This window comes from Pomacea canaliculata, linkage group LG5 (genome assembly GCF_003073045.1).
Source record: "Pomacea canaliculata isolate SZHN2017 linkage group LG5, ASM307304v1, whole genome shotgun sequence".
NCBI lineage: Eukaryota > Metazoa > Mollusca > Gastropoda > Architaenioglossa > Ampullariidae > Pomacea > Pomacea canaliculata.
Genome location: NC_037594.1, coordinates 22840261 through 22983228, shown reverse-complemented (window position 1 = coordinate 22983228; position 142968 = coordinate 22840261). Strand labels below are relative to the sequence as shown.

General features: G+C 39.7%; 9 protein-coding genes across 25 annotated transcripts; 2 read left to right on the top strand and 7 right to left on the bottom strand.

Annotated features, from left to right (window-relative positions):
* Window positions 1–6737: 6737 nt before the first annotated feature.
* LOC112563790 (17-beta-hydroxysteroid dehydrogenase type 6-like) lies at window positions 6738–28022 on the bottom strand. 3 transcript variants are annotated; one of them, XM_025238122.1, is made up of 6 exons: window positions 15294–15518; window positions 13217–13379; window positions 11339–11503; window positions 9940–10198; window positions 9521–9684; window positions 6738–7051 (listed from the first exon to the last, which is right to left on the bottom strand). In XM_025238122.1, the coding sequence occupies exons 1-6, from the start codon at window positions 15294–15296 to the stop codon at window positions 6837–6839; spliced, it is 969 nt and encodes a 322-aa protein (XP_025093907.1). In that variant the 5' UTR covers window positions 15297–15518; the 3' UTR covers window positions 6738–6836. The 3 variants fall into 3 exon arrangements, with proteins under 3 accessions (XP_025093907.1, XP_025093905.1, XP_025093906.1); XM_025238120.1 differs by lacking the exons at window positions 9940–10198; window positions 11339–11503; window positions 13217–13379; window positions 15294–15518 and adding exons at window positions 22008–22266; window positions 23453–23617; window positions 26058–26220; window positions 27873–28022 and having other exon boundaries at window positions 6739–7051; XM_025238121.1 differs by lacking the exons at window positions 13217–13379; window positions 15294–15518 and adding exons at window positions 26058–26220; window positions 27873–28022 and having other exon boundaries at window positions 6739–7051.
* Window positions 28023–29616: 1594 nt separating this feature from the next.
* Window positions 29617–38668, bottom strand: LOC112563793 (retinol dehydrogenase 2-like). Its single transcript, XM_025238125.1, has 6 exons — window positions 38652–38668; window positions 36617–36779; window positions 34405–34569; window positions 33117–33375; window positions 32685–32848; window positions 29617–30686 (listed from the first exon to the last, which is right to left on the bottom strand). Exons 1-6 carry the CDS (start codon window positions 38652–38654, stop codon window positions 30475–30477), a joined length of 966 nt encoding a protein of 321 aa, XP_025093910.1. The 5' UTR covers window positions 38655–38668; the 3' UTR covers window positions 29617–30474.
* A 5675-nt stretch (window positions 38669–44343) lies between these two features.
* LOC112564103 (short-chain dehydrogenase/reductase family 9C member 7-like) lies at window positions 44344–65215 on the bottom strand. Its single transcript, XM_025238706.1, has 10 exons — window positions 65156–65215; window positions 64631–64793; window positions 64072–64236; window positions 62956–63012; window positions 60348–60469; window positions 57219–57423; window positions 55480–55644; window positions 54206–54464; window positions 53766–53929; window positions 44344–44806 (listed from the first exon to the last, which is right to left on the bottom strand). The coding sequence occupies exons 1-10, from the start codon at window positions 65198–65200 to the stop codon at window positions 44595–44597; spliced, it is 1557 nt and encodes a 518-aa protein (XP_025094491.1). The 5' UTR covers window positions 65201–65215; the 3' UTR covers window positions 44344–44594.
* Window positions 65216–67557: 2342 nt separating this feature from the next.
* On the bottom strand, window positions 67558–74016 carry LOC112563788 (retinol dehydrogenase 7-like). The gene is made up of 6 exons (XM_025238118.1): window positions 73720–74016; window positions 71746–71908; window positions 70465–70629; window positions 69834–70092; window positions 69396–69559; window positions 67558–68393 (listed from the first exon to the last, which is right to left on the bottom strand). The coding sequence occupies exons 1-6, from the start codon at window positions 73738–73740 to the stop codon at window positions 68182–68184; spliced, it is 984 nt and encodes a 327-aa protein (XP_025093903.1). The 5' UTR covers window positions 73741–74016; the 3' UTR covers window positions 67558–68181.
* Window positions 74017–78038: 4022 nt separating this feature from the next.
* Window positions 78039–88423, top strand: LOC112563796 (cyclic AMP-responsive element-binding protein 1-like). 6 transcript variants are annotated; one of them, XM_025238129.1, is made up of 8 exons: window positions 78043–78193; window positions 80474–80607; window positions 80816–80994; window positions 82993–83078; window positions 83754–83884; window positions 86169–86336; window positions 86739–86886; window positions 87543–88423. In XM_025238129.1, the coding sequence occupies exons 2-8, from the start codon at window positions 80586–80588 to the stop codon at window positions 87685–87687; spliced, it is 879 nt and encodes a 292-aa protein (XP_025093914.1). In that variant the 5' UTR covers window positions 78043–78193; window positions 80474–80585; the 3' UTR covers window positions 87688–88423. The 6 variants fall into 6 exon arrangements, with proteins under 6 accessions (XP_025093917.1, XP_025093914.1, XP_025093919.1 ...); XM_025238131.1 differs by having other exon boundaries at window positions 78083–78182; XM_025238130.1 differs by lacking the exon at window positions 78043–78193 and adding an exon at window positions 78200–78490.
* Window positions 88424–90991: 2568 nt separating this feature from the next.
* LOC112564974 (ankyrin-3-like) lies at window positions 90992–97402 on the bottom strand. 5 transcript variants are annotated; one of them, XM_025240167.1, is made up of 7 exons: window positions 97356–97402; window positions 95790–96637; window positions 95082–95241; window positions 94339–94506; window positions 92866–92997; window positions 92535–92585; window positions 90992–91717 (listed from the first exon to the last, which is right to left on the bottom strand). In XM_025240167.1, exons 1-7 carry the CDS (start codon window positions 97398–97400, stop codon window positions 91712–91714), a joined length of 1410 nt encoding a protein of 469 aa, XP_025095952.1. In that variant the 5' UTR covers window positions 97401–97402; the 3' UTR covers window positions 90992–91711. The 5 variants fall into 5 exon arrangements, with proteins under 5 accessions (XP_025095952.1, XP_025095947.1, XP_025095951.1 ...); XM_025240162.1 differs by having other exon boundaries at window positions 90992–92585; XM_025240166.1 differs by lacking the exon at window positions 97356–97402 and adding an exon at window positions 97003–97346 and having other exon boundaries at window positions 90992–92585.
* Window positions 97403–97483: 81 nt separating this feature from the next.
* LOC112563599 (polypeptide N-acetylgalactosaminyltransferase 13-like) lies at window positions 97484–119417 on the top strand. Of its 6 annotated transcripts, none has more exons than XM_025237712.1 (15): window positions 97484–97623; window positions 101198–101384; window positions 101721–101975; window positions 102391–102559; window positions 102852–103024; window positions 104186–104290; window positions 104484–104586; window positions 104990–105160; window positions 106366–106483; window positions 107062–107242; window positions 107425–107564; window positions 107927–108025; window positions 112506–112631; window positions 114123–114201; window positions 114415–119417. In XM_025237712.1, the coding sequence occupies exons 3-15, from the start codon at window positions 101765–101767 to the stop codon at window positions 114468–114470; spliced, it is 1731 nt and encodes a 576-aa protein (XP_025093497.1). In that variant the 5' UTR covers window positions 97484–97623; window positions 101198–101384; window positions 101721–101764; the 3' UTR covers window positions 114471–119417. The 6 variants fall into 6 exon arrangements, with proteins under 6 accessions (XP_025093497.1, XP_025093493.1, XP_025093499.1 ...); XM_025237708.1 differs by lacking the exon at window positions 112506–112631 and adding an exon at window positions 109065–109199; XM_025237709.1 differs by lacking the exon at window positions 112506–112631 and adding an exon at window positions 109065–109199 and having other exon boundaries at window positions 97611–97684.
* Window positions 119418–121243: 1826 nt separating this feature from the next.
* On the bottom strand, window positions 121244–126310 carry LOC112563601 (aldo-keto reductase family 1 member C23-like protein). The gene is made up of 10 exons (XM_025237716.1): window positions 125842–126310; window positions 124226–124393; window positions 123932–124048; window positions 123729–123812; window positions 123379–123495; window positions 123119–123231; window positions 122652–122733; window positions 122260–122343; window positions 121961–122046; window positions 121244–121745 (listed from the first exon to the last, which is right to left on the bottom strand). Exons 1-10 carry the CDS (start codon window positions 125908–125910, stop codon window positions 121703–121705), a joined length of 963 nt encoding a protein of 320 aa, XP_025093501.1. The 5' UTR covers window positions 125911–126310; the 3' UTR covers window positions 121244–121702.
* Window positions 126311–130569: 4259 nt separating this feature from the next.
* On the bottom strand, window positions 130570–140963 carry LOC112563600 (protein glass-like). Its single transcript, XM_025237715.1, has 3 exons — window positions 139355–140963; window positions 136318–136561; window positions 130570–133488 (listed from the first exon to the last, which is right to left on the bottom strand). The coding sequence occupies exon 3, from the start codon at window positions 133075–133077 to the stop codon at window positions 131941–131943; it is 1137 nt and encodes a 378-aa protein (XP_025093500.1). The 5' UTR covers window positions 133078–133488; window positions 136318–136561; window positions 139355–140963; the 3' UTR covers window positions 130570–131940.
* Between the last annotated feature and the right edge of the window lie 2005 nt (window positions 140964–142968).

The following is a 142968-nucleotide window of genomic DNA, read 5'->3' as shown; positions in this document are numbered from 1 at the left end:
TTGTTTTTTTTGGAATTTTTGTTTGTTTCTTTCTTTCTTCTCTTTGACGGTTTTTCCTCTGTCCACCGCCTGCAGGATACCTGAAAATCCTGATACAGTACTCCGTATTGACCTGCAGGGTCAACATTTTACATTTTGATCGTCATGGTTTGCTTGTTATCACTTCACATTCACAAAGAGGCTCTGCATTCTGTCTTAAGGGTTTCTCTCACGTTTCAATGTACCGCATGTTGCAGGTTTGCAAGTCCTGTACAAGGCATTGCGAGCTTTGCACACGGCGCAGCAAGGTTGCAAGAATATGACACTTATTCTATTCTCTCAGAGCATGACCTACATTCATGTCTGTAGCCAGTCGGAATGCTGAATAGAGTAGGCTCGCTTTTACCACCAAATTATAGTGTGTGAAAATGGCGATATATTATGGTCTCAGAAGAAGTGTTTCATGTTAATATCACTATAGAAGAATTACTCATGCATATTTAACCAAGCCTCGTCCACATCATCATCTTCTTCTCTCTTTTTCTCTAATGACTAATGTAGCTGCAGCGTTCTAAAGTATCTCGCGATGGTCAGTGTGTCTTCTATATTATCTTGACTACGTACATTCTCATCATTTTGCAAAACCATTCGCGAGTGACCTTGCTAGGTTGTGAAGGAAGCGGTGCCGTGCGCAAACTAATTTGCAAGCGAATTCGGACAAACTTTTTCGTATTAAAACAAACTGGTAACCTCTCGGTTGTTAAACACTGACCGACATATAAAATCTGTTTTCATCAGAAAAGTTACCACCTTCATCTGCATATCACGTGACACGAATCGTGTACCAGCTAGCCCAGATGCGTTTGCTGAAGATTTGTGTAGGCGCCGGAGGTCAATTCCCTGAGGTCGCAGAGGAGCGTTGACATGGTCCTTTTCATTAGTAATAGTCGGAACACCCTCTCGAACCCTTATTCTACATTCCTAACTACTGATTTTTCTGTTTGGTTACGTGCTCACGTGAACCCCAACTTACTCCTCATAAGCTCAACGTATCCCTTTGCCTTCTACTCTCCTGTTATTGCGCGAACAACGGATAATGATTTCTCTGTAAACTACACGCCGTCTTGATCGTCACCTAACTGGCCGACGAGTTACTTGATGTATTCTCTTTACAATAATCCTAAACAAGAACTGAACACTTAATTAAGCTGTCAGTACACACTATCATCTCCAGATGCAGTATTATTTACTAATGCGACACTGAAAAATAAATGTAATACGGTTTTTACTGCACATACTTCTGGGAACGATGCTATCTATCAACACTGTCCTCTGCCTTATAATACGGAGAAAACCGCGTGAGTGTATTATTTAAGATAGGACTGCCAATATCAAGGAAAGATTACCCTGGATTCCTCCTTGTCTTTAGTGTCAAGGGCGTTACACTATCCTTGTCATTGTTTCTACACTTCAACTCGTCTGAGAGTGCCAGCAAGAGGACACCTTTGGTGTGAGGCAGGTGCTTTATGAATACATCAAGCTTTTGAGGGCTTCAGGTATCTCACTCTACTTCCTTCTGTTCTGGTACGTCAAGAGTGACCGTACTGATCCACATAAAGCAAACTTTCAACCTAGACCATTGCTAACTTTGGTAACAACCTGGCGAATGCACAAGATAAATCTTCCTATAAGTGCGCAAAAATATGGTTTGAAGTTTTTGTCCAACTCACCATTGTCGGGAGCTCACTTGTTTCAGGGTGATTTCAATCTGCAGCAGCAGACACTAACAAAGTTTGAATGAATCACCGTGTCGATGTGACAGCTTGACCGAAAGGTCATGCAGCCGTTTTTTTACCGTTTTGTAGGTTCGTGATACCACGAACTTGTATTACTGAACTGCTGGCTGACGATGTTTTTTCAAGTTAAATTACTAAAAGAGGCATGAGACTACAAAGCTTCCGGTTTAGTCAAATTTCAGATTAAATACCTGAACGAGGTGATACTGGTTGCTCGATGATCGTGTTACCTCCTGACATCTGCGACTCAATGACCGTCTCATGATCTGCTCATGCGCATAAGGCCAAACATTAAAAATCCGCCTTTAACGAGTCTGTTTTCTATGAGGCAACATCCAGAGTCTCATGTAAGGACATTTTATTACCTATCAGCAGCTTCTGATCGCCATACGCATGTCAAACGTCGTTCACGGCTTGTTGTATTGAATTCACGATATGCTTTGTTTGCGTCTCGTCTCGCTAATGCTCAATAGTCCGTTTACGTGCTCATTTGCTATCACACATAGTACCTCTCATGCTCTAGCGCTGATATCTACCAACCTATAAAAATGCTGAAATGCTGTGTCACATCTGCAAAAGCCTAGATGACCAGAAGTCAATTAAAATTGAATGACTTTAAAAGGCAACGGAAGCTGGAGGACTAAAAAATGGAGCCTGACCTTGATCCCGTGAAGAAAGTTCTAATGAACTGTGAGGACCAGCTGCCGTTCCACCCAATAGGGTTACGAAATGAGACAATGACTGCCACGTGGAAGGATCGTACCTCCATCAGGTGACAAAGTGCATGAACTCACTCGTGATTAAGAGCTTCAGATGGGACATTGAGGGATTGGCAGAGGCAAAGTGGACTCAGGGTTACAGAGGAGGGCCACAAGCTGTGGAGAGACGAGAATTGAACCTCAAGAGTCCAAATTATGTTTTGTATTTTTGTGAAAGTTTTTCTTACTAAATGACTGTTAAGCAAGGAGTTCACGTTTAAATGTATGTTTTTTAATCTTGGTGTTAGATGACACTTTTGACTGGGTGTGTGAATAGTACTTAGACTTCTGATAAATCAGGTGCGCATACATTATACTGAGAACTGCCAGACAATATTTATTGTTTCGACATCAGGATATATTTTTTTAGAACCTTTAAATATATTTGTAATATTACACGGTCTTACAATATGCGACTTTTCTTGGGATCCTCAACAAGAATGTTACTGATAAGTGTAAATGTGAGTAATTGCAGTTTTCTTTGTCTATGTGAGAATTATTAAAATAGACTATTAAATGAGCTCAGTATTTCACAGTAGATATGTCCACGCGTTTTTCAAGAGAAATAGTGCCAAAAAGACCAAAAAACCCGCTTTGGTATCTTTAGATATTGCAGGTGAGCACTCACTCAGCTGAATGGTTTAAAACGACGAAAATAATCTTCATCGGACTCTATACACTCCATGCACTATAACACTCCATAGCACTCTAACCCCCAAAGCACTCTACACACTCATTGCACTCTGAGCAGCTTTATGCTTTGCATCACGTCACGTGAGGTGTGTCTGGGCTTAGGTTACGTGCACTTCAACCGGCATGACAGACACAACGCGACACAAACGTACGTATACAACAACGTTCTGACCGCCCATACAAGGTACTTGAACGACAGTCTTTGACAGGTGTTGTGTCGGATCACATGGTCACATTACACCAACTTACACAGCTTGGCTGTAACAAGTAGTGATTCCTTGTTCCTCTACGAGTATGTTGGCCTCTCAGGGATTTGTTCTCCTGATATCCTCTATCTAAACAAGCAAGTTCCATGATTGACATCCAAAAAGAAGGATCGGTAATACAAGGACTTCTACAGTTGTACAATATTATCATGGATGTTATAGCTGTGCCAGATTCTGTCCGTAGTTGTCTTCGTAAACAATGGTCATCTGACCTCCACCAGTCCTCAATGTCCCACGTACTCATCGCTGATAGTTGTTTCGACGCAAGTACCCATGGATGTTCTTCTCTTCAACTTATATGCGCAATAAACGTCTGTCCCGAATGCAGTATCGACTGTCATTATCTAAGTAAACTTCTATAAAAGTATTTTAAAAAAATGTTTCGGACCTGATGAAGGCAATCAGCTGCTTTGGTTGACTAGATCAGCGGTTAAAGGGAAGTAATCAATGACACAACAAATCCTGAATGCACCAGGCGTTTTCTCCCTTTTACTTTTATCCATTTCAGCATAGCGCGACATGTTGTACGACTCTACCTAGTAGGACATCATCACACGACCGCCAATTGCTCGGCGAGAGTAAACGGAGCATCACAGGTAACTGTTTTTATTGTAGGTAAATATATTTTTTTTTTAAATACCAGTCGAAATTTGTTACTGGTAACATCGCGCACTTCTCTCTAAGTGGGTATTCAGTGCGCAGCCAGGGCTAGAAAACGCGCCGCTCACAGCTGTGTGATGCATTGTTGTAGCCACAGTAGAGTCTGAGGTGGTAATTCTCTACCTTAATGACTGAATATATAAGGGAGAAAACACTGGAATCTTTAGGAATTGTTTCACTATGGATTACTTCCCTTTAGCTCCCGAGAGAGTGGAAGGGGGGGGGGGGTGAAGGAAAAAGTCAACCAGTCGGGTATTTCGTTATGTTTGAACGTAGGCGAAGGTTTAATTGATCAAGCGTCATGTAGAAGAAGCTTACTCAATTCAACTTGGATTTGTACTCAAGCAACAGAAAATGAGAAGAAAACAGTAAGTAGTATTTAAATTCAAATGGATATTTTCATCAAATATATATATATGCTTGTTTGGTACATTCTGTCTGCATATCTCTATTGTATTAATATTTCTTGTGAATTGTTAACCTTTGACCTACATCCCGATTTGTGAATTCTCTGTCCCATACAATTACAGTCTTTCAGTTGATTTTTCCTTTTTCAGAAAAAACAACAACAAAAAAAACAACAACCTATCATTGTTAAAATTCACCCCACGTAAATGTTTTTAAAATGAACCTTAAAACTGAGTATAACAGGTAGTTGCCTATACTGTAGGTTAATAGATATAATTTCTTATAAACTACCGGTAGAAATTTCAGTCGCGAGCTTTCGTCGCTACGTCGGGAATAACTAACAACCTCGAAAACTCTCTGTGGAAAATATTGCATTGCTGTGATCATCATGATGATACAAACTACATTTATATTCTTTACAGCGATTATTTTTCAAAAGTTAAACCAGAAGCAAGTATTGCGTTTGCCACTCTTAAAAGATTTTTAGACAATATACTAAGTGTAAGAGGTTTTGGTGTCCAAATTCCAAGCCGTCTGCTCAATTTTGTTTTTAAGTTTTGAAATTTGCTTCTATATTGGCCTTGAGTGGGTCAATCAAGTCAAGCGTGAACAGCTGCTCAGCGAAGTTGTGAATGATGTCAGTGGCAGATGAACCTTCAACGGTTACGTATGACGATCAGACAGAGAGAAAAAACCAACAAGCAACGGCTGTCACACCTGTAGTAGTACTGTAGTGTCACCTGTAGTAGTACTGGTCAGAGATACCAACATCACACGGCAGTTATATAATTGTGGGTTGGTTTTTTTTTTTTTTGTGCGTTCCGCCACCTGTAGGTATGGATAGAGGTAACTTCTAGCCACGAGGGTGTGGTTTTCTTTTATAAGAGCAGCTCAGATGGTGTTTATGTTTCAGTAATTCCTGAGACCAACCACACAGCAAGAAAAGAGCAACATAGATATAATCTTTTTTATTTAACAAAATGCAAATGTTTGAAAAAGATTTTTTAAATAATATATTTCACGTAAATTTTCGTCATAAAATACCACCTGAATATGTTTTATTCTTATTCTGATGTTCTATTTTCATTGATGTTTGCTGAGCGCTCGTGATGTCGTTCAAATCGGTTTGGGTCTCGTTTCCCTAATGCTCATTTAGTCCTTTGACAGGTTGGACCACTTCAAAGTAGCACGCCTCCTGCAACATCGTCTTAATCGTCATTATATTTTCTCCTTTGATTTCTTGTTCCTCTGCAGAGTTTTGTCCCATTGCTCGAGCTAATCGAGAGATTTCTGTCAACAGTTTGTTTCTTTAGACTTTCCCTTTTGCATTAAACTTGCCACTCCCCATTTTTTCACTTATTATTAAGAAAATCACTTCACATCATGCAGTTGCCAGTAATTTACATAACTGAAATATCGTTGCGAAACTTATTACTCTCTGCGGCCTTAATAAAAGATGGATACCCCCAATTGTATGGAAAGACATAGACTTCAAATGGATCACCTGTACACATAAGTCACAACGTGTAAATATGATAATAATGGAAGTGAAAGAAATAAATAGAAAATACGGAATCAGGAAAAGAGACATTTTGGAAAGCAAATATTTTTATTTCTTCAGTTTCGTAGATTTGTGTGAATCATATGTATTTTCATTATGTCAACCTTAAAATAAAACTTCAACATTAAATAGGATAGCACGTATGCTTATTAATAAATCATTCTACAGATATGTAAGATTTCATTCGAGATTTAAGTATCTTGATGTGTGAGGAAAAGTTTAATCATATGTATGTTTCTAGTATTACTTTTTGATGTCAAAGTAGACTGGGTATTTGCTATTAGTTTACAACAGGGATGCCCAACCTACGGCCCGCGGGCCGAATCCGGCCCGCGACGCGGTGCCATCCGGCCCGCGAAACTTCTGCCCACATTGCAGGAAATCGGCATGTTAGTAATAAAAAAGACCTAAAAAAAGGAAAGAAGAAGTATTTATCCGTACGGAGGGGCGTCTCTCAATCTTTTTTTTCGATGGACGAACATTTCGATTCAGTGCTCCGACTTGGTGTCTCTCGATGCAACATTCAGAAGTTGGTTTCGGGTAAACAACTTCAAATATCCCACTAATTACTACATAATTCATGGTAAGTACAACTTGTTTCTAATAAAAATGGTATCTGCTCTATTTTTTTCTTTTTTTGTATTTTTGCGGTGAAGCGGCCCGTGACACGCATGTCGGAAATGTGTTTGGCCCGCAGGCCGAAAAAGGTTGGGCATCACTGGTTTACAAGTAACTCTTTTAAGTTGACGAGAATCCAGTCGGTGAGGGGCGTAGGCAAGTTCCACAGCAGGCGGTAGAACAGACGCACGTCACTGCCCACCAGCTGCCTTGTCGGCGGGAACCGTGACGTCAGAGCCAAGACGTAGGCGTCCACCACCAGGTGCAGCTTCCGTGAAGCCATGGCAGAGGATCTGGTGGCCATATTGCCAGCTAACGAAAATTAAATAGAGAAAAGAGAGACAATCATACAGAACATTATTTTGTTATGCTCTTGTCGACTAGCTCATCATAGAACTTTTACCGCCATCTTGTGGAATACTATGAATGGCAAGAAATAACGGTTACATTTCTGCTCCCTGCACGAGTCCGGCGGACGCGTTGGTAAGCAGACTAACAGAAGGTGGAATGGGTTCACTGTGGGGATGAGTTTGTAACTTTCTGACGAGAGTGCGTTACGAATGTATGCGAGCGCGTGTAGACATCTACATGTAACCTCGCTCGCCGCACTCTTCCACCTTTTTCAACAAAAAAGTCCGGCCAACGGTTAACACATTTCATGTTTGTTTTTATTAATGAATGATAGTGAAATGAGAAAGAAAACACTAAAACTGTTCTATTGCCTACTGTCTACACACACACAATAGGAGCAGAAGTCCGACGGACGGGTGAGTTATAGCCAAGATGGTGTATCGTCGGTACGGTCTGTTGTCCGGCGAATTCTATCCAAACGAATCCCAAGCCGGTTATGTCCAGACGTGTCCAAACGAGTAGAACGTTAAAGTTGGAGATCAAAATGTTTGAAGTCCAAGGCAACACCCGCTGTATCCCTTGTGCTGGTGTAGTCGTTATACTCCTCGTCGGTAGTAAGGTGTCGTTAAGGTCTACTCTTCAGTAGATAAGTTATAGAATCAGCTGTAATGTGATGCTAAAACTCCGTGAGTCTGTCCACAACACAGATCTCCCGTTCTCGTACTTATATAGCCTCTACACCCCTCCTCAGCAGACAAGGTGATAATTCAGCTCCACCTCTTATGGGGTGAACGTTGGCGTCCGTTATCAATGTCTCGCTATACTTCGGAGGTCTCACTCCTCAAGCTGCTCTTCTCCCACTGTCCAGGGTAACCTTTGTTTTCCTAACTTAACTTTCCCCTCTACTTCTTTTGACCAATCAGGCCATTAGCAAAGAGGTAACTGGGACGACTGCTTAGCGATCCTTTGTGGGATCCATGCCGACCAATCATAATCTCTGTGCCGTGTAGTCGGCATGGCTCCCACCTCACAGTCGTCGTAGTTACGCCTATGTCAACTTTTCCTACGTCAAAACACATCGAATGACGTGAAATAATCCGCGTGGGAATCGCGTCACCATACGCGTGACTGCTCTTCCCTGGTATTACAGACAACAAACAATTAGAATAAAAAAAAATAACGACATTCGCTTTGTGATTGACTAAGAATCGTCGTCTTCACACTGGGATCTCGAGGAGGAACTTTGTAACACATTTGTTGAAAGCTGTTCATATTCTCCGCTGTGGGTCTGGGAATCGTGACTGCACCAGCACAACTGACTCAACAGGCGCGTAAGACCCACAGAGTGCACAACATTTCATCACCAGTAGATGTTTGGTCTCAGAGAGCAGAGGCCGAGGCTGGTAGATAAGCGTTGGTCCTTGTTAGGCGCTGCTAATCTCGAGACAGCAGTCCGGCCTAGAGGACGAGACAGACACGTGGTGACACACGGCGGTGCCAGAGTCTCTGCGCTTGTGAAGTGACACCAACGGATTCTCGGACGTCAGCAACATCGGAGGGCCCTCCACGTGGCAAGAGACTTTGTGTGTCGAGATAAGAGGCAAGTGTGTGTTACATGAGTGTAGTGTGATGTGTAGTAGGTAAGGGAATTAATGACTCACGATATCTTGACTAGGCATAGAGGAATAACTGGACGCTTAAAGAACGGCCATATTTGAGAAAATTCTTTGAAATACTCTCGATTATGAATGACCTTCCTTATCAAACTAAATTGCCTTGTTCTGTTTATTGGGGAGGTACGCTGAGAGCTCTGAGTCAATTAAAGTATAATTAGCAATTTAGTGTGAGTGTGCGCGTACGGTAACTGTCGGCGAGAGTTGGTAGAGGTGTCGAGAGTGTGATCAGCCCGAGGCAACGGCAATCGCATCCTCTAATCATCTTCTCGTGCTCATTCCAAGGAGTTCACGATAATCGGCGATACTAACAGCAGAGAACTTCGCAAGACGCTAAGCGTTGGTCTCCGCAGACAGACAGCAGTCCACCTATACACGTCCATGGTTACACGGGTGGATGTGTTTACCAGCTAGTCAGTCAGTCCCGTGGCTAGTCATTAGAAGTGTCCTTCGCTGGTTCTCATCCTACTTTTTCAGTTAACCAACTTTTAAACACCAACTTAGCATACACCAGTAAATACATACACCAGTAAATAATAATATATACATTAAACTATTGCCTTTAAATTGCATATTTACTGATATTGTTTGATATATGACATTCTTACAATAATGATTATTAGATCAGATTATTAATATTAAACTCATCAAATATAACCGTGTTCATTTATACCTTCATTATGAGAATAAAAACTTAAAAGTCAATAGTTTAACATAAGAAACAGTAAAAATATCTCAAAAAGAAAACTCAATTCACCTGCTTCCACTGTCGACTCTGGGTAATGTTGTCTGATGTCAGCGGGTGTGGCATCGTAGGACATCTTAAATGACTTGAATAAAATATCCTGTCTCAACAAATCTGTTTTGAAGCCTCCAGGTTCTATGATGCACACCTGTACACCCTGTCTGTACACTTCTCTCCTGAAAAAATAATTCACCGAAGCATGATAGCTATGAAGGATCTAGGACTTTCTACGATCAGATATACTTTCTCGGTGACAGTTTTAAATTAAATATGGAATTAAATCAAGAATGATGTGGTTTACTATCTTCATATCTCTATCTTTGAAAAACTTAATTTAATGTGTTCAAACAAAAACAAGTATGGGAATGGTTTGTCGTCACAACACACACTCTCTCTGCCGCCTGTCAGACTATCGGTGAGTATAGCCGTACCGAAGACAGTCGGAGAAAGCCTCCACGCCGTATTTAGACACAGTGTAACGAGAGTTGGCAACGGCGATTCTTCCCATGAAGCTCGAGATGTTCACAACACGTCCTCGCGCGCGACGCACGAGCGGCAGGAAAGTCCGAGTGACGTCAATCAGGCCCAACAGGTTGACCGCCAGACATGTCTGATACCCATCACGTGACACCCACTCGCTTGGACCGATAGGACCGACGATGCCCGCATTGTTCACAACACCCCACAGACCTTCCAACAGCGCAAAAGTCCAAGTGTTCACATTAGTGTTAGTGTTCATTCGTCACTCTATGCGTTTGTGCGAAGTGTAGTGAAAACACACGTGGTCGTCCATAGAAGCAAGAATGTCTGTCACATGACTAAGACTACGTCTTTACACCCGTAATTACCGGGTAAAGAGTAAAGAGGAAGTGTTGTTTACTACGAACGAAATCAAAAAGTTAATAATGATGACAATTTTTGGTTTATATTACAGAATGGAAAATGTTATTTCGCCTGTATAGTATTTTTTAAATAGTCCTGTTCAATTTTTGTCACTACCGCCTAACTGGTCACTGCTTATTGCAATTTATGTTTGAAACAACTTTTATCTGTTGATGAATTAGTTAATAATTCATATAGATGTGTTGTGTTGAGGCTTGTTTAGACGACATTAGTAATTTTTTTCGCTTTTTATTTGTAAAAGAAATTTTGATTGCCTTATGTTTGATTTTAGGATGTTTTATTCATTCTAAGCAAAAAATGTTATTGGGTTAAGCTTTTTTAATTTAAAAATAAGAGTTATACGGATTCTATTTCTTAGCTTTTTTCTATAAAAGAGAACAAAATGATGGTGTGATGATTAGAACTGAAATGATACGAAATAAAATGATGGTATAAACCAAAACATTGATTTCGTTTTACTTCTGATTTATATATTCAGTGGTATAAACAATTTTAAAAAGGCAGTAAACCATGAAAAATACTACATTCCTTATGTAAATAATTCTGAACTAAAAGGAACACTAAGTACTTTGTAAAGATTGACAGAGCATAATAAATGGAACGTGTCTATGGTAGTGGGAGAGTTTTAGTTTGTTTAGTTTACCTTAACTCATCAAGCGTTTCAAGAAACGAAAAAGTATTAAATGTTGACAGTGTACACAAAATATGAACAAAAGAGCGATTAAAATACTTAGACAGAATCACTTTACGACTTCCAATGTGACGTATAGACTTTTGCCTACAGTGAAACGTTCGTGGTAATGTGGTTGCATACATTCGTGGTGTCCAGCACACACAAGTCAGTTAATGTGCAGCATGATGTAATCATTACCATAACTAACAGCTAAGAGTGGATAATTGATTGTATAATTGTTATCTGACCCTGACCTTGACCCTCCGGCAGTCTGGCGGCCACAAAGTCTCTGGCGGCGCTGATACTCTTCTCGTTTGTGACGTCAAGCACCAACGTGGTGACGCGAGAAGAAGTCTCTTCCTGCAGTTTCTCCGCCGCTTGTGACGTGCGACAGGCGGCAAACACTCGGAACCCTAACACTGCGAGCAACAGGATAAATACATGAGTGTCCTCAATGGTGGTGATAGAGACTTGTATAGATATAGATGACGATAATGATGATGACATCATGATGATTGCTGCTACTACTAATGATAAGAACAATCCAATTGGCAAAGCTTGCCTTCCTATGTTAATACTTTGCACATGAAAGTCAATAACCGCACAAACAGTCAACATACGAGAAACAGACTGTCAGCAAAGGGACGCTACCATGGGAAACATGAACAGTGGGGCATTCTTACTCAATAATGATAGATATGGGTATGTACATTGTAAATAATAGATCAAAGGTATAGCTGGAGTCTAATTTGCAAACCTCTACATACGTTGATAAACAAGGTGACACAACTGTGAAAGTGTCTGAAGAAGATGGATTTTGAAAGGAACAAAGCCTGCGTACAAATGCAATCCTAAAGATACTGTTCATTAATATATACATGTATATTACACTTTTTGCATGACCTTCTTGAAACCACGATGTAATAAAATAACATCTATCAAAATGATATTTACAATGTGTGGTGGAAGACAGGACAATTTATAAGCAATGTTATTATGGTATGACTAATAAAATGGGATGTAAAACTTGAGACACAAATTCCAGTCAGTGCTTGCTGTCAATAAACTTTCACATTGTCTGTATACGTGTACCATTATCTCTTCATAGCTTTATAACATAATATTATTTTTCTTAAACTGAAGTTGGTATAGCATAATATTTAATTAATTTCTGCATTGTCGATTGATCCTGTGATGTATGTGGACACAGCGCTAATTGTCGTCCCGTCTTGCCTTGCCTCTGGACACACACACAACACTTGTCATTTTGTAATCAGGCGGTTGTGTAATCCTCTTCCACGGAGATCAGCTTAAAGCGATTGTAAAGGCAAAATAAAACTGCTTAGAATCGCGTAAAGAGTAGGATAAATTTCAATCTCGTCTATTTATATGGGTGTTATATGTGGAAGATATTGAAGGTTTTTAGTAGAATGTGGTGTTTAATAAGAGAAATGACACGGGACTCTTTTTTTCTTCCACGAAGTCTCGTTCTCCGTCACGTGACCATGTGACACGTGGTTTCCATAGTGAGAACCATGTCTTGAGAATGTTCTGCACCCGACTGCTACGAAAAGATGGAAAGAGAGTCAAAATTTTCTTTTCATCTTTTTCCTAATGACAAGGCGATACAAAAAGTGTGGGTCATACCAATAGAAAGGCTCGATCCCAGTACGAAAAAGCTTTGGAAGCCAAAAGAGTGGGACGTATTATGCTGCAAGCCATCTAGATTGTAGATTAGTTTGGATATCACTAATCCAACACCAAATCTTCCCAATGACCACAGACACGTCATGTCAGAGACTGATGTCATAAGGAGACTGACGTCATAAGGAGACAAGTCTTCTATCTCGGGAAGATGATGATGATGATGTCGATTTGTAATGCGCAGGTATCCATTCAGAAGAATGTTCATTGCGCAGAAAAAAGCAAATGAAGAAAAAATAAAGTGAACAAATATATAAAACACCTGCCACAATCTACCTGAGTGTTGTACACCTAGTCACAAGTGTCAAAGACTGTTTTACTAATCGCAAGGCATTCTCATTGGAAGTATTTGGGAGCCAAAGAATGATATATAAACTCTCGGGTAGTCTTGCTGTCACATTTTAGAAGTCAACAAATTGTATACAAACCGTCCAGGCGTTTAACGACGAGATAGCCGAAACCGTTGCCACAACCTGTCACATGTACGTGCTTCTTGTCGTAGTCACCGACACGTAATCGTGACCTGAGCCATGTCACCAGCTGGTAAATTAACACTAAAGCAAGAAACAGTTGTGCTACGAAGATGCAATCCTGAAAAATATAAACATATACTAAAATAAATAGATGTGACGATCTGTATTTCACGAGTAATTTTCACATTCGTAAACAACCAACTAACTGAGATCGGCGAACTGGGCTTGCATGTTTCTTTTTGGGAGCTTGCAAATTAGAAATATGCTTGTTTGGGATTTTGTTTGTTTGCTTGTTTGTTTGTTTTTTGTTTGTTTGTCTGTTTGTTCTTTTTTTCTTTCTTTCTTTGATGGTTTTTCCTCTGTCCACCGCCCTCCAGGATACCTTGAAATCCTGGACTCAGCACTCCGTATTGACCTGCAGGGTCAACATTTTATATTTTGATCGTCATCCTTGCTTGTTGATCACTTCACATTCACACATAGGCTCTGCCTTCTGTCATTAAGGGTTTCTCTCACGTTTTAATGTGCCGCATGTTGCAGGTTTGCAAGTCTTGTACAAGGCATTGCGAGCTTTGCACACGCCCGCAGCAAGGTTTGCAAGAATATGACATGATTCTATTTCTCTCAAACCATGACCTACATTTCATGTCTGTAGCCATTCGGAATGCTTCAATAGAGTAGGCTCGCTTTTACCGCCAAATTATAGTGTGAAAATGGCGATAATATTATGGTCTCAGGAGAAGTGTTTCATGTTAATGTCACTATAGAAGAATTACTCATGCATATTTCACCAAGCCCTCAATTCCTCGTCCACATCATCATCTTCTTCTCTCTGTTTTCTCTAATGACTAATGTAGCTGCAGCGGTTACTAAAAGTATCTCTTGGTCAGTGTTGTCGTCTATATTACTTACTACCTACAATCCTCATCATTTTGCAAAACATTTGCGAGAGAACTCGCTAGGTGTGAAGGAAGCGGTGCTGCAAAACTAATTTGCAAGCGAATTCCGGACAAACTTTTCGTATTAAAACAAACTGGTCACACCCTCTGTTGTAAACACTGACCGACATAAAATGTGGAGTCTGTTTTCCAGAAAAGTTACCACCTTCATCTGCATATCACGTGACACGAAACGTGTGCCAGTTGCCAGATGGCGCTTGCTGAGAGATTTGTGGGGCGCGAGGTCCATTCCCTGAGAATTGCAGCGGGCGTTGATGCGACTTTCATTAGTAATTGTCGAAACACCCTCCTCCAACCCTTATTCTACATTCTTTGCTACTGTCTAGAGTTGATTTATCTGTTTGGTTACGTGCTCACGTGGACCCAAACTTACACCTCGCATAAGCGCAACGTTAATCTTTTGCTCTACTCTCCTGTTATTTCGCGACAACAGATATGGTCTTTTATCTGTAACTCTACACGGTCTTGATCGGTCACCTAACTGGCCGACGAGTACTTGATGTATCTCTCTTTACATTATCCTAAACAAGAACTGAACACTTAATTAAGCTGTCAGTACACACTATCATCTCCAGATGCAGTATTATTTTTACTAATGCGACAGTGAAAAATAAATGTAATACGTTTTTACTGCCACACCTTCTGGGAACGATGGTATCATCAACACTTCACTTATAATAGGAGAAAACCGCGGTGAGTGTATTATTTCAGTAGACTAGCCAATATCAAGGAAAAGATTACCTGTATCTCTCCTTGTCTTTAGTGTCAAGGGGCGGTTACACTATCCTTGTCATTGTTTCCTACATGTCCACGTGTCTGAGAGTGCCAGCAAAGAGGACACCTTTGGTGTGAGCAGGTGCCTTATGCATACATCAAGCGTTGAGGGTTTTCAGGTATCTAACCTCTACTTCCTTCTGTTCTGAGTACGTACAACAGTGACCGTACTGATCCCACATACAACAAACTTTCAACCTAGACCATTGCTAACCTTTGGTACACCTGGCGAATGCAACAAGATAAATCTCCTATAGCAGTCACAGAAATATGAGTATTGAAGTGTTTGTCCAACTCACCATTGTCGAGAGCTCACTTGTTCAGCCTTGATTTCAATCTGCCAGCAGCAAAGACACCAACAAAGTGCAAGATGAATCACGTGTCGATGTGACAGCTTGTCCGAAAGTTCATGCAGCCGTTTTTTTACCACAAACCACGTAGGTCCATGAAGCCAATATTACTGGACAGTATTACTGGACTGCTGCCTGACGATGTTTTCCAAGTTAACTGCTAAAACGAGGGACGAGATGATAATTCTTCCGCTTTAGTCACATTTCAGATTAACTACTAAAACTAGGCATGAGACGATAAAGCTTCCTGTTTCGTCACATTCTTTGTTTAGGCTCGCCGAGACTAACAGCGGAGAGCTTCGCAAGAGGCTAAGCGTTGGTCGTGGCAGACAGACAGCAGTCCACCTATACACGTCCATCGTGATACTGTTGCTCGATGACGCGACAGGTGTTACCCCCTGACATCTGGGACTCAATGACCGTCTCATGATCTGCGCATGCGCATCAGGCCAAACATTAAAAATCCGCCTTTACGGATCTGTTTTCTATGAGGCAACATCCAAGTAATCAATGTTAGAACAAATATTGAATGCACCAGGCGAAGGTTTAGTTGATCAAGCGTCATGTAGAAGAAGCTTACTCAATTCAACTTGGATTTGTACTCAAGCAACAGAAAATGAGAAGAAAACAATAAGCGTTTTTTAATTTTTAAAGTATATTTTAATAAAATATATATACGCTTGTTTGGTACTTTCTATGTGTATATCTATATTGTACAAACATTTTTTTCTGAATTTTTAACCTTTGACCTACATCCCGATTTGTGAATTCTCTGTGCCATACTATTACAGACTTTTAGTTGATTTTTCTTTTTTTCAGAAAAAAACAAAAAAAAAACCAACCGATTATTGTTAAAATTCACACCACGTAACTTTTTTTAAATGCTCCTTAAAACTGAGTATAACAGGTAGTTGCGTAAATTGTAGGTTAATCGATATAATTTCTTATAAACTACCGGTAGAAATTTCATTCGCGAGCTTTCGTCGCAACATCGGGAATAACTAGCAACCTCGAAAACTCTCTGTAGTGTAGCGAATGTTTTCGTGCACATTGGCTGCATGAAGCCAAGACAGTTGTATATTGTCTCAAACTACCACAAGTATCAAATGAGGTAAATGCGGTGTTTTGTTCTCGCCTACTTTTTCCGATCGTGAGATAAGACAGATGGGGCAAAAAAAAAAAAGGAAAATATTGCATTGTTGTGATAATGATGCTGATACAAATAAAAGCTTCTGAGTTCAAAAATGTCGCTTTTTTATATTTAAATGAGCAAACTACATTTCTATTCTTTAAAGGGATTGTTTTTCAAAAGTTAAACCAGAAGCAAGTATTACGTTTGCCACTCTTAAATGATTTTTAGACAATATACTAAGTGTAAGAGGTTTAGGTGTCCAAATTCCAAGCTGTCTGCTCAATTTTGTTTTTAAGCTTTGAAATTTGCTTCTATATTGGCCTTGAGTGTTTCGATCAAGTCAAGCGTGAACAGGTGCTCAGTGAAGGTGTGAATGATGTCAGTGGCAGATGAACCTTCAACGGTTACGTATGACGATCAGACAGAGAGAAAAAAACAACATGCATCGGCTGTCACACCTGTAGTAGTACTGGCCAGAGATACCAACATCACACGGTGTAGCAAGATAGGACCTCTCCTCAAGATTCCAACTCCCCTCATGGTGTTGTAAGGACAGAACCGAGCTCTCAGCGAGAACCAATGGTCTGTGCATACTACAAAATTAAAGTTAACAGTAGAGAAACACGTAAAACTTTTAGTTTCAAATAATTACAGCTTGCAAAGAAATATGTATAGTGGGACTATTTTTCTTTGATATCACTGCGCGAGTGGGTGTTTGATCGTCTGCTAAGGAGTAACTACAAGTCAAATTTAAATAAAAATAACATGAAAAAAGCTAAACACATACAACTCACGCTTTATTTTTGGTTTTGATAAAAAATACCACGAAAATGTCTGCTAATCCATTCAGCAACACTAGAAAACCCAGCGTCTGCATACCTCGAGGAACTTCGGATCTTGAGGAGAGGCCCTATCTTGCTACAACGGCAGTTAATTGTTCTTTTTTGTCCGCTCCGACACCAGTAGGTATGTATAGAGGTAACTTCTAGCCACGAGGGTGTGGTTTTCTTTCATAAGAGTAGCTCAGATGGTGTTTATGTTTCAGTGATTCCTGAGACCAACCACACAGCAAGAAAAGAGAATCAATAAAGATATTATCTTTTTTTATTTAACAAAATGCAAATTTTTTTTAAAAGATTTTTTAAAGAATATATTTCTCGTGCCTCTTCGTCATAAAATACCACCGGAATATTTTTTTCTAATACTTTATGTTCTATTTTCACTGATGTTTGCTGAGCGCTCGTGATGCCTTTCAAATCTGTTTGCGTCTCGTCTCCCTAATGCTCATTTAGTCCTTTGACAGGGTGGACCACTTAAAAGTAGCACAACTCCTGCAACATCGTCTTAATCGTTATTATATTTTCTCCTTCGATTTCTTGTTCCTCTGCGGAGTTTTGTCCCATTGCTCGAGCTAATTGGGACATTTCTGTCAACAGTTTGTTGCTTTAGACTTTCCCTTTCGCACTGTACTTGCCTAGTACCACTCCTCATTTTTTCCCTTATTATTAAGAAAATCACTTCACAACAAACAGTTGCAAGGAATTTACATATCTGAAATATCACTACGAAACGCATTACTTTCTACGGCCTTAATAAAAGATAGAGAACCCCAATAGGATGGAAAAGCATAGACTTCAAATGGATCACCTGTCCACATGTCACCAATTGTAAATATTGATAATAATGGAAGTGAAAGTAATAAATAGAAAATACGGAATCAGGAAAAGAGACATTTTGGAAAGAAAATATTTTTATTTATTCAGTTACTTAGTTTTGTGTGAATCATATGTATTTTCATCATGTCAACCTTAAAATAAAACTTCAACATCAAATAGGATAGCACGTCTGATTATTAATAAATTATTGTACGGATATGTAAGATTTTTAGTATCTTGATGTGTGCGGAAAAGTTTAATCATATGTATGTTTCTAGTATTACTGTTTGATGTCAAAGTAGACTAGGTCTTTGCTATTAGTGTGCAGCTGACTCTCTTAATTTGACGAGAATCCAGTCGGTGAGGGGCGTAGGCAAGTTCCACAGCAGGCGGTAGAACAGACGCACGTCACTGCCCACCAGCTGCCTTGTCGGCGGGAACCGTGACGTCAGAGCCAAGACGTAGGCGTCCACCACCAGGTGCAGCTTCGGCGAAATAATGGCAGAGGCTCTGGTGATCAGCTTGCCAACTAACGAAAATTAAATAGAGAGAAGAGAGACAATCATACTGAACATTGCTTTGTTATGCTCGTGTCGACTAGCTTATCATAGAACTTCTACCGCCATCTTGAGGAATACTATGAATGGCAAGAAATAACGGTTGCACAACCAACTTGTATTACTGGACTGCTGGCAGATGATCGTTTTCATGTTAACTACTAAAACGAGGCAATGGTGTATAAAGCTTTTCGTTTATTCACATTTTATATTAACCACCAAAACGAGGCATGTTTGTACAAAGCTTCCGGTTCAGTCGCATTCTTTTTTAAGCTCGCTGTCATGAGATAACTAGAAATAGAGACTGGTGTTGGTGCCGCACTTCTGCTCTCTGCACGAGTCCGGCGGACGCGTTGGTAAGCAGACTAACAGAAGGTGGAATGGGTTAACTGTAGGGATGAGTTAACAACGGTTAACACATTTCATTTTTTTTAAATGAATGATAGTGAAATGAGAAAGAAAACACTAAAACTTTTCTATTGCCTACTGTCTACACACGACGGACGGGTAAGTTATAGCCAATATGGTGTATCGTCGGTACGGTCTGTTGTCCGGCGAATTATATCCAAACGAATCCCAAGCCGGTTATGTCCAGACGTGTCCATACGAGTAGAACGTTAAAGTTGGAGATCAAAATGTTTCAAGTCCAAGGCAACACCCGCTGTATCCCTTGTGCTGGTGTAATGGCTTTACTCGTCTTCGGTAGTAAGGTGTCGTTGGTCTACTCTTCAGTAGATAAGTTATAGAATGAATTGTAATGTAATGCTAAAACTCCGTGAGTCTGTCCACAACACAGATCTCCCGCTGTACCAATATAGCCACTAGACCCCTCCTCAACAGACAAGGCGATGATTCAGCTCCACCTCTTCTAGGGATGAACGTTGGCGTCCGTTATCAATGTCGTGCTATACTTAGAGGTCTCACTCCTCAAGCTGCTCTTCTCCCACTTTCCAGGTAAACCTTTGTTTCCTAACTTAACTTTCCCCTCTACTTCTTTTCACCAATCAGGCCATTAGCAACTAGGTAATTAGCGATCCTCCGTGGGGTCCATGCCGACCAATCATAATCTCTGTGCCGTGTGGTCGGCATGACTCCCACCTCAATCTGGTATTACAGACAACAAACAATTAGAAAAAAATATAACATTCGCTTTGAATCACGAATCGTTACAGAGTGAGCGGTTGGAATGGCGTTAAATCGAGGAAAGGGTAGTCGACATTTGGCGATACTGGACCGTCGTTGGACAAAAGACTAGGAAGTCTCGCCACCGCTTTTCTCCCTTGAAAGCAGAAGCCTGTGAACCGATGACTGCGTACGTCACGACGAACATAGAGCAGGTTCCTGTCGTAATGCGGTACGGTAGGTGTTGCTACAAGGGAGTTCTCAAGGGAATTGCGGAGAGCAGCGGTAGAGAATACGCCCGTTAATCATAAGTCCGCGGTACACCTACTGCAGGACAACAGTGCTGCTTGCTATTCCCCCCCGGCAGGACACAGGTAGTGAATAGGAAGCCAGTCGGGATGGCGCCGAAGTCGCAGACCGCGTTACTAGTGAGGAGGGGGAGAGAAGGGGGTGTAGTGTGGGCTGGAATCAGTCAAAGTGACCACCTGTCCATCATGTGTTAGCTACGTAGTGATTGGATGTAGCTAGGTAGTGTAATGGTCTGAAGTAAGTCTCAAGAATGCTTGACCAATCATGAGAGAGGATGATAATCGCAGATGAGGATTTAGCATTGTGATTGACTAAGAATCGTCGTCTTCACACTGGGCTCTCGAAGAGGAACGTTGTAACACATCTGTTCAAGGCTGTTCAGATTCTCCGCTGTGGGTCTGTCTGGGAATCGTGACTGCACCAGCACAGCTGACTCAACAGGTGCGGAAGACCCCCTCTATCGGTACACGGACGTTTCGCCGACGGACGTTTCGCCGCCGGACGTTTCGGCGCGGGGCACTTCATTTCGGCATTTCACGCGAGACCTTTAGCCGAAGTCAAGTCTGTGACGCCTCTTAGCTCACACATTTCTCTCGCCATTGTACCAATGTTTCAGTGAACTCTCTCTCACTATCGCTCCTCATGTGAACCGTTAGCTCACACATTTCTCTCGCCATTGTATCAATGTTTTTTTCTCAAAGCTGTTGCGCATAATCTCTGACAATCAAAGTGAACTGTCTGTGAAGTCTGTGTGTAAAATTTGTTTGAAATAAAGAATTATTGTGTAATCTAGTAGTTACTTTCATTCTTTGAGAAGTAAGTAAGCTCTCTATCTCTCTCTGACATAATGCGGCTAAACGTTCCGCGGTGAAACGTCCACACACGCCTCTATCACAGATTGCACAACATTTCATCACCAGTAGATGTTTGGTCTCAGACAGCAGAGGCTGAGGATGGTAGATAAGCGTTGGTCCTTGTTAGGCGCTGCTAATCTCGAGACAGCAGTCCGGCCTAGAGGACGAGACAGACACGTGGTGACACATGGCGGTGCCAGAGTCTCTGCGCTTGTGAAGAAGACTAACAGCAGACAACTTCGTAAGACGCTAAGCGTTTGTCTCCGCAGACAGACAGCAGTCCACCTATACACGTCCATGGTTACACGGGTGGATGTGTTTACCAGCTAGTCAGTCAGTCCCGTGGCTAGTCATTAGAAGTCTCCTTCGCAGCTTCTAATCCTACTTTTTCAGTTAACCAACTTTTTAACACCAACTTAGCATAGCACAGTAAATACATACACCAGTAAATAATAATACCAAACTATTTCTTTTATATAGCATATATATTTATCTTGTTTAATATTTAATATTCTTCATTTAAACCTTCACTATCAGACTAAAATCTTAATAGTCAATTGTTTAAGTAAAAAAAAGTCAAAATATCTCAAAAAGATAAATAAACTCACATGCTTCCACTGTCCACTCTGGGTAATGTTGTCTGATGTCAGCAGGTGTGGCATCGTAGGACATCTTAAATAACTTGAATGAAATATCCTGTTTATTGATATTTGTTTTAAAGTGGCCAGTTTCTATGATGCACACGTGTACACCCTGTCTGTACACTTCTCTCCTGTCAAAATAATCCAACAAAGCATGATAGCTATGACTGTTCTAGAACTTTCTACGATAGTACGATCAGATATACTTTGTCATTGACGTGTTAGATTAAATATGGAATTAAATCAAGAATGATGTTGTTTATTATTAGCATATTTCTATCTTTGAAAAATTTAATTTAATGTGTTCAAACAAAGACAAGTATGGTAATGGCTTGTCGTCACAACACACACTCTCTCTGCCGCCAGTCAGACTATCTGTGAGTATAGCCGTACCGAAGACAGTCGGAGAAAGCCTCCACGCCATATTTAGACACGGAGTAAGGAGACGGGCCCAGGACGATTCTTCCCGCCACGCTCGAGATGTTCACAACACGTCCTCGCGCGCGACGCACGAGCGGCAGGAAAGTCCGAGTGACGTCAATCAGGCCCAACAGGTTGACCGCCAGACATGTCTGATATCCATCATGTGACAACCACTCGCTGGGACAGACAGGACCGACGATGCCCGCATTGTTCACAACACCCCACAGACCTTCCAACAGCGCAAAAGTCCAAGTGTTCACATTAGTGTTAGTGTTCACTCGTCACTCTATGCGTTTGTGCGAAGTGCAGTGAAAACACACATGGTCGTCCATAGAAGCAAGAATCTTTCTCACATGACTAAGACTACGTCTTCACACTCTTAATTACCGGGTAAAGAGTAAAGAGGAAGTGTTGTTTACTACAAACAATATCAAAAAGTTAATAATGATGACAATTTTTGGTTTATATTACAGAATGGAAAATGTTAGTGTTGTTTTAGCATTTTAATTATTTCGCCTGTATAGGATTTTTTTTAAATAGTCTTGTTCAATTTTTTTCACTACCACCTTAACTGGTCACTGCTTATTGCAGTTTATGTTTGAAACAACTTTTATCTGTTGATGAGTTAGTTAATAATTCATGTAGATGTGTTGTGTTGAGGCTTGTTTAGACAACTTTAACAACTATTTTGGCTTTTTACTTTTGAAAGATAGATTGATACAATAGATTTCCTTTTGTTTGATTTTACGACGTTTTATTCATTCTTAGTAAAATTATTATTGAGTTTAGTTTTTTTAATTTTAAACGAAAAGTTATATGGATTCTATTTCTTAGCTTTTTTCTTTAAAAGAGAACAAGATTATGGTGGGATGATTAGAACTGAAATGATACGAAAAAAATGATGGTATAAACCAAAACATTGATTTCGTTTTACTTCGGATTTATATGTTCAGTGGTATAAACAATTTTAAAAAGGCAGTAAACCTTAAAAAATACAACATTCCTTATGTAAATAATTCTGAACTAAAAGGAAACAGTAAGTACTTTGGAAAGATTGACAGAGCATAATAAATGGAACGTGTCTATGGTAGTGGAAGAGTTTTAGTTTGTTTAGTTTGTTTTAAGTAATTTTCCTTAACTCATCAAGCGTTTCAAGAAACGAAAAAGTATTAAATGTTGACAGTGTACACAAAATATGAACAAAACAGCGATTAAAATACTGAGACAGAATCACTTTACGACTTCCAATGTGACGTACAGACTTTTGCCTACAGTGAAACGTTCGTGGTAATGTTGTTGCATACATTCGTGGTGTCCAGCACACGAGTCAGTTAATGTGTAGCATGGTGTCATCATGACCATAATTAGCAGCTAAGAGTGGATAATTGATTGTATAATTGTTATCTGACCCTGACCTTGACCCTCCGGCAGTCTGGCGGCCACAAAGTCTCTGGCGGCGCTGATACTCTTCTCGTCTGTGACGTCAAGCACCAACGTGGTGACGCGAGAAGAAGTCTCTGCCTGTAGCTTCTCCGCCGCTTGTGACGTCAGACAGGCGGCAAACACTCGGAACCCTAACACTGCGAGCAACACGATAAATACATGAGTGTCCTCAGTGGTGTTGATAGATACTTGTATAGACATGGATGACGATAATGATGATGACATCATGAGGATTGCTGCTACTACTAATCATAAGAACAATCAAATCGGCAAAGCTTGCCTTCCTGTGTTAATACTTTGTACATGAAAGTCAATAACCGCACAAACAGTCAACATACTAGAAACAGACTGTCAGCAAAGGGACGCTACCATGGGAAACATGAACAGTCTGGCATTCTCACTGAATATTGATAGATATGGGTATGTACATTGTAGATAATAGATCAAATGTATAGCTGGAGTCTAATTTGCAAACCTCTACATACGTTGATAAACAAGGTGACACAACTGTGAATATGTCTGGAGAAGATGGATTTTGAAAGAAACGAATCCTGCTTACAAATGCAGTCCTAAAGATACTGTTGATTAATATATACATGTATATTACACTTTTTATATGACCTTGAAACTACGATGTAATAAAATGACATCTATCAAAATGATATTTACAATGTGTGGTGGAAGACAGGACAATTTATAAGACATTTTATTATGGTATGACTAATAAAATGGGATGTAAAACTTTAGACAGTGTCATGAAGGAGTGGGGGTAGGGCTGTAGTCTGGGTTTGCACATCTGTCTTTACTCTAGAAATGACGTAATTTCTCTCTAGAGAGAGGGGGTGGGAGCTTAGGCTCGTGGTGGCTGTGAGGCGTGATTGGTTGTGGTGTGTCAGGTGGCATGACTGGCCAATGGAACGGGGTTTTGGGACAGAAAGATCTAGATGCAAGCTCAACGTTTTGGGCTAGAAACTTCTGGGGAGTGACATCGGCGTCAGAGTCTTCCGCATGCAACTTTTGAGGAGTAAAGTTGACTTAAGTCGGCTCAAAGCTGTCTAAAGTCTTCAGTGCAATCCTGCCTGAGAAGTGTGTCGACTTAACAGGTGATTTCAGAGGTGCGTTGACTCGCTCTATAACGGAGTGTATAGTGCTTCAGTACCGGCAGCTGTTGATGAAACCAGTAAAAGGTGTATCTGGTGAATGAGCGTCGGTCCCTGAGAGGAGAGCTGCAGTTGAGTCGCTTCGACCTAGAGGGACGAAGGAGCCTGGGTGACACACGGCAAGACCAGAGCAAGAGCGCCACGAGTGAGTTTGTGGTAAACAAGACAGTGCCAGAGTCTGTGGTAGACAAGACAGTGCCAGAGTCTGTGGTAAACAAGACAGTGCCAGAGTCTGTGGTAAACAAGACAGTGCCAGAGTCTGTGGTAAACAAGACAGTGCCAGAGTCTCTGCGCTGGAGACAGAGAAGCCGCTGAAACTGAGCGTGACCCAAACAGTTCTGGGACGTTGAACAGGGGAGGCTTCCACGTGCACGTGACTATTGGTGTAACGAGATAAGTGGCGAGCGTGTGTTGTGTGAAGGAGTGTGTGATTAGATTTAGGGTTGGTTAAACAGTGACTCATTAGTTACCTGGACACATTACATGTAAGGGGAAACAATTGGGAACGGGCCGACCTAGGAGACCAGCCAAGTTAGGGGAGACAACTTATCACCAAGTTACCTGTTCTGGTGTATTCCCTGTTATATTGTTGGTAAATTATAGTAATGTTTAAAACGTACTAAATTGCGTTGAGTTTTCTTTCATTGGGGTGAGACATGCTGGGGGCTCGTGTAAAGCTAGTTATAGAGTGTAGACCTGCAATTTAGTATAAGCGCATGCAGTGAAATGTCGACGTGATTTGGTGGGGGTATCGACTGTGTGTTACACCGAGTGTCAGATATCATACCACCTACCAAATCAACGGACACCGCCCCAGGTTTGCGACATAAAAGTCCAACCAGTGCTTGCTGTCAATGAACTTTCACATTGATGTATACCTGTGGCTTTATCTCTTCAGAACTTTATAACCTAACATTATATTTTCTTGAACTGAAGTTGCTATAGCAAAATATTTAATTAATGTTTGCATTGTAGATTGATCATGTGATGTAAGTAGACACAGTAGCTGATTGTCGTCCCATCTTGCCTCGCCTCTACACACACACCACACCTGTCATTTTGTAATCAGGCGATTGTGTAATCCTCTTCCACGGAGATCAGCTTAAGAAGTTGTTTCCTTTATTCGCTTTTTAAGAAGGATGATCAATAGGTTTTACGACAGGTTCAATAATGAGTCAAGGAGTGAAGTACAATTTTTATGACTGCTCGTACTTTTGCCGACTGCTAGTATTTGTGTTGATTGCTCGCTACCTGCCACAATCTACCTGAGTGTTGTACACCTAGTCGCAAGAGTCAAAGACTGTTTTACAAATCGCAAAGCATTCTCATTGGAAGTATTTGGGAGCCAAAGAATGATACATAAACTCTCGGGCAGTCTTGCTGTCAGTGTTTAGAAGTCAACAAAGTGTATACAAACCGTCCAGGCGTTTAGCGACGAGATAGCCGAAACCGTTGTCACAACCTGTCACAAGTACGTGCTTCTTGTCGTAGTCACCGACACGTAATCGTGACCTGAGCCATGTCACCAGCTGGTAAATTAACACTAAAGCAAGAAACAGTTGTGCTACGAAGATGCAATCCTGAAAAATATAAACATTTACTAAATAAATAGATGTGACGATCTGTATTTCACGAGTAAGATCAGCGAACTGGGCTTGCATGTTTTTTCGTGGGAGCTTGCAAATTAAAAATATTTGTGTTTGTTTGTTTGTTTGTTTGTTTGTTTGTTTGTTTGTTTGTCTATTTTTTTGTTTGTTTGTTGTTTGACGGTTTTTCCTCTGTCCACCGCCCTCCAGGATACCTTGAAATCCTGGACTCAGCTCTCCGTATTAACCTGCAGGGTCAACATTTTTATATTTTGATCGTCATCCTTGCTTGTTGATCACTTCACATTCACACAGAGGCTCTGCCTTCTGTCATTAAGGGTTTCCCTCACGTTTCAATGTACCGCATGTTGCAGGTTTGCAAGTCTTGTACAAGGCATTGCGAGCTTTGCACACGGCCCGCAGCAAGGTTTGCAACAATATGACATGATTCTAGTTCTCTCAGAGCATGACCTACATTTCCTGTCTGTAGCCAGTCGGAATGCTGGAATAGCGTAGGCTCGCTTTTACCGCCAAATTATAGTGTGAAAATGGCGATAATATTATGGTCTCAGAAGAAGTGTTTCATGTTAATATCACTATAGAAGAATTACTCATGCATATTTAACCAAGCCCTCACTTCCTCATCCACTGGTCACACCCTCTGTTGTAAACACTGACCGACATAAAATGTGGAGTCTGTTTTCCAGAAAAGTTACCATCTTCATCTGCATATCACGTGACACGAAATGTGTACCAGCTGCCAGATGGCGCTTGCTGAGAGATTTGTGGGGCGCGAGGTCCATTCCCTGAGAATTGCAGCGGGCGTTGACGTGACTTTCATTAGGAATTGTCGAAACACCCTCCTCCAGCCCTTATTCTACATTCTTTGCTACTGTCTAGAGTTGATTTATCTGTTTGGCTACGTGCTCACGTGGACCCGAACTTACACCTCGCATAAGCTCAACGGTAATCTATTGCTCTACTCTCCTGTTATTTCGCGACAACGGATAAGGTCTTTTATCTGTAACTCTACACGGTCTTGATCGGTCACCCAACGGGCCGACGAGTACTTGATGTTTCTCTCTTTACAATATCCTAAACAAGAACTGAACACTTAATTAAGCTGTCAGTACACATTATCATCTCCAGATGCAGTATTATTTTTACTAATGCGACAGTGAAAAATAAATGTAATACGTTCTTACTGCCACACCTTCTGGGAACGATGGTATCATCAACACTTCACTTATAATAGGAGAAAACTGCGGTGTGTGTATTATTTCAGTAGACTAGCCAATATCAAGGAAAGATTATGTGGATCCCTCCTTGTCTTTAGTGTCAAGGGGCCGTTACACTATCCTTGTCATTGTTTCCTACACGTCCACGCGTCTGAGAGTGCCAGCAAAGAGGACACCTTTGGTGTGAGCAGGTGCCTTATGCATACATCAAGCTTTGAGGGCTTTCAGGTATCTCACCTCTACTTCCTTCTGTTCTGAGTACGTACAAGAGTGACCGTACTGATCCCACATACAGCAAACTTTAAACCTAGACCATTGCTAACCTTTGGTACACCTGGCGAATGCAACAAGATAAATCTCCTATAGCAGTCGCAGAAATATGAGTATTGAAGTGTTTGTCCAACTCACCATTGTCGAGAGCTCACTTGTTCAGCCTTGATTTCAATCTGCCAGCAGCAAAGACACCAACAAAGTGAAAGATGAATCACGTGTCGATGTGACAGCTTGTCTGAAAGTTCATGCAGCCGTTTTTTTATCACAAACCACGTAGGTCCGTGATGCCAATAACTTGTATTACTTGACTGCTACTAGACTATTTTTTCCCAGTTAACTGCTAAAACGAGCGACGACATGATAATTCTTCAGCTTTAGTCACATTTGAGATTAACTACTAAAACGAGGCATGAGACGATAAAGCTTCCTGTTTAGTCACACTCTTTGCTTAGGCTCGCCGAGACTAACAGCGGAGAGCTTCGCAAGAGGCTAACCGTTGGTCTTGGCAGACAGACAGCAGTCCACCTACACACGTCCATCGTGATACTGTTGCTCGATGACGTGACAGGTGTTACCCCTGACATCTGCTACTCAATGACCGTCTCATGATCTGCGCATGCGCATAAGGCCAAACATTAAAAATCCGCCTTTACGGATCTGTTTTCTATGAGGCAACATCCAAGTAATCAATGTTAGAACAAATCCTGAATGCACCAGGCGTTTTCTCCCTTTTTTTTTAATCCATTTAAGCATAGCGCGACATGTTGTACGACTCTACTTAGTAGGACATCATCACACGACCGCGAACTACTCGGAGAGAGTAGACGGAGCATCACAGATAATTGTCTACATTGTAGGTAAATATAATTTTTTTCAAATACCAGTCGAAATTTGTTACTGGTAACATCGCGCACTTCTCTCTACGGACGTGTTGAGTGCGCAGCCAGGGCTAGAAAACGCGCCGCTCACAGCTGTGCGATGCATTGTTGTAGCAACAGTAGAGTCTGAGGTGGTAATTCTCTACCTAAATGACTGAATACATAAGGGAGAAAACACTGGAATCTTTAGGAATTGTTTCACTATGGATTACTTCCCTTTAGCTCCCGAGAGAGTGGAGGGGGGAAAAAGTCAACCAGTCAGGTATTTCGTTATGTTTGAACGTAGGTGAAGGTTTAGTTGATCAAGCGTCATGTAGAAGAAGCTTACTCAATTCAACTTGGATTTGTACTCAAGCAACCGAAAATGAGAAGAAATTAATAAGCGCTATTTAAATGGAAATGTTTATTTTAATAAAATATATATATGCTTGTTTGGTACTTTCTATGTGTATATCTATATTGTATTAATATTTTTTCTGAATTTTTAACCTTTAACCTACATCCCGATTTGTGAATTCTCTGTCCCATACAATTACAGTCTTTCAGTTGATTATTCTTTTTTCAGAAGAAAACAACAACAAAAACAACCTACCATTGTTTAAATTCACACCACGTAAATGTTTTTAAAATGCTCCTTAAAACTGAGTATAACAGGTAGTTGCCTATATTGTAGGTTAATAGATATAAATTTTTTTAACTACCGGTACAAATTTCATTCGCGGGCTTTTGCCGCTACGTCGGGAATAACTAACAACCTCGAAAACTCTCCGAAGTGTAGCGAATGTTTTCTTGCACATTGGCTGCATGAAAGCCAAGACAGTTGTATATTGTCTCAAACTACCACAAGTATCAAATGAGGTAAACGCGGTGTTTTGTTCTCACCTACTTTTTCTGATAGTGAGATAAGAGGGTGTGGTTTTCTTTCATAAGAGCACCTCAGATGGTGTTTATGTTTCAGTGATTCCTGAGACCAACCACACAGCAAGAAAAGAGCATCAATATAGATATAATCTTTTTTTATTTAACAAAATGCAAATGTTTGAAAAAGATTTTTTAACTATTATATTTCTCGTGCCTTTTCGTCATAAAATTCCACCGGAATATGTTTTATTCTAATACTTTATATTCTATTTTCACTGATGTTTGCTGATGTCTCGTCTCCCTAATGCTCCTTTAGTCCTTTGAATGGGTGGACCACTTAAAAGTAGCACGCCTCCTGCAACATCGTCTTAATCGTCATTATATTTTCTCCTTTGATTTCTTGTTCCTCTGCGGAGTTTTGTCCCATTGCTCGAGCTAATTGAGACATTTCTGTCAACAGTTTGTTGCTTTAGACTTTCCCTTTCGCACTGTACTCGCCTAGTACCACTCCTCATTTTTTCACCTATTATTACGAAAATCACTTCAAAGCAAAAAGTTGCCAGTAATTTACATAGCTGAAATATCGTTACGAAACGTATTACTTTCTGCGGCCTTAATAAAAGATGGAGACCCCCAGTAGTATGGAAAAGCATAGACTTCAAATGGATCACCTGTACACATACGTCACCACGTGTAAATATTGATAATAATGGAAGTGAAAGTAATAAATAGAAAATACGGAATTAGGAAAAGAGTCATTTTGGAAAGCAAATATTTTTATTTATTCAGTTTCGTAGTTTTGTGTGAATCATATGTATTTTCATCATGTCAACCTTAAAATAAAACTTCAACATCAAATAGGATAGCACGTCTGATTATTAATAAATTATTGTACGGATATGTAAGATTTTTAGTATCTTGATGTGTGCGGAAAAGTTTAATCATATGTATGTTTGTAGCATTACTGTTTGATGTCAAAGTAGACTGGGTATTTGCTATCAGTGTGCAGCTGACTCTAATAATTTGACGAGAATCCAGTCGGTGAGGGGCGTAGGCAAGTTCCACAGCAGGCGGTAGAACAGACGCACGTCACTGCCCACCAGCTGCCTTGTCGGCGGGAACCGTGACGTCAGAGCCAAGACGTAAGCGTCCACCACCAGGTGCAGCTTCGGCGAAAAAATGGCAGAGGCTCTGGTGATCATCTTGCACACTAACGAAAATTAAATAGAGAGAAAAAAGACAATCATACCGAACATTGCTTTGTTATGGTCTTGTTGATTAGCTCAGCATAGAACTACCGCCATCTTGTGGAATACTATGAATGGCAAGAAATAACTGTTACACCACCAACTTGTATTACTGGACTGCTGGCAGATGATTGTTTTCATGTTAACTACTAAAACGAGGCAATGGTGTATAAAGCTTTCGGTTCAGTCACATTCTTTTTTAAGCTCGGTGTCATGAGATAACTAGAAATAGAGACTGGTGTTGGTGCCGCACTTCTGCTCCCTGCACGAGTCCGGCGGACGCGTTGGTAAGCAGACTAACAGAAGGTGGAATGGGTTAACTGTGGGGATGAGTTAACAACGGTTAACACATTTCATTTTTTTTTAATGAATGATAATGAAATGAGAAAGAAAACACTAAAACTGTTCTATTGCCTACTGTCTACACACACACAATAGGACGGGTGAGTTATAGCCAAGATGGTGTATCGTCGGTACGGTCTGTTGTCTGGCGATATCTATCCAAACGAATCCCAAGCCGGTTATGTCCAGACGTGTCCAAACGAGTAGAACGTTCAAGCTGGGGATCAAAATGTTTGAAGTCGAAGGCAACACCCGCTGTATCCCTTGTGCTGGTGTAGTCGTTATACTCCTCGTCGGCAGTAAGGCATCGTCCAGGTCTACTCTTCAGTAGATAAGTTATAGAATGAGTTGTAATGTGATGCTAAAACTCCGTGAGTCTGTCCACAACACAGATCTCCCGCTCTCGTACTTACATAGACACTACACTCCTACTCGCCAGACAAGGCGAGGATTCAGCTCTACCTCGTATGGGGATGAACGTTGGCGTCCGTTATCAATGTCGTGCTATACTTAGAGGTCTCACTCCTCAAGCTGCTCTTCTCCCACTTTCCAGGGAAACCTTTGTTTTCCTAACTTAACTTTAAACTCTACTTCTTTTGACCAATCAGGCCATTAGCAACTAGGTAACTAATTAGCGATCCTACGTGGAATCAATGCCGGCCAATCATAATCTCTGTGCCGTGTAGTCGGCATGACTCCCACCTCAATTGGCCGCAGTCGCCGTAGTAGAAGAGGGTGTAATGAGGGCTGGAATCAGTCAAAGTGACCACCTGTCCATCATGTGTTAGCTACGTAGTGATTGGATGTAGCTAGGTAGTGGAATGGTCTGAAGTAAGTCTCAAGTAGTCTTGACCAATCACGAGAGAGGATGATAATCGCAGATGAGGATTTAGCATTGTGATTGGCTAAGAATCGTCGTCTTCACACTGGGCTCTCGAAGAGGAACGTAGTAACACATCTGTTCAAGGCTGTTCAGATTCGCCGCTGTGGGTCTGTCTGGGGATCGTGACTGCTCCAGCACAACTGACTCAACAGGTGCGTAAGACCTACTCAGATTGCACAACACTTCCTCACCAGTAGATGTTTGGTCTCAGACAGAAGAGGCTGAGGATGGTAGATAAGCGTTGGTCCTTGTCAGTCGCTGCTAATCTCGAGACAGCAGTCCGGCCTAAAGGACGAGACAGACACGTGGTGACACATGGCGGTGCCAGAGTCTCTGCGCTTGTGAAGAAGACTAACAGCAGACAACTTCGCAAGACGCTAAGCGTTGGTCTCCGCAGACAGACAGCAGTCCACCTATACACGTCCATAGTTACACGGGTGGATGTAATCACCAGCTAGTCAGTCAGTCCCGTGGCTAGTCATTAGAAGTGTCCTTCGCAGGTTCTAATCCTACTTTTTCAGTTAACCAACTTTTAAACACCAACTTAGCATACCACAGTAAATACATACACCAGTAAATAATAATACCAAACTATTTCTTTTATATAGCATATTAATTTATCTTGTTTAATATTTAATATTGTTCAATTAAACCTTTATTATGAGACTAAAAACTTAATTGTCAATTGTTTAAGTAAAAAAAAGTAAAAATATCTCAAAAAGAGAACTAAACTCACTTGCTTCCACTGTGAACTCTGGGTAATGTTGTCTGATATCAGCGGGTGTGGCATCGTAGGACATCTTAAATGACTTGAATAAAATATCCTGTTTATTGATATTTGTTTTAAAGAGGCCAGGTTCTATGATGCACACGTGTACACCCTGTCTGTACACTTCTCTCCTGCCAAAATAATCCACCAAAGCATGATAGCTATGACTGTTCTAGGACTCTCTACGATAGTAGGATCAGATATACTTTGTCAGTGACGTGTTAGATTAAATATGGAATTAAATCAAGAATGATGTTGTTTACTATTAGCATATCTCTATCTTTGGAAAACTTAATTTAATGTGTTCTAAGAAAAACAAGTATGGGAATGGTTTGTCGTCACAACACACTCTCTCTCTCTCTCTGCCGCCTGTCAGACTATCTATGAGTATAGCCGTACCGAAGACAGTCGGAGAAAGCCTCCACGCCATATTTAGTCACGCAGTAAGGAGAGGGGCCAACGGCGATTCTTCCCGCCAAGCTCGAGATGTTCACAACACGTCCTCGCGCGCGACGCACGAGTGGAAGGAAAGTCCGAGTGACGTCAATCAGGCCCAACAGGTTGACCGCCAGACATGCCTGATACCCATCACGTGACACCCACTCGCTGGGAGCATTAGGACCAGCGATGGCCGCATTGTTCACAACACCCCACAGACCTTCCAACAGCGCAAAAGTCCAAGTGTTCACATTAGTGTTAGTGTTCACTCGTCACTATATGCGTTTGTGCGAAGTGCAATGAAAACACACACGTGGTCGTCCATAGAAGCAAGAACCTCTCTCGCATGACTAAGGATTTTTTTTTAATAGTCTTGTTCAATTTTTATCACTACCGCCTTAACTGGTCACTGCTTATTGCAGTTTATGTTTGAAACAACTTTTATCTGTTGATGAATTAGTTAATAATTCATGTAGATGTGTTGTGTTGAGGATTGTTTAGACAACTTTAGCAACTATTTTGGCTTTTTACTTTTGAAAGATAGATTGATACAACAGATTTCCTTATGTTTGATTTTACGACGTTTTATTCATTCTTAGTAAAATTATTTTTGAGTTTTGTTTTTTTTAATTTAAAAAGAAGAGTTATACGGATTATATTTCTTAGCTCTTTTCTTTAAAAGAGAACAAGATGATGGTGGGATGATTAGAACTGAAATGATACGAAATAAAATGATGGTATAAACCAAAACATTGATTTCGTTTTACTTCGGATTTATATGTTCAGTGGTATAAACAATTTTAAAAAGGCAGTAAACCTTAAAAAGTACTACTTTCCTTATGTAAATAATTCTGAACTAAAAAGGAACAGTAAGTACTTTGGAAAGATTGACAGAGCATAATAAATGGAACGTGTCTATGGTAGTGGGAGAGTTTTAGTTTGTTTAGTTTGTTTTAAGTGATTTATCTTAACTCATCAAGCGTTTCAAGAAACGAAAAAGTATTAAATGTTTACAGTGTACACAAAATATGAACAAAAGAGCGAATAAATACTGAGACAGAATCACTTTACGACTTCCAATGTGACGTATAGACTTTTGCCTACAGTGAAACGTTCGTGGTAATGTTGTTGCATACATTCGTGGTGTCCAGCACACACAAGTCAGTTAATGTGTTGCATGATGTAATCATTACCATAATTTCAAGCTAAGAGTGGATAATTGATTGTATAAATGTTATCTGACCCTGACCTTGACCCTCCGGCAGTCTGGCGGCCACAAAGTCTCTGGCGGCGCTGATACTCTTCTCGTCTGTGACGTCAAGCACCAACGTGGTGACGCGAGAAGAACTCTCTTCCTGCAGTTTCTCCGCCGCTTGTGACGTGCGACAGGCGGCAAACACTCGGAACCCTAACACTGCGAGCAACAGGATAAATACACGAGTGTCCTCAATGGTAGTACATTTGGGTGGTGAAAGAGACTTGTATAGACATGGATGACGATAATGATGATGACATCATGATGACTGTGCTACTACTAATCATAAGAACAATCAAATTGGCAAAGCTTGCCTTCCTGTGTTAATACTTTGCACATGAAAGTCAATAACCGCACAAACAGTCAACATACTAGAAACAAATTGTCAGCAAAGGGACGCTACCATGGGAAACATGAACAATCGGGCATTCTCACTGAATAATGATAGATATGGGTATGTACATTGTAAATAATAGATCAAATGTATAGCTGGAGTCTAATTTGCAAACCTCTACATACGTTGATAAACAAGGTGACACAACTGTGAATGTGTCTGAAGAAGATGGATTTTGAAAGGAACAAAGCCTGCGTACAAATGCAGTCCTAACGATACTGTTGATGAATATATACATGTATATTACAATTTTTGCATGTCCTTCTTGAAACGACGATAAAATAATATGGCATTTATCAAAATGATATTTACAAAGTGTGGTGGAAGACAGGACAATTTATCAGCAATGTTATTATGGTATGACTAATAAAATGGGATGTAAAACTTTAGACACAAATTCCAACCAGCGCTTGCTGTCAATGAACTTTCACATTGTCTGTATACGTGTGGCATTATCTCTTCATAGCTTTATAACAGTGATGCCCAACCTTTTTCGACCTGCGGGTCATATCCATTTCGGACAACAGTGTCGCGGCCATATCCATTTCGGACAGCCGTATCGCGGGCCACTTCACCGCAAAAATACAAAAAAGAAAAAAAAATAGAGCAGATACCATTTTTTATTAGAAACAAGTTGTACTTACCATTAATTATGTAGTAATTAGTGGGATATTTGAAGCTGTTTTCCCGAAACCAACTTCTGAATGTCCAGCCTCATCGTAGAGACACCAAGTCGGAGCACTGAATCAAAATGTTCGTCCATCGAAAAAAAGATTGGGAAACGCCCCTACGTGGGCATAAATACTTCTTCTTCCCTCTTTTTCGTTTATTTTTTTTTTTTGTTTGTTTTTTTTTTATTATTACTAACATGCCGATTTCCTGCACTGTGGGCAGAAGTTTCGCGGGCCGGATGGCACCTCGTTGCGGGCCGGATATGGCCCGCGGGCCGTAGGTTGGGCATCCCTGCTTTATAACATAATATTATTTTTCTTAAACTGAAGTTGGTATAGCATAATATTTAATTAATTTTTTCATTGTAGATTGATCCTGTGATGTATGTGGACACAGTGCTGATTGTCTTCCCGTCTTGCCTTGCCTCTGGACACACAACACCTGACATTTTATCATCAGGCGATTGTGTAATCCTCTTCCATGGAGATCAGCTTAAAGGGTTTCTAAAGGGAAAATAAAACTGCTTAGAATCGCGTAAAGAGTAGGATACATTTCAATCTCGTCTATTTATATGTGTGTTCATGTGGAAAACGTTGAAGGTTTTTAGTAGAATGTTGTGTTTAATAAGAGAAATTACACGGGACTCTTTTTTTGCTTCCACGAAGTCTCGTTCTCCGTCACGTGACCATATGACGTGTGGTTTCCATAGTGAGAACCATGCCTCGAGAATGTGCTGCCCCCGATTGCCATGAAAAGATGGGAAAAGAGTCAAAAGTTTCTTTTCATCACTTTCCTAATGAAAAGGTGAAACAAGCCTTGAGTAGCCCTTTAAATAGTTGTTTCCTTTATTCGCTTTTAAGAAGGGTGATCAGAAGGTTTTACGACAGGTTCAATAATGAGTCAAAAAGTGAAGTACAATTTTTATGGCTGCTCGTACTTTTGCCGACTGCTAGTATTTGTGTTGATTGCTCGCTACCTGCCACAATCTACCTGAGTGTTGTACACCTAGTCACAAGAGTCAAAGATTTTTACTAATCGCAAAGCATTCTCATTGGAAGTATTTGGGAGCCAAAGAATGATACATAAACTCTCGGGCAGTCTTGCTATCAGTGTTTAGAAGTCAACAAATTGTATACAAACCGTCCAGGCGTTTAGCGACGAGATAGCCGAAACCGTTGCCACAACCTGTCACAAGTACGTGCTTCTTGTCGTAGTCACCGACACGTAATCGTGACCTGAGCCATGTCACCAGCTGGTAAATTAACACTAAAGCAAAAAACAGTTGTGCTACGAAGATGTAATCCTGAAAAATATAAACATATACTAAATAAATAGATGTGACGATCTGTATTTCACGAGTAATTTACACATTCGTAGACAACCAACAAACTGAGATCGGTGAACTGGGCTTGCATGTTTCTTCTTGGGAGCTTGCAAATTAAAAATATTTGTGCTTGTTTGTTTGTTTGTTTATTTGTTTGTTTGTTTGTTTGTTGTTTGACGGTTTTTCCTCTGTCCACCGCCCTCCAGGATACCTTGAAATCCTGGATACAGGTCTCCGTATTGACCAGCAGGGTCAACATTTTATATTTTAATAGTCATCCTTGCTTGTTGACCACTTCACATTCACACATAGGCTCTGCATTCTGTCATTAAGGGTTTCTCTCACGTTTCAATGTACCGCATGTTGCAGGTTTGCAAGTCTTGTACAAGGCATTGCGAACTTTGCACACGGCCCGCAGCAAGGTTTGCAAGAATATGACATGATTCTAGTTCTCTCAGAGCATGACCTACATTTCATGTCTGTAGCCAGTCGGAATGCTTCAATAGAGCAGGCTCGCTTTTACTGCCAAATTATAGTGTGAAAATGGTGATAATATTATGGTCTCAGGAGAAGTGTTTCATGTTAATATCACTATAGAAGAATTACTCATGCATATTTAACCAAACCCTCACTTCCTCGTCCACATCATCATCTTCTTCTCTCTGTTTTCTCTAATGACTAATGTAGCTGCAGCGGTTACTAAAAGTATCTCTTGGTCAGTGTTGTCGTCTATATTACTTACTACCTACAATCCTCATCATTTTGCAAAACATTTGCGAGTGACCTTGCTAGGTGTGAGGGAAGCGGTGCTGCAAAACTAATTTGCGAGCGAATTCCGGACAAACTTTTCGTATTAAAACAAACTGGTCACACCCTCTGTTGTAAACACTGACCGACATAAAATGTGGAGTCTGTTTTCCAGAAAATTTACCACCTTCATCTGCATATCACGTGACACGAAATGTGTACCAGCTGCCAGATGGCGTTTGCTGAGAGATTTGTTGGGCGCGAGGTCAATTCCCTGAGAATTGCAGCGGGCGTTGACATGTCCTTTCATTAGGAATTGTCGAAACACCCTCCTCCAACCCTTATTCTACATTCTTTGCTACTGTCTAGAGTTGATTTATCTGTTTGGCTACGTGCTTACGTGGACCCAAACTTTCTCCTCGCATAAGCTTAACGTTAATCTATTGCTCTACTCTCCTGTTATTTTGCGACAACGGATATGGTCTTTTATCTATAACTCTACACGGTCTTGATCGGTCACCCAACGGGCCGACGAGTACTTGATGTATCTCTCTTTACAATATCCTAAACAAGAACTGAACACTTAATTAAGCTGTCAGTACACACTATCATTTCCAGATTCAGTAATATTTTTACTAATGCGACAGTGAAAAATAAATGTAATACGTTTTTACTGCCACACCTTCTGGGAACGATGGTATCATCAACACTTCACTTATAATAGGAGAAAACTGCGGTGTGTGTATTATTTCAGTAGACTAGCCAATATCAAGGAAAGATTATGTGGATCCCTCCTTGTCTTTAGTGGCGGTTACACTATCCTTGTCATTGTTTCCTGCACGTCCACCGGTCTGAGAGTGCCAGCAAAGAGGACACCTTTGGTGTGAGCAGGTGCCTTATGCATACATCAAGCCATTGAGGGTTTTCACTGACCTCTACTTCCTTCTGTTCTGAGTACGTACAAGAGTGACCGTACTGATCCCACATACAGCAAACTTTCAACCTAGACCATTGCTAACCTTTGGTACACCTGGCGAATGCAACAAGATAAATCTCCTATAGCAGTCACAGAAATATGAGTATTGAAGTGTTTGTCCAACTCACCATTGTCGGGAGCTCAATTGTTCGCTTGATTTCAAATCTGCCAGCAGCAATGACACCAACAAAGTGCAAGATGAATCACTGTCGATGTGACAGCTGTCTGAAAGTTCATGCAACCGTTTTTTTACCACAACCACGTAGGTCCGTGATGCCGCGAACTTGTATCCCTGGACTGCTGCCAGACGATTGTTTCCAGTTCACTACTAAAACGAGGCATGCGAGTACAAAGCTTCCGGTTTAGTCACATTTCAGATAAGTAAAAAACGAGGCATGCGACGATGAAGCTTCCGGTTTATTCCCATTCTTTGTTTAGGCTCGCCGAGACTAACACGGGGAACTTAGCAAGAAGCTAAGCGTTGGTCTTGGCAGACAGACAGAGTCCACCTATACACACGTCCATCGTGATACTGTTGCTCGATGACGTGACAGGTGTTACCCCTGACATCTGCTGGGACTCAATGACCGTCTTATGATCTGTGCATGCCATAAGGCCAAACATTAAAAATCCGCCATGTTTTCTATGAGGCAACATCCAGAGTCTCACGTAAGGACATTAGTCATTTTATTTTATTCCTTTATTTTATTCCTTTGATCGCCATACGGCAGCGGCCACTTGGGAAAATCTTGTAACATTGGTTAGCCCAGTACAAGCATCCACCAAGCAAGCGCCCAAGGTTCACGGTGCGCACGCAACGTTATCGCTCATTCGGCTGCGATGGGGAACTTGGAAAAAAGCTTGTAGGAATAGTTAATCGGCCAAAGAATCCCCGGTCACCAAGCTTGACCCAAGCTTGCTGATATCGACTGATTGATGACTATCAAGACACGTTTTACAAAACGCTTATTTGTAATATTTTGTAGATTGTTAATAACATATAAATATATCTTTACTTAATAGTTATCACACTAACCCTAACCCTTAATTTGCTCATGTTCCGTCACCGCCATATTTAAATAAAAATACAGCGAAATTGTAGCTACACTCGATCTAATCTTCATTGTTTTTCAGGAAAGATCTTTCACGCTTTTCTTCGAAAGTTGTCAAGGTACAAGTACACAGAATTTAAAATTTAAATTCTCATTGACCAGCATCTGAAAATTAAGCAAAGATGAGCGATTGCTACTTAAACTGGAGACACATCAAAACAAATTACTCTAAGGACATGCAGTCCAATCTGCCCTACACATGCAGCAAAAGTTAGCGAAATTTAAAAAAAAAAAACTACATTGAAATGAACATAATGTAATTGTCTCTGTAAAAATTGTTGTAACAAAATTATGTACATTTTTGTTTACCATTTTTGTCTGCTGGTTTGACACATACAATTTTAATTACTTATGGTTCTTCAGTACATCTGATTTCAATACACAAACAAATACATATTCTTTATTATTCAGTTTTTCAAAGCAGAATTTGAGTCGATGTGAGTGTATATATTGTTATATTGGTTTTTCATTTTCAATCACTACCCCAGATGCATGCAAAGTTTTGTGAATGTCATTTCATGAGCAACATTTACTTTTGCCCTGTTTTGTACTTATCTGTTTTATCCTAACATGTTACCATATTTCTATACTATGCTACAGGAAATTGACATTTGTTTGATGCTTAATAATTATTTTAAGGATTTCTCCTTTTGTATGTATATAAGTCAAGTGATGCTCATAAATTTATTTTAACGGGAGTGTCGTTTTTAAAATGGACGTTTGAGTATGAGTATATATAGGCATTGGAAGGTTTTTTCTGCTCAAAGCTATGTTTGGGTGTTAAAACGACGTATTGGGGGGGACTCATAATATAAATAATAGAAAATAATGATCGAAAATTGTAAACATGTTTTTTAGTCCAGTGTCCAATTAAAATGAAGCAGTATTCGATTTAAAAAAAGATATAGAAAGACTTTTATTTGTTAAGTTTCTATATAGCTTTACACATTTTATTGCTAGTTTTGATGATCAAAGATTTAAAAGTTATAACAATGTATTCAAGTGGAAAGAGTCTGCAGCATCATGCCAAACAATCCTAATCCCATAGAGTAGAGCACAATAGTATTGTATGTGGCTGATGCTCTAAAGTTGGTGTCAAAAACAAAAAGAAGCCATAACTGTTTGAATAATCACCAAGCAGATGAAGTGTTTGTCTCTGTGGATAATTAATTTTTTTTAAATGTCTGAATGCCATTAATCTAAAAAAAATGTACATCATAGACAAAAATTTGTATTTGACTTTAGAATCAAAGAAGTATCTTTCTTCTCTAGTTTGATCGCTATCTCTTTCGTCTCGCTCTCTCTCTCTCTCTCGCTCTCTCTCTCTTCCTGGCTCTCTGAAGCAGTACATCTCTCGCCTCTTTCTCTCTCTCTCTATCTCCTCCTCTCTCTCGCACCCAACCAAGACTCTCTCTTCTCGTCAGTCTCTCTCTCCTCATCTCTCTCTCGCTCTCTCGCGCTCTCTCTCTCTGATATCATTCTCTGTCTGTAGATTCTCCAGCAAGCTCACCAGCGCTCCCTCTCTCTCTCGGCAGCTCTCGCTCTCTCTTCTCTCTTCCTACTCCTTCTCCTCTACATAATGCGCAAAAAGTCTGTTGCGGCTGAACGTACCGCACACGGATATTTTTTTGTTGATCTTTATCTTAGGGGCCTCAATCACATATTCTGAGTTAACACCAGCAGCATCTCAACTGCTTCTGACAGTAAGGTTTTATGTAACTTCCAGTCATTATATTTAGAGAATAAGATATGCTATTTTTTGTTGTGAGTGTGCATTAAGAGACCTACATTTATCAGCACAAAGAGACTTCGTTTGCTTTTAGGGGCCACCATCCACTATTCCTGCATCACCATCATCAGCACCAGCAACGATGTAAGATTCACTTAAGCTCTATTATTACATTCAGAGAATTAGAAATGCTATTTCTTTTTATTTTTGCATGAGATATATATATGTATGTATCACCTTGTACTTACAGCTATTTAAAAATGGGCAGCAAGATAATCTTATTTTTTTTAAGTACAAATGGTTCCAATTATTTTGAGAAAACTTTCAAAAAGATACAAGAACTCTAGAACGGTCTAGATATCCTGCAGAGGAAGGTGCACCAGCAAAGCAATGTGCTTCCACCATACAACTCCTGCTCCTCAATACCTTATTCTCTTCCACTGCAGGGAAGTTGATCAACTGGAGCGGACAAGAAATGGTAAACAATAGTTCAAGTGCCAAAGAATCTAAAAACGTCAGAAGTTGATTCACAAATGGGTGCATTTTTATGTATGTATAAGGAGATTGCTGCTGATCGAAACATATTTTTGATCAGGTGATTTTATTGATCTGAGCATGACACTTTGGTGGCGACACTACAAGACACACTGTACGTCTGCTGAAGCATCTGCTTCCTCCCAAAAATACAGCTTGTATTGAAGGGAGGAAGTCCGAGAAACGAAATTTCCCAACATCACAGACCATAACTGTCTAAACGTTTGTAGTTAAATTAAATATAAAAGTATTTTTTTTTGATACTACCAGTTCGAAATTTGTACTGCGTAACATCGCGCACTTCTCCCTACGGACGTGTTGAGTGCGCAGCCAGGGCTAGAAAACGCGCTGCTCACAGCTGTGTGATGCATTGTTGTAGCCACAGTAGAGTCTGAGGTGGCAATTCTCTACCTAAATGACTGAATACATAAGGGAGAAAACACTGGAATCTTTAGGAATTGTTTCACTATGGATTACTTCCCTTTAGCTCCCGAAGAGTGGAGGGGGGAAAAAAGTCAACACAGTCGGGTATTTCGTTATGTTTGAACGTAGGCGAAGGTTTAGTTGATCAAGCGTCATGTAGAAGAAGCTACTCAATTCAACTTGGATTTGTACTCAAGCAACCGAAAATGAGAAGAAAACAATAAGCGTTTTTAAGTTTCAAATGTATATTTTAATAACATATATTTGTGCTTGTTTGGTACTTTCTATGTGCATATCTCTATTGTATAAACATTTTTTTCTGAATTTTTAACCTTTGACCTACATCCCGATTAGTGAATTCTCTGTGCCATACTATTACAGACTTTCAGTTGATTTTTCTTTTTTTCAGAGAAAAACAAAAACAACAACCTATTATTGTTAAAATTCACACCACGTAAATGTTTTTAAAATGCTCCTTAAAACTGAGTATAACAGGTAGTCGCCTATATTGTAGGCTAATAGATATAATTTCTTATAAACTACCGGTAGAAATTTTATTCGCGAGCTTTCGTCGCAACGTCGGGAATAACTAACAACCTCGAAAACTCTCCGTAGTGTAGCGAATGTTTTCTTGCACATTGGCTGCATGAAGCCAAGACAGTTGTATATTGTCTCTAACTACCACAAGTATCAAATGAGGTAAACGCGGTGTTCAGTTCTCGCTTACTTTTTCTGATCGTGAGATAAGACAGAAAGGGCAAAATAAAATGGAAAATATTGCATTGTTGTGATAATGATGCTGATACAAACTACATTTCTATTCTTTAAAGGGATTGTTTTTCAAAAGTTAAACCAGAAGTAAGTATTACGTTTGCCACTCTTAAATGATTTTTGACAATATACTAAGTGTAAGAGGTTTCGGTGTCCAAATTCCAAGCTGTCTGCTCAATTTTGTTTTTAAGCTTTGAAATTTGCTTCTATATTGGCCTTGAGTGGTTCGATCAAGTCAAGCGTGAACAGGTGCTCAGTGAAGGTGTGAATGATGTCAGTGGCAGATGAACCTTCAACGGTTACGTATGACGATCAGACAGAGAGAAAAAAACATGCAGCGGCTGTCACACCTGTAGTAGTACTGTAGTGTCACACCTGTAGTAGTACTGTAGTGTCACACCTGTAGTAGTAATGGCCAGAGATACCAACATCGCACGGTAGTTAATTGTTCTTTTTTGTCCGCTCCGATACCTGTAGGTATGGATAGAGGTAACTTCTAGCCACGAGGGTGTGGTTTTCTTTTATAAGAGCAGCTCAGATGGTGTTTATGTTTCAGTGATTCCTCAGACCAACCACACAGCAAGAAAAGAGCAACATAGATATTATCTTTTTTTATTTAACAAAATGCAAATGTTTGAAAAAGGTTTTTTAACTAATATATTTCACGTGCCTTTTAGTCATAAAATACCACCGGAATATGTTCTTTTCTAATACTTTATGTTCTATTTTCATTGATGTTTGCTGAGCGCTCGTGATGTCGTTCAAATCTGTTTGCGACTCGTCTCCCTAATGCTCATTTAGTCCTTTGACAGGGTGGACCACTTAAAAGTAGCACGCCTCCTGCAACATAGTCTTAATCGTCATTATATTTTCTCCTTTGATTTCTTGTTCCTCTGCGGAGTTTTGTTCCATTGCTCGAGCTAATCGAGAGATTTCTGTCAACAGTTTGTTGCTTTAGACTTTCCCTTTCGCACTGTACTCGCCTAGTACCACTCCTCATTGGTTCACCTATTATTACGAAAATCACTTCAAAGCAAAAAGTTGCCAGTAATTTACATAGCTGAAATATCACTACGAAACGTATTACTTTCTGCGGCCTTAATAAAAGATGGAGACCCCTAATAGTATGGAAAAGCATAGACTTCAAATGGATCACATGTACACATGTACACATACGTCACCACGTGTAAATATTGATAATAATAAAAGTGAAAGTAATAAATAGAAAATACGGAATTAGGAAAAGCGTCATTTTGGAAAGCAAATATTTTTATTTATTCAGTTTCGTAGTTTTGTGTGAATCATATGTATTTTCATCATGTCAACCTTAAAATAAAACTTCAACATCAAATAGGAAAGCACGTATGCTTATTAATAAATTATTCTACGGATATGTAAGATTTCATTGGAGATTTAAGTATCTTGATGTGTGAGGGAAAGTTTAATCATATGTATGTTTGTAGCATTACTGTTTGATGTCAAAGTAGACTAGGTCTTTGCTATTAGTGTGCAGCTGACTCTAATAATTTGACGAGAATCCAGTCGGTGAGGGGCGTAGGCAAGTTCCACAGCAGGCGGTAGAACAGACGCACGTCACTGCCCACCAGCTGCCTTGTCGGCGGGAACCGTGACGTCAGAGCCAAGACGTAGGCGTCCACCACCAGGTGCAGCTTCGGCGAAATAATGGCAGAGGCTCTGGTGATCATCTTGCTAACTAACGAAAATTAAATAGAGAGAACAAAGACAATCATACAGAACATTGTTTTGTTATTCTCTTGTTGATTAGCTCAGCATAGAACTTCTACCGCCATCTTGTGGAATACTATGAATGGCAAGAAATAACGGTTACACCACCAACTTGTATAACTGGACTGCTGGCAGATGATTGTTTTCATGTTAACTACTAAAACGGGGCAATGGTGTATAAAGCTTTCGGTTTACATGTATTCACATTTTACATTAACTACCAAAACGAGGCATGTTTGTACAAAGCTTGATCAGATGATTGTTTTCATGTTAACTACTAAAACGAGGCAATGGTATATAAAGCTTCCGGTTCAGTCACATTCTTTTTTAAGATCGCTGTCATGAGGTAACTAGAAATAGAGACTGGTTTTGGTGCCGCACTTCTGCTCCCTGCACGAGTTCTGCGGACGAGTTGGTAAGCAGACTAACAGAAGGTGGAATGGGTTAACTGTAGGGATGAGTTAACAACGGTTAACACATTTCATTTTTTTTAAATGAATGATAATGAAATGAGAAAGAAAACACTAAAACTTTTCTATTGCCTATTGTCTAAACACACACCGACGGAGTTATAGCCAAGATGGTGTATCGTCGGTACGGTCTGTTGTCCGGCGAATTGTATCCAAACGAATCCCAAGCCGGTTATGTCCAGACGTGTCCAAACGAGTAGAACGTTAAAGTTGGAGATCAAAATGTTTCTAGTCCAAGGCAACACCGCTGTATACCTTGTGCTGGTGTAGTCGTTATACTCCTCGTCGGTAGTAAGGCGTCGTTCAGGTCTACTCTTCAGTAGATAAGCTATAGAATGAGTTGTAATGTGATGCTAAAACTCCGTGAGTCTGTCCACAACACAGATCTCCCGCTCTCGTACTTACATAGACACTACACTCCTCCTCAGCAGACAAGGCGATGATTCAGCTCTACCTCTTATAGGGATGAACGTTGACGTCCGTTATCAATGTCGTGCCATACTTCAGTTGTCTCACTCCTCAAGCTGCTCTTCTCCCACTCTCCAGGGAAACCTTTGTTTTCCTAACTTAACTTTAACCTCTACTTCTTTTGACCAATCAGGCCATTAGCAACTAGGTAACTTATTAGCGATCCTTCGTGGCGTCCATGACGACCAATCATAATCTCTGTGCACTGTAGTCGGCATGGCTACCACCTCAATTGGCCGCAGTCGCCGTAGTTACGCCAGAGAGCTTAGATGTAGAGAGGGTTCACTCGTGACCGCGGGAAAACTCGTCGGTTAGAGTTATCTTTCGTAACGTGATGCTACGAAACAACACGACACAAGACGATCGTCTGAGGCAAGGTGGGCAATTTTGTTCTGCAATTAACTGTCAGAACGCCAGATTTAAATCAACCTCAAAAGAAAAACGTTTCCAGTTTCCCAAAGGACGAAGAGAGGTAAGCTACAAATTTATTCTCAAATTACGATCCATTAGTGTATTGTAGTTGAGAGCAGTCTACTACAACGCGTTTGCTCGATTTCTATGATTATTAAAACGACTTTACTGATTATACTGTGAAACTGTGTGATGAATTCTCACTTATCTGATTACAAACCTATTTAAATTTGTTATAGTATTTTCATTTTAAGGCATTCGCAACTGGGTGAGGTGTTATAAAAAGATTTGTATTAATATATTGAAAAAATCATTACAACAGGTGCAAAATATGGATGAACTTTACGAGAAGGAAAGATTTTGACCATCTTACACCATCTGATGTGTATGGAAAAGGATACTGTTTTTTGCTCGGATCATTTCGAGGAAAGTCAGTACAACTGTCAAACCCCCAAAAAATCTTGTCTGGAATGCAGTACCCACAATTTTCGCCATTCAAATCCACCATTCAAGGTTGATAACTTTATGATTATTAGATAATGATATATTCCAATATATATTACTAAGCCACATTTTACCATCATGGACCTTTCTTTCTGTCATATTTTATTTTTTAATTAACATTTTATCATGAGAGATCACTCTAACTGGCACATAAGGCTAATGATGATCATAGCTTGCATCTGGGCATAAAGAGTTTCTCTGTGACACTTTGCAATGGTTGGACACTGTTGAAACACCCTCATCCAATGCACTACCTTGTCTGACAGGGTGGAAGATGGCTGTGCAGGCTCTGCTTGAGCTTTTTGACGAGCTTCAGACAAATCATGGTATTTCATTACTTCTTACAGAAAAAACTGAATCAAGACTGCTTAGAAGACTTTTTTTTTCTTGCTTTCAGGGAAAAGGGAGCATCTACATAATCCCACTGCAGAACAGTTTAGATTATTCTTCCGTCAGATCATGATTGAGAACCTGTTTCATCACAGTAGTGGAACTAATTGCCAGAAGGACAATGACAGCTCTTTATTGACTCTGACATCTGTGACCACTGACAAACAACAGGACATAATGATATGTAATGTAGATATTGACGAGAATGACTATGACCATGACATCGATTGTTTAAATGACAAAGACATTATTGATAAAGTAAATATCACTTTCAATAATTTTTGATGATAACTGTAGTGACCCTCTGACTATTTTCTCCATACAACCACCACCAAAAAAGGCAAAAATTCTGAGTGAGACAGTCAAGATATTAGAGTGTACATGTTGTAAAAATATTGACCAGTTACTTCCTGGGAAAAAAGTTAAAATCTCAGTTGATTCGACTTCTGTGGGAAGAGCTAAAAAGCATTGACCTCTGTTGTCCACTTGGTGCATGTGATCTGAAAGGAAGTGTGATTAATCTATTTATCAATGTTCGCCTTCATTTTTCTTTGAAAGATAGCTCTGTGTCCTTTTTTTGAAAAGGGAGCAAAAAGAAATCAAAAAATGTTGAAGTTACATCATTTGTAGCTTTTAAGCTAAAAGTAATTTAAAATTATTATAGAAAAGTGTGAAAGAAAATGTTATAAATCTTCATTTAAAGTACATGTGAGAATGATCCCTTTTGAGTATCTGCTTGCTGTATATTTCATAGTAAGCATAGCTGTTATCTTTCAATTGTCAACCAATGTTATTACAACAAGGGATATGAATGTATATAAATATATCAGGTCAGGTCAGTCCCATGCCCGGTCCGGGCGTAGGGGGGACCGTCCGGCAGCAGCAACAGACAGAATTTTCCACCCGGTCCTGTCTTGAGCAGATGAGAGCAGGTCTGGCATCTCGCGTTCGGTCCATTCTTTAATGTTGGTGACCCAGCTTTTCCTCGGACGACCACGACGACGGCTCCCTTCGAGGGTTCCTTGTAGGATCGTCTTGGACAGGGTGTTGTGGCGGGTGACGTGACCGAACCAGGCGAGCTTGCGCCGCTTCACTGTTGCCAGAAGGGGCTCATGTGGGCCCACGAGGGAGGTTACGGTGCTCCGTACGTATGCGTTGGTCTTGTGTTCGCGGTACGAGATGCGGAGCAGCTTTCTCAAGCACTTGTTCTCAAAGGCCTGGAGCTTCTTTTCCGTTGCGGCAAGCAGCGTCCAAGTCTCGCAGCCGTAGAGTAGGATTGACACTACGAGGGACTTGTACAGCCTGTGCTTGGTACTGAAGCTGATTTGAGTTGCTTCGCCAGATCCTATCCAGCCTGGACATTGCGGATGTTGCCATACCAATCCTGATACGGATCTCTGCTGTACAGCAACCATCTCTAGTCAGCGGTGGCACCCAAATACTTGAAGCTGTTGACCTCCTCCAGTTTCTGGCCGTTCATGACGATGTTGCTGCTGCTGTCGGTGGTGGAAATAATCATTACTTTTGCTTTTTTCTGAGCTTATTTCCATGCCATAGGCCCCCGCTCGCCTGGAGAGTCTGTCCGTCAAATCCTGAAGTTCGTTGTTACTGCCTGCCATGAGGTCAATGTCATCTGCAAAGCGGAGGTTGCACAGGGGTCTGCCACCAATGGAGATTGAGGTAAGGTGGTTGTGGAGGGTGTCTTGCATGATTTTTTCAAGGAAGATGTTAAAAAGGATGGGAGAGAGTAGGCACCCTTGACGGACCCCGATCGTCATCGCGAAGAACTCGCCTAGTTGGTTGTTGAGTAGTACCGCGCTGGAGGCGTTCTTGTAGAGTGCTGCTACCATCTGGATCAGTCCCTCCTCTATGTTGAATGATCTCATGACCTGCCAGAGTCCATCGTGCCAGACACGATCAAAAGCTTTTTTGAAATCGATGAAGTTATGGTATAGTTGACGTTGATGCTCCAGGTGTTTTTCTATCATAACACGGCAGTTAAAGATCTGTTCTACCGTGCTTCTTCCAGCCCTGAAGCCAGCCTGTTCTTCTGCCAGCAGTTCCTCTGCAATAGGTTTTAAGCGGTTGAGGATGATTCTGAGCATTACTTTGCTTGGGTGACTTATCAGACTGATGGTTCTGTAGTTCTGGCACTGCCTCAGGTTCCCTTTCTTAGGGAGTGGGATGATGATAGACTGAGCCCATTCTTTTGGCCATTTCTTTTCTTCCCATATCTTTTGACACAGTGTGGTGAAGGCCTTGGTTGTTGCGTCTCCTCCATGCTTCAGCAGCTCAGCAGGTACGTTGTCCACACCAGGTGACTTTCCTCCCTTCAGACTGTGCATAGCTTCTCTCACCTCATCAGTGAGGACTGGCAGGTCTTCAGCCTCTCTTGTCCCAGTCTGGTGATGCTGGAGAATGCTGGTGTCTGGCTCGATCTTGTAGTTGTACAAGTCTTGGCAATATTCAGTCCAACGACTTAGTACAGCAGCGTTTTCCCGTAAGGAGCTGTCCGGCGCTGTCTTCGATGACTGTGGCTGGTCGCTGCTGAGTCTTGGTGAGGGCCTTCAGTGTTTCATATGCCTTCTTGCTGTCTCCGCTTGCCATGCCTATTTCCACGCTGCAACACTGGTCTTCGATCCAATCTTCTTTTGCCTCCTTCATCCTTGTTCTGATCTTCTGGTTGACAAGTCTGTACTTGTCTGCTGACGTCGGGTCTCGACCTCTCCCTCTCTTCAAGGCTCTCCTTTCGTCGCAAAGATCAAGGATGTCGTCTGTCACCCAGGGTTGTTTGCGCTTCCTCTGCTTCCCCAGCACTTCGTCTGCAGTAGAGAGTAGCACCTCTTTGATACTTCCAGCAAGGGCGTCTATGTCGCAGTCTATAGTAGCCAGGGCTGCAAATTTGCCCCCCACCTGGGCCTGGAATATCCTCTCTGTGTCCGGATCTTTGAGCTTCTCAAGGTTGAATCGGATGCGAGGGCTCTTATTGTTGTCACGTCTCAACTTCAGTTTCAACTTGAGGCTAGTGAGGACGAGGTTGTGGTCGCTGCCTATGTCAGCGCCAGGAAAGGACCTCGTTTGTGCTTTGTTGATGCTTGATTTGAAACGCTGAGGCAGCAAGATGAAGTCAATCTGGTTATGGACCAGACCTCCCGGCGAATGCCACGTTACAGTTCTTGACTTCTTGTGCGGGTGGAGGGTATTGGCAATGGTGAGACGGTGACTCTGAGCGAATTCTAGTAGCCGGAGGCCTCTTGCGTTGGTGTTGCCTAGGCCAAACTTGCCGACTGTTCCTGCCCATTGTTGGTAAGCGTCAGGGCCGATCGTAGCATTCCAGTCGCCAAGGACAAGCAAGATGTCTTTCTTCGGAGTTTTCTTGATGATGTTGTCCAGCTCCTCGTAGAATTCCTCAACCTCTTCATCTTCGTGTTCTGATGTTGGGGCGTACACTTGTATAATGGTGATGTTGTGCGGTCGAGCAGAGATTCGGATGGAGATAAGTCTGCTAGAGACTGGGGTGCAGCTGATGACAGTTCCAGCCACCTCCTTCCTGACAATGAAAGCGACACCACGTTCATGCTTGATTTCGTCTCCGCTGAACCAGAGCTTGTGGCCTTCATCTGTAGTTGACTCCCCGAAACCAGTCCATCGGACTTCTGCAAGTCCCACTATGTCCCAGCGGTAACGCTGTAACTCGTGTGTGTGAGTTCTTTCACTTTGCCGCATTGAAAGAGTGTGCGAACATTCCATGTTCCGATAGTAGTCCCTTGTGTAGGCAGCTTAATTGTAGACTTGGGTGTAGACTTGGTTCCAGTATCACACTTGTCGCCCCCTCCCTGGAGACCACCAGAGGGGTGCGCGGTCGTTGGTGATCCGGGCCTCGACCGATCCGGCATGTTGCTTCTATTCTGTTTTGCTACCATAAGTCCTTTCAGTGGGCTTTGGCGAACTTGGTGGCGCCCATCTCCTCTCCAAGTATTTTATTGACGTGCATAATAACACGTCAGCCCCTCACAGCGTTTGGCCCGCCAGCAGAAGCGGTTACCGGGGTGAAGCCAGGTTAAGGACCTGGAGCCAGCTGTGAGAGTTGATTGCCATGTGAGGACCAGTGCTCCCGTCTGTCCCAAGGGACACTGCTGCCGGAAAGTCAAAGGTGCTTCCTCTACATAGACACCCCGGACACTCTCATAAAGGAGAGAAAATGACACATGACAAAATGACGTAAAATAAAGTGACGTCAGAACTAAATGACGGTCCTCCAGCCAAAGGTCAGCGTCTACATGCAATACAAGCACAGTCCGCAGGCCAAAGATCAAACATGTCATATAAGCTGGAATGCATTCTATAGCAAACATAGCTGCACAGAACACATCCAACAGACGACATCAGTCCTATTGAACGACGAATGACCCCAGCACACACAAAAAGTTCACCGATCCAACGGACATGAAGCTCACTGAACCGCGCCGCCGATCGCCAAGGCTGAAGGTGGACAAAGAATTACGACGAATTGCAGTCATCAAAGCAAAGAGGCACTACACTCTACACACACGATGGCAGGCCCATCAAAAATTATACATAAGCACAAGTCCAACACCAGGAGGATGTTAGATAAAACAAAAAGACGACAGAGCTCTTCCCCTTCCAGCCAGTTGGCCAGGGGACATCAAATCTCATAAATATATACATTATTATTAATAGTAGTATTATGATTTGTTATTAATTATGATTATTATGATTTGTGTGAGAATTTATTGCCCATGCTTGTATGTAAACAGAAATCTATATGTCTCAGTAGATGTGAGCAAGTCTTCTGAATGTGGCTTGTTTATATTCATGTGTAATTCTGTTTTTAACTGCTTTTCTCATATTAATAAATTCTCATAAATTAGATTTTTATGGATTTTAAATAAATGCAAATTTGTGCTCATGGATGTGCTGTTTGAATTTATAAAAGTTATCCTTTTTAAATATAGTCAGCTGTCATACATGTATTAAAAACTCTCCCAAACAACCCTCATCTAAGCAATTCCCATGAATAAAAGACACAAAAATCTGTTCTTAGATAAAGGTCATTTGATATCGCAAACACCTAGACATTTACTCCAAAGATAAACACTGCTAGCGCCGACTTTGTTTAGTAGTGGTTGATAGTAGCAACTGCGGCGTAGCATCTTTTTTCGAAGGGACGCAACTCCGTCACTACTTTTCTTAACAAGTAAGGATAAAGAAGGAGTGCACCCTCTCTACATCTAACCTCTCTGGTTACGCAATTGTCAACTTTCCCTACGTCAAAACACATCGAATGACGTGAAATAATCCGCGTGGGGATTGCGTCACCATTCGCGTGACTGCTCTCCCCTGGTATTACAGACAACAAACAATTAGAAAAAATATAACATTCGCTTTGAATCGCAAATCGTTACAGAGTCAGCGGTTGGAATAGCGTTATGTGGAGGAAAGAGTAGTCGACATTTGGCGATACTAGACCGTCGGTTGGACAAAAGACTAGAAGGTCTCGCCACCGCTTTTCTCCCTTGAAAGCAGAAGCCTGTGAACCGATGACTGCTTACGTCACGACGAACATAGAGCAGGTTCCGGTCGTAATGCGGTACGGTAGGTGTTGCTACAAGGGAGTTCTCAAGGGAGTTGCGGAGAGCAGCGGTAGAGAATACGCCCGTTAATCATAAGTCCGCGGTACACCTAATGCAGGACAACAGGTAGTGAATAGGAAGCCATTTGGGATGGCGGCGCAGTCGCAGACCGCGTTACTAGTGAGGAGGGGGAGAGAAGAGGGTGTAATGTGGGCTGAAATCAGTCAAAGTGACCACCTGTCCATCATGTGTTAGCTACGTAGTGATTGGATGTAGCTAGGTAGTCGAATGGTCTGAAGTAAGTTTCAAGCGTGCTTGACCAATCACTAGAGAGGATAATAATCGCAGATGAGGATTTAGCATTGTGATCAGCTAAGAATCGTCGTCTTCACACTGGGCTCTCGAAGAGGAACGTTGTAACACATCTGTTCAAGGCTGTTCAGATTCTCCGCTGTGGGTCTGTCTTGGAATCGTGACTGCTCCAGCACAATTCACTCAATAGGTGCGGAAGACCCACTCTGTCACAGATTGCACAACACTTCATCACCAGTAGATGTTTGGTCTCAGACAGCAGAGGAGGAGGATGGTAGATAAGCGTTTGTCCTTGTCAGGCGCTGCTAATCTCGAGACAGCAGTCCGGCCTAAAGGACGAGACAGACACGTGGTGACACATGGCGGTGCCAGAGTCTCTGCGCTTGTGAAGAAGACTAACAGCAGAGAACTTCGCAAGATGCTAAGCGTTGGTCTCCGCAGACAGACAGCAGTCCACCTATACACGTCCATAGTTACACGGGTGGATGTGTTTACCAGCTAGTCAGTCAGTCCCGTGGCTAGTCATTAGAAGTCTCCTTCGCAGCTTCTAATCCTACTTTTTCAGTTAACCAACTTTTAAACACCAACTTAGCATACCACAGTAAATACATACACCAGTAAATAATAATACCAAACTATTTCTTTTATATAGCATATTTATTTATCTTGTTTAATATTTAATATTGTTCATTTAAACCTTCATTATGAGACTAAAAACTTAATTGTCAATTGTTTAAGTAAAAAAAGTCAAAATATCTCAAAAGAGAACTGAACTCACATGCTTCCACTGTCCAGTCTGGGTAATGTTGTCTGATATCAGCAGGTGTGGCATCGTAGGACATCTTAAATGACTTGAATGAAATATCCTGTTTATTGATATTTGTTTTAAAGAGGCCAGTTTCTATGATGCACACCTGTACACCCTGTCTGTACACTTCTCTCCTGCCAAAATAATCCACCAAAGCATGATAGCTATCACTGTTCTAGAACTCTCTACGATAGTACGATCAGATATACTTTGTCATTGACGTGTTAGATTAAATATGGAATTAAATCAAGAATGATGTTGTTTACTATTAGCATATCTCTCTTTCTCTCTCTTTGAAAAACTTAATTTAATGTGTTCAAAGAAAAAAAGTATGGGAATGGCTTGTCATCATCACACACTCTCTCTCTCTCTCTCTGCGCCCGACAGACTATCTGTGAGTATAGCCGTACCGAAGACAGTCGGAGAAAGCCTCCACGCCGTATTTAGACACGCAGTAAGGAGAGGGGCCCACGGCAATTCTTCCCGACACGCTCGAGATGTTCACAACACGTCCTCGCGCGCGACGCACGAGCGGCAGGAAAGTCCGAGTGACGTCAATCAGACCAAACAGGTTGACCGCCAGACATGTCTGATACCCATCACGTGACACCCACTCGCTGGGAGCATTAGGACCAGCGATGGCCGCATTGTTCACAACACCCCACAGACCTTCCAACAGCGCAAAAGTCCAAGTGTTCACATTAGTGTTAGTGTTCACTCGTCACTCTATGCGTTTGTGCGAAGTGCAGTGAAAACACACGTGGTCGTCCATAGAAGCAAGAACCTCTCTCACATGACTAAGGATTTTTTTTTTAAAGTTTTGTTCAATTTTTGTCACTACCGCCTTAACTGGTAACTGCTTATTGCAGTTTATGTTTGAAACAACTTTTATCTGTTGATGAGTTAGTTAATAATTCATGTAGATGTGTTGTGTTGAGGCTTGTTTAGACAACTTTACCAAGTATTTTGGCTTTTTACTTTTGAAAGATAGATTGATACAACAGATTTCCTTATGTTTGATTTTACGATTGTTTTATTCATTCTTAGTAAAATTATTATTGACTTTAGTTTTTTTAATTTAAAAAGAAGAGTTATACGGATTATATTTCTTTTTTCTTTAAAAAAGAACAAGATGATGGTGGGATGATTAGAACTGAAATGATACGAAATAAAATGATGGTATAAACCAAAACATTGATTTCGTTTTACTTCGGATTTATATGTTCAGTGATATAAACAATTTTAAAAAGGTAGTAAACCTTAAAAAATACTACATTCCTTATGTACATAATTCTGAACTAAAAAGGAATAGTAAGTACTTTGGAAAGATTGACAGAGCATAATAAATGGAACGTGTCTCTGGTAGTGGGAGAGTTTTAGTTTGTTTAGTTTGTTTTACGTAATTTATCTTAACTCATCAAGTGTTTCAAGAAACGAAAAAGTATTAAATGTTGACAGTGTACACAAAATATGAACAAAAGAGCGATTAAAATACTGAGACAGAATCACTTTACGACTTCCAATGTGACGTATAGACTTTTGCCTACAGTGAAACGTTCGTGGTAATGTTGTTTCATTCATTCGTGGTGTCCAGCACACAAGTCAGTTAATGTGTTGCATGATGTAATCATTACCATAATTTGAAGCTAAGAGTGGATAATTGATTGTATAATTATTATCTGACCTTGACCCTCCGGCAGTCTGGCGGCCACAAAGTCTCTGGCGGCGCTGATACTCTTCTCGTCTGTGACGTCAAGCACCAACGTGGTGACGCGAGAAGAACTCTCTTCCTGCAGTTTCTCCGCCGCTTGTGACGTGCGACAGGCGGCAAACACTCGGAACCCTAACACTGCGAGCAACAGGAGAAATAGATGAGTGTCCTCAATAGTGGTGATAGAGACTTGTATAGACATGGATGACGATAATGATGATGACATCATGATGACTGCTGCTACTACTAATCATAAGAACAATCAAATTGGCAAAGCTTGCCTTCCTATGTTAATACTTTGCACATGAAAGTCAATAACCGCACAACAGTCAACATACGAGAAACAGACTGTCAGCAAAAGGGACGCTACCATGGGAAACATGAACAGTCGGGCATTCTTACTGAATAATGATAGATATGGGTATGTACATTGTAAATAATAGATCAAATGTATAGCTGGAGTCTAATTTGCAAACCTCTACATACGTTGATAAACAAGGTGACACAACTGTGAATGTGTCTGAAGAAGATGGATTTTGAAAGGAACAAAGCCTGCGTACAAATGCAGTCCTAAAGATACTGTTGATGAATATATATACATGTATATTACACTTTTTGCATGACGCTCTTGAAACTACGATGTAATACAATGACATCTATCAAAATGATAGTTACAATGTGTGGTGGAAGACAGGACAATTTATCAGCAATGTTATTATGGTATGACTAATAAAATGGGATGTAAAACTTTAGACAGATGGAAAGAGAGTCAAAAGTTTCTTTTCATCTTTTTCTTAATGACAAGGCGATACAAAAAGTGTGGTCATACCAATAGAAAGGCTCGATCCCAGTACGAAAAAGCTTTGGAAGCCCAAAGAGTGGAACGTATTATGCTGCAAGTAATCTAGACTGTAGATTAGTTTGGATATCACTAATCCAACACCAAATCTTCCCAATGACCACAGACACTTCATGTCAGCGACTGACGTCATGTCAGAGACTGATGTCATAAGGAGACTGACGTCATAAGGAGACAAGTCTTCCATCTCGGGAAGATGATGATGATGATGATGATGATGATGATGATGATGTCGATTTGTGATGCGCAGGTATCCATTCAGAAGAATGCTAATTGCGCAGAAAAAGCAAATGAAGAAAAAATAAAGTGAACAAATCTATTAAACACCAGATATCGCGATTGCTCGGCGGGTCGATTTCACTGGATTTTTTCAATTTTTATAAACATCGGCAACCGAAATAGTGCTAATAAGTGGTAATTAAGTGAGAAACGAATCCTTTACTTCTCCTGTATTGCTCTCGTGCTCTGTCCTTGTAACTAAATATAGTTTTGAAACGTTTGACCGTCGCCACAGCCTTATCACAAGCCTTGAGTAGCCCTTTAAATAGTTGTTTCCTTTATTCGCTTTTTAAGAAGGATGATCAGAAGGTTTTACGACAGCTTCAATAATGAGTCAAGGAGTGAAGTACAAGTTTTATGACTGCTCGTACTTTTGCCGACTGCTAGTATTTGTGTTGATTGCTCGCTACCTGCCACAATCTACCTGAGTGTTGTACACCTAGTCACAAGAGTCAAAGACTTTTACAAATCGCAAGGCATTTTCATTGGAAGTATTTAAGAGCCAAAGAATGATACATAAACTCTCGGGCAGTCTTGCTATCAGTGTTTAGAAGTCAACAAATTGTATACAAACCGTCCAGGCGTTTAGCGACGAGATAGCCGAAACCGTTGCCACAACCTGTCACAAGTACGTGCTTCTTGTCGTAGTCACCGACACGTAATCGTGACCTGAGCCATGTCACCAGCTGGTAAATTAACACTAAAGCAAGAAACAGTTGTGCTACGAAGATGCAATCCTGAAAAATATAAACATATACTAAATAAATAGATGTGACGATCTGTATTTCACGAGTAATTTACACATTCGTAAACAACCAACAAACTGAGATCGGCGAACTGGGCTTGCATGTTTCTTCGTGGGAGCTTGAAAATTAGAAATATGCTTGTTTGGGTTTTTTGTTTGTTTGTTTGTTCTTTTTTTCTTTCTTTGATGGTTTTTCCTCTGTCCACCGCCCTCCAGGATACCTTGAAATCCTGGATACAGTACTCCGTATTGACCTGCAGGGTCAACATTTTATATTTTGATCGTCATCCTTGCTTGTTGACCACTTCACATTCACACATAGGCTCTGCATTCTGTCATTAAGGGTTTCCCTCACGTTTTAATGTACCGCATGTTGCAGGTTTGCAAGTCTTGTACAAGGCATTGCGAGCTTTGCACACGGCCCGCAGCAAGGTTTGCAACAATATGACATGATTCTATTTCTCTCAGAGCATGACCTACATTTCCTGTCTGTAGCCAGTCGGAATGCTTCAATAGAGTAGGCTCGCTTTTACCACCAAATTATAGTGTGAAAATGGCGATAATATTATGGTCTCAGGAGAAGTGTTTCATGTTAATATCACTATAGAACTATTACTCATGCATATTTAACCAAGCCCTCGTCCACATCATCATCTTCTTCTCTCTGTTTTCTCTAATGACTAATGTAGCTGCAGCGGTTACTAAAAGTATCTCTTGGTCAGTGTTGTCTTCTATATTACTTACTACCTACAATCCTCATCATTTTGCAAAATATTTGCGAGAGAACTTGCTAGGTGTGAAGGAAGCGGTGCTGCAAAACTAATTTGCAAGCGAATTCCCGACAAACTTTTTGTATTAAAAACAAACTCTGTTGTAAACACTGAACGACATAAAATGTGGAGTCTGTTTTCCAGAAAAGTTACCACCTTCATCTGCATATCACGTGACACGAAACGTGTGCCAGTTGCCAGATGGCGTTTGCTGAGAGATTTGTGGGGCGCGAGGTCCATTCCCTGAGAATTGCAGCGGGCGTTGACATGTCCTTTCATTAGTAATTGTCGAAACACCCTCCTCCAACCCTTATTCTACATTCTTTGCTACTATCTAGAGTTAATTTATCTGTTTGGCTACGTGCTCACGTGGACCAGAACTTTCTCCTCGCATAAGCTCAACGTTAATCTACTGCTCTACTCTCCTGTTATTTTGCGACAACGGATAAGGTCTTTTATCTGTTACTCTACACGGTCTTGATCGGTCACCTAACTGGCCGACGAGTACTTGATGTATCTCTCTTTACAAATATATACCTAAACAGAAACTGAACACTTAATCTAAGCTGTCAGTAACACACTATCATCTCCAAGATGCAGTATTATCTTTTACTAATGCGACAGTGAAAAATAAATGTAATACGTTTTTTACTGCCACAGAGCCTTCTGGGACGATGGTATCATCAACACTTCCTCTGCCTTATAATAGAAGAAAACCGCGGTGAGTGTATTATTCAGTAGACTAGCCAATATCAAGGAAAGATTATGATGATCCCTCCTTGTCTTAGTGTTTAAGGGCGGTTACACTGATCCTTGTCATTGTTTCTAACACATCTCCACGCGTCTGAAGAGTGCCAGCAAACCCCGAGGACACCTTTGATAAAATGTTGAGCTCTTCTTTGATGCAGTATGTTGTCCTCCTATGCATACATCAAGCATTGAGGGGTTTTCAGCATCTCACGTCTACTTCCTTCTTTCTGAGTACGTACAACAGTGACCGTACTGATCCCACATACAACTCAAACTTTCTCATCCTAGACATTGCTAACCTTCCTGTAACACCTGGCGAACCCTGCAATCAAGATAAATCTCCCATAGCAGTCGCAAGAAAACCACCTATGCCTCTTGGGAATATGAAGTGTTTGTCAAATATGCTCACCAAGATTGTCAGAGTCATCAAGCTCTACTTTCGTGTTCAGTGTTTGTTCCTTGATTATCAATCTGCCAGCAGCAAAAGACACCAACAAAGTCACAAGCTGAAAGATGAATCACGTGTCGATGTGACAGCTTGTCCGAAAGGTCATGCAGCCGGGATTTTTATACCACAAAACCACGTAGTTCTGATGCCACGAACTTGTATCCCTGACTGCTGCCAGACACTATTTTTTACCATTTAAAGGATTCTAAAGGCTTGTGATAAGGCTGTTGGCGACGGTCAAACGTTTCAAAAATATATTATCAAATACAAGGACAGAGCACGAGAGCATACAGGGAAGTAAACGATTTATACGTTTCTCACTTATTACCACTTATACCGTCACTATTTCCGTTGCCCCTCATGTTTATAAAAAATTGAAAAAAAAACCAGTGAAACCTCGACCTTTGTGTCCTTTTTTCTTCCTTCGCCGATAGTAATCGCAATAGCTTCCCGAGATGGTCAAACGGAGGAGTCTTCTTTGACGTCAGATCTTGTTGTGACGTCAGTCTCTGACAGAAGTGTCTGAGGTCATTGCGAAGATTTGACTCATTTTATCGTGTGACGCACTCTGTGTGTAAGGCTTGTAAGGCTCTGTCTGTCGAAACTGATGAAAAGACAATTTTGAATCTTTTCCATCTTCTTCGTGCAATCGGGTCAGCACATTCTCAGGCATTTGTCACTATGGAAACCCACACGTCATAGGGTCACGTGACGGATAACGAGACTTCGTTATACCTTTTCCCCCATGGAAGCAAAAAACGAGTCCCGTGTAATTTCTCTTATTAAACACATTCATTCTACTAAAAACCTTCATACGTTTTCCACATGAACACTCATATAAATAGACGAGACTCACATTTATCCTACTCTTTACGCGATTCTAAGCAGTTTTATTTTGCCTTTAAATCCCTTTAACTACTAAAACGAGGCATGATACTTCAAAGATTCCGGTTTAGTCACATTCTTTGTTTTGCTCGCCGCCAGACTAACACTGGAGAACTTGCAAGAAGCTAGCTTTCTTGGCAGACAGACAGCAATCCACCTATACACGTCATCTGATACTGTTGCTCCCGAATGACGCGACAGTCGGTTAGCTCCTGACATCTTATGATCTGCGCATGCGCATAAGGCCAAACATTAAAAATCCGCTTTACGGTCTGTTTTCTATGAGGCAACATCCAGAGTCTCATGTAAGGACATTTTATTACCTATCAGCAGCTTCTGATCGCCATACGCATGTCGAGCGTCGTCCACGCTTGTTTGTATTGAGTTCACGATATGCTTATAAATTTGTTTTGCGTCTCGTCTCGCTCGCTAATGCTCATTTAGTCCTTTTACATAGGCTGTCATTTTTTCCTGTATTGCGAGTCAAAGAAAATATTGCTAGTTGCCATATATTCTCTAAGAATTTTGGGTCGTGGTTTCTTTCTTTATAATGAACTTCTTACTTTTTACACCCTTTCTCGCGCTCTTTTGTCCCACTGTTACTGATTTTTAAAAATCTATCCTCCACGTATTTTTTATTTCGTAACTGTTTTTCTTTGTTTGCGTTAGGTATTATACACACTCAAAGTGATGTGTGAACAGTTGTTTCCTAGCTTCCTTTTCCAACTCTCTCTCACTCACTCCACATTTACGCGCCGAGCGCGCACACACGCACACTCACACACGTAGAAATTACATCATGAAAATGTTCCGATTTTAAATTAATTACACTTCACATTAGACCGATTTGAGCATACAACGTTACTAATGGCCGACGCGATTCAGTTTAATAAAAAAAAAACTTATGTTACAGTAAACAGAAAAATAAATGTTAGATTTGTCTAAACACCTTTTCTTTTACCACTGATATTCTGTTATGAACCAGCGCTGACAATTCTTCTCATTGTTTTACCAGTGTTCATGAAGAAAATAATGAGCATACACAATAAACACTTCAAAGATAATATGTGCACACTGAACAATAGCATCATGATAGTGTTCACACAATTGGGGTCTACAATTTACTAGAGACGACATAAACACAACTTTAATTAACAAGAATATAGAAACGTTGGACATGACGCATTTTCAAAAACGCTGGACACTTCGATTTTTTTTACTTCTTTGAATATGAAACTACTCCCCTATTGGGGCATGTTTGTACGTATTTCTCATTCTACGTTTCGAAGTGAAAGCAGGCTACCTCATGATAGTCGTTAAATGTGGCATATTCGCTTATATAACTGGACGAGAATCCAGTCCTGATGGGCGTAGGCAAGGTCCACAACAGGCGGTATAGAAACAGACGCACGTCACTGCCCACCAGCTGCCTTGTCGGCGGAACCGCTGACGTCAGAGCCAAGACGTAGGCGTCCCACCAGGTGCAGCTTCGGCGAACTGAGGGGACCAGGTGAAAGCGGCCGCTTTGTGACCTAAAGAAAAATTGTAAATAGGAGAAGGAAGGCAATCAGGGCAGAGGACATAGTAACTTTTTTACTGTGTAATCAACATCAGGCTCTTGTCGACTAGCTCAGCACAGAACTTCTCCCGCCATCTTCTGTGGAATACAATCAATGGCAAGAAATAACGGTTACACGGGTGGATGTTTGTACGAGCCAGTCGAGTAATCTTTCATTGGTCTAGCCATTGACAACTTCCAATCTTATCTATTATGAGTATTTTTAAAAAATCCAATCAGCAACTTAGCTGTTCGATACATTCAAAAGCGTATAATAATGCAGACAGCAAACAAGTCCTTCTTTAACACACATATATATTATCTGAGTTAATGCATGTTATTTTTATATTTTGTTATGTTGTATTTTTGTTTGAATGAGACTATTAATATTAAACTCTATGATCAAATGTAACCAAGTTTATTCAAACCTTCAGTAGGTTACTATAAACGGCTTCATCAATCATTCGATATAAGATAAAGCTAACAGCGCAAAAACGCATACTGAACTCACATGTTTCCACCGTAAAGTGTGGGTAGTGCTGTCTGATATCAGCGGGTGTAGCCTCGTAGAATTTTGTAAATGACTTTTTGATATCCTCCTGGCCAATGCATCTGTTTTAAAGGGTCCAGTTCTATGATGCCACCTGATACACCATGTTTGTAACACCTCTCTCCTGCCAAAATAATAGGTTAAAAACATGACAGCTATCGCGGTTCTAAGCATCTCTACGATCACAGATGCTTTGTTAGCGATATTTAAAGATCAATTTGTTGGGGTCTGAAATCATGGTTCAGTATTATATTATATGTAAGAGAGGAGAAAGAGGCTTAAAGAATTTACTTAAATCTATTCCAAAACAAAACTGCTCATTCAGCATCACACTTATTGTCACGTCTTTCTTTCTCCCTCACTCTCCCTCTCTTCCTATCTAGCTGAGAGTACAGCCGTACCGAAGACAGTCGGAGAAAGCCTCCACGCCGGTATTTAGACACGCAGTAAGCATGGGGGCAATGGCGATTCTTCCCATGGATGCTTCCATGTTTACAACACGTCCTCGCACGCGACGCACGAGCGGAAGGAAAGTCCGAGTGACGTCAATCAGGCCCAACAGGTTGACCGCCAGACATGTCTGATACCATCACGTGAACACCCACTCGCTGGGAAGCGACAGGACCGACGATGCCGCGCATTGTTCACAACACCCCACAGACCTTCCAACAGCGCAAACGTCACCATTAGAAAGCACGTGCAGTGTTCATTAATGATTATATTGTTACTGTTCCTTGCCCTCTGCGTTTTGTGCAATGAAAACGCCTCATGTGTGTCGTTAGAAACAAGAATTTCTTCTACATTAGTAAGACTTTCTTTGCACACCTTTTCAGTGACAGTGCGATGAGTGACGTGCAGGTTTTGTGTGATCCTCACAAAAATATATGATGATGAAAATTTTTTCTGTTTCACAAAATTCAAATTTGATGTTTAAACATTATGTTTTTAATAATATAATATACTTTCAAGTAGCCTGTGCTATTGATCGTCAGTCGTCACTTCTGCCTAACTGTTCACCTAGGTGGGAAATTAAGGATAGTAACTAAATCAGGAGCATTCTTTTGTTGTTGGTTATCGTACTCTGTGTTGATAAACCATTTTTAACTTTTGATGAATTAGTTAATAAATCCAATTAGTGAGATCCTTTATGTTGAAGCTTCTTTCGAACCCTCTTATCCAAGATTATTGGGTTTTGTGTTTTTTTTCTCAAAGATAGATTGATACAATAACAATGTATTGTTCCTGGTTTTGTGATGATTCACGGTTTTATGATGTATTAATCATTTGTAGGGCCAACATGTGCTGACTTCAATGTACATGAAAAAATAAAGTAAAAGCTGGTCTATGAAATTCTGATCATATAGTTTCTAGGCTATTTTCCTTTCAAAAAAAAAAAGAAAAGAACGGGATGATGTGGTGATAATAATTGAAATGACACAGATTTAGTTATGATGACTTTTCTATCACTTTTTAAGATAATTCCATTACAGGTACAAACCAAAATATTATTTTCTTTTTACTTCAAGAAAACCTGTTAAATAGTACGAAAGAAATACTAGATATATGAAAATAAAGGGCGTTCAAAATATCTAGATATAGTGGTTAGAGGACTAAACACAATACGCTTGCGCGCGCGCATACACACACATCACAAGAAAATATTATCCTAACACCTCAGAGTGAATAAACGATTGCATTATTAGCTGACGTCTGACCCTGACCTTGACCCTCCGGCAGACTGGCTGCCACAAAGTCTCTGGCGGCGCTGATACTCTTCTCGTCTGTGACGTCAAGCACCAACGTGGTGACGCGAGAAGAACTCGCTGCCTGCAGTTTCTCCGCCCCTTGTGACGTCAGACAGGCGGCAAACACTCGGAACCCTAACACTGCGAGCAAATTTTAGCCTTGGTTCAGAACACACCTGGCAGCGATTAACAGGCAGTGATTAATTTGTTTCGATTGTGTATACCTGAAAATATTTTACAAAGACCAACGAATAACGTTTTCTTATTCGCTTTTCACTAAGAGGGCTAGGAGCTTCTAAAGCAGGGTTGATCACGAGTCAAGGAGTAAAATACAAAGCGCTTTGGAGATCACTGCTGTGTTTTTAGCTGACTGCTAGTATTTCAGCTGATTGCTAGTATTTCAGCTGATTGCTAGGCTTCCAACTGGCACCTACCAGCGTGTTGTACACCTCGCGACAAGAGTCAATGAATGGTATACAGACAGTCAGCCATTCTTACTGACAGTGTTAAGGAGTCGAAGAAATGATGTACAAACCGTCGAGGCGTTTAACGAGGAGACAGCCGAAGCCCGTGTCGCAACCTGTCACAAGCACGTGCTTCTTGTCGTAGTCGCCTACACGCATGCGTGACCTCAGCCACGTCACAACCTGGTAAATCAACACTAGAGAAAAAAACAGACCTGCGACGAAAGAGCAATCCTGCAAAAACAATAAATAAACGCATAAATAAATGGAATCTGAAGATCTGCACTTTACGAGTAATTGTCACATTTCTAAATGACCAACAAACTGAGATTGGGGAACTTGACATAGCTAGGAAGCGATTAGTAGAGTGGTTGGAGCGCTGGTTTTCAAACTGACAGCGCGCTGGTTCAATACCCGATTAACGCAGAAAACTTCTTCCAGTCGAGCCCGCTGGCGGGAACGGGTACCTGACTCCACAGAGGGTTGGAGAAGATAAGGCAGCGAGGAAGAGATGGGCAACGCCCTGAATTAAAGCTCGCCCCGAGAAAAGTGAGGTCTCTAACCTGAAAAGGTTAGAGGATAACCTTTACCCTTACCTTGTCTGTGACGGAAGAAATACATGACCGTTTTCTCAGCATCATATTGATGTCCTGACCAGACTGATAAAAGATGTATATTTTTTCGTGTCTCCCTCGGTTTTAATTTGTTTAATTTTTTTATGTAAGTTTTAGATGAAATATTAATACATCGTCTCTAAATGATTGTCATATTTTTAAATAATGCATTTTCCTGTCCATGTTTTTTTTTTTCTTTTATTCTTCCTGTGTTCGACGTGAATGTAAGTTCAAAAGGAGCGACAACAGCGAAAGACTGTGTAAAGTGTTTCTGGCGGCGGAAGCTTCGAAGGCAGAATTGTCACGTGAACTATTAATCAAAGAATTTATACTGGAGATATGGGGGATTACTGTTATGTGTTTTGATGTATAGTTGAATTAACCATTTTGGTTGCTGATTATTCTTGTCTAATATCATATTCATCTTTTTAATTCGTATTTTTTATTAGTGATTCAATTTAGTACTCATGGCTATAGAGCAGTGACAGGGTCAAGGTAAATAATTTTTATTCATAACCCTTAGGGGGTATTTAAAACAAAACTTATTTAAAAACACGATGAGCATGCTAAAAAGAAATGCACAGAATATCTAGCGAACAAACGATGGTAAATATATGAAGAATAAATGCAGATAAGCAAGTAATTAAATGCTTGCTACCTAGACACTAAAATTAATCTTCATTCTTATTCCTCCTATTCGCGTTGAGCTTAACAATTATAATTCCTACTACTTCAATTATGTTTGTTAAAATGTCTTTTTAGTGCCTACGAATAAATATGTACACTCTTCTGAGTTTGAATAGTTTAGTAGATTTAGTAGATTTTTTTGGAGCTAACTAAAGTCATTTTACTTTAATTGAATTTATATATATGTACAGCACTCTAATATTAAAAATGAATGATTAAGTACTCGCTCAGCTTAGTTATTGCGAAAAGAACTGTAGACGAGTGTTGCGAACCAACTCGTGAGATGAAGGATGATAGTTAAAATAGAACACGAGAGCTCAGCGAAAATCGTTGGAAATAAAGCACAAAGTACTGCGACAAGTGAAAAGCTGTTGAAGAAATATGGGCATAGAGGTGTTTGTCTAACTTACCATTGCCAGGAGTTTGCTATTTCAGCCTCGACTTTACTCTGCGAGCAACACAAGAACCAAGACAGTGTCTGCACGTTCATCCAGCAGGTCCTCACCACAAGCCAGGGACTGTAGTGTGGGTGTGTGCCACACGCACCAGTGAGTCTGTACGGTCAGTGCACTCCATGCATCACCTCGATGTCTTTTGTACACCTTGGCAGACGATTGTCGAAAGCTTTCTTGTGATATCTGTTGTTTAATTAATGGAGAATAGATACAGCATGATGACTAAACGAAGAGCAGACTGCCCCAGAGGGGTTAAGCCAGTGATGCCCAACCTTTTTCGGCCTGCGGGCCATATACATTTCCGACATGCGTGTCACGGGCCGTTTCACCGCAAAAATACAAAAAAAGAAAAAAAAATAGAGCAGGTACCATTTTTATTAGAAACAAGTTGTACTTGCCATTAATTATGTAGTAATTAGTGGGATATTTGAAGTTGTTCACCCGAAACCGTCTTCTGAATGTCCGGCTGCATCGTAGAGACAGCAAGTCGGAGCACTGAATCGAAATGTTCGTCGAAAAAAAGATTGAGAGACGCCCCTACGTGGGGATAAATACTTATTCTTCCCTTTTTTTTTTTTTCGTTTTTTATGTCTTTTTTTATTACTAACATGCCGATTTCCTGCATTGTGGGCAGAAGTTTCGCGGGCCGGATAGCACCGCGTCGCGGGCCGGATATGGCCCGCGGGCCGTAGGTTGGGCATCCCTGGGTTAAGCAATTTAAACAGTAGGCATCATTAAGATTCGCATGGAATAATCCCACCAGGGTGTCGTCCTTGTTTGTGGGACGCGCCACACACGTGAAATGTAGAGAGTGCAGAGTTAAGAGGGCACTGATTGAAGGACCCAGTCAGTATAACCAGTGCTTTCAGTAATATAACATATCAATCACTCACTCAAAGCATCAGAAGGATTCTATTGGTTTGCTGCTGGGTGGATGTAGACAATAAATATTCTTTCTGGTAGACATAAGCCACTAGTGTATGTACGATCATATTTGCTAGTACTACAGAAGGGACGCAGGCCAACGACTATGCGCCCGGTGTGTGTGTGTGATCTCTAAGTATTGTCTTTAAATGCCATATAAAGTCACAAATTAGATATCACCCAACGGGTCAAAAAGAACTTATCAGTATTACATTATACAAAATTATGTGCATTCATCAGGACATATCTGTGCGCGCGTGCAAGAGAGACTACAGTCGTAGCAAAGACAATGGTAGTAAGCATTTAGACATATAGAAGAACGAACGAATTGTTTATTGAGCAAATCCTTTTGTTTGTTTCAATGGAGAAATTAAATGAAATAAAACAGAATCAGCAATATTTACAATAGTATTATCTATGCATACTAACATTTCTTTATCTTTCCGACAAAGTATTCATTCATTTCTGTTTTGAAATACTTGATACAGATATCTAGAGATTTGCTTGATGGTTGTTTCGGAGTTATCTATGAAAATTCGTGTCATTCAATGAGAGCTCTGTTCATAAGGTATTGTAAACTTTAAAACATCAATTTTAGATGCATCATTGTCATAGGCAGGACAATCAAACAACACGTGACACATAGGAGAGGGGTCAGTGACAGTTCTCAATGTTCACAACATGTCCATGCGAGCGATGCACAAACAGTTAAAAGCTCCGAGTGACGTCCTTCAGACATAAAAGCAATAATAAAATGTCATGTCACATCAAAACAATAAAACACACTTTACTGCGGAAGACAGACTAGTTCAAGGTGATAAACTGGAGTTTGAATTTGCAAAGTTTTTTGTCAAGTATGCAACATTTACATGGAGACCAAACAGAGTGTCTATCTGACAAATATTTTACTATGAAGTATCAAAGTAGACTAGGTCTTTGCTATTAGTGTGCAGCTGACTCTAATAATTTGATGAGAATCCAGTCGGTGAGGGGCGTAGGCAAGTTCCACAGCAGGCGGTAGAACAGACGCACGTCACTGCCCACCAACTGCCTTGTCGGCGGGAACCGTGACGTCAGAGCCAAGACGTAGGCGTCCACCACCAGGTGCAGCTTCGGCGAAATGCGAGACCAAACATTGGTGGCCATCTTTTGAACTGAAAAATAAGGGGAAAGTGAGACACTTATGCAGAGAATGGGTTATTTTTTTGTGTTTCTTTATTAGCCAGTGGCGTAGGAACCAAGGGGACAGATTGCGAGAGGAAAGAATATCTTTTCATTCCTGGCAGAATGCTTGAGATACAATTCTTCAGAAAGTATAAAAATGTAGAGAGGGAGAGAAGTAAAAATGACAAATCTTTTTTTACGAGGGTAACAAAATAAGCAAAAGTTAGAGACATCTAGCCCTTTGATCTAAAGAAAGAAAAAAAAAGAAGACTGTGGGTAGGGTTTTTGGGAGCAGGGAAACTAACTTGCAAATCTTGAATGTGATTAATATGATTTTAAAGTTTATCCTATTCTCAATATTACATAATTTCTTGTGATTGTGTTATCGGTGTGAGTCATTTTCAATGAGTTTTGTTGTTTGAGTGTTGCTTTGCCGTTTAATCTGAAAGCATCATATGTTGTAATGTCACCACCGACTATGCATGGCTGCACTCATGCACTTTTTTCGTAATGCGCCAGTGCGAACGTATTTCACTGTCAGCATGGAGTTTCTCCACCACCTTCACAGACGAGCATCTTCTTACCCCACTGTTAGTCTCTTGTCGAGAAGCTCTGCCTCTACCGCCATCTTCTGTCGACTACGATTAATGGCAAGAATGGCGGGTTATATGGTGGATGTATGTACTAGCACAGTCGGTTGCGTGAGCTTTGCCCTTAGCCGGTTCTTATTTATTTCGCGTTCACGAATAAGCAGACCGTTTAATACATTCAAAAGCGGTTAATGAAGACGAAAATCCATTATTTCTATATCGCATATATACTTATTTTTTAATGCATTTTATTCTTACGACAGCTTTTATTTTATTTATCTCCTTAATATTTAAACTCCATCATCAAAAAACTCTTTTAGCAGGGTACTAAAAAAAACTGCCTGATAAATTGTTCGACATCAGAGAAAAGGGGAAAAAAAAGAACAAACATCCCGAACTCACATGCTTCCAATGTAAATTCTGGGTAATGCCGTCTGATGTCAACGGGTGTGGCATCGTAGGATTTCTTAAAAGATTTTAAAAGTCTCTCTTGTCCAAGGATGTCTGTTCTGAAGTATCCAGGTTCTATAATGCAAACTTGTACACCCTGTCTGTACACCTCCCTCCTGTCAAAATAATCGGTTAAAACATGACAGCTATCGTTGTTCTGAGCATATCTAAGATCAGATATATTTGTTAGGTGTACATTTTAAAGACCACATATGGAAATGCGTTTTAAAGATTTATATAAAGGTTCAGTATCTCAAGGTCATAAGGGTTTGAAAAACTTTCTTAAGTCTGTTTCACATAACAAATATGGGAACTGCTTATCAGCATCAATATTTCTAAATCTCTCTCTCTCTCTGCCGCCAGTCAGAGTATCTGAGAACACAGACGTACCGAAGACAGTCGGAGAAAGCCTCCACGCCATATTTAGACACGCAGTAAGGAGAAGGCGCAATGGCGATTCTTCCCAAAGTACTCGCGGTGTTCACAACACGTCCTCGCGCGCGACGCACGAGCGGAAGGAAGGTCCGAGTGACGTCAATCAGGCCGAAGAGGTTGACCGCCAGACATGCCTGATACCCATCACGTGACACCCACTCGCTGGGAGCGACAGGACCACTGATGCCCGCATTGTTTACAACACCCCACAGACCTTCCGACAGCGAGAATGTCACCATGAGAAACCACATTTATTTATTTTTACTTCAGGTACATCTGGTTGTTTAATTTGTTTTATGTAATCAACTTTGTTTATGTTTATATATGTGTGAGCGTGCGTGCGTGTTTGTTTTAAGATATAAATCTACGGGACAGATCCTGCAGGTTTACTGTAATAAAACTTAAAGGAATCTTACCACTGTTTGAAAAACCACTATGGAACAAAACTCCTACCTTCGCACTTTTCAAATTGAAGCAGCGCAAGAGGTGAGCAATTTAAGAAACAAAAAAACATATTACGTAATCATCACCCAGATGAGCACGTCACGGGGACAAACTGCTTTCCGGAGTGATATCTGACCCTGACCTTGACCCTCCGGCAGTCTGGCGGCCACAAAGTCTCTGGCGGCGCTGATACTCTTCTCGTCTGTGACGTCAAGCACCAGCGTGGTGACGCGAGAAGAGCTCGCTGCCTGCAGTTTCTCCGCCCCTTGTGACGTCAGACAGGCGGCAAACACTCGGAACCCTAACACTGCGAGCAACAGGATAAATACATGAGGTGCTGATTTTTATTTTATGGATGATGACAATGATGATGATGGATTGATGATGATTGATGGATGATTATGGACGATGGATGATGATGATGCAGAAAAAGCAATGTAAGCATTTTTTCACGGTGTGGCTAATTAAAGGGAGGTAACAGTTTAGACGAGAACTCCGGTCCATGCTTATCTCCCTTCGATACCTTTCCTCATTACTTTGCAGACATTACTGCAACTCCTTGCTCCTAACATCCTTTCCCATAATGCTAGTCCTTTTTCACACCCTTCCTTTTGCAATACCATGTTACTCTCAGATCTTGTTCTTGTTATCTGGTTCCTCTTTGTGTTTTCTGTATTTCATTTTATTTTTCGTACGGTTGTTTATTTTTTTATAGTTTATATGTTGTTGGGTTTGTTTTTTTTTCCTGTCCCTCGTATGTTGTCCATGTTTCGTTCTTGTAAAAAGCATACTTCCTAGGAGTGTATGTATGTATGCGCTTTAAAAATTTTGCATATTATTATTATAATAAAATATACCTCCTACTTGAGTATTTCCCCTAACACAGCCCACACAATGCTAGTTATTTTTCACCCCACTGTCGCCACCCCCTATTTCGCTTATTACTAGTTTCCTACTTATCTTCCTCTGCAGAATCACATTTTAAGTTGGTTTTTTTTTTTTTTTTTTTTTGGTGGGTGGGGGTTACTTATTTCCTCTTTGCGTTTTCTATATTTGTCTTTTATTCGTCATCGGTAATGTTGTTTATTCTTCGGTCTCTTGTATGATGTCCATGTTCTCCATGTCTCGTTGTTCTCCTTACGGGTGTGAGTATGCGCTATACAAATCTTTCATTTATTATCATCATTACCTAGGAAGAATACTAGGCGCTCCTAGCCCAGGTTCGATGGTAAGTGGAATACGACTTGCATTTTAGATGACCGCTGCCGTACTTAGCTGACTGCTAGTATTTCAGCTGATTGCTCGCTATGGAGCCAGCACCTAGCGAGGTGTTGTACACCTCTCCGCAAGAGTCAGAGAACAGTAAACATGCCGTCGGGCATTCTCACTGAAAATGTTTTGAGGAGACAAATGGTATACAAACCGTCGAGGCGCTTAACGAGGAGACAACCGAAGCCTGTGTCACAACCTGTCACAAGCACGTGCTTCTTGTCGTAGTTGCTGACACGCATGCGTGACCTCAGCCACGTCACCAGCTGGTAAATTAACACTACAGCAAGAAGCAGCCCAGCGACGCAGCAGCAATCCTGCAAAAAATACAATAAATAACCAAACAAATATCTGTCTGTGGGTGGGTATAAACTTTGCTTGGATACTTGCGCTTGTTTACTCGTTTAAACGGTTTTGAAGTAAACAAGATTTTGCGTCGTTCATTAATTCATTCGTTTTATGACTAAAACCGGTCGTCGGTGGGAGAACACGGATATTCGCGGCAGCTAAGAGGCCAGCCACTCACCCCTGTCTTAGATAATAATGAGAAGGTCATTCAAACCAGTCCACTCCTTCCCCTTTGTAAGATGTTCTTTCTCAGACATTTTTATCAACTTTTATAAATGGTTGGTTCTAGTAGCGCATGTTTTCTTTCTATCCCTCTACTGGAGTCTGACGGTAGGTTGCGTGGTCTTTGTTGACCTCTACCGACCCGGCAAGTTGTTTCTTTTACAGAGAATATCTGTAGTCCTGTCTTTGGGCTTGTACACTATAGATAGCGCCCTCTTTCTCTCGAAGTAAACCACAGTCCTTGTGTCGATCTGGTCTTTCATTTCGGCAAACCTTCGCCCGCGGATGCCGTGCTATCATTATTTTTTTTTCTGCAGAGGTTTACTCCCGTATAGCCTTTATCTCTCCAGCGATTGCCCACAAGGCATTTTCGGGTACAAGTGACAATTGATGCGCATCGTAGATGCTTTCATTATTACAACTTAGAGTTAGTGAGAGCAAAAAAAATGCTGCAGAACAGAACGAGACTTTTTAATTATTAAAAAAAAGTAATTCAATGACACTAGTTGATATGTAACAGCATGAATGAGTGCTGTTAAAAGTAACCATGTCATGTAACAAGGTCAGGCACACTAGATAAGCAGCACACCTCATTTTTTTTAAGTGTGTTTATCTATTTACCCAGCCAGGTAATCGCGAAAAGAACAGTGAATCTCGCCTTTTATCTACAACTCTACTTCAGTCCTCATTTAAATTTGGCCTGAAAATGTACCCTCTTAGTAGTTGTGTATCCTCTACTTGGTGCATGTGTTCCACTCTACTTGGCGCATGCATATCCTCTACTTGCAAAAGCATTTCTTAACAATATCCTAACAGGTTAGAACACTTTAGCAGTCAGTAAAGACTGTCAACTCCAGGAATTGTTCGTCCTTCTGTGTGTATATAGATATTTTACACATTTTCTCGAATGAAGTAGCAGTTACTAAGCACATGCTTTGTCGTTTAAGTGACAGTTGTTTTGATCCATTTCGTCAGTTTAGTGTGAAATCAAGGTGGAGGGTAAACAAACCGAACCCCTTTGTCAGCACAAAATGCTCTGGCCAAGTGTTGTGCACTGATATAGTAAGCCACCCCTTGTCAGATAATAGTCTGAAACGCCTCTAACCTGGTACACTATACTAAAAAAAAAACTGCAAGACGTTTTCACTGCCACGGCTTCTATGCACGGTCTTGTCACCAAAAATGCAAAATAATTTATGACTAGAAGAAAACATATTTTTTAAAAAATAAACAATAAAAATGTGTACCCGGATCTCTAGCTTTCTTTAATGTTACTGCGCGGTTACATTAAGTTTCATTGGCATTTCCCCTACACGTCCACACATTCTCTGAGTGCGAGCAGGTACTTTATGCATTCACAGACAGGTTCGTGTGGTCAGGCATCAAATCTCACCTCCGTTATGTTAATATTAAGTAAGTACACGAGTAACCCAGCAGAGGTCACAAACGGCGAACTTTCAACCTGGGAAGTCGCTATACTTCGGTACACCTGGGTAATGCGGCAGTCTAAAACAGTCGTAAAAATATGGAATGGGGGGGAAAAAACTGTCCAACTCACCATTGCCGGGAGCTTGCTCATTCAGCCTCGATCGACTTTAATCTGCAAGCCACAAAGAAATCAGCAAAGGGAAAGGTGAACCACGTGACAAACACAATTTTAACCCGGCCCCATGTCACGAATGTAGGAATTATTTATTACGAAGCCACTACGAACAGGGCCATATACTGAAAAAAAATCAACTAAGGTGAATAAATTCTGCACTTTAAGTACAGTCCATTTTCAACAGACTGAATCTTTATGGTCCTAGTAAAACGCCACAATCCGGTGTTTACCATCCTGCCGCGCCCTTCGCCCTTTCGCCAGGTTCAGGGTCACGCCCCATTGTCGACCCTTACTGCATGTGACGGGTAGCGCTGATCTTGCGTAGCTCATAATAGGCAGACTGACAGCTGTAACTTCTTTAACAGAGGGGTGATTGAGGGGAAAGGGGGAAATGGAGTTACCAGGAAAAAAAACCCTGATGACCAACCCTACAAAACAGGTGTCACAGATGGTGTCCATAGACGAGATCTGAACCCAAGGCCTCTTGTTGCAGTGTTGACAAGCGAGTGCTTTAATCACTGTGCGAAACGAAAGCTTAAAAATTTTGATGCTATAATAGTTTATGGAATCAAAGTTAAATAAAAGTAATTTACGTTATTTAGAATAGTGTGAAAAAAAATGTTCTTGATTTAAAGTACATAATTGTGAAGAAAAATGTTTATACCTTTGAGCAGGGCCGTGCTTAGGGGCAGGCGGACGAGGCATCTGCCTAGGGCCCCGCGCTTCAAGGGGCCCCGCGCTTTTGATTGATATGTGACTTTAGATCCCAACTAAAACCGTGTGATCGTGGCGTGAGGGCCCCGCACATGCCCTTTGCCTCGGGCCCCGCGGGGGCTAAGAACTGGCCTGCCTTTGAGTATCTTCTTGCTACATAGTACTAAGTTTCACTTGATATTTTTCTTCAAATTAGAAGTCCACCAATATGCTTGCAATAAGGAATATAAATGGATATAGATATTACATGGCTATGTTTATCAGTATTATTAAACAATGGCCTAAGAAGATGCCTGGTTCTGACGTGGGGGTGGGTGGCAAACTCCATGCTGAGAGTGAACATAAAATCTGTTAAATCTTTTTTCTGTTAATTGTTAGAGCTTGAAAACACTTGTGTCTGGGGCCCAAGCTCGCAAGCCATTGTCTTCTAATTTCACGATTTCAGGGTGAAGAATATAATGGTCTATGAGATAAATAATAGTAAGTTATAAATTCCTGGATATGGTGGGGGTCTCTGGCGTAGGCAGCTGCGATAGTTTCTGAATTCGTGTTACAGAAACACAGAGTACATGCATACAGTCATCTTTGGTGGCTGGCCGGAAACAGTATCGAAGGACTTTGTGCTGTGCACAGTGGTGTCTTTTCATCACATGTAGGATCTGGTCCTTGCCAGCGTCGAGCCGGAACAGAAGGAGCGGAAGTAATGGCCGCTCGTTCAAAATGAAAGCGCCACCACCAATACCATCCTCTCTCTTTTTTTCTTCATTTCACTACAGTGATGCCCGTACTTTTACTCTATTCCAGATAAATTACAGAAACATATTTTCCTCAGAATTAACAAAGTTTCTTTTCTTTTCATTTTTGCCGCACACCCGACACCGAAAGAAACTCCGTTGTTGTATGACTTAACTTTTGCTGCGCCTTAGAATGCTGTTGTCCTGTAATGAGCTAATGCCTGCGGCTGCGGCTTCAGTTCGGATACTGGCACACATCACACATTTTTTCAGACTGTGACATATCAAGTACAATAATATGGGAATAATTTACTGACAATAATTTGTGTGCCATTTGCGTGCCTCTCTCGTTAGGCCTAATATAAAATGTGAGTCCATAGTCCATAGGGTTAATGTGAAGAATTCTGGCTGACTGCTTATCGTCAGCCACGCACGTGCTGTTGACTTTGCCATAGACCTCCTCATGGGACACGAGAGAGAGAGAGCAGATACTTCAAGGTCATCGTTTCGACGCCCAGACGATCACTGAATGATGGAATGATAGGGCAGATCGCTGACTGAATGGGATGATATCAACAAGAAACCCAACTTGTGATTATCTGAGATCCAGCGATTGGAGTCAGCTCCCACAGAAAGGTTCCTAACCTCATTTTCAGGCCTTGGGCAGGCGCCATGGACCATGACGACCCTCATGAATAACCCGTGCACCCACCCTCTGTCGGGATCAGGGTCGGTATTCTCTCCTGGTAGTAAGTCGATGGCGACTTCTATAGAACACCATAGGAAATATCATTGACAGTTCTATTTTTTTTTTTTTTTTTTTTTTTTTTTTTTTTTAATGGTTCAGCCAGTGCCGTCATGATTTCTCCATTTTCATGTGAGACTAGTTCATTCCTTTACGCCTGCAAGACAGTTATCTCCCTGTCCATGTCGGCGTCCTCCAAATTACTCTGAAGTTGTGTCTTTCTGGCTCACATGGCTAAACTAGACCAGTTTGTGATTCACGTTTGTGGGAGGGATTCCTGGGTGTCTGACGTTTGTGATACATTGGTGGGAACAAGAAGTAATTATCACGAGTGAGTTACTTAGAACACTCAGGTAAACAGACCTCGACAAAGAGTGCAATGATGGATGGCTGGATTTATCAGTTCCGCATTTGAAGTGAATTTGACTGCAAAGGCACCATAGTAGCAGCTCCTCCTATCTGGGAGGTTTCATCAGCACGCTTCTATTACCGTCTTTCTACAGCTGTAATAAGACTTTGCAGACACATTTTCGTGCAGCTGTGATGAGCCTTTGCTGGTACATTTTTATAAAGCAGACACTGGGGCAATACATGACTTTGTTAATAAATGCAGTGTTTTCTGCTTGTTTTTTTAAGCCACAGTATACTAAGGCCCTTCTTAACTGAGCAAATATCGAATATTTGACAAAGTTTGGCAAGGTTGTGTGTGAAGGTCACAGAAAATTAATGGGTTGATTGATAATGCTGATAATGCACTGTTGGTCGCCATGCCAAACAGTAAAAGGCCTGTAGACTTGAAATAGTAAACCTAGAAATAATATAAAAATACATTTTCATTGTTCCCTGATTTTGTTACATCTTTCGTTGTCTCAGCATTTTCTTTTTTTCTTTGCACGAAGTAACACTATAAGTGATTATTTTAATCTCTTATCCCCGATTTTTAATTTTCAAGCTATTTCTTTTTCTGCATTATAATATTATTGTCTGCCATTCGAAAACAAACTGTATGCTGTTAACGATCTTTTGTGTGTGTGTGTGTGTGTGCATGTAAACTACAGCCGTCTAAACGAATGGCAAACTGAAAAGAAGTCTAGTAGATCGTTTTGGGTTCGAGTTTCATAACTTCATTTTATGAGAAATTCTGAAAAGATACTCAAAAAACTCCAGAAAAATAACGGAAAGCGCTTTTGTATAACTGTGATGGATGGAGGAGTGAAATTTTGCTTGTCCCACTCTACACATAATTTATGCGTCTAGTAGTCAAATTATTGACAAAATCGGCTTCATCAATGCTAAGGTGATGATCACAAACTATTTCACTGTTTAATAAAATAATGATGAATGTAATTTGTTCATGAGCCACACGTACCTCCGCTAACTCTCATGAGCACGTTTCATTGGAGCAGTACCTGGTCAAAGGGAGGTTACTTTGAAGTGTTGCAGTTCACTATCTCGTTCACTCACTTTCCTCATTTCACGCGACTAACCTTCGAAAACCTTTACGTGCGCATGTATGTCTGACTTCCGAAAATCAAATAAAAAAACTAAAATAAAAGTAAGAGTTAACAAAGTTAAGAGTACTTTGAGCGAAACTGCCGCTATGATACGAAGCTTACTCTTCAATGAGGGAGAAAAAGTCAAAGGTGAACCTGCTTCTACAGAAATTCCACAGATCATTAGCACCATTTACAGACTTAATTTTCAGCATGTGCTTCTTGATAATGGAAGATAATGGAAATCGCGCACTCCATCGTATGAAGTGTTCGCAAATAGTTTTCTACCATCTCGCATTTTTGTGGGGGGAAGACGAACTACTGCTGCAAGCCTTACGCGTTGGGCATATAGCTCTTCATCAAACTTCGGCAACTTCATAGTTATTGTCACTTAAATGCAAACTTCACTATTGTAGTAAGTAAAACTATTATACTCAAAGACTTCAATTTGCTTCGAAGATCAACAAAGTACTGAATTATATCTCCTTGTGTCAGACGACATTTCCGCCATAATGAGTTCGCGTCAGCAAGCGGATGAATGACGTCACTCACCTGATATTAGCCAATCATAACGCGTGGTTCCCGTCGGTCGCGGATGAATAAGGTTAAAAAAATTGTTTGGCAAGACGGCCTTGTTGTTCGGCCCTGTGACGCTGATGGTGTAGTTTGACGTGGCGACTACGTATTCTGCAAATTTATCCACTCCGATTGCCGCAAAGTTGGTGACGAAAAGTACGTAACTGGTAAGTACACTCTGGGCGAATCACAACAACCAAGCATGGTGCCCAGTCGGATCGCGAGCTTACAGACTTTTTGCGGTGTTACCAACTGAAGAAAAAATTTTGGTTTACTGTTTTGAAAAGGCGTTTTGCGTTTGAGGACCCAGCCCTGCATAGATCGCTTTCCTGTTTCGTTCCGACTTTCGAAGCGCACTCCTCGAAGCCGGGGGGTCACAGCTTGGGGTTCCCCAGTGACGCTTCACGCGGCTCTTATGAAGCAGTGATGTGTTCCGGTTTTTACATTGTTCATATGGCGTTATGGTATGAACACGTTTATTTTTGGTTTAGCTGAGTGGATGTGAAAATTGATTCAATTCTCTGCTAAGTGCGCTTCGTCACATGTTCGTTATGGCGTACCCAACAACATTGCAGTTCTGATGGAGGTCTATGACAGCATGACTTCAGTGATGAGTTATCAATATAAAAGTGATCTTCAAAACAGAGAAAGTTTTCTTTTCTTTGTAATAAAGGCAAATTTTAATTTTGTTTATTTTCAGTATTACATAGTTAAACATTTTTAAAGGAGTAATTGTGATTCAAACGAGTCAGTTTAACTGGCATCACTTTTTAATGCTCTCAGGTTATTTAGTCTGGTTAAAAGTGATAATGCAAATATCAGATATTGTTACAGAACTTTCATAACTGGCATTATTTGTAGGTAAGAAATACTTCAATATAGAAATGTCTTGTACTAAAGTTTTGAACCTTGCAGTTTCAAGTGTTGGTGAATTGTTTTAATTTTATAACAATATTTTGTGCTAAGCTATTCATATCTGATAATGATTATAATGTTTTTAGATAAATGGGACTGTTTACTATACATTGCTGGAATGGCACATTATAATAGATGCAAGAGATTTTGAGATCTTTGGGTTATAAATCTGTTAGTAAGATACATCAGAGCTTATTCATTGAAACCTGTACTCCACAAAAATCAGTCATGTGTTTAACAGTTAGAAATTTGAAATTACCAAAACACACATGCATGCAACAAAGCAATTTTTTTTTTTAAATTGTTGAAAAAAACAATTAGTCTTTAAGCATGATTTGAGGGACATTTCAAGGTACTGTAATAAAACTAGAATGAAGCCAATATCTAAGCTACATATGAGAGAAGATTATTAAAGAGCTGAAAGATTAGAGTGGAGAGTAGTCGTCAGATTTATGTTTCTTATCAAACATACTGAGATCTACTGGGACAGGAAGTACAATTATCTAAAGCAGTGGTTCTCAAAGTGTGGACCATTTGTGGGCCGCACACATAAGTCAGGTGGTCTGCTGCTAACATTAATCATATGTTAGCAAAGTGATGTTTAAATCACCAGATATGCTACTTAGTCCATTGATTTCACACAAGTTTTAATTTTATTGATGCCCAACTGCATTAAACACTTCCTTACCAAGTAGCCGTGATATAGCCCTAGTTGCTGGCAAGGCATTAAACATTGCTTACCAAATCTTTATATCACAGCACAAACATTGTGCCATTTAACTGCATCATCCATTACTCTTAGTAAAGCAGTGCACATCCTTATTTTATAATGTTTATGTGTACTTTGCAAAATATGTAAACTTATTACTATACTACTGTCACAAAAATACATTTAGTTTTGAATTGTAATGAAACAAATGCAATTTAAATTGAAAATTTGCAGTACAGAGTGAGTTTAGGCCTTAATGGTCCACCCTTTTTTTTTTTCTTTAGTAAACTGGTCCACAGTCCAAAATACTCTGAGAACCACTGCCCTAAAGCAGTTTTTCAATTGCTGCATACTGGGAGTACAAGTATTGGAGCACATAGATATTATCCATTGATGTCATCCATTATCTTTGTTAAAGTTAATAAAATGTGAATCTCAGCATTGTCTTTAAGTTATAAGGATTGACCATTATTATTAGGTCTTGGTACTAGGGAAAGGAAAGATATGATTCCCTTTTTCATGTTAATTTCAATTCCTGACAAGGAAATGATATATGTAAGAGCCAGGAACAACCAGCATAGAGCCTTTCTCCCATTTTATTCACCTGTGAGGATAGAAACCTGTGAAAAATTATTTATTCAGGCTTCAAGTCATTACATTAACAACTTTAAACTTGAAAGGATACTCCATCTGGAGCAGTCTGTGAAATTAAAAGACCAGATCAATTATATTTGGGAATTTATTTAGAAACATTCAGGTTGCTCTCCAGAAATTTGGTCTTTGTTACACTGATACCAAGGAAACAAAATTACACTGATTACAGGTTAATCAGCTTGGAATGGTGGAAATATTGCCTTTGTGGAGAAATGCGCTGCCCTTAGTATCCATTGTGATCTTATAAATGAAGCTTCAGCATATCCATCTTCTACTTCAACATGTACAAGAACAGGAAGGAGGGTACAGCCACCTTTGTTTGTTTGGGTTTTATATTCCTGGAAGCTAGTATATTCAGCATGACTACCCATTCAGCCATTTGACTACTGAGTGACTGTCATTCTTCAAGCTTCACTTGTTTCTGACATTCAGTAATTTCATCTTCAGAGTCTCAAGCCACAAAATATATCTCAGTGATGGGTGTTTCCAGTATTCTGATTCTTTTTTCCAGCAATGTCGGAAGGAAGTGGACCAGGGGAGATTGAAAATGGCAGTCAAGGCATCTCTGTTGTGCATGTAACAATTCCAAACCATCCAGTTCAAGTGCATTCAGTGATTCAGTCTAATCAGCCATCTGTCATACAAACAGCTGGTGGTGCTGGATCTGTACAGACAATTCAAGTAGTTAGGGTGAGAAAAGCTTCCTTATTCCTCAGCTGACTTAAACTAAAGTATTTTTATGTACCAGTAGTGATTTACATCCCCATGTTGTATCTGCTTTGTTGTTGAGTTTTCAGACAGCTAGACTGCCCTGAAAGATTTCTATGCAGAGGATGCATGACCTTTTCTGGTAGAAACTGGTGGTTATTGTCACATGAATGCCAGACACATCAAATTCCTGTGTGGCAAATATAACGTCTGTCTGCTTTCACTAGCTTTCTTGCCATTTGAGCTGTTTGAGCTTGTTCTTTAGTCTATAGCTGTTGTGTTGTATCTGTTGTATAGCATAACATCAAATGCAACCCCTGAAAATTTCCAGTTTAGCACATTCCTAGATGTCAGTAAGCACCTTTGCAAAATAAGGGTTGGTGATCTGTTTGATGAATTCTCCCAAAGTTCATAAATCGTAACTATTGATACTCCTGGACATGTTGGTTGGCAAGTTCTTGATGATGATCAGAAAATAGAAACAAAATTGAAAAAGACAGAAACTTTGTCTATGGAAAACTTGTGCAGTCGCGATTCTGCGAAATCATTTGCATTGAAAATACAGGAGTTACTATCAAGCCTTTTTTGGTACTATGTCAAAATTTATGTTCAAATTGGTGTGAAGGTGGGAGGGGAATTTATGTTATTTTTTGGTTAATCTCTGCATTTAATTCAGCAAGTTGATGGCAACTTGATTAGAGCTTTGATAAGAACTAGAAATAACTCATGTTCTCAAAGTGTCAGTTTCTGACATCATCTGGTTTAAGATAGTAATTGGCTTACAAAATTTTTGAATTTTCAATGTTAATTATTTTTTAAACAAAACTACTGGTTTTGGTTGGTACTCTATTCTTGCGTTATGTTTGCCACATCAAGATACTGTTGACCTAAGTCTGAATTTTCTACTCAGCTTTAACAGTTTGAACGTATAAAATTAACAGAAGCTAAGCATGCTCTGCAACAATGACCAAGCACTGGGTCTGTTATTTGGTGGAGAAAGTTTTGCTTTTTTTCGTTTGTTTCAATTTGTGTGGACAAGAGAGTGATGTGATCTCTTAAAAAAGCCTACAGTAATCCCTCATTTGTCGTGGGAGATCTTTCCAAAACCACCCACGATAACATAAAAATCTTCAGAATAGAAACGGTATCTTTATTTATGTATTTATACACTATATAAACCTCCCCCCATACTTTTACACAACATAAACCTTTCCCATTTCCTTAACCATTCCTACCCTGTTCTGTGCATGTATTATACCTTTACAGTAAATAAAAGAACAAACACATAATATGTACTGTAGAGTAATACAGTTCCTGTAATACAACAATAAACCAACAAAATCTCTCTCTCTCTGTGCCACACATATGATGTAAAAAATTGTATAGTGATATATTTTTATACACTTCGTGCTTTTTTCATCTGAAAATTTATAAAATATATATATTCCACTGATTGAATTTTGCATAAAATCTCCGAAGAAGCGTAGATGTGCGAATTTTCCCATTTCTTATAAAAACCTGCGGAATAATGAAGGCGCGAAGTGGCGAGGGATTACTGTATTGCAAAACAGGTCCTGTTGAATATAGAAGAAATTTAATAGGGATTTTTAAGAAATTTAGTAGAGATTTTCTCTTGAAGCTGTTTCCCCGAAAATACTTAAATTCAGCTGTATTTGGTAAAGTGATTTTTTTTTTTTCCCATAGACATTGTGCATTTGTTACACCATTGTGTGATAGCACAAAAAAACATAAATTGTTTTTAGTAGTTTTAATGTTCCAGGTTTTTGGGGATTTTTTATAATATTATTATTATTTAATACTGAATTGCATTCAGCAAAAGAAGAGTGTTGAATTGTCTTCCCATGAATTTGCAGTAATTTGTTTTCCAATTTAGCCTTGTGATAGTGTTTCCTGTAATAATTTAGTGGTTATTTGATTAGGTTGCATTAAAGATGAGATATTTTCCTTTGTATTTGGTAGGTTGCAAATGTTGATGACGATCTTCATTCTGAAGATTCAGAAACAAAGAAAAGAAGGGAAATACTTGCCAGGCGGCCTTCATACAGGTATTTTCATAGATTGTGCCTGTTGACTTTTTAAATTGGGGAGGATTGTTTTAAGATTTGTGCGGCCCATTACCGGAAAAAAACCCAAACAAAACAAGGGCTTAAATAAGAGAGTTATCCCACCACCATTTTCTAAATGTCATCAGAATATCCTGATTTGTTATATAAAGTGTGAGTAAAAGGTATTTTGTGTGCTGTGTATTCTAAAGTGTTCTCTCATTGTGATCTGTGTTGTCCTGTGGCGACAACATGCCTCTGTAGATCTTGATAAGCATTTCAAACATTTTTATAAACAATTACCAAATTGATAGCAACCGTACCTACCATTTTTATCATACAGTCAGACCTCGATAAGTCGAACTCAAAGAGACCCCCAAAAAAAATTGACTTATGGAGATTTGAGGAGCGAGCAGTTTGTTGGGTTTTGTTTTTTGTGTTGTTGTTTTTTGTTTTTTTTTTTTGGGGGGGGGGAGATTTTAGAAAAGGGCAGATGGTTCTGTCACTTGAACATTGGTTGCTCTTAGACATTCCGTTCTATTTGCTTCCTTTAGCATATTTTCTAATGCTATACCATTATGTATGTTTTCATGATAAACTTTTGCAAATCATCTTGCTTCAAATGGGATATCTCAGATGATGTAGACTTCTTTTATCACTATTATTTTGCCTTTTTAGGAAAATTCTGAATGATCTGTCTTCACCGGTGAATAAAATGGATGAAGATTCCAATAGCAGTCAAAGTCAGGATGATCAAGAAACAGCACAAAATCTGACAACTTCCGCCAATGCAGTGCACTATCAACAAGGTATTGTTGATAATTGGCAACAAAATACTTCCCAGTTAAAAAATTATGCTTTGAAATTTCCAACTTGTCATGTAGCATAGATTGTAGAAGAAAACATAGAATTTAGAGATGCTAAAAGTGAATTTTCAGTATAAAACCAGATTGGTTTTAATATTTTTTCCCTATTTGTGTAATTAGTTACAGATTATTGTTGCTCTGTAACCTTTTTTTTTTTAAATGTAAAACTTATTGTGATTGGCGTTGGGGAGGATGGAGATAGCTGTTTACTTGACTTTATGTCTCCTGGGCTACTTTTTACATCAAGGCTTTTCCAATCACAATCTCATCAAGCTGATAGGACCAGTTGTGGGTATTTATTGAGTTGTGGAAAAAGTCATGGCGCATTTTTATGTTTTTCTATGGACATCTATTTATGTAAAGAACAAAGATCAGTTAATGATATATTGCCAGTTTTGTTTGATAACCTTTTGCCATCTGAAAGTGAGTTTCATAGATCCTCGTTCGTAGAAGGACCTGTCTTTTATCATTATCATTATTCCACTCGAGGAATTTTGAAGAGAGTGAAACAAGTTGAAGTCTGATGTTGCAAGGTTAGATGAGTATGGTGAATATGGCAACATATCCCATCCAAGCTCCAGTAACTTTTGATGGGAGATCAAACTTGTGTTTGGACTCCCATTGTTTTACGAAACATGACTCTGTTACAATTAACAAGCACTGGACATTTTTAACAATGGATTCGCTCAAACTGTCTCATTGCTGATAGTACGCATTTGAATTGATTGTTTGGTTCCTTGATAGGAACTTGAAAAAAAAAACATTCTTCTTGTTCCTAGTCGCTTCCAGTGGGACATAGGCTGCATACACTCTGCCATCGGACCTGGTTCTGGGCGTCCCTTTCCAGTTGAGACCATGTTTTGCCAGCTGCCTCCGCCTCTTAGTGGACTGATCTCCTCCATGTCTGGGTCTCTCAACCCTTAGCCCTGTGGGTTCCAGCCCAGAGCTTGTCTTGTTAATAATCCAGTCTATGATGTTCAGGAAGATTGTCGACAAGAGTGTACAACCTTGCCTCACTCCAGTCCTCACTGCTAAGGCATCAGTCAGCTTTCTGTTGTGGATCACCTGGCACGTTGAGTCCTCATATAGATGCTGGCAATAAGTTTTGGTGAAAATCTGTAGAGCTGCATCAGCTTCCAGATGGTTTCCCTGTCTACCGAGTCGAAAGCTTTCTCAAAATCCAGAAATGTTATGTAGAGTGGCGACTGTTCAGTAATATTTCATAATGTAGTGATATGGTCTGTGCATGATTTACCCTGCCGAAAGCCTGCCTGTTCTTGCCTCAGTCTCTTTCTAGGGCATTCTTCAGTCTCCAGGATGATTCTGGTTAGCACGTTGCTAGGAATGGACAACAGCGTAATCCCATGCCAGTTGCTGCACTGCGTCAGGTCACCTTTTAAAATCCCTCCACACTGAGAATATAACCTTCCTCTGACGAATGTCCGCTTTTGATTTCATTTGAGGACCGAAACCATTTGCCCACCACATTGTCATAAACAACCCACTTCTCAGTCGCTAAAAGAAAAAAAAGGATTGTTTTCCTCACATTTAATGAGCATGTCACAGATGTTTATATGCGCTGTCAAATTTCTTTGAGTTCATGAGGAACCCAAATATCGAGTCTGGTCACAAACACTTGAATGAGGAATGGTCAGTGTTTCTGCAGTCTCTTCTATCATGTAACGCTGGTTTAACATGATCAATGCCTTTATTTATGACATCATCAACCTCAGTGAGTCTCCATGACCAAGGAGCGTCCTTTAGATCGAAATTACCAGCACGGAACCATTGCTGGCACTCATCTTCTTGTAGAGCATTGTGACCACAAACTTTTCACAAGCTAGATGCATGTTCATCCCTTTACAGAAGTAAAACAGTAAAATCAGGCAAAAATACACAGCTGTCTTTTATCTTCAACTTGTAAAATCTCCAAAACTCAACCAAATCACTAAATTTTTTTTTTTAAGAATGAAGCTAGAGCTTTCATCTTTCAAATGACTGAGCAATAACATGGATGCAAATGACTCTAGTACTTCCAAAAATGTGCCATCTATTGCAAAAATGTGCCATGACTTTTCTGACAACCCAATAGTATTAGCACACTTTAGGCTGGTTATCTTTCACCCTCTGGTGGAGACAAATATATTATCAGGAAAAAGAGAGACACTGGGCTTTCTGCATTTGCCGTAGTGTGCCAGTTGACAAGAATCCCCTGTATTTGTTTCAGTGGTACCAGCAGGAACTCTTCAACTTGCAGATGGCACACCAGTGACACAAGGACTTCAAACACTAACCATGACAAATGCCAGTCCCACATCAGCTGCCAATGCAGGCACTGGTGGAGCCACAATAGTACAATATGCCCAAGGTCCTGATGGGCAGTTCTACATCCCAGGTACTTGAGTGTGCCTAAAATTTTTTATTTTTAAGAAGGTAGATTTTCCAACTCATGGTTGCCTTGTAGGACAATGTACCGTAAGTGAAGGTACGAGGAAGGCATCTCCAGATCCTCCTCTTATGCCTTTTGTATTTTATGATAAATCAAGAAGACATTTCGAAGTGAGCAAAGAGCATTTTCCAACCCTCTCTTGGTTGTGTACAGTCTACCTTGGTACTACGGAGCTTGGTCAAAAAATAAGTTCACTTCTAGTTTGTCAACATTTTTATAAGCGAGAACATTTATATGCTCATTCAGGGATAGAGGAATATATTTAATGAAAACCCACAGTATTACCAATACATGATCCAGCCATATCACAATACTAAAATATCTTATTGAGAACTACTTTGATTTCAGTTGGAGGTGCAAATGTGCAGACATACCAGATTGCCACATCAATTCCTCAGGGTGTGGTTATGGCCACAGCAGGTAGTCCAATCTCAAGTCCCACTCATTTATCAGAAGAAGGATCCAGGAAAAGAGAACTTCGATTATTGAAAAATCGGTAATATGTTTATTGAAATGGCATAGATTGTGTACTTTAAGGACAAAAGGTGGATGAGCTTTGAGCTCATTTAACTCTAATAAGAAGCTAAGATTCGTGACAGCACTCAGCTGCCAGTTTATGTTGATGGAAACATAAAATGGGGTAGGGTACAAGTGACAGTGTTGTCCATCCCATGTGGTATAGCACAGGAGGGAAATAAAAGTAGGTGTTCTGAAGCTTATGTTTATTGGAGATAGATATTTGAATAGTATTTTTTGAAAACAATTTTGAGTAGAGCTACAAGAGTGGTCAAGATTTTGATATTGCATTAAGTATATATTATGAAATCAGCTTAAGGCAACATAAGAGAATATCAAATTATGTGTATCCTTTGAGTTGAGGTATTTAATACTTTCATTTTGCTGAGCCACATCATCTTCGTTTGTTAAGCTGGACACAGTGGCATTACATATTCTTTCTTGTTTGCTAAATATATCAATAGCTTGTAATCAGAATAATTTTACCAGCAAAATAGTGTTATAGCAGAATTCTGCAACTTTGTATAAATATGTGTGCACATTAATAGATTTTTTTCCTAGATATTGTGTACACTTATTCCATTTTTATTTTCCACTCTGTGCGTATTTCAAATTTTCTTGTGTTCAATATTTCAGGGAAGCAGCAAGGGAGTGTCGCAGAAAGAAGAAAGAATATGTTAAATGTTTAGAAAACAGAGTGGCAGTGCTAGAAAATCAGAACAAGACTCTGATCGAAGAGCTGAAGGCTTTGAAGGAGTTGTATTGCCAGAAAGAAGGATGAAGAATGCAGATACTTTGTGTCAACCATGACATTTTCAGTGGTTGAATGACAGTTTCCTCCACTTGGCAGTGTTGCAGGAAATGTCCATGTTATGTTGTTTGTACCAAGGCAGCAAGAAACAAGAAGAGTGTTATTACCAGAGGTGTGCTGTTTTACAACTTGGTAAAGTTGCCATCCACAGTGCTTTGGCTCACTGCTTTGGTCTGGGGGAAGAAAGATCTGGATTCATGAAGAAGACAATAGGTGTCTTATCCAGGGAATCATGTGGCATCGATAATTTATTGTGGACCCTTACAGCAAATGTGTTTGTCACAAAGTGACTGGAAGCATGTTTCTGGCATAAAAACTACCTTTATAGACTTCCCTGCATTTCACTGCAGAGAAAAAGCAAGCCAGAAAAAGCAAGTTATTGTTACAGCCTTCGGCATAGAGTGTTACTTTTATGAAAGATGTCATTGGTCATCTGGAAAACAGTTTTGCCATGGATGAATGAATGGCATTGTGTTTTATAAAAGTGCATTGCTCTGCAGGTGTGTGTGTAAATTTGAAATGCTTGTAAAATGACTTCTGAAGTGACTGCCGTATTTGATGGAACTAATCTTGTAAAGTTGGCTGTTGATGTTCAGTTGTATTTTTATCACTCCATATTGTCTCGATTACTGCATTTGGTTTCTTTGAAATGTTTGTATTGTTGATATAAAAAAAAAACAGATTTAAATTGAAAATTGTAAAAGATCTTAATGTTTTGTGTCCTTTATAAAAGTGGAAAGGATTTTTTGTTTAATCCCAGTTTCACATTGGCACATTCATAACCAAAATTTTCCATTGACTTTAAGGTTTTTTAATATGTGCCAATGAAATGTTGCAATCTCCTCTTCCAAAATAACTTCTGAGTTAATCTCCTAAAAACTTTAATCTTAAACATAAGCAGATGCTCTTGCCTTAAATTTTCTAGAATTTTCACACTTCCATCACATTTCAAGGTAACTTTAGATTCTCTTTCTTTTTGTCACTCAGATGGATACTTAAGAGGCCTGGAAAATTCTGCTGTGCACAAAAATCTGCATGAACATGAAGTACCGTTTGGTTTTCTCTTTTCAGTTTGTAGTATAGGTCTTGGCTACTGGAGCTAAGGTGCTACTCAAGGCATCTTTTCTTTTATCATCATCTTAGCCTCATAAAAACTGACCTAGAGGATCTCTTGAGACAGCTTTCCTCTCTTTTAAGTCAGTTGTTGGGGGATATTGCAAAGTGGAGGTGTATGACTGTTCAGTTCATTGTTGATTTCTTTGGGTGACCACTCTCAGAGGCCAACGTAAATGCAATTATTCTAAAAGCCAAGCCAAGAACTTGTCAGTAAGACCCAATGTCCACAAGCCTTCTTCTTGATTGTTTGGATCAGAGGTGGGAAATGTCTGGCCCGCCAAGGTGACCACGGATTTCAATATATAAGCATTTTTCATAGCAACATAAATGTATACTTAGTGAATCATAATAATCATAATTTTGAGGGACAAGCAAGAAACATCCATGGCATGATAAACAGGACACATACGAGTACATTACGGGACAGACACATATGCATCTCTGCTGCCCACAACTTTAATGGATGATTTTGGAGAATAATGCACGCATGCAACTTTCATCCCACGCCAAGGGTAGACCACTTCCGGTTTGATGTAGGTTGTAGATAAACAGTATTCTTCGATCATGTTGACTCGTACAATAAGGTGACCAGACGTCCCGCATTAGGCGGGACAGTCCCGCTTTTGACCTTGTGTCCCGCCTGCTCATCGGGTGGGACGCCCAATGTCCCGCTTTCTGGCTTTCTGGCAAGTCCATCAAATGTCCCGCTTGTCTTTAAAAATCACTTTTTTCGGCGTTTTTTGACGGTGACGACACCATCATCGGCACGTGTCCCGCTTTCGCAACTGAAACGTCTGGTCACCTTACATACAATAAATGCATAAAATGAATTTAGACACTTTGTAAGTACAACGAACTCTCTATCACAAAGTGTGTACTAAAAAGTCATTATTATTATTATAATGTACTTTCACTGCACAGCCACCAAAAAAAAAGTGTACATAAGGACAAAGGTTTCATCTCTTTCATATTTTACAGATTGCTAACAGTTGTTTAGCTATGATTTTTCATAGAGGCAGAGCATAGTTTTCGCACACCTTGTTACAAAAAGGTGGATCATGGTGATTGAGGACAGCAGTGCCAGGCAGGCTGGGATTTTATACTTGCAAAAATGTTACCCTACACTTGCAAAACTACAGTTTGACCAAAAAAGAGCAGGCTACTTTTTTTTAAGTAGGTAATTTAGTAAGGAATGCAAGAAAAATTATATGCATCAAAATGGCCCTCAGAGGGAAAAAGTTTCCCAACCCTGGCTTAGATGTTTTACTCCCTGCCATCATGAATATTGTAAAAGTCAGTTTGTCAACAAATGTTTTCTCATCATTGTTTAAAAATGTCATAGTGAGGTGATTCCTTAAAAAGTCCACTCTTGACATGACGTGTTGAACAACTACTGCCCAGTTTCCAACATGCATTAAATCTCACTATGTTTCTCATCAATTACATGCTGACGACACACAACTGTACTGTTCTACTCTACCAGCTGAGTCTCACTCTACTAATAGCACCATAGAAGCCTGTATCACTGACATCAAAGATTGGATAGTTAAAAAACCAAATTTAAAATCAACAATTATAACACGGAAGCACCCCTATGCCTAAGAAGATATCAATCATCACTTGTCAGTCTGCCCAAGCACATCAAAATGGGCAAAATTAAGGTAAAAGATGAATATGCAACTTCATTTGCTTCACGCAAATCTTAATCCAAGACAGATTTGAACAGGAGAGCGGAATTAATTTAGGTATGCAACCTTTGAAAGCTGAAATTAACTAATGCTCTCATAGCTGCAAAAGTCATAAACCTTGGTAGGTAAACTATCACACATACATTGTAATGCTTGCAGGCATTTAATGCAAAGAATAATGAAAGATGTATCAGCATTTAATGCAGAACATTACAAATACTAAAATATGTCCGGAAAGGTAAAAAATTGACATACAATTTTAAATGCACATCAGTGAACAGTATTGTCAGAAATGCCCAAAATTGGTATGCAGATTTTTCCACAAACCTATGATGAATGCTGATGTTTCCAACAACAGATGCTCAAAAGACCAGTGAATTATGGTAGTTGATGTAAACTGTTTCAGTGGAATATGATATTGTTAACTACACATCTTCCAAACATGACACAATAATTTAATTATCAATCACTAAGCACAAAAAATGTTTATTTAATGTATAAAGACGATTGGATAGAAATTTGGTGAGGTGCAGTTTTTCAACTGCATCCTTTATCTAAAATATCTGTTGTAGGAGATAACAAAATATTTGTGTTTGTATGTCCACATAAAGAGTGGTACAAAAGAATGCATAAAACAGTAATAAACAGGGAGACAAATATAAAACTATTCTGAATCCAGTACATCCTTGATCTCCGTCTCCCACTGACAGTTTCCATGGCCTACACAATAAAATCATTAGTTCTCTCCCTGCCACACACTCTAACCTGCCCATCCACATTTATAGAGGAATACAAATCAAAAAGTAAAAATAAGTACACCACAGCTGAATGTTACAAAAATTGTCAACATGATCTTGAATTTTGCAACAATTGGTGGCTTGTGGACAAAGATGATCAGCTCTCTCTCTTTCACTATGGAAGGTGCCTAATTAGTCCTATATAAACCAAGGGACTTCACACAAAACTATGCAATTTGAAGGGAAGCGTCCCATCATATGATCTATTATAAAATTTCCTCCACTAGATAGATAACATGAATTGATCTCATTGCCACCATTAACACAACAGTCTAGACAGCTACCTGTTATTATTAAGTAAACTGTTTATCATAAGGGCCCACTTTTTTTCTCCTTTTGTATGATGCCACACCAGACTGGAAGGTGAAGTCACCACACCACTACTGTAATGATTTAGCTCTGGCATAGGAAACAACAAAAAAAATAGGCATTCTTGAAGGCAATATTTGTCATTTTGTAATTTACTTGACTGTGCTTATATGACAAAATAAAATTCAGAGCAATCTGAAAACCCTGTGGTTTCAGGCATTTTGAATATTTTTAAAGTGGATGCCGATGTCAAAATACTTTTGTTATACCTTGAAAAATGCTCAATTGAGAACTGCTGGTAATCTATTATTTCTATCACTTTAGATAAAACATTGACAGTATTTTAAAACAACCCTCATCATAATCTTTGAACATGTAAGCTAAAAATTCATTTATACATATAATTTAATTTAAAATGCATTTTAATCTGGATTTTCCCACACCCAGTTGAAAACATCTTTTTTTTTTCAAGTACAGAAAAGGAGGAAAGAGGAAAACATTATCAAAAGGCATCTGAGGTGAGGTACGTTTTGAGAAATCCTGACAGGGGCAGTTTTTGCACCTGACTTGCCCTTCGATTAAGCTGCCGTAATATTGCAAGTTTGCTCATGTGCCTCAATGACCGAGCAGTCATTTCAAAAAATTTTTCTCTCAGTTTATGTCCATACTGTACATCTAGTTCATAGGAAGATCTCAACAACATAGGCACAAGCTTGTTAAGAACAGAGGCTCTTGCCTCTTCCAGTTTCCCTACTGTCATATAGTTGGCTAGCAACTGTACACATTGCAGGTCAATGTGACGCCTCAGCAGAAGAAAGATGGACAAGACAGTTTGCTTAGGAGAAAGGCTATCTGGATCATAGCCATGCTGACAGAAGAGATTGATAAACTGAATTTGCATGCTCACATCTGAAATTTCATGTACATGGGCCCCCAGAAATAAACTGCAAATGGCTGTCTGCAACATAAAAGTGCATGAAGTATAAAACCATCTGATTGCATAAATTAAGGCAGCAATGATTATCTGCTTCAGATGAGTTACAACACTAGAAGACCATCCTGTTTTGCACAAGTATGCACTATAAAAAATGTTAACACACAGAAATGTTAATTACGGTGTTAATTATAAAAATGATATTTTCAAAAATTAATTGGACACTTCAAAAGTTATTACCTTTTCTTTGTTCAGTTTGCAATTTTTTGACATAATGTAAATCTGTTTGGACTGACATACATACCTCTGAGCTGGAAGTAAGAGCATTGGGATCAGCGCCATTCTCCAGAAGCAGGGAGACTGCTGCATACAAAACTCCTGGTTTATGCCACAGCATGGTGTGTGTATATGGCAAAGAGCTGTACTGCAGCAATACCTGCATTGACAACAAAACAATGTAAAATAACTATTATCACTGAGCAGCATCTTACACTTCTACTCAAAGAAACATTTGTTGTCACATGAACTCATCTTCTTGCAGTGAGAGGAAATAACACGAAGGTCGAACTTTCATCGACTGGCAGGAAAGAATGGATTAGCTCTGACGAAGGGAGGTGAGAGTCCAGATAGAAGCAGCAAAAAATTACCTTTAGGCTTGCCAGCAGGCCCGTTCTTAGCCCCCGCGGGGCCCGAGGCAAAGGGCATGTGCGGGGCCCTCACGCCACGATCACACGGTTTTAGTTGGGATCTAAAGTCACTTTTTTCCTCAGGGATATCTCGTCTTTTATCATTGACAGCACGCTGCATACACATTACAACATAAGCCTACGATTAATTTATTTGTAACGTTCGTCAATAGGTTACAATCAAAAGCGCAGGGCCCCTTGAAGCGCGGGGCCCTAGGCAGATGCCTCGTCCGCCTGCCCCTAAGCACGGCCCTGCTTGCCAGCATTGCATGTGTTTCTTACTTTTATCCCTATGGTCAAACCATTCTTTCAGCCATAAGCTAAAAGTTTGAATTTTAAGTAAACTTTCAAAATTCTTGCATGTATAGTGTAAAGAAATTAACCAAGCTTAAAACTGTTGATTAACAAGCAAATAACAATTTCCAATGAGAACTGTAACACGTATCACTTATTTAAATACTCCCATTTCTATACTGAATGATCACAAATGTTTGAGGAAATATAGATGAGAACCAAAAGTGTTTAAATAAGATAACCATTGTTTGCAGACTTTTTAAAACATTGCTGCTAAAAAAATGTGTGATGGTTCCATTTTTAAAAAATGTTCCACAGTATCATTTGTGCTTTGTTTATCTTTCTATTATATTATAAACCTATAAGCAGAATGTGAAATTAATCCAAACTAAAAGGAGAAGACCTAAGACTACAAATTGTAAAGATCATCTTCCAACCTGGAATACTAACCCAGGCCACAGTAAAGTTATGCTTAACATTGAATTATAAATAATAAGATTTCAAATATGCAAGTAATAAAGATGTTAATCTCTCTTTTTGTAGTTTGTTTTTTTTTTCCTCCTCTTCCTTTTTATTCTGCTCAAGACAGGACCGGGTGGAAAATTCTGTCTGTTGCTGCTGCCAGACGGTCCCCCCTACGCCCGGACCGGGCATGGGATTGACCTGACCTGACCTGACCTGACCTTTTTATTCTTACAGAAATGCTGTGAAACAATAATGAAGGAGATGTTCATACATTTTTTTCCCCATTATATGATTTTATCAAAGACATGCTGGACTTGGATGCTTATACTTACTTCCAGCACAGTCTGCATGCCAGCAGCAGGAAATGTACGCTGGTTGGGGTCACCACCATGCTCCAACAGCATGCACAGGCATTGAACCAAGTCACTCTGATACTGCTCTGTTGTATAGTCTTTACAAAGCTCAGATGAGCTTGTCATTTCTGATATTGCTTCTGCTGCCTATAAATAGATGAAAGCACATCACAATAGAAACAAAACAAAACAAAAAAAGAATTATAGCACTGAGATGCGAGCATGAAGCCTTTGAGGTTGCATATATCTTGCACTTCAATTTGTAGTACATGTTAAGGATCTCACAGAATTGACTTAAAGGCAGATTACATTCACCAGGGGTAAGAAAACTTAACAGCACATGTATTCACCTTCAACTCATTTATTGGAAGCCATCAATGGTGAAATAATGTGTGTCCAAAGCTAATCTTTGCCTAACAAAATATTCTCTTGTCAGTGATAGTCAGCAATGTGCTGATTAACTATACACTGATTAACTTAGTACACCACATCCCTGGTATGCTTCTCTCTCCCAACATCTTATGGTTCACACTTTTAAAGTCTGCCTCAAGGTGCACTATTATCATATGATGCTACTAATTAAATCCACCCTACCTACTCTAAATATTCTCCTACCCTACCTTTCAATCTTCAGCAATTAGACCCTGATATGTCTGTGCTTCTTTTATCTGCTTTAAATATGAAATGCAAATGTAGGGATGCTGGATCAAAGTTAGATTTACTTTTCGCCAGTATTGTATAACATCCACACGACTGATACCAATCTCCTCTGCCATGATGTGTAATGCAGACTTTCCATTCTTGTCTACCACATGGCAGTCTATTCCATATTGCAGTAAAAGTGCTGTGTTTTTCACATAATTATACGGATGTAGTTTGGACCTAGAACAAAACAGTGTTTTTATTTATATAATAAATAAAACTCCAAATTCAGACGGAAAATGCTAAGCAATTCTCTCATATTAAAAATCAGTTTTACACGATCTTTTGTTGTGTTACATCATGATTATAGGACACTCATCTTTTCTAAAAATATTTAGCAGATTGATGCTCTAGTCTAACCCACAAGTGTGTGGGTGTGTGTGGTTGTGCAAGCTAAGTAGCTTCTAGCTACAACCTGATGCAATATAAGAATTATAATTATTATTGTCATCATTTTTATTTAGAAACGAAATCAATTTCTGTCAAATGAAGCTTAGCTCTAACTAAACCTCACATTAGTTTCATTCAAGAGTGAGCCTTGCTTAACTCTTACTAAGATTAGGCGAATACACAAAATAAAAAATTTTAATATTTAAGTGCTTACGCAAAATTGTGGAAGAAAAGATCACAACATGAAAGATTGCCTGTGTCTAAATGAATATAGCTAAGCCAGTGTTTAAGTAGTTATAATATACATTTCCAACTATACACAAGTGATGAACTCTTACCTGTACATTATATGCAAACAGCTTCTAGATTCTGTTAGGGCATTGACATCTGCTCCATTTTCTAGGAGCTGCTCAATTGTTTCTGTATCACCATTCCAGGCTGCAGTGTGCAGTGGTGTTTTGCCATTTTTGTCACTAAGGCAAATTATGTCCCTAAAAGACTGTTTAAGCAGAAGACTGACAAGTTTCCCTGAGCCTATTGAACATGCTTTATGGAGAAGAGAAGATGGCTCTCTCACTCCTGCATACAAAAAACGTAATGCTACACTCTGTATAATTACATTATCCAACATGAACTGCACACAGTCCAAATGCTTCTGTGAAACTGCAAACTCAAATGGCTTTCCTCTTGGACTTTTGCTGACTTTCGCTGTTGTAAACATTGTGGGATTTGATGAGATCTGTTTTAGACTGATGACTGATGTAACAGTCACTAAAGGACCACAGCCGCTGTCTAGAAGGTACCTAAAGATGTTTACATCACCCACCCAGCATGCCAGGTGTAGTGGAGAATTGATGTATTCCAGCTCAAAAGATGCACATTTCTGTCCAAGCTGGCCACTGGTGGTCACCATGCCAGACAAAAATGCTGGGTACTGCTGATGAAGAAGCTTAAGAGCATCACACCTTTTGTTTACTATTGTCCACTGAAAAAGATTCAATGAAGATTCTGGATCTCTCCAAGACAAAACTGCTGACTTAAAGTTTTCACTTTCAACCAGCATGCTACTGATTTCTTGCAGGCTGCTCCCATTTTGAATACTTCTAGCAACTGCTGGCAAGATATTAGTGCAAAAGTTCTTGATCTGCGATTCCTTACAAGTTGACTCCGTTTCGTCTGATGCCATCTAAAACAAAACAAATAAATTTTAACTTGTAAAATAAGACAACATCAATTTGCAAGAGTATGCAAAAGTGTCAACACACCTTAAAGGTCCAATAAAAATATGAATAACTAGCCAAACTTATTCTTGCCATAGATTATGCACAATAGAAAATATTCATATGAATTTTACTTTAAACTATTGCATGTTTATATTTAAACTTTACTGATAAGGAATATTTTGAAAGTGAAGCAATAAAAAAGTGACGCAAAACTGAGGAGTAGGCAAAATAAATCATTATAAATTACTTTAATGTTTTTTGCTTTAGTACTTAAAAATGCCTTCCACCCCATTACTGATCGATAGATCCAAATGACAAACTGACGCACGGTTAAAGAAAACCCTTGTGAATTTCTATTTTGGGCTCATATAAACTACTGAATACTTATACATCCGTGTGAACAGCTTACAATGAATAGCAGTTGTAGCTATTACGAGTGGCTGTTGCTACCACGGATTATACAACTGTTTTAGATGTGAAAGAGGATCCATGTCGTGTTTGGATCTGGTGCTTTTTTTCTAAATAGACGTTATCTTTCTTCAATCAGCTCATGATACTCCGCAGAACAAGAAGGTTCGATCAACCTAAGGCTTTTACAATTGCATACAACGGTTTGGAGAATAATCCCTACCCAACTACCCACCCTGGAGAACTTCCCTAGCAGGGGCTCTATTTACTTACTCTGGGCCGCTCTCTACGCTTGTAGCGCTTATCTCCCTCCACCATCGAAATTTGTTTCTTACGTCGTTAACAAATAACTGATCTAGCGTTCTGCTCTCATTATATGTAAATTGTTTATATTATTTAAATTTTTGATAAGCGTCTGTTTTCTTTAAGTGAATAGTGTTCGTTTTTATAACATTAATTTTGTTGTTAGCGATGTAGGCTCAACTGGTACTGCTAGTGCAGACGTGGTGTCGCTAGTCAGGTGCGTCCTATGAGAACACAGGTGAGGATTGCGCTGTTGGCAGGGATATGTGTATGATTAAGAAAAGAACACGCCACCAAGTGTAAGAAATTCTCAACGATGTATAATATTAATTACTTTGGCAGGTGAAATCGGCTAAAATGTAAGTGATAAGATATAAGTTCTGAGCATCATGGTCGTGAAGAGATTATGGTATGTTGTTTATCAATACAGATCTATATAATGTGTGTCCGTTGTGAGCAACTTTCATACTACAAACAGCTTTACAGAGTTTTAAGTTTAAACACTTTCAGCCACTGCCACCAAGTTTTCTGATTATAGAATGTAATGATGGAATGTTAATCATCAGATATATTTCTTTAGCTTATTATCTTTATGATTACTTATTATGGTTCTGGTTACCATATTCTATGGTTCTGGTTACCATTATTAAGTAAGATTATAAATTATTATGTCAGTTGTATATGCATGTCAATGGTTTTCCTACTACTGGGAGGCTGTATAAACAATTCTCTTCCTTCTTTGAGTCTGCCATTGGCAATTTTATAATAATTATAATATTCTTTGTAACATTATGCTTCTTCAAACTTGTCTTGTGCAGTAAAAAAGAAATCTCTCTCCTTTGTATGTATCATTTGACTCATAAGATTAGACTAGAAGATATGGCTACTAATTACACCAATACTTAATAGTACTAAGTATATACTGATATCAGTGCTTTATTTCTCATTGCTTTGAGACTATGACTATTCATTCTTTTTCCTATTTTTTTTATGCATTTGTTTCCGTATTTATGACATACATCAATGTATTTCTTTAACAAATAATAAGAACAACAGATTTTCTTTGATCATAACAACAATAAAGACAGTTTTAAAAAGGACAGCTTTAAGAATAAAAATTCATGACTATAAGAATCCAACTAGTGGATTATGACATAGTTATTTCTTAAATGCATGTAGCAGAAAATAAGGATCACTCTTTACAATGCCAAAAAGTGTTAGTTTTTTATGGTTTCCTCCAGATTTATCTGATTGTGCAAATTGCCTAAACCAGTGATGCCCAACCTTTTTCGGCCTGCGGGCCATATCCATTTCGGACAGCCGTGTCGCGGGCCATATCCATTTCGGACAACCGTGTCGTGGGCCACTTCACCGCAAAAATACAAAAAGGAAAAAAAATAGAGCAGATACCATTTTTTATAGAAACAAGTTGTACTTACCATTAATTATGTACCTGAAACCAACTTCTGAATGTCCGGGCCTCATCGTAGAGACACCAAGTCGGAGCACTGAATCGAAATGTTCATCCATCGAAAAAAAAGATTGGGAAACGCCCCTACGTGGGGATAAATACTTCTTCTTCCTTTTTTTTTTTTTCGTTTTTTAAGGTCTTCTTTTATTACTAACATGCCGATTTCCTGCACTGTGGGCAGAAGTTTCGCGGGCCGGATGGCACCGCGTCGCGGGCCGTAGGTTGTGCATCCCTGGCCTAAACTGTCACAAATATTACCCATTTGGTGTGCTTAGGTAAACATTGATCTGATTTTTTTTTAAATTTGGCTTGTTATATTTGTCTGGTATGTTTTTGATTTGTTATTTGTAATATAGAGCATTTTCTTTCATGTGAACTTTGGTTGTCCTTCTGAAAGTACTTATACCAGTCAGAGGAATTAGTGCTTTAATCATATTGCTTATTTTATATGTTAACTGAGGACTTGTTCTATTTAAATAAAATCGATTGATTATTAAGTTTGTTTGGGAAGATGGTACTATTGTTGTATTTTACAGTACAATAAGATTGGAATATTATTACTAAGTGGGTCTGCAGGTATTCTGAAATAGTAATTTATCCCTTAAGTTATAAAAACTATGCATTGAGATGGGGAATTTTTTTAATTAACACTCAGCTCATGAATTAGTGGTTTCCATGAAGTCTTTCAACGAAATATTTATGGGACCTTTTTTCCTGAATTTTTTTTCAGTGTTCTTTTTAACAAGTTAATTAAGCAAATCTTATCTCTTTATTGCATGTAAAATTAAAATATGTCCCTAATTCACATTTAAAGTGTTTTTAAAATCACTTTTTGTTTGCCCAAGTAAAAAATTAAATAGGAATATGTATTGAATGAATATGAGAAACCAGAATCATGTGCTAGTAACAGAGGTGTGAAAGAAGAGCTGCAATGATATCTCACAGTATTTGGCTGTGTTTGATGTTTGCAATTGATTGCAAGCCAGGATATTTTTTGAAAAATCCAGCACATCTTATCCCTCAGTACCATCCAGTTCATAATAATGGAAGTGCTAGAAATAACCACCAACTGTTTAAGTGCCTATCAAGAGGGTAAGAGCCATTGTGCAATTGATTAAATTCCAGGATATTAAACAAAAACAATCCAGCACATCTTATCTTTCAGTAACATCCAGTTCTTAATAATGATAGAAATAACCACCAACTGTTTAAGTACCTATCAAGATGGTAAGAGCCATAAAAACCTCAGGTACTTTAATGGTCCAAAAAACTGTTTTCTGGCATGTAAGCCTTACTGAACCTTTGAGTTTCAGCTGTGTTGTTCAGTCTTCCCGAGCAGGATATAAAATAACAAGCACTCAGTATAAGGCTGATTTAATAAGGTGAAGCCCAGTCAGTGTGGATTTTACAGGATGTTGTGGCTGACCTTTCATGGATAGAACGCATATCTACTGTAAAATGTGTTCATGTACTTTAAAATTCGTAGCATATTGTTTGAAGCAAAAATGTGCTGCTTTATTTCTAACACAGATTCTTAATACTCATAAAGAAGTAAAAAGGAAAAGCCATTCTAGAGAATTCTTAACTGTTGCATATCTTTTGGGGAAAGAAAATGAGTGGAGATCAATGATTATGACTGAAAATTAGCAGGCTTGAGAATTGCACTTTCTTGTAAGCTGACTTAGTAATACAAGTGCTCATTGTATTCAGACAGCATTAACAGTATCCTATTTTTATACTTGTAAGATACCCGGCAAACTTACTTAAAATGGTAAGACACTAACTTAAAGAACTATGCTGCTTTTGCTGCATTGTAGTCATATTAAGTGAGAGGAGAGGAGTAGTGGTTGAGAGAAAGAGAAGGAAAAACTATGACATGTAGAATGTTGCCTTACTTTTTTTTTTTCTTTTGGCAAGTGTTTATTATTTCATAAACAATTACTGCCTTAAATATTAACAAGCATTTTCATATGCGAGTTGTTACTTAAGGAACAGGAAAGTAAAGAACTTTTTGTAGGTCATTAACTTTTAAAAATATCTTTAAGTAGGATCTAATAAAGAGGGTGACCTGACATTAAAAACTACCTACAAGACCTAAACTAAGAAGGAACAGAGGAGACAAAGTTGTACATATGCTTCATTATCAAGTCTAGCCTAATAGCATCAAAGGAATTGATTTCTACCACATGCACTGTTTCAAGTGTGCAGGGTAGCCTGCATTGCAAAACACAAGAGCACATAAGCACACACCAGGATAGCAGTGTAAATCCCATGTCAGGCAGTGTGGTTTGCAGCGATGTGTTGATCGAGCTTCAGATGCTTCCTTTCTCTGTATTTGCAGTTGTAGAGGCCTATTTGAACAACAGGGCCACTTGAGAAGCCGCTTGCCTTCACTACTCATTCTTTGTCAAGCCTTATTTTAATGCAACTATGATGTCTCAGTGGATTTGTATGGCTTTCGTCTGGGAAGGAAACTGAGAGGGTTGATCTTTGACATGTCATCTGACCAGAAACAACATATGTCTTAGGTTGTCTTCATCTTTCATCAGTTGGCTTTTTTACCAGCAGGCTTTTTACTTATGAAGCTAATGACCTTTTTGCAAAATATTTTCAGATTCTTTTCTTTTCCATTTTTTTTAGACCCAGAGTATTAACAGACCAGTATGTGTTTATATGTGAGAATACATAACTTTTCACTGTGTGATGGCAAGTTCCTTTATCTATAGGGAACAACAGCGAGTCTGTAGTGTATATGACTTCAACATCTCTAAGAGGATGCTCTATTGCTTGTCAGAAAGATTTGCTTTTAAAGATGCGTGTCTTTCAATTACCATTAACATTTTAATTGTGTTGCTTGTGATCAGATGCAAAACTAAAAAGGAAAAAAGTCCAAAGATTCAGAATCAAAATGTCGTCACGAAGGATTCGCCTGCAGTATTGTAAAGTTATCATCTTAACATCCATGGTGTGGGTAATGGTGGATGTATTTGTTCTCATGTATTTTACGGACTGCACCAACACCAGTAACAGTTGTAACAGTGGGAATAATGGTGCAGCTAATGGAGGAGGACTTACAAAACAGGACAGTCCAGGCTTCCTCGATAAAATAATACCTAAAGGTGAGATGTAACACAATATCACCTGTCAATACTTTAGTTTTGTTTTTTTTTAAACACATGCAAGTAAACTTTTTTTTTTTTTACACTCAAAGACCAAAAAAAAGCTTGTGGGAAGCATAACTTGACAGCTAAATGAGCATAGACACAGAAGATTTGCTGAAATAGACGTAGAAATTTGAAGCACTTCATTTATGCTAGTGTCATATTTACTGTGGGGTTTTTTTAACAATAATTTCATTATTTATGTGTTGCTTTACACCGTGCTGTCCTTAACCTACATCTACATTTCTTCTCTTTTGTTTCCTATGCAGTAAATATTTCTGCTTTAATTTATAGTTAATGGTATTCTCCACCATTATTATCGTCTCTCTTTTACTTTTTCTGTTTTTCTTCATCTGTTTATTGACTGTTATAGGGTTGCTAACCAAGACACCAACAGGGCCAGGAGAGATGGGTAAAGCAGTAGTTGTCCCCAAGGACCAAGAGGCACAAGCAAAAGAACTGTTCAAGATCAATCAGTTCAATCTGGTAGCCAGTGACATGATGTCTCTCAATCGATCCTTGCCTGATTATCGCATGGATGGGTAATTTTGGGGGATTTTTTTTCCAAGAAATAGCAGATTTGTGAGATGTATATTTCTTGTCAAATTACAAAACCTCACACCTCAAAGTATGTTTGTTGCATGTGTGTGTGTGTGGGTGCATGCATTCACATGAATGTGCAATTACAAACTGTTCTCATTAAAAATAAAATCTACCATTTTTATACATTTGAGAGACAGTTTTAATGTTTAGAGTAAAAGTCTGATAAAACTCATGTTGGCCCGAAAAAAAACCAAATTGTTTCACTGAATTTATCTTTTTCTTCCTGTGTAGATGTAAGAAGAAGTCCTATCCCACACTAAACGAGCTTCCTAAAACTAGTGTAGTAATTGTGTTTCACAATGAGGCCTGGTCAACATTGCTGAGGACTGTTTGGAGCATAATCAATCGATCTCCATGGGAATTGGTCGAAGAAGTTATCCTTGTTGATGATGCAAGTGAGAAGGGTATGTTATATTGTTATGTAAAAACATTCGGAAGATATATTCAGAGAACTCTGTATGCAAATTTTTTGGTGTATTATTTCAATATAAGTATGATAGATGTGTCTATTTTTAATACAAAGTATTGCAAATGGGAGTGAACATATGTATGAAATCATTATATATATCTTTGACATCACCTTTAAATGTATTGTATTATCATCTGGCAGCAGCAAGATACAAGGGATGGGAAGTAAGATTCAGTTTGAAGGACATTACTGTTTTTTCCCTTATGTTACGTAAGCAGAATGTCTTCCTGTCCAGTTGTATTTTGGGGGAAACAATTTCAAGTAGCATTTGTCATCAAGGATGACTTTTTGACGAGAATAAAGTCATGGTCACTGGCAAGGGCAAACCAGATTATCCACATGAACAGAGTAAGCTCGAATAGTTAAACAACTTTAAGTACTTGCGAGCCACCCTCTTGAAAGAAGGCAGCTCCAAAACAGATATCTACATCATAAGACAAGACTTTATTTCATGATCCTGACTGCAATAGTGGCAATGGTTAGGCTGGACAGAGTCTAGTGCAGCCATTACCATAAATTTATTACAAAGTACAATCTGTACAAGTCCCTAATAGTACTGATCCCGCTTTACTGATGTGACACATGGACTTGGCTTGTTGATGGGGAAAGAAGAATCCAGGCATTTGAGAACAAGTGCCGGAGGAGGCTGCTCCATATCTCAGACCGAGAATTTGAAACCAGTGACCCTATACAAAAAGCACAGTTGCCACACTTGTGCAGCACAAGGAACCCCTACTTTCAACAGTCGTGGTATAAACTGGTTAGGTTTGGCCATGTGACCTGGCACGACATTTTGTCAAAGACTGTCCTTCACGATACTTTGGAGGATGGTCGATGTCATGAATGCAGGCAAAAACACTGACTTGTGAACGTGAAGGATTGGACTGGTTGTCTTGTGCAAGTCCTGCTCACCATTGTCCAATGCAGGCATGAGTAGCAGGTATTGTCAACTGCTGCATCTATCCATGTGCCCTTTACCTCCACCCAATGACTGATACTAGTAATGTGACAAATAACTGATGACGGATACTTTTTTCAACTTGACTTTATTGTGGTGGAGACTTCAACCATGACTAAGTCAGCATCTTCTTTACAGAGCATCTTGGGAGGAAGCTAGATGACTATGTTGCAAAGTTGCCACTTCGTGTCCATGTTGTTCGTTTAGAAAAACGGACAGGGCTTATTCGAGCTCGCTTGAAAGGTATGATTTTATGCATTATGCATATAAGAAGTGATTGTATAAATAGCCACCCAGCAGTCATCTTGCATTCTTTTTGATACTTACTTTTCTACCTGTACATGTCATATTGCATAAGTTTTTATTTATGTTAGTAAGTAGAAAACTAAAAATGTGTTGACCTGACTATTGATTTTCTCTGGCTTTTCTTTCTCAGGTGCCTCAGTGGCAAAGGGACAGGTTCTGACATTCCTTGATGCTCACTGTGAGTGCACAGAGGGGTGGCTACAACCATTGCTGTCAGAAATTCATAAAGATAGGTAAGATTGTGAGTCATGATCTCAACAGTTTTTTGTTTGGTCAAGATAATTTAAAGCGCAGAATCAGATTAGCACTCCAAATTGGCATGTTGAACAAGCAACACAAGGAACAGTCAAGATGGTTAAAAGTCTGATACATGATGAGGATGATGATGATGATGAGGATGATGTAGTTTTGTAACGCGCTAGTATCCGCATCACAAAGATCCTCTCAATCACAAACTGATTCTTTTGCTGGCACACTTTATACAGAAATCTATATTTTTTTCTCGAATAAAATGTTAGCGGAATGGTAAATATTTAAAAACATAATCTTATAAATCATGGTATGGTAAGAAATCTTTGGCCATTCTTGCCTATTTGTGAAATTTGTTATTCTAATTTGAAAACTTGGTTTCTGCAGGAAATCAGTGGTGTGCCCCATCATTGATGTGATTAGCGATGACACATTCGAATATATCACAGGATCAGACATGACTTGGGGAGGATTTAACTGGAAGCTAAACTTCCGCTGGTATCCTGTGCCACAGCGTGAGCTTGATAGAAGAAATGGAGATCGCGCTGTTCCCACTCGGTACATGAATTCACACCATTTTCATTAGATGAGAGTTCTCTGGTGTTTTGAAGCAGGAATATAAGAAAAATTGTCTCATGTTTGCTTGCCATAATGCCTCCAAGTGAAAAGACAGTCAGCCATAGTTATGGGCCCGATGTAAAACTGCCTTAGTAGTTGTGGGTCACAAGCAGAGTATAGTCTAGTTGGTGTAAACAGGTGCCAAACAGGTCTTTGTTCCATAGCTATGAGTAAGCAGTTCATAAAAGGACATTAATGTACTTACCTGCAGTGGACTTTGCATATGGTTCTAAATATTTGTTGGGGATTTTTTTTTTTTTTTTTGTTTAGGCTTTTTTCTCTCATTGGTAGGGTGGGAAGGCCATATTAGAGTGCAGTTTGAAGATTTCCCAGACCTGGCCACCCATAAAATTTGTCATCCATAGCAGTTTCACACACAATGCCAATTTTCTGTAACAGTTGGCCCTAGGTAGCAATATAAATAAATTGCAACATTTTTTCATTGACCGTGATTACTATCATTAGTTTTCAGTCTGTTACCACAAAATTCCAAACGGATAGCATCATGGACTCTCTATGTACTAATTTTCTGTCGTGGGCAGAACCCGTGAAGAACACATGTTTCTTTTTGTTAAGCACTGCTTTTAGGCCCTTGGTCACCCAAGGTTTGTTGTTAGGATAAACATAAACTGCTTTGATGGAACGGTGCAATCTACACTTTTTTGCTCCTAACTTTTACTTCTAACTGTGTGTTAAATGTCTGTATGAGTATGTATGCCTGCCCTTGTGAGCGAAGACAAATTTCTGTCCTGGTTCTCCTGGACAGACAATAAAGTCTGTTTTGATTTGATTTTTGATTTTGATTAATTGTTAAATTCAATAACTGGAATATTCTGATTGAGTATTCCCATGTTTAAAAACAACTGACACAACGAATGTATATATATGTTCTTAACTTACAACTACAGTTTTCACAAAGAAAGGATTACTGAAATAATTATAAGTTACGTTAACAAAAACTCCATATTTTTTAAGCATGAATATGGTTTCATAGTTAGGTTTAAGTCTGTTGCATTAATTTTGTTTGATCAGATTAACAAAGGATTTAACTTTACACCTTTTATGTCTGAGGTTTTTATTTCAACCCATGAGAAGGCTTCATGTGCTGCTTGATAATGTTTTCTGTCTGTGGTCTTGGCTTGCAGAACACCAACAATGGCAGGAGGATTGTTTTCTATTGACCGTGACTACTTTTATGAACTGGGTTCCTACGATGAGGGAATGGACATTTGGGGAGGAGAGAACCTTGAGATGTCGTTCAGGGTAAGTTAACTGGTTCTCATCTTCACATGTTAACATAAAATTATAGTCCGTGTAAGTCAAAGCAGTCAGACATCTGACCCACATGATTTTCATTAGTGCTGAGAAGATTCACGTCAGATGAGCTCAGTTCTGTCCCAAACTTATTCTGAGAGGAAGGGTATCTGTTCAGTATTTTTTATACAGTATTGTGTAGGTAAGAGCAAGTGTATTAGAGATGGAGCATTTTAGAATCTATCAAGTCATATGATGATATTGCATTACATATATTTTTATTGGTTTTTAAAAAAAAGGAACATTTGAACAAAATTTTAAATTCATGCTTACAGTTTGGACAAAACATTTCAATGCTATTTTTTTCTTTGTTTTGATTTAAACTTCAGTTTTATAGATGATTTATCTTGGCTGGAGATCTCAAAATTTATTTTTATTCTTATTTATGCTTTTCTTGGTTCATCATAAATCACGCATCATCTGTAACTCGTCAAGTATTTTTCTAGTGTATATCTTACTAGTCTACAGTTTGTGGAACAACAGGATCCTTTGCTGTTTTCTAAACTTCTTTTTCTTTTTAATCACAGATATGGATGTGTGGTGGACAGATTCTTATTGTGACATGTTCTCGTGTGGGTCATGTATTCCGCAAAACATCGCCATACTCATGGCCAGGTGGCGTTGCTCGCATCATAAATCACAATACTCAGCGAATTGTAGAGGTGTGGATGGATGACTACAAGGATTTCTTTTATAAAATAAATCCAGGTAAATCATAGTTGCCAATTTCTTTAGTTATTTACGTTTCAAGCAGTAATAAAATTTTTAGAGCAATGTCTCCTTTTTGATGGTCATTATTTCTGTTGATAGTTTTAACCGCTTAAAAAGGGCTATTGCATAGTAAAGTTTGTGATGGAACTGAAGCATGTTTTATTCCCAATTTTCAACAGGTGTGAAAGCAACTGAATATGGAGATGTGTCAGAGAGGAAGATTTTGCGTGAAAAACTTCAGTGCAAAAGTTTCCGCTGGTATCTGGAAAACGTTTATCCTGAATCACAGTTACCATTGGACTACCACTCCTTAGGCGAGGTGGGCTTCAGATTCAAATTTATCATCTTTATTATGAATTTGTTTTTACTGCTTGATCTTTCATGACTTGCATGAATCTCTACATTTTTTTTTTTTTTTTTTTATTTCAGTGTAATATTTCTGGAGAGATTTTAAACATGTATAATATAAAGAACATCATTTCTCTTTCCTTTCCACATGCATAGACTCAAACAAATAAGAAAATCATTGAGATTTTTCTGAACAAAATATTGTCAAACATTATGTGCTTTAGGTTTTAAAAAAATGGAGAAAAGAACTTCTGATCAGCTGCACTGCACTTTTTACTTCCTGCTTTTTTAAAAAATGCAGATTAATACTCAGTCTGATTTGGTCTTTAACAGATTCGAAATAAAGAGACAAATCAGTGTGTTGATACTATGGGTCGTAAGAGTGGAGAGAAAGTTGGCCTTGTCATGTGCCATGGTCAGGGAGGCAATCAGGTACGGTACTTGAACAGGCTTTTAATGGCATGTTCTTTCCTTACTCAACATTACTGGGTACAAAAATTAATTTATTGACTAAAATTGGTACATAAAGATGTTTATAAAGCAGACATACAGCTGATAATTTACCATCTGATGCAATATTATAAGAATAAATAATAGAAATGGAACACAAAAAATGTGTTAATTTTCTGTATTTCTTGATTTATTGTTTAGAGTTTTTAAAGAGAAAAGATTTAAAGCTACCAAAAGCCTACTTTTATTGAAGCCACAAGTGTTAATTTCTAAACAAATTGCTTATTTAAAGCATTTCAATGTATTTTTTAATTTGTTAATAGTGTGTCTGTCCTACAGATGACAAGATGGCCAAGTTCACATAATATTATGTGATGTATTTTGATTTCATACATATATTTTGTTTTGGAAATGTTTTATGAATTTACCTCTGTTAATTTTTGTGTGAAAGTTTCCTTTTCAGGGGTAGGGGTTTATGCAAAAGTTGGTTCTAACATCTTGTTTTTCTTTATTGTTGTTATTGGTATACTAAAAATTTTCTTAAAGGCTAATCTAAGAACAAAATTATTTTCAAATGAGCAAATCTGATTCATTAAAAGATATTCAGTCTCTATTCACAAAATGCAGATGTTCAAACATTGCAATTCTCACCATAGAGAGGTCAAAATCTCTTTTCCCATTAAAAAATGTAAACAAAAATTAATTTTTTGTAAGAAGCTAATAATGGCTGCATGTATATCCTGCTAACTTGCTAACAGCCTAATTTTATGTATGACTTGGGTTAGCCTTTAATGATCCTCAACAGAACAATATAATTTGCAGCTTACATAATTTAAGTTACATTTTTTGGTTGGTGAAAACCTTTCTGTCAAATTTTTTTTTTTTTTTTGTTATTTAAATGGCTTTTAGTCAAGTGAAGAAGATATTAACGAATATCAATCACATCATAAGTGACTGAACTGAAGGAAAAGAAGTCAGCTATGAACACTTGTTTTTATAGTCCAATATAACTTGTTTACAGATATTTTCATACACAAAAAAGAAAGCTTTACAGACAGATGACCTGTGCCTAGATGTGTCAGCTCTTGGTGGCCCTGTAAAATTATTTCAGTGCCATGGGCTGGGCGGCAACCAAAAATGGGAGTATCACCAACAGGTATAGCTTCAGTTAGCAGGGCAACCTTCATTACCCCTAACACCCCTCCCACCATCATTGCTGCCATGTGTTGCTGTGTTGTCGTGTCCCTTGAAATCCTCTCTTTAGCAATATTTCTTTCTCACCATATTCACAGCTTGTGAGGTCTTTCACATTTTCATTTCACTGGCATTTGGTAAACTGATTGAATGTCAAAGCAGAATTTTTGAATAATAGGTGGTTGCTTAGTTTTTAACTAAATGGCAAATCTTGAGTAGTTCCTGAAAGCATGGAACTTCCCAAAGTGTCAAATTAAAAATATGCCTTTAAAAAAATTAACAAAAATTTCAGTCATCTGGAAAGTACTTGGCAGTGGGTGCTCTTTAAGACCTTCAAATTGAAGAAAAAAATAAGATAAAGCATGATTATTTTTTATTTCATTTATATGAAATAGCTTTTTTGGTTCAACAGCATGTTTAGTGAGCAGTCTATGTCTTAGTAATATGCTTAGGCATGTGTAACCAGGTTGTTTCTGTTATTTTGCTTTGTCATTTTGGATTAACTGAAGTAACATTGTTACTTTTAAACTTCACCACATCTTCATAATGCTTTGTTGGCATCTAAATCCTAACTGCTGGTTGGGTTGTAATGGAAATGAAAGCTTACATTGATGTTGTGTTATTAATGCTGTACTGCTGGAGTGGTTATCTCATGCTTAATATCAAAATAGACATATTGAGCTTTCAGTATATCGTTTAGCACTGCTGGGCATGACATATATTCACATTGCTGAATTTCGCCTTCTCTGCTGACAGTGAAAAGGGTGGTTTTGATTGTGAGCATCCTGGCCTGGCCATCGGATGGGTAGGAAGCAAATAAAAATTTAAAACAGTGGCTTAATTTCTCTTTGTGCCATGTTGATGTTGGCAGTCATGATATGCTGAGATTTGCTCTATGCTTTACTAGCCAGATGTCTGTGAGCCCATTACAAAAACGTGGAAAAATAATGGTACCATAATGTGTGTCAAGCTCTGTCAGCTTTCATTGCAGAAAGGTTCTGTGCCTGCTCACAAAGCATGCAGTAATCTGGGCATACTGTCTTTATCCTTCTGCACTTGATATGCAGAGTAGTTACTCAGAAGCTGCTTTTTAAAGAAAACACCTTTGAATCTGTCAGTGTACGTTCTGTTTTAAAGTCCTAGGCAAAGATGGAAGATGATAGCAACTGGACAAACTTATGTTGTACATCTGAGCTTGGTCTTTACTCAGATGACTGTGAATAAACTGCATCTTGATAAGCTTGTTCTTTTTTTCCATTGACTTTGCAAATAATATGGGCTGTTAAAGGTAATCTTTACTCCAGTTATTGGGAAAACCTATTAAACTTTGTTGGTTACTGCAGGTATGGTTACTGAGGTTTGTACTCGGTTGAGTGTGATCCTCACTGCAATCACAACTGATGTATCGAAATGAGATTGTGTACCAGCCATTTCATGAAGAATTCTTGGCCATTGTCCATTATAATAGACTTGGGTCAAATATCAATTTAAATGTATACACGAAAGGGTTTAGTTCATTGATGGATATTCATTCTCCAAATCAGAGTGAAAAACTGTTCATTTCATGGAACAGTGCAATTTCCATGTGCGTTTTGGTTAAGACCTCATCTCTCATGAGGGCTGGCTGTCTTTGATATAGCCTTAGTCACTGGCTCTTCATAAAATGCCATTCCCCCAATCTCTCATGACAGCACATAAGTTCATTGATCGGGCAAAGCCTTTTCAGTAGATACCACTCTTGTCTGCAGCCTTCAGTGTTATCAGAATTTAAACATACACTCAAAATTCTTGTCTGCATGAGAACTGTGAATTTAGGTTGATAATCAGGTGCTTTGCCTCAGGAAAAAATAAAATTATAAAGAATTAAATTGCATTTTTGTGTCAAATTGTTTTGATGGTTGTAGTCTATTAACCTGCCAGCAACTCCAGTTTATTTTCTTGTTTGATTTGGGTTAGCTTCTGATAAAGTTCTCACTGTGTTGGCATCCTACATCCCGTGGTAAAACCCAGCTTGTTTTGCTTGTGATCTTTGGTTTCTTTTTGCTTGCTCTGAGCATTCACTAATTTGGTAAATTGACCTTGGTGGTAAGCTGAAATGTAAGATTGGGAAGTTGTCTATCCTGGAACCTATAACCCAAAGTAAGTGTGGGGTTACGTGATGAGGCCACAAGCAACAAACCTGCATTACGGGTCACACTGTCACTTATGCTTACCAAAATGGTACATAAGTGTGCTTTAGTACAGCTTGCTTACTCTAAAATCATGTTCAAGACACTGCCATGCAGGATTATTCTTATTACTCCTATTATTGTCTGACTTGGTATTTTAACATCATGTTTTCCCCAGTAATTCAAAAGTTATGAGAACCTGATTTTTACTAGTTTCTGTTTTCTAAAGGGTTTGGGTTTTTGAGATGTAGAATATGTCATTTAAGTGGAACACCTCTTGATTTTTCATCCATGGTTATCAGAATGTCAGTGTTTGTTTTTAGGCTTGAACTCAAATATCTTGATGTGGTGCTTGGCAAGACTGGGTTTAATATTATGATTAAGTACTGGTTAAATAATTGTTCCTTGCTTGATTGCCCAACTTGCTACCTTCAGTGATACATAAACTTCTTTATTACTGATCTTCATGTCAGTCTTTGTTGTTGATCACCTGCCTTACTGTTGTTTTCCAGTGTGCCTGCCATTGCACAGCAAAAAAAAAAATCTTGTTTTTCTCTAGGTCCAGGCCTTAGCATACTGTTCATGGCTGTAATACATACCTAGTTCATAGATACAGGTATCCACTTGCTGCTTGTTGATGTGCTGTGAACTGGCTTAATAATGTGAGCTTTATCATCATGGGATGCTGGTTTGGAATTAGTTAAAATGCAGGTAAGCAGGAGATGCATGGTGCCACCGGCCTGCAACTGAATAGTCTGGCGTGCCCTCATTCTAATAGCAGTTCATTGTTCTAATGCTTGACAGGATATCCTGGAAAACAGCACCAAGAAAATGATCTCTGTTTCCAATATTTGAGGAGCTTGTGGACATGTATCATGCAACTTGCGTTTTAAAGGAAGGGCTTATCTAAACATCAGTTGGGATTTGCAGTTCATGGCTTGATAGTGACTCCCAACAGCTGTGCAGATCAACGACAAGTAGAAGCCAGACTGTCCTGCATGAATAACAGGGCATGCTACATATGATGTAGTTCGCATCATTGACAAATGGCTTTGTTTTTCTGTTGTGTTGCATGTTGGTGCTTGGCCTCACATCGTCAGGTGTTTTCCTACACAGCCAAGCGGCTGATCATGACAGATGATAACCTGTGCCTGCAGGCTGTATCCAACTCGGTACAATTTTCTCGCTGTGATGTCCACAACCTTGAGTGGGATTACAGCCAGCAGGTAGCATATTTGCTTAGGAGGGAATTGTGTGGGGGAGTTTTTTTGGTGAAGCTTGCTTTTTAAAAAAAAGTTTAAAATTCATATGCCATTAATTGCTTTGGCTTTAATTTTTAGATCAGTTCGTTTTGGTGTCATGGATCTCAGTATAGTTGTGCACTGTTTTACATTAGACTGAAGTCAGTAAAGGAACAGTGCTTAAGTAAGGATATATAGATACATATCACATATTTAGGAAGGTTAAATTAATTATTTATATATAAGGAAGGACCTATCTAAGAACATTACAGAACAAAAGCTGTTAGTTTTACATAAACATGCAAGATGGTCCTTAGGTTTTCCAGGGCATTGGAATAAATCATATTAATCATAACATGATTAATTTTTTCACATAACTATAATATTTGTTTTCAAATTTGTCACTTTACAAATAATAGATTTTATTAAATATGTTAACAGGTGCTTAATAAGAAGCTAATGAAACCTTATTGTCACAGTTTTCTCATTTAGATGTGTATTTCTGTGCTCACAACTTTTTGTAATTCCGCCATTGATGCCTGTGTTTTTATACACTCTGTTATTGGCAGTAACTTGGGATGCTGGCATTGGCTTGCTTTGTTGGCATGTGGTATTACTGAGGGGCATTATTGCTGCTTTCTTGCCTTTTGTATCATTTTCATTTTCTAAAATACTGTTAAGGTCATGAAGGGTCGCATGCAAAGACGAGCTAGTTGTCTGCTAAACCACTAATATTTTATAAGGATTTTTAGTTACCATCTTGGGATAGCATGCAGGTAGCAAGTGCCTACCAAGCCCCTAATGATATTAACACCATTCTATAAAATGAAAATGTGCCAGAGCCAGTTCTGCAAATCTGTTTAGATGTCAATGGTTGTTTTCTTTTTCTCATATTCAACCCCATTTCTGGTCTGCCTTTTCATCTTGTTTACTAATAAATACCGATGTTATTATATAAATGGAGGTATACAACTATGCACATGTTGTCATGCTTATGTGCATGTTTGAGAGTGCAAAGAGTTACTGTGGATGTGTACCTACACCTGTTAGCTGTATTGACCATAATTAAACCTTTACAGATATAGTGTTGGAGTGCATGCTGATGAGTTGTGCACCAAGTCATTTCAAATGTATCGGCAAAAATGTAATTTACTTTGCTTCTCTGCCCATATCTTGATAAAGACTAACAAACATTTGTACTCCTGGTATATACTACTATAACCAGCAGTATGTAGGGTCAGTAGCAGCAAGCAGGATTTTTTTTAAAAAAATTACAATACAGACATTATGTTTAGTAAGATTGATAAAATTGGCTTAATTAGTGTGGTATATTTATTTGATAAAGAAGTGACAATCAGCATAGAGCTCATTTTTTCTTTTAAAAACTAAGGCAACATCAAAAAAGTTCATCGATAAATAAAATTCAGTCTATATGCTTTTTTTCTATCGTGGGAAATTTGTTTTTTCAATCTCCAGCTACTTACTTTACGCCACGTCAATACGGACCAGTGTCTAGGAAAGGCATCTGTGCATGACAAAGAAACACCTTCATTAGGTAGGCAGATCATGTCATTTTCTTTTAAATAATTGTGCTGTTGACACTTCATTGTTTTTTTAAAAACTACATATAGCAGAGTAATGTTTGGTCTTTTCTGTAAATATTATGTAAAAATGTACTTTGTTTTCAAATTCTTTTTGTATTTGGTACACTGTTTTTATTTTAATACACTCATGAAGTGCAACCTAAGGTCTCCTTTCTTTTTTCCAGGTCCATGTACAGGTGAAGTATCACAGCAGTGGGTCCTCAGTGACATGAAGTGGTAACACATTGTAGTTGCTGTGTCCATCACACCGCCATCACAGGAACATTTGTACACCTTTCACCACCTTTTATTATCATCAGTACCACCAACACTGCCACTATCAACATTCTTTCATCATCATTATCATCATCTTCTTCTTCATTGTCATAAATGTAATAGCTGTTGTAAAGTGCATCATGTACAGCAGCCTTTTGTCTTTCAATGATCTTTTTATAGGTCACATTGGTTTATAAATCATGAGTTTATAGATCACATGGGTTTGTAGATTACTTGAGTCTATAGATAACATGGATGCACATGTGCATACACATTAACATTACTCTTGTCAAGTAGTATTTGATTTTGCATACAAGAATTATTGTCTCAATGCTGTTTATCTCAATACATTGACAGTCTGGGAACTTCTAAAAGAAGAGCATGTTTTCTTGTATCCTGAGAGAGATAAACATGGCTTTAGAGGCTAAACTGAGGGCCAAATGTTTTTATTACATTTTTATTAATCTTAGTAAATGACTATTCCCTTTGTAAAGTATACATATCTTGGAATGTCACATTTCTTATCTGCATTTTAGCAGTTGTCAAGAACACACTTCCACAATATTAGGATCACTATTATGGCAATATCTCATTAGCATTGAATTCAAGCTGTAGCATGAGCAGCATCCTTCACTGATGATAGAATTTGAGTCATTTTGTGTGCTTCAGGAAAAAACCCACACACTTCTGAGATAAATTAATGACAGCATCATTCTTTGTTAACTTGTCAGCCACTTTGAAATTAATTTCAGCTTCAACTTCCCATTTTTGACTATAAAATATCAGCTGTCACTACCTATTTTTGCTTGAAATGCTAGTGACTATAAAACTTACCCCAGATATAATAATAATATCCTAGTCCACGAGATAGAAATATGTTGTTGACTTGTTCCTTTCTTGGCTAATCAATGAAGTGAAAGTTTATGTAATTTATCTTTTAAGAGACTTAATTAAACTAAGCATATCCCTTTTATGCAAGTTGTATAATAAAAAGCAGAATAATATGGGAACATGTTCTTTAAAGAATCATATAATAATTTTGTAGGATATACACTCTCAAGCAGTTAAAAAGGTAGTAACAGTGTTGCTTGAGACATTTATGAATACAATAAGATTTTGTTATTGGTATTTTACATTCCATTTGGTTACATCAAATGTAGAAGACGTTTGTGAACAAGTATATGTAGTTGTTAAGCAAAGTTCATTTCCGATTGCTCACATATGTGTGTAAGTTTGTTTTAAAATTTCCTTATTTAGAAGCTGTTTTAAGTCATTTCAAAATATGTGTTACATGCGCATTTTATAAAGCAATGGAATTATGTAGTTTAATAGATTTTATATCTTTAGATATACCATTTTAGATCTCTAGTTCAATTAGACTTTAATTGAAATGAACTTGTAACTACCTTAAACTTTGTTAGGTAATCTGATGCAACTTGACATATTTCAGATGAAAATGTGTTGGAATCGTATGCCTTGTCATTTGGAGTCTATTTCTTTCATCATGGAGTGTTGCCAACAGGCAAATTGAGTTATGAGTTACTTCCCTGCAATTTAATACCCACTTTGCATGTATGTCTTATGTTTAAAACTTAGTTGTCTATGCACAGAAGTGCTATGTAATGCACTTTTTTCCCATTTATTGAATACTTTCATTGTCACACTTTCAAATGTGCAGTTTGGTACCTCATCTTTCAAGGTTATGCAATGCTGGACAGAGTGTTAATTGTTGTAAGTTTCAGACATGCTTGTATAAATTTTGAATGGTGATCTAGAACCTCTGATCCGGTCTTGTTCACTTATTTGCATCCCATGTTTCAGATTTTTTTTTCATTGCCATGGACAGTACTTGTGAAATGTATTTGTACAAAGCCATTCTGCTTATGTATGTTTGTGTGTGCATGCGCACATGAACTTTTTTCCCTTTGTAGTGGAATATTGTCACAAAATAGAGAAATAACTTTACATCTGTGCAGACTTCCCAGGTATTAAAGAGATTGGTTATACCTATTTTTATTATATAAGGCCTGTTTGAATGTTTAGATCAAAGGCAGTCCTTAGTAAGCATGTGTATCAGCTATGAGAAAAAATGATAGACATTATTATATTCAATTTAATTATTATCATTATTTAATGATCTGGATCTAAACAGCATATACGAGTTCTGATTATAATGTATTGGCATTCATAAGAAAGAAGTAAAATTCAACTTTGAAACCTTCACACTACTTGTTTACCTCTTAAAAATCCTGTTAAGACAGGCAGTTTTGTTTCACATATTTTTGTGTAAAACATATTCCCTCATTTTTTTAAGAGGATAAAATCCTCATTAACAGTCATTTATCTCATTTGCATGCATGTATGCTTACTACACACTCATGCATGCACACACCTTGGACTTCATTAATCAAAATGAGCTTGCTTGTTGTTAGATTTTCATTTTTGGGGGGGGAGGCTTGGGGAATTATTAGCCATCTTTCAAATAACATAATGTTGCATTTATTAAAAATGCCATATGGTGCTGTGTATTAACAAATCTGACTATTTTATATAGGTTGATAACCTTATTAACAGAAACTGTACAGAAATTGTGTAGTGATGAAGGTAAAGAATCACTGATTGATCACGTTTATTTCGGAATTACAAGAATGAAATGTTCTACTGTTTTCAGATGTTTTCCTGTATTTGTTTTCTACCTAATTGTGTCTGTCTTTAAATCTTTTTTTGTTTGCCATCATTCCCTTTCCAAAGTCTGTATTTGCTTTTGCCTGTATGTTTTCTTCCATCTTTTATCCAAATTATAATTTATTATTTATTGAGATGAGGCAAGGATTTTGACTTTGTTGCTACTTTGTTTTGTTAATCTGCACATTATTCAGGCTTTTTATGTAGAATTTTATTCAAATGTCTTATTAATCAAAGATTATAAACAAATACAAACCAAGAAAAATGTTCATTTGCTGCCTCTGTTTTAATGTTAGGCAGTGAAAAGCTGTTACAATCAATTTTTTCATAGCTTTTCATACAGCATTCTCCCAACATGAAGTTTTAATTTGTCATGGGATTAAATCTTTGAATACTTGGAATGCAGGTCATACTGGCCATTTGAAAACTTAACATCTTTACCATATGTTAAACTAGACAGAATAATGATTGCATGCAATTTATTTAGGGATTGTAAATTGTTTCATCATGATTTAATGATCCAAGGCTTCTGAAACACAGATGCATGATGAGAATGTGCATACCTGAGATACAGCCATGATTATACATACATTCAATCATTCAGATTCTTCCTACCGAACTCCTCACCCTCTCCTGTTAAAAATATTATGCTTAGATAATAAAAATTAGTTACTTTTGCAATTTCATTGTATATCAATAACATTTCGCTGTTTTGGTTGGTGTGATTTACTGCAACTTATGAACTTCGACTTTCATCTGTTTGGCAGTCTACTTTGCTTTCTGTGATGATCCTATGAAAATGCAGAGATGTGCAGGGACGAAGTATGATTTCAAGGGAAATTCCTTGAAAGTTTTGAGTTTTGTGTTTCTTGATTTGCCCAAAGATTCAGTGAATGATGTTTGAAAACCTTTTTTTTATATACCTGTAGACATTTTTGCTTGGAAAATACTTGATGCATTGTCTTCGTGCTTGGTAACTATTAGGTACAAAACTTTGCTTGTACAGCACATTATGCTCCATGTGTTGATGTTTCTTAATGAAAAAGGCAGCCATTTACACTTTTGTCAGTCTTGAACTCAGACAGCACACTGGTGATTTTCAGAAAAGTTTTCATTATTTTGCAGCAGGTTCTTGTAGGTAGGATTAGCACCAACCTAAAGATCCAGCTAGCATTAAACAATAATTTTTTTTTTTAGGATTTTATTTTTGAGTCTTGATTACTGTTTTTACCTTGATTGTGTGCCATTATTACAAAGCAGCTTCTTCTTTAATGCCACTGAACTTTGAAAAAAATATAACATTAGCAGTCCTGAAAAAGGTAAAGTTATTTATCATTTTCTGCTTGTGAAGAGGCACAGATTCACCTCTAAATATGATATGCCTATTTATGTCCATTATATTTGTTAAAATTACTTATATTAAAGCATAACCATTAAGAACCACATTAAAAAAAAACGAAGGTAGGAGAGTCTATAGATTTTCCTGTCATCCACTAAAATGGTTGTCTATACAGCCAGAAGAGACAGCAAGTTATTGGCTTGTCTTTGGGAAGAGTCTGAAGAAGATATGGGTTATTTTTTAAGTGTAGTAAGTATTTTGCTGCCTTTATCATATTTTCTTTTTCACAGACTTACAAATGATTACTTATTCTCATTATCATGCTTTTCTCATGAACGATACTACAATATTGGTGAATTTGTTGAATGCAGGACTATTTCATGCTTATACATGTATTCAAATTGGCGAGAAGACTTCTCTTGCTCAGATATTTTCTCTAATCATTTTTCTCATTTTCCTGTTTTATTCTCATTCTTTTTTTATGGGGAAGGGGGAGGAGGGGTTATTTAGGAATATATTTCTGTCGTAAAGCTGGATGCTCAATAAAGATGGACATTTGACCACAAAAGTCATTAGGGTTAAGTTGGGTATAAGAAGTTAAGATTTATTTCCAGCTGTAAGCAACAATGGCTGAAATAGAGACTTTTCATTTGGTAAAAAAAAAAGGCCTGTTGCAAAACGGTAATCTGTCTATGCATAAATCTTTCAAACAACCACTGAAATTGTATGTCCTTTTAAGATATGTTTCTAGTTTCTTTTGATTGCTTTTGTGGTTCAGTATGGATGTGGAGAGGTACTTGGGGAATGTTGGATAGGCTTTGTGTGTGTATGTGTTTTAGAAAAAAGTTAATCAAAACCTTTGAAAGAGTAAACAATTTTCAAACTTTTTGGATGCCTTTGCTTGATATTGTGGGCTAAGGGTTTTTGACAATGGTGCTAGGCAAGATCAGTTAGGCTTTGATTTGGATGTAAAATTGAGTTCTTGCAATAACATTTCACAATAAAGATGCTGACATATTTTCATACATTTAAATTGATATGTGAATAATTATGAATAATGCTACTGCTGTTCTAACCAAAAGAATTTCAGTTATAAAGGCCCTATGACCCATTTTACAAAAATTCAGAAGTGGTTAACATTTAAGAAATGGTCTCAGGTATTATGCCCACTTTTTTGACATTCACACCTTTAATGGCACAACATTATAAAAATAATATATTGCATTTGAACAGGTACATATTTTCAGCAAGCACAAAGTCATGTTTCAGTGTCTAAATTCGTTGGCTGATTTTTTTTAAAAAAGTATATTTGTGTGGCGTTTTTATTTTCCTTAAGCTAGAAAATACACTATTTTCTGTAGACCAATGCTACATATCTTTAAGTAAACTTTAATCTATCTCTGATGTATGTCAGTATCACTGTTATGAACCCATCGTAAGTTGAAAAGTTAAGTGGGCTCAGATTCTTACATCAGCATACAGTTGGGCAATATCATTTAATTAATACAAAGCGCATTATCATGAGAGAGCAGCACACTGCTAGGCCTAAAAACCTAAATTCAAAAGTTTCTAGTGAAGGCGTATCACTTTCACACCATGATAAATTCGAAAAACGTTTATTAGTGGTGATGGTTGGGGGATGTCTATATTTCATCTTCATGTTGGGTGGTATGCATAGCCAGAGTTCAACATACCTCAACATTTATATATGCTAGTATAAATTGTTGATATAGACAGTATTAGTACACAGAGAATGGCTAGATTATGGCAGTTGTCGAAAAGTAAACTAGGAGTGTGTGTGTGCATGCATGTTCATGTATAGTTCTGTACATACTTCTGCCGCCCTGTGTGTGCTGGTAAAAAAAGCTAAATGTTCAGCGGCATGAAAAGGCTTGTAGAAAAGTACAAGGCCTGCTCTGCTTGCTGAGATGTGCATCTTTGACATAAGAAGAGAAATCAATGGCATCTCATAATTTTGAGATGGGCTTGCAGTGAAATTGAGAAAATGAAAATGTTTCCTACAATAATGTATTAATCATTGCTGTCGATGGGGTTTACACCAGTCATTGTAACAACCTCACTCTGCCTGAATCTCAAATGGAGGTGACTGCATTACGAGCTGACCAGCTTATGTAAGCTACCGATGATGTACAGTACTTTTTTGACTTGGAACATTGAGTCGGTTTTTTTCTTTACAGCTTTATTTCTTTTAAAAATACTTTTATTTTTTTAGGTTAGAATTACGTGTAAACAGAAATGTGCCGTTGACTTTCTTGACCATGAAGTTGATGTACAGTCTAAGCCACAATGCTAGGAGAGATTTTGTTGTTTGTTGTGAAATGCTGTCGTTTGTATGCAGTACAGCAGTCACTGTCGTGCACGCTCATTTGTATGAACAGCAGTTTTGATTTACTGTTGAAAGAAACCTTGATGGATAAATAAAGATCTCGAAGTTTGTGATGAAATGCCAAAAAAAAGCTTTTTTTACCTGAACAATACCTTATCCCCCAACTTTCACTCGGGTTGTGTGTGTGTGCGCGCGCGTGCGATAGATGTCATGATGGGATTGGTTTGCTGGAGGCGTAAGCGCAATATCCGTGTTGTTTCTTTAGGGTGCGATTTTTACTCACGCAATCGTGAACAAATGCTCATTACTAAGCTACTTCCCAACCCCCGTCCGCCAACAGATTTATCATTACATTTAAAAAAAAAACTGCAATGTACACAGTTTTATTAAAGAATATAGAAGTCAGAAATGTTAGTCAATGTAGATAAATTATCGATCGTCCCTATCTGGCAAATACAAAGACATTTGTGCTACTATATACCAAAGCTCATCCTCTATACTGATTTCATTACGATGTCTCTCCCTCGATCGTCCTACGGCGCTAAATAAACTAACTTGTCCACACCAGTGAAGCGCGTTCCCGGAGGAGACCAATCTGAAAGCGCAACTGTAAGTGGAACGTTCGAGACGTAAAGTACTTCCGGTTCACCAGTCTGCCATGTCTCTAGTGAACGCTGCTGTTTGCGGAGAACAGTTTGTCCCCGGTCTGTCGCCCATGTTGAAAAAGCCCGGATGAGGAGGTTGTGTCTGCCATTTATTCAATTTGCAGGTCTGTCGATTGTTCTAAGGACCTTGCCTCCTGCTCAGATGTTACTGTCAAAAAATCTTAGTATGGGATGCTGAACGGGTACTGGGGATGATCTCCTGCCCTGAAAAGAAAATCGAAACGCTGCTGTTAACGCCATTAAACAGCGCTGCTATGCTGCAGAAACATTCAACTGATGGATTCCCATTGCCGGCGACATACACTTACTGAAAGGTGTTTTGATCTAGATCCCACCCCGTGATTCAACAGAGATTTCCTGTTAGCTAGTTAAATCTCAGTGTAACATGCACTGTACAATGAGCGCAGTTGTGTGCGTACATTTGGCGAAAAGGGAAGAAGCGATGATCGTTCCTTAGTTTGGCAATCTCCTGCATGTCCTCTACCGTTAGGGCGAAGTCAAAAACCTGCCAAGGAAAAATCAAAGGCGAGCGGTGAAACAACTGGCTGGGGATCGCCATCAGCAAATCGTGACGAAAACGGGCAACAAGTTCAGGTAAGACATGGTTAACAGTCAAAACCGTAATAATCTTACATGACTTGCTGCTATCGATGAGATCAAGGAGCAAGACGACGATATAAAAGAAAATGAAAAGACGATGATGATGCGTAAAACTCACCTCGATGTTTTCTTCAATGCGCTTAGGTGTAATACTTTTCACTGACACCAGTATTCCTCGCTGAAGCAGACTCCTTATGAGCACCTTATACAGGACAACAAATGCCAAGATCATAAATAATTTATCAAGAAAATATGGGGAAGAAACTATCATACGAAAAATATAGTTTGCAATAGAGTACAAAAAGCTTTCGCAATGAAGCATTCGCAATACACAAAATTAATAAATACTACAGTTTCTCATAAAACTATTTATGCATCATTAAAAAAGTTACACGATCCCCCCAAAAAAATAAATGAGAAATTAGGCCTTAGACAACAAAATGCCCAAACTGATGAACGAGATCTCGGCTGACGTCAAGTGCACGTAAGTAGAAAAATACCTCACACTACCTGTGCAGGTGTTTTGTTGTACTTGGAGCCAATTTTCTCCAGTATAGGTTCTTGCAAAAGCACCGGCTCGCCTTCTGTTACCCTAGAAGTTGTGAAATATTTGCAAAATAATAAGACGCACAATTTTTTAATCAAAATTATCCACAAATAACATCTGCTTCTTTATTGGTCACATTACCGTTGCAGAATCTCCCGAATCTGAAACTGCTTGGAAATTTAACACCGCAAAAAAACAAAAAAAATCAAAAAACAAAAACAACGCACTCCACTTGTCATGACAATCTTTCTTTTCTTTTAATTTGTGTCTTGGTCTATAGTTCAAGAAAGGCAGACTGCTCTGTTGGTGTTGTTCAGAGAGCTTGAGTGGAATGGGTGAAAATGTTTATGGGTAGGGAAGAAAAACTTGGCAGACCTCTTTAGTCACGTCACGTCATGTCACATGATGAAATCCGTCATGTAATACTCACAGATGCTCGGAGCGGCCTGGAGATCCAAGGGGAGCGAAAGCTGACAAAAGAACCCCGAGCTTTTGACAAAACTCTTGTAGTTCTACCTGAGGGAGGTAGGCGTGACACTCGACCTGTTGAAACAGTACAACAAACTATTTAACCTACGCACGCTCTCTCTCTCTCTCCTCACACTTCAAATAAAAAGTGGTAAGTTATTTTTAAAAAGATCCAGTATCGTTTTTTCATTCATGTACTTTGACGATTGTAAAGTAACTCACCTGATTGCACACAGGCGGCACATGAGCCATGTGACAAATGAGATCGACCTGTACGGAGTTGAAGTTACTGAGCCCCAAGCTCTTGACCTTGCCAGCGACCACCAGGCGCTCCAGCTCCTGTTAGATTTGAGGTCATGCACCAGGTGAGGAAACAAAACATAAATTAGCAGCGGAAGTCGAAATCGGAAAGAACGCTACGTCTGTTAAGAGATCATGGAAAACCTGATTATGACAAAATGAACCAGTTTATGCTGTAGATACTGACTGATGGTGTTAACTAATCCATAGCACGAACAACATAATCAGTCCGCAGCCCTAACCAGGTATTAAATGTGGGACATTATACCTACGCGCCACGTGTCTCGCAGGTCGTAGTTCTCCAACTCAAAGTTGCCGTGCTCATCTTGAGGAAACAGGGTGCCGTCGCCGCGATTCTGAAACGGACAGTCAGATAAAAAGTCGAAGATACCAATTAAAACGGACCTATTTCAAGCCTACACTGGAAGGCCATGACAGTAGCCAATAAGCTGACATCTGGGAGACTGGGACTGACCTTGAAGCCCCACGGAGCGTGGATCATCAACAAGTCGACATAGTCCACCATCAGGCGCCGCAGACTCTCATCCACTGCTCGTCTGACGTCGTCTTTGCCCAGAAACGTTACCCACAGCTACTGGGACAGACAGGACGAGGCAAGGGTCATCGCTCGCTTACAACGCGAACACAAGCTGCTTGAAACAGTAAGTCTGTTCTATGAGTAGTTCTACCTGCAACCTCTCAGCTTTTCACTCACTCATTCTGTGTGTGTGTGTTAGACAAGTAACAAGACAAGTAACGCTTGTACAACCTTTGTCGCCAGAAAGATGTCTTCTCGCTTGAGCTTTCCTTGAGAGAAGTAACTTTCCAACACCTCGCCGATCGCGTCCTCGTTGTCGTAGGAGTATGCGGTGTCGATGTGGCGGTAGCCAGCGTCTAAGGCTAGAGGCAGCATCTCCCTTATTTTGTTTCCCGACACCTGAGCAAAACACGCGTCTGAGTTAGAAAGAAACGTTGTTCTTTGCTAACTTATTGCGACGAGTATTAATATTGTCACTCAGCTAGCACACGGCAAATGGAGGTCTATGTTACAGTTGGTGTTACCATGGATGTGTATAGGTGGATTGCTGTCTGTCTGACGAGACCAACGCTTAGCCTCTTGTAAAGTTCTCCACTGTTAGTCTCGGCGAGCATAAACAATGAATGTGACTAAACCGGAAGCTATGTACAAACCTGCCTCGTTTTAGTTGTGAACTGGAAAAAAAAATCGTCTGCCAGCAGTCCAGTATTACAAGTTCGGGGTGTTACAGGCACGACTGGCCTGTAGTCCATTGTGAATATGCCTTACATAGTTACAGCCTGTAAGCTACCCTCCCACATTTTAAACTCTTCATTTCTTTCACTCCTGGCAGGGGAAGGGGAATGGGGGATGCCAGAGGCCGGGCGACTCACTCGACATACGGCAAGCAACTATTTAGCATGTTGGTTATGAGTGTTCGGTTGCACGGTTAGCGGCCATTCAAAACCACAGATGGCCAGGGTTATAGTGCTTGGGTGGCGGTGTTGTCACGTGATACGGACAGATGACCATCCGATACCTTTTCACTGTACAATAATGGGAGTAGTGCCAGGCACTGGCCAGCCTCTCCGATTGCTGACGGACGGGAAAAGGCGGCTGTCGCCATTTGCAGAGAATAGTGTGCACGCTCCTCACTTGTTTGTCCTCGAGAGACACTGACTTCGTCACTGATGACAGTTACTGTGTTGTCAGTAAATAACACTGGCGACCTCGTCTCTATTTCACGATAATGCCTTTTTTAAACTCTATTTTATGAATCGTTCAGCTATTTAGCTTCTGCAGATAGACAACAACAGTCATAAACAAGAACAGTAGAGGCACGTGGGCGTACAATCACCTCGCGCCAAGGACGCTGTGGCCATCAAATCAACTGATATCAAGGTGTAAGCATGGAGTTAGGTTGAGTACAAGGAGCAGAACACAACATTGTTTTTTGGAAGTTTCAGGGAAGGGGTGAAAATATTGACATTAAAAGAGCTGTAAGGACAGAGCTGGGACTTAACATCAAAAAAGCGAAAGGACAATAAAATGAGAAAAAAAATCGCACACACACACACCCACAGAGAGAGAGAGGGAAAAAAATATGAAAGGGGAGACAACGTACATCCATTAAGGCAAGTCAGAAGCACATCAACATTTAATGTGAAAAAAAATCACTCTTTAACACATTGTGTTACGGCGGGGAACATTCTTGAAATTGTGTTAAAATGAATTTGTATAGAACATCTCTTGAGACTTCTCAAATTTATTTACACAATACGACCCAAGCGTTCTGCTGAAACGTTATGTCCCTGCTACAATTCTCAAAAAAACACTATAACCAGGTGATTAGAACTATTTTGACTTACCTGCCAGGTGCCAAAGGCAATAGCAGGAGCTTTTCGTCCGTTAGACAACGTGAATAATCCGTCCTCCATGGTGAAACACGCCGATCGTCTGGACCGAATGGAGCGAATGACTAGTATGGGGCGGTTGTTTTACGTTTGAGGGGAAAACAAAACTCAGAGCGAGTCTGTTTGTCGCCTGACTGTCACTACGTACCCAACACCTGGTGCGACTTTCTGCACTATCTATACCTTCGTCCTAATTTCTCAAGCGCTCCGACACAATGCGCGCATTTGTACATGCGTGTGTCGACGCAGTGCAGTGAGAAAAACTGTTTTTCATGCTCGGCCACGTGATTCTTCTGTACACGTCAGCGTTACTGGAAAACTCCCTTCCATCTCTCCCTTCCTTCTACTCTCGTCTGTCTATTCTCTCTTTTTCTCCATTAATCATGGAGCAGCCCCAGGTATATCCGAACAGTGCGGCCCGGTTACAACTTATTTTTGCCTAGATAAACTCGATCCAGGGTTGAAGGTCTCTGACCTCGAGGTAGTATATACCGTTACATGCTCCCATCCTCCCCCTCCTTGACACTGCGGCACGCCCCTCTACCGTCCGAACATCGTCGTTAATCTCTAGGGAGACTTAGTCATTTTTCGTCGTCATGATATCCATCACGTCCTCTCACAGATGTCACCACATCATCTCAATGTAGATGGTAATCGTCTGGAGGAGTGTTTATCTCGCTGGACACTGACAACTTGTTTGTGTAGTTCTGACCTCTGTTGGTAGTGACCAATGTGTCGCATGATGACAATGTACACACAGGGCCCAACGTGTTAAACTGAATCACGGTATGTCGTAACCTCTACAATAAAACTGAATACCAAAACAAAATAAAGCGAAACAAAACAGAACAAAACAAAAACTAAACAAAAGCAAGAAAACAAAATACTCACCTTCCACGTCTCGATCGTTACCTTCTAAAATATATAAAGCTGAATACTAAACCTATTCATAGCAAAATAAGACAAAATGAAACATAACAAAGAGAAAAAAAAAAACAAAAACATTTTCATCTTCCACATGTGTCGTAAACCTCTAATATACCTAAAGCTAGAATACCAAACCTATTCAAAACAAAATAAAGGGAAACGAAACAGAACAAAACAAAAATATAAAACTAAACAAAAACAAAAGAAAAACACTTTCACCTTCCACATGTCTTGTGGCCGTATGTTTGCGAGGGTTTCTCTTCCCAAAGCTCACCACTCAGAACAAAACAAAATCTGATGACCTCCTGTCTCCTCCCTCGTTCTCCACGCCTTCTCCTCCCTGGAGGAATCTGCCAAACGTTTCGCTGTGACTAAAAATCCTTTGATGGGAGAGAAGAACGGCCTGGTATTTCTTTCTTAAGTTTCGGAGCTCAGCATTTTCAGCTTAAAAATAATTTTAGTTCTCTTTTGTTTTCTTTTCCTGGCATTACCTAAAGCCGATGATTTCAGGCAGTGCGTGGCCAGAGCAGAAGATGAAAAACGCAAGAAAGAAAAGAAGAAAAAAAAAATTCTTGGAATTGGAAGCGCCGTGCTCGGTAGTGCCCCTGGCATGCCTGATGTTGCTCATTACGCGTGTAGTTAGCGGCGACCTCACACCCGCCCACACGACCCCTGTCACGACCCCATGACCCCAGAAAACCGGCCCCGCGCGTGTACGGGCGATTGGGAGGCTGTGGCGTGTTTATGGGCGACGGGTTTCTGCTGCAGTCGCTGAATATAAAAGTGACTGGGGTAAGAGGAGATTTCAGAAGTGTAAATCCAGTCGACTGTATCAAATGCTTCGAGAAAATGTCATGATGAAAATAATATGAAATCAGAGAGATTTTATAGCAAATTTTGGAAGGAATGTGTCGTTGGGGCCTTGGGGGTATGGTTGTGTGCGTGCATGCGTGTGTATGCGCGTGTGTCAGAGCGAGCATGTATGGAAAGCGATGATAGCGACTGACAGAAGTTTTGAATGACGAGAAGGCCAATAGTCCAATCGGCCATCTTAACAGAAGAAGAAGAAGAGAAAAAAAGAACTGCCGCCCTGCGCTCTGGAGCCTGGCGGTGAGACTGACCGCCACCCGTACTCCACTTCCTAGACATGGTTACACCTGTTTCAAACGTGGACAGGTGATCCGGTATCACTGATACCCCCATTTCAAGGTAGGGCATCGGCTCATTCCGGTCTGAGTTCTCATTAGAACGACTTTCGAAAATGATGCACGTGCGTGACCTTCACCTCAAGTCAATGGCGGATCACTTCCGGTTTTGATGTCGATGGGGTGTGTGTTTGAAAGAGAGAGAACTTGGCTGGTACTTTCTTTTACAACGCTGATTGATTCATTTCAATATATTTTGCAGATGTACCTGTAGAACTATTTAAGAGAGCAGGCCATGAATACACCGAAAAGCAAACATAATTTGCAAGACGTCGTGCTTTTGTGGGGCAATAGCAAACACTGTACCAATGTACCTGCAACAGAAGGTGGTGGAGAAAAGACAAGTGAGTAGTGAAACAAGAGAAACACCTAAGAGGATTTGTTTTCAGTTTAGGAAACGAACTCAAGAATTTAAAAGCCCCTTGCTAAGATTCGATTTTTTTTAATCCACATAGGTGAGAATTACTGAGAACATTTTTGTATGAAGAAGTAATTACTTAACCCCCCCCCCACCAAAAAAAAATCCATTGCTCCTTTTTATTATATAATTATTTTAATATTTTTCATTGGATCGGCAGTATTTCTTCAAAGCCTGGGATATCAAAGAAGGTTTCAAAAACTTGCTTAAAGAAAAGGCCCAGAATGCAATTGTATTTCGCCTGTACACTTGTACACTTTAATCTTGGTAAAGACAAATGCCTGCATGTAAGTGTTAGTAAAAGGTGACGTATCATTTAAGAACCTCATGTTCCCCTATCAGAATGTCCTTTAATATCCTGAGAATATTCTTAACATCATTCATTAAAAAAAAAAACCGTGCATGTTGGGGGGAGGGTTCGAGGCGAGGGTCACACTTATCATGCCCGTGCAAACTGAAAACAAAAAACAAGAGCCGGATATATAGAGAAATAAATCCAATAAATAATTTTATATTTAGTTCATATTCATGCCTTAGCAATTAAATGTCTTGCATGTAGACAGTAAAGAACTCACTTTTCATTTGAGCTAAAAAGTTGCTGCGTAAAGATCCATGTCTTTTCTCCAAAGTCGGGATTTATTAAAAAATAATTTTAAAAAATCATAGCACGCATTGTATATTATAGCAAAATTGTTTGACATTTTTTGGAAAATTAGCACATCCGTAATTTAGAATTGATTAACCAGTTATGTCATCAAGGGATACAAACCATGAACCTGAACCTGTGCGTTGAAGATAGACAAATATAGGCGGAGAGATAGATAAGGCGATAGACAAACATTGTTTGAAGTAGCAGAAGACCTCTATCCAGTTTGTAGGAGACCATCATTCCCATGCGTGCTGATCGGCTGTACTTCTTTTTTCAAAATGGTGAGCGAATGTACTTTATCGACAGAACAAAAAGATTTCTAGAAAATTTCATCATGAATAAGTGATAAAGAGTAAAAAAGAAATCAGAAGTTCCTTCACGAAAAGTAGAAAAAGGCAAGAGAATAAATTAAAAGGTAAATGCTGTAAAGAAATTTATTTTTATAATTTCTGTTTATATCCCGACCTTAGTCAAGTAACGGCGAAACTGGAATATAATTTTATTATTGTTATTATTTATTATTATTTCTAGAGGTTTCGAACATTCTTTAATTTAAACTCTGCTCTTATTTTATTTTTATTCGAGCCTGGTGTGCATTATTAGCTATTCTGGCAACATTACAAGCGCACCGCTCCCACCAGGCTTACTATACTTGCGGTTTTGCAAATAATTAAGCGGAAACTGCTTAGAATTAATTACGAACCAATCAGAAATCACTACCTGTCTTTAAAAAAAAAAAAAAAGTCATGTAACAGCGAAGCTGAATATAACTATATCGGACATATAAATATTTCTTCTGGTAGGATTCTTCCCTCCCTTCAAATTGTCCCGGCCCCACCTCGAGGCAGACTGCAAGGTGGACAGCGCCACGTCGCACGCTCGTGCATGCTGAAGGACTTGTCGAGGGCCTTTGTGGACAGGAAGACGCTGGAAACGTGAGACCTGATGGGCGGGGTAATGGGTCGCTGAGACAGAGGATGCAGGCGCCATGTCACCAGGTAACAGTGGAAACGCCATTGCCGTTAATTTCCACAGGTGCGCACGCGGTGCTTGTGGATTCTGCGGTTTCACTCTGATCGTGCGCGGGGGGATCTAATGATCGGAGGGTTGGTGCCAACCACACGACGCCTGCTTGCCCTTCCAGTTCCAGCCGTTGTCTTGGATGAGGAGCCAGGTAAGTTAAGGTCAAACACGAGAAGCATTATTTTTTTATTTCTCGAAATCTTTATTGCAATCTCATTTCCTGCAGACCATTTCGCACAGAGATTTATCCAGTCTAGACACCCCCACACAGGAACCTAATTAAGACATTTGAAACTGATTCATATAACTGAACTGCATGCTGACCTGTGAACTTACAGCACCAATACATCTTTTGTCGTTCCTTGAGTTCCAAGTTCCATTCAGACTCAACTGTGGACAAAAGCTGTCAGCTTCTCAATTTGAGGCAGGGGCAAAGGGGAAAATAGCATGGTTGTTCTCAAATTTGAAATAAAATTAGGAAAAATCAGGGTGAATGAGTTACTGGGCTTGGCGCAATCCGGAACGTTGGCCACTGTCATGCGAAGTGATTTTTCAGAAAATATTTGCGGAAAAAATTAGTTTCATTTGTAAAATAACTCGTTGGCGAAATATTTCTATATTAAGATGTATTGGAAATGTTCGTGCATGTGAATACAAAGTTGCAGGATTTCACAATGAAATAACACCTTTCTTTTAAGTCGTTAAACGTCCTTACTCTACTACTACTGCTGCTGCTACTTCCTCTGTAAAGATAGCGCTTGATACTGGACTCTGCTATGCATATACACTCAACACATGTACCTGCATTATTAAATATTGAAAGAAATGAATTTTAACACTAACGCGTTTTTCTGGGCGTGTAGATACCTTCTCAGAACAGAAACAAATTACTGGCTGAGATTATCCATCTCGCATTCAAGTCATAAATATCTTTTTATCTACAGTTTAAGAAACTAGAGTCAACGTTATCTCTGTCGTTCTATTTGGTCATCTGTGGGGTTGTTTTCTCTCACTCGTACTGCAGTCAGTGTTATTGTGAATTCACAGTACGTAAATGGCATCATGGTACAAACATCGTTGAAGACAAAAGACTCCGTAAAATAGAAGTTGGCGCTTTATTTGTTCTTCTTTCTGGTAGCATAGCATTTTCATTCTTTAATCGGACGACTAGACACGACAATTATAAAAATGGTAATACACAATATTCAGTTGCGCAATCATACGAACATTCATCATTTGTGTCGACGAAGACGATGATGATGATGATGGAGTGATTGATGGTGATTGATTGATTGATTGATTGAGATGATGATGAGGAGGAGGATGTATAGAGCGCCTTTGCCAACCACCGGATGAAGGCTCACTAGCACGCACGTAGATAGCAATAGTCGCAATCGTTTCTCTCTCTCACACACAGTCGCTTCTTGAAACATCAGATGGTTATGTTGAGTGATGTTAATAAATTCATCTGGTGTGTTTTTTCAAGATTTAATTTTCAATTTAATTTTCAATCCCACACACATCAGCTTTACGTGTGGCTCCATGAATCCCACTGTTGTGCCCGTGACCTGGACGTCGAAGACAGAACAGGAAGACATGATCTGGGACATCTGCTCCAAAGAAAAAGTCAGGAATGTTAGCGGGTGAACCGATGAAATAAATGTCCATCCAAACATCAGAAAGAAATTTTTCACACACAAAAAAAATGCCCCGTTGTCAATTTTTTTCGTTCTGTTTGCAAGGGCAAGGAGGGCGAGGTTTCATTGATATGCAAAAACACCAAAGGAGCACGCTCGGGTGCAGGTCGTGGCGGTCACTTGACGTGGAGGACGCTAGGTCTGGTTGGCGTGCACCCGCATGTGGCGGTTGAGGTTGCCGGACTGCGAGAAGCGAAGCAGGCACAGCTTGCACTGATACGGTTTCTCGCCGCTGTGGATGCGTAAATGCTTGGTGAGTGTGGAGCTGTCGGAGAAGGCCTTCTTGCACAGGCGGCAGCGGTAGGGCCGGTCGCCGGAGTGCGTGCGCATGTGGGTGGTGACGGAAGAGCTCTGCGAGAAGCGACGGTCACACACGGGGCAGCGGAACGGCTTCTCCCCCGAGTGAGTGCGGATGTGCGCCGTGAGGTTAGCCGCCTGCGAGAAGGACTTGCTGCACGTGCTGCACTTGTAGGGCTTCTCGCCCGAGTGCGTGCGCAGGTGCGTCTTGAGCGTGGAGGGCCTGGCGTAAGTCTTGCCGCAGATACGGCATAGGTTGGTCTTCAGAAGCCCCTGGTGATGGTGGTGATGATGATGATGGTGATGCCCGTGCGCGTGATGGCCAACCGTCCCTCCCTCCCCCACCCCTACTCCCATCATCATACCAGCAGCAGAGGCTCCTCCGCCGGAAACGGAAACGGCGGCTGCGGCAGCGGCGGCCATGGCCACCTTGTCTGACAGGAACTTGGAGCGCTTGTTGAGCCCCACGGTGGCCGCCCCGTGGTTGTGGCCGTGCAGGTGAGGGTGTGGATGCCGCATCGGGCAGTAGCGAGTCGAGTCCTTGAAGGAGTCCACAGCTCCGGTGCAGGCAGCGCTTGCAGGTTTGTGGTAATAGAAGCTCCGCGCCTCGGTTGCCATGGGCGAGCGGAAATCCGAGCCGAAGGTGTACGAGGCCGAGGTGTATGAAGGCATGACGTGTGGGTGGGTCTGGCCACCGCTCAGCTGCGAGGGCGAGTACCCCGGGTACTGGCCGCTCGCCGACTGCAGCCAGTTGGAGTGGAGGTTGCCGGTGGGCACTTGGTGGTGATGATGATGGTGGTGGTGGTACTGCGAGCCCAGCGGCGGCGGAGGGGACGGGGGCGGCGCCTGCAAGGGTGGTGGTGGCCACTGCTGGGGGTGGGGTGGGCCGCAGTTGTAGGTGGCCCCACCGAGGTTGGGTGGCACCCCAACGTTCATGCTCATGGACACGTTGACGCTCATGGCCGGGAAAGGCATGCTGGCTTGCGCGGGGTGGTGAGACGGAGGGGGAGGATGCGAGGGAGGAACCTGCACCGCGGGGCTAGGGCAAGACTCGGGGTATTGGTGGGCGTACTGGTGGGGCAGCTGAGAGCCCACTCCGACTCCACCCCGACACTGTAGGCGTTGTGAAGCATGGACTGGCCGTGGGCCGAGCCGTAGGGCCCTGAAATACCCTGCGCCCCGTGCGGCCCCGGGGAAGGGAGGGCGGGGTAGGGCGACAAACCTTGGCCGGGTGGGCAATGGCCGTGACCCAGGTGCGGCATGGGGGGAGGCGAGAGGGGGGAGAGAGGACCTCCGAACTGAGGGTGGACGACAGCGTGCTTCAGCGACAGCAGGGCATCAGCGATGTCGTGGGGCGATTTCTCAGCTTTGAACAGCGGGTAATCCCTGGAAAATAAATCCACAATTTACTTTTACTATCATAATTATCAACATATCACATTAATTCCACCCAACCACCCCAAGAAGCACATCATAGTCCGCAACCAATCAAGCGACATGCTAAACACAAGGCATGCAAAGGGTTTAATACTACTGGTCAAAGATATAAGGTTTATTTATTTTGTTTATTTTTGTTGTTACTTTTGCAATATTTAGGAGTGAATGGTACTGAAGTAGGTTTTTTATCAACTGCCAATGAATGTCCCACCGTAACCTGTTTCTTAAAACGAGCGAGAAATTGTCGATTGGTGTGTCATGCCCACTAAAGAGCCCTTCATGCATGTCTGCTGTCATAAAAATCCCGAAAAGAAGAAGCAGAAGTTATAATTGTGAGGTAAACAGGAAACAACAACCACCACCAAGATCTAGTTGCTTCACATAAGAGTGAACGTAAACGCCTTGTTGCTTTATTTATTATGTCTGTAGTTTTAATACACTGTTCTCCCATCCTGCATTTTAATCATTTTTTTAATCACACGTGGGTTAATATAATTTTTTTTCTCCTCACACCACTAAAGGTCGTCACCCCAGTGACATTTGTGAAGTCAGGCGAAAAGAACCTTGATCACTTTCCAAAAACTCAGTGAAAAATGCAGTGTTCGAAATTTCTAGTGAGCGAAACATTTTTCGATCATATTTTGTGATTTAGTATCTTTTAAACGAAATAGACATACCAATAAAAAATTGGAGTCGGCTTTATCTTTGAACGCCATAGTATGTTACCGTATGTTAGGAATGCCAGGGTTTTGTTTGTTTCTTTCTTATTTGCAAGGACATTTGCTTTTGTGTAATCATGTTCTGTGCTTTGACCGTCATCTTTTTGAGAACCACGGCATGCCAGTGGCAAAATAATGTCTGATTCGAAGTCACGACAGAAGCAGCAGAGTTTTCATCGTTGTAACACTTTAAATGCAGATTATACTGTAGTTATATAATGTAACAGTGGATTGAAAATTATACTGTAATGTTGCAACGATGTAACAAAGTTTTTCGTACACTCTAGAGTTACAAACATCGACACTAAAAGCGTGTTTTTATCAAACATTTTTCAAAAATGAATCCTTATGTCAAACTCTTGAGGGATCATAGCGAGCACAGAGGATTCCCCCCAACCCCACATCATTATTGCTCAGAATTTAAGCTCTGGGTCACAATTAACATTGCTAGTAATTACTGATAAATATGTGAATGGGTAAACAATTTAGCCATCATATAAACAGATGTAGAGGATGGGGTTTAACCAACAAGAATGGTAGTCACTGCCGATAAACGGGTGGTTAGTGACGTTGCTATGCGCGTGGTACCGTCAGCAGCATTGGAGAGCATCAACTTTGTTACACCCCAAAAAATAAAAATTGTGGTTTCTCTTTTGTTGTTCTTTATGAGAAAAGTATTTATTGAGTATAAAGTTATTGAAACAGTCGAGATCTGTAAGCAAAATTCCAGAAGTGCGTGCAAGTGTGTGTGCGCGCTCGTGAGCGTAAACGGGATACAGTAAATGCGAACGTCTGCATGAACCGGTGTTTCTGTGTGCATGGAGCATGCATTTATTTTACATTTTCTCTGGTAGGAAAATATTCTTCACTTCATAAATAATGCGGATATAATTTTGTAAGCACACCTTTTTTTTCTCTTTGTCTTTATTGTGTGTATGTCTATCTGTACCAGTTGCTGCTTGTGGTGGAATTTTGGTGCCATGGGCAGCTAGAAATCAAATTCTGACATGATTTAATGTTTTAATATATCTTTATTTTTATATTTTAGTGCATGGTTTTTTAAGGTAAAATATTTTTCTTACTTATCATTATACTTTTAATTTTCTTTCTTTTTTGTTCTGCTCTCTATCTCTCTGTGCATTGGTTGTGTATGTCTCAGCGTTTAAGCCGAATCTGTGACTGTCTAAATGAATTATAAAATCTGTTACATTTTGCAGGAATGTATTTATTCAGATCCTTAAGATCATTGTATCTGCATATGTAGAATTCCTGTATCTGTTCTTCATATTGTAGCTATTTCGAGGGAATGGAATTAAGCTAAGTTAAAAGTAAGTAAATAAAAGTAAGGAAAGTAAGTAAATAAACAAATTAGATTAACAGCATTTGCGATAACCAAGATTATTTGCAACAAATCATAATTACCGATTTATATTTACAGTGCAATGTACAACAAAAGGTTTTGATATTAATATTGTTTGTTCTTGTTGCACACAATTTTTGAGGGTTCAAAAGACTAACCCATTCTATGGACAGGTATTTTTTGGGGTCGGGGGTGTGTTTTGTGGGTTATTTTTTAAAGATCCTGCAAAGTAGGAGCTGTATTGACTCGCTGACAAAATCTTGCTAGACAAAGTTCTAAGGTTCTGTCATTACGGTCGGGATGATCATGATGATATTTATATCAGGGATAAAGAAAAAAATGGTTTGACAACAGCAACATTGTCTATTATACAACAACGTGCTATAGAAAAAGGGCATCACTGCATTACTGGAACAGAAATAATGGAGTTGTAGAAATATTTCTCATACAACAATTCTTCAGCAACACCTAATGTGTCAACATTTCAGAAACATGACCGCGCATACAGACTTCTACAGAATTCTCAAATACAACAACACTGAGCAGCTTGGTGGACATGAACAGAACGCCAATAAAGCATTGACGACATGTTAATAAAACATGTGACAAAATGTCAATGCAACATAAAACAAAATGTCCATGAAACATATCCATACATCTGTTGACAACACATCGATGAGACACGTCATCGTAACTCACCTGTAAGACGGAGGACAGGACAGCGACAGGGCGCTGGGCAGGGAGTCGAACTCCAGCGGTGGGAAGGCCAGACCGCTCATGGCCGCGTCGGTTCCACAGAGAGGCGACTCCGCTCCACTTCCTGCCCCAGGGAACGTTGGATAGTTCCAAGTCACGATGACCGCCGCTGGTCGGACTACCCCCGTGGCGCCACACGTCCTCTGGGGAACCTTCGGGGCTGTTCAGCGCGTAGGAGTTGTCCATCCTGTTTGGGGGCAAGGTGGGAGGTTGAGGAAATGGATACTGATGTCAGACAAACGTACATCACAAGATTGCGGAAGGAAAAGCAGCAGCAGCAATGCGAAATAGAATGAGGCAGCCATGTCAAGGGGAGCACAGAGAATACAAGACGGCAAGAAATAATGTTTGAAAAAAAACCAATGTGTATATTTAAAAATAAATAAATAGGGAAAGAGGCCTCGCCAGTTGGTGGACACACTGCTGCCGATCAAAGAGCTGTTCAGATGATATCTTGTTCTTTAGGTTTTTATTCCTTTATATATAAAATAAAATTGAAAATTGCCTATTTATCTGTAAACTAAAACAAAAAATCTGTTTAATTTTAAATAATTTTCGAACAATTTTAACTAAAATTGTTTTTAATAAGATAAAACCGTTTAAGCCGGACTTTCGTTCTTGTCAGCACATTTTTCGTGGTCAGACGAGAGATACCGAGAAACACCGAATGTATGAGGTGGGAGCTAAAACTGCAATTCATCCAAATCGCATAGGAGCGAGCTTTCAAGAAGGTTTCTACGTTTGTTTCTTTAGAACAGTTGAACCACACGGATCCAGAAATTCCGTAAATGGTGTTTTGCCCTTGAAGGATCATAGATTGTTGGATGCAGGAGACAGGTTTAGCAGAGCAAAGGCAGAAAAACATCATCACTGTCGAGAATAGATGTTATGTCGGTGGTTACATCGATGAGAATTGTTTCAGTACTGTGGAAACATCCAAATGTCTGAGGGGTGAGGTGATGCGCTTTTAAACAAGACCAGAGTTGTGTCTAATTACTGTCACCATTGAAGAGAAAAGATAAGCTGGAAACTAGGTGACAGTTGTTTAACACGTTGACGTCAAGCCTGGACGTTTGTAGAAGTAGTCTCGCCAGGGTATTTGTAAATAAAGATGGGAAATGACCTGTTGACAAACTGACATTAACAATATTCGTGATTGCAGGAAGCAAAACGTCCAGGCACTCAAGAAGGCGGGTTGGCACTGGGTCTAAAGAATGTTGGAATTCGCTTGATATCAAGTCTGACACAGAGTTCGACATGAATCGGTTCGGTTGGACACCTCGAGAGTCCCCCTGTCGTCTGATGTTGCACTTTGTTCGTTCCAAACAAGGGTTGCATTATAAAAAAAAGGTTTTATGTGGGGTCTATGACGGAATCAGACAAAAGTCGCGAAAATTGTCAGGTACGAGAGAATCGCACGACGGCGCGATCGCTTCCCACAGCTCGGAAGTCTTAGAGTCTCACCTACAACTTGCAATTCCTAAAAGTATTGCATAGAACTTACAAATCATGGATTCTTAACGAAGTGTTGTAGAAATGTGATTCCTATTCTCCAATTTATTTTTTTTTTAAATATATTTTGAAAATTGGTTGTCTTCACAATCAGAAACACTGAAACCATGAATGGATTTCCTTTCCAGTTTGGTTATATATCCTTTTTTTATTTTTGCTTATATGATTTTACTTTCAAACACTAATTTATTTAAAGGTTACTTACTATTGTATTATGCAGCCAACATTTCTAAACAAGATGCACAGTTGCAACTTGCTGCTGTTAATGTATAGCTGACTGACAGAAACCGCAGTTGACATACTGTGGGGTTGGTAAGACTGTCCCACCCAATGCCCTAATATTACATTATTTCTCTAGTTCACGGCCTTGAAGCAGCTGAATATTTTGAAATTAATTTCTTATTTATTTACTAACAATTGAGAAAAATGATGATTGTTAAATGTGAAAAAAGAGTAAAACTGTAGTTTTATTCAAATAACATTTTTCAGCTTTTCTTTCTTAAAAAAAAATATTTCATTTTTAGAATAATTGCTACTAATTCCCAGGAGGAGGAAAATGCTATTTAGTATTGTAAGAATGTTACAGGAATGTCTCATTATATATATATATAATGCATCACTAGATTGTTGATATACGAGCAGCTAAATTTTTCAGGAAAATGAAATATGCGCTACATTATTTTTTAGCCAACATTTTTTAACAGACGCTTTGTGTTTATTTATTTTTTCCGGTGTAAACTGTCTCAGGGATATGAAACAATAGAGAGTTTCAAAAAATCAGGATAGTTAGGACCTCGTGCTTTTCACTGTTAATATTTGATACTTTCTCCCAAACACTTCTTACACCTACGTACACAAAGTAAATCACAAAAAATAACAGTTGATATTCTGAGCTTGAGGAACAAACTTTAAACATTTTACGAGTCAATCAATCTAACAGCTTACCCTTTACATAACGGGTAAAATCACATCTAAAGTTTAAATTAAATACGTATATACATATATACTTATATACATAAATAATACGTATACAAGTAAATACATAAAAAAGTTAATATATACAAATATTTTTGTACACGTGGCAAACTACGTTAATTGTTTGCTCGCATTTTCTTTTAACCGTTTGGCTATATATTAAAAGATGTTTATTTCAAATCGAGAAAAAAATTGAAACTGGCTTCAAAATGAATTTGGTTTTACGAAAAGGGAAAAAACTATCCCATATACTAAAAAAAGAAAAAAAAAAACAGAAGAAAGTATTTGTGAAAACGCTTATGCCGATGCACGGTCTCTCTATAGAAAATGAGATGAAGTATTTGGTCTTTGTCAAAATGGTATGGCTTAAATTTGTCTAATTGCATCAAAAGTATGAAATATAAATAACAAATATTTCAATGTAAAATGTCGAGATAAATAAGTTTTCTAAAAGAAAAAAAAAAAGAGGACAATGTCAAAACTGACCACTCACCTGCAACCGTCCGAGCGACTAGACGGCCGGTCCCCGTGATCATAAGACTGGATGTCATTTTGCCTCGCGCCGCACCAAAGTTTAAATACACCACCTCAGCAGGGAGTCCAGATGATGAAGAGGAAATTCTAGCCAACTCGCGACTTTAAATCAAGCCACCGGTACTGGCGCTACCGGCACAATCTCTTTCTTCAAACCTTGTACGGATTCTTTCATCCTCTCTTTTTTTCTCTCTCCCTCCTCTGTGCTGTCTTCTGCTGTGCCCTCCCTCCCTTGCTCTCCAACGCTCGCCCCGTGCGTACTTGGCAGTGACCACGTAAGATTATCCGTCATCAAGAACTTCATTTCAGGCTGGTGCTGGTGGATTGAGCGCTGAAGCAGTAGAGATGCGTGTTGACTGGTCCTCGCGCCGTCGGAAGCCACAGGAGCGCGTGGAAGCGGCGCTAGCATAAGCGGCACGCGCGCGGTGATGGAAGGCCGTGCATGAAGCCCCGCAAGACGACAGCCTAGCAGACGATCGTCGCGTTTCTATCAGTGAGGACGCCCCTCAACTTCTTGTTGCCGTCTTGTGCTTGCAAGTTTGTTGTCGTCCATCTTTGCTCGCTCCCTCCCTCTCCCTCCTTCTTCTTCCACTACTTCCCCAACCCTCGTCCTCCTTTCGAATCCTCCTCCTCTTTTTTTTTCTTTTCTTTTTCTCTCTCTCTCGTCTTACTTTGTGGACTCCGCCCGCCAAATTAAAAACCGGCATCCGAGCGGGACGAGCGGATGTAGTACACGCGTTTGCGAGCGTCCAGAGCGCGTGCAGGTCGCCCGACTGCGGCGCGTGGCCGGCGGTAAACAGAGGCGCGTGACTGCCGATCGCCCGAGTCGTTTGGAAGCGTTTTAAGGGCTTAACTGTCGCCAAGCACTGCTTATCTGATGAACGCGACACCTTCAGCCGGTGCCTCTCGCGGCGGAGGTTTTTTTTTTTGCTTATTATTGAAGCTTTCTCTTGGCCGCGCCTGTCCAAGGTCTTCTTGCGACCCGCCCTGCCACCCTCCTGGTCGCGCGCGTGCATGAGAGCACAACCCTGTGTTCTGCATCGTTCTTCACGTCGTTGTCCTTTAACGCTTTACAAGAATTACCGTGTGCGCCGACTCGCCCTCCCAGTTCTCCCCCAACACCGCCACCATCACCATCATCACCACCAACTGTCTTCTGGTGGACAAGACGAGAAAATGGCAAGGAAACCCTTCTCCTATCCTTTGTGACCACAAAAGATTTTTAGTGTGTTTTTTTTGGAGTCTTTTTTTTAGTTTAAATTGCTGTTACGGTTTTGGTGTGATAGCAATGATGTGTCGCGTGGAGGCCGTCGTTTGCGGTGATGTTGCAGCAGTCGCGGTTGCCTACCGCCGCACCGCCCTGCTGTTTCTCGTCCCGATAATTCTCCTTGTTTTTATGTCTCGCTCACGAAACTTCTTAGATAGAAACAACACAAAACAAAGCAAAAAGCAAAAAACAAAGGCTGTCGAAGCTCGACTTAACTTTGTAAAGGTTTCTTCTTTCGAGTTATATAATTTGAACTCTCTCTCTTACACACACACACACACACACTTCTGACATTATTTATTGATACAGTGATTAATTCGTTCCGGGAACGGTCGAGAACCAAATTGTTCGAGAACCTGAAACCCAAGGAAACTGGATTAATTCGTTCCAAGCCCAGAAAATGCCTATTTATAATTTGTATATAATATGGAGAAAACATGAGTCTCAACAAGAAATAAGAAATAAAAGTGTATTTATTAAAACAAAAACAAAAAAAAAAAAAACAAAAATGTACTGTACAGTACAGTAAATTGTGTTTCATTTACTGTACCTGTACCAAACTTTATGGCAGGAGTGAATGAATGGGCCAATGAACGCCATTCGGCTCAAGGAATGTTCGAGTTCCAAATATTTGTTCGAATTCCAAGACAAAATTTTCCGAATACGATTCAAGGCGTTCGAGAACCGAGGTATCACTGTACTTTAAAATCAAGACCTTGAAAACAAATTAATTAAAATTTTTGCATTTTGGGCCCAGAAAAGAAAACCTTCCCCAAAGATAAAAATCCCTGTGTACAGTCAAGCTTTTACAGCGTTAATATTCAATCTCTCCGACGTTATATAAAAATATTGCATTTGTGAAATAGAAATAAAGTCTTTTTCATTAGGATTACATTTATTAAACTCATGGCACGATTAGTGTTTGTTTGTTTGTGCTCGCGTGTGTGTAGGATAGAGGGAGCGGTTGTCACGTGTAATAGTGTAGATGGCCCATCAATCGTTGTGCCTCCAGCGCACACATCTCCTCTAGCCCCCTGCACCCCTCCAGCTGGAGGGTTCGTTGTCGAAACCCTAGCAAGACCTCGGCCTGCGCGTGCGCATCTTCGTCACGTGCACGTGGGCGCCTGCAGCGCGACAAGGCGCGAGAAAAGGCGAGAGCGCAGAAGACGCCAATTAGCCTTGTTGCCATACTGGCCCAGTCCCTCCACACAGATCATTGTCTTCTCGCTGCGACTAAAATGTTTTCCGTGGTGACGGCTCAAGTCTGACCCAGGGACAAGCGCAGTTTCCTGAAGTGTTGCAATTGTCATCTTCATCCCTCGACACAACTGTCCCTTTCTACATCTCGGCTTTACTATACTACAACCATTGACGACGACGACGATGATGAGGAGGAGGATGGAGGGGGGGATGATAATGATGATGATGATGATGCCGACCTTCATATTATTTTTTTAATTTATCCACGTCACGACCGGCAGTCGGACTTTCGCATTCTTTACGAAACAAAACCCGAGATCACTTCAGGTTGATACGTCCTGTTATTTATACACCAAAAAAATTCTAAAAAACATAAATTGTAATACAAGACTTTCAAGCAAATCAATTTAAACCATACCGCAACAAGTTACCACTCCTGTCCATTCCAAATCATAAGGCACACGCCATTTATTATTCAACACAGAAACTACGACCGCGCGCAGGCTGGTCTACAATCGTTCTCTGAATTTTCACCAAGACAACATACACATGTCCGTTTCAACACACTCCTAGCGATACTTCTCTCCGAGCACTTTTCTAGCCACCAGCACTGTCCGTGTGCTCATGAATGTTCATCACACACATACACACAGTCCGTGTAAACCGTCTTACTCTCCCTCTAACGTTGACGGTGGAGAGTAACAATGGGGGTACGACCTTCCCCCTCTCTACAGGTAAACTCAAAAGGCAAAAGTCTTACTTTGCGTTGTCGGCATCAGCGGACAATCGTCAGTGTCCTCGACACTGCACGAATTTAAAGACGACAGCGACGGCCCTCCACACGGTCGGTGTGTCGTCGTCGTTGTCAGGTACGAGAGTGAAGCCCACTTGCTCAACACTCTCCGAGGCTTTGATGAGGATGTCCTCCGCCTTATCGCCGGCTCGGGTTGTTCTTTCTACAGGAACCTCTCGTCTGCTCGGCGATGTCCACTGCTCCTCTCAGCAGAATCGGCGTACAACCTTCAGGAAACTTGAGTCGGCTGTTAACCCCAACAGCAGCAACAGCAACAGCAACAGCGAGTCTATCATAAATCCCCTCCAATCTA

Coding starts and splice junctions, on each gene's coding strand:
- LOC112563601 (XM_025237716.1), bottom strand. CDS start 125,910: ATGGAGGACGGATTATTCACGTTGTCTAACGGACGAAAAGCTCCTGCT. Junction 123,496..123,728: donor ACCTGCGAGACACGTGGCGC/GTAGGTATAATG, acceptor CAAATCTAACAG/GAGCTGGAGCGCCTGGTGGT. Junction 122,344..122,651: donor ACAACAAAACACCTGCACAG/GTAGTGTGAGGT, acceptor GTCCTGTATAAG/GTGCTCATAAGGAGTCTGCT.
- LOC112563600 (XM_025237715.1), bottom strand. CDS start 133,077: ATGCCTTTCCCGGCCATGAGCGTCAACGTGTCCATGAGCATGAACGTT.
- LOC112563599 (XM_025237708.1), top strand. CDS start 101,765: ATGTCGTCACGAAGGATTCGCCTGCAGTATTGTAAAGTTATCATCTTA. Junction 105,161..106,365: donor GATCGCGCTGTTCCCACTCG/GTACATGAATTC, acceptor CTTGGCTTGCAG/AACACCAACAATGGCAGGAG. Junction 106,484..107,061: donor ACCTTGAGATGTCGTTCAGG/GTAAGTTAACTG, acceptor TTTTAATCACAG/ATATGGATGTGTGGTGGACA.
- LOC112564974 (XM_025240162.1), bottom strand. CDS start 97,400: ATGGTGGAGGGAGATAAGCGCTACAAGCGTAGAGAGCGGCCCAGA. Junction 92,998..94,338: donor GCATGCAGACTGTGCTGGAA/GTAAGTATAAGC, acceptor TTGTCAATGCAG/GTATTGCTGCAGTACAGCTC. Junction 92,586..92,865: donor CTCTTACTTCCAGCTCAGAG/GTATGTATGTCA, acceptor TTTATGTTGCAG/ACAGCCATTTGCAGTTTATT.
- LOC112563793 (XM_025238125.1), bottom strand. Junction 34,570..36,616: donor CGTCGCTAAACGCCTGGACG/GTTTGTATACAA, acceptor TGTTGCTCGCAG/TGTTAGGGTTCCGAGTGTTT. Junction 30,687..32,684: donor AGAGTTCACAGTGGAAGCAA/GTGAGTTTAGTT, acceptor AATTTTCGTTAG/TGTGCAAGATGATCACCAGA.
- LOC112563790 (XM_025238120.1), bottom strand. Junction 23,618..26,057: donor CGTCGCTAAACGCCTGGACG/GTTTGTATACAC, acceptor TGTTGCTCGCAG/TGTTAGGGTTCCGAGTGTTT. Junction 7,052..9,520: donor AGAGTCGACAGTGGAAGCAG/GTGAATTGAGTT, acceptor AATTTTCGTTAG/CTGGCAATATGGCCACCAGA.
- LOC112563796 (XM_025238129.1), top strand. CDS start 80,586: ATGTACAAGAACAGGAAGGAGG. Junction 80,608..80,815: donor GTACAAGAACAGGAAGGAGG/GTACAGCCACCT, acceptor TCTTTTTTCCAG/CAATGTCGGAAGGAAGTGGA. Junction 80,995..82,992: donor AGACAATTCAAGTAGTTAGG/GTGAGAAAAGCT, acceptor TGTATTTGGTAG/GTTGCAAATGTTGATGACGA.
- LOC112563788 (XM_025238118.1), bottom strand. CDS start 73,740: ATGAGCAAGCTCCCGGCAATG. Junction 70,630..71,745: donor CCTCGTTAAGCGCCTCGACG/GTTTGTATACCA, acceptor TGTTGCTCGCAG/TGTTAGGGTTCCGAGTGTTT. Junction 70,093..70,464: donor CAGACTGCCGGAGGGTCAAG/GTCAGGGTCAGA, acceptor CGCTGTCGGAAG/GTCTGTGGGGTGTTGTAAAC.
- LOC112564103 (XM_025238706.1), bottom strand. CDS start 65,200: ATGATGCTGAGAAAACGGTCATGTATTTCTTCCGTCACAGACAAG. Junction 64,237..64,630: donor CCTCGTTAAACGCCTCGACG/GTTTGTACATCA, acceptor ATTTGCTCGCAG/TGTTAGGGTTCCGAGTGTTT. Junction 55,645..57,218: donor CGTCGCTAAACGCCTGGACG/GTTTGTATACAA, acceptor TGTTGCTCGCAG/TGTTAGGGTTCCGAGTGTTT.